At 55.9% G+C, this 120,908-nt stretch overlaps 7 protein-coding genes across 16 annotated transcripts; 4 read left to right on the forward strand and 3 right to left on the reverse strand.

The window, feature by feature from the left end:
• Nucleotides 1–2,496: 2,496 nt before the first annotated feature.
• On the reverse strand, nucleotides 2,497–38,866 carry LOC140709313 (ATPase family AAA domain-containing protein 3C-like). The gene is made up of 12 exons (XM_073007955.1): nucleotides 38,792–38,866; nucleotides 37,734–37,813; nucleotides 37,430–37,499; nucleotides 35,526–35,684; nucleotides 34,813–34,869; nucleotides 34,420–34,545; nucleotides 33,973–34,097; nucleotides 33,086–33,137; nucleotides 30,906–30,976; nucleotides 29,546–29,713; nucleotides 27,933–28,041; nucleotides 2,497–2,580 (listed from the first exon to the last, which is right to left on the reverse strand). Exons 1-12 carry the CDS (start codon nucleotides 38,864–38,866, stop codon nucleotides 2,497–2,499), a joined length of 1,176 nt encoding a protein of 391 aa, XP_072864056.1.
• An 8,274-nt stretch (nucleotides 38,867–47,140) lies between these two features.
• VWA1 (von Willebrand factor A domain containing 1) lies at nucleotides 47,141–52,349 on the reverse strand. Its single transcript, XM_007980991.3, has 3 exons — nucleotides 52,168–52,349; nucleotides 50,414–50,971; nucleotides 47,141–48,820 (listed from the first exon to the last, which is right to left on the reverse strand). The coding sequence occupies exons 1-3, from the start codon at nucleotides 52,238–52,240 to the stop codon at nucleotides 48,135–48,137; spliced, it is 1,317 nt and encodes a 438-aa protein (XP_007979182.2). The 5' UTR covers nucleotides 52,241–52,349; the 3' UTR covers nucleotides 47,141–48,134.
• Nucleotides 52,350–59,674: 7,325 nt separating this feature from the next.
• TMEM278 (transmembrane protein 278) lies at nucleotides 59,675–66,861 on the reverse strand. The gene is made up of 2 exons (XM_007980992.3): nucleotides 61,476–66,861; nucleotides 59,675–60,095 (listed from the first exon to the last, which is right to left on the reverse strand). The coding sequence occupies exons 1-2, from the start codon at nucleotides 61,728–61,730 to the stop codon at nucleotides 59,862–59,864; spliced, it is 489 nt and encodes a 162-aa protein (XP_007979183.1). The 5' UTR covers nucleotides 61,731–66,861; the 3' UTR covers nucleotides 59,675–59,861.
• Nucleotides 66,862–66,980: 119 nt separating this feature from the next.
• Nucleotides 66,981–72,659, forward strand: ANKRD65 (ankyrin repeat domain 65). Of its 3 annotated transcripts, XM_007980993.3 has the most exons (3): nucleotides 66,981–67,488; nucleotides 67,746–68,286; nucleotides 68,783–70,311. In XM_007980993.3, the coding sequence occupies exons 1-3, from the start codon at nucleotides 67,283–67,285 to the stop codon at nucleotides 69,227–69,229; spliced, it is 1,194 nt and encodes a 397-aa protein (XP_007979184.3). In that variant the 5' UTR covers nucleotides 66,981–67,282; the 3' UTR covers nucleotides 69,230–70,311. The 3 variants fall into 3 exon arrangements, with proteins under 3 accessions (XP_007979184.3, XP_007979187.1, XP_007979186.3); XM_007980996.3 differs by lacking the exons at nucleotides 67,746–68,286; nucleotides 68,783–70,311 and adding an exon at nucleotides 72,441–72,659 and having other exon boundaries at nucleotides 67,011–67,488; XM_007980995.3 differs by lacking the exon at nucleotides 67,746–68,286 and having other exon boundaries at nucleotides 67,012–67,488.
• A 7-nt stretch (nucleotides 72,660–72,666) lies between these two features.
• Nucleotides 72,667–77,660, forward strand: MRPL20 (mitochondrial ribosomal protein L20). Its single transcript, XM_007980997.3, has 4 exons — nucleotides 72,667–73,797; nucleotides 73,909–74,019; nucleotides 75,044–75,121; nucleotides 77,315–77,660. The coding sequence occupies exons 1-4, from the start codon at nucleotides 73,711–73,713 to the stop codon at nucleotides 77,486–77,488; spliced, it is 450 nt and encodes a 149-aa protein (XP_007979188.1). The 5' UTR covers nucleotides 72,667–73,710; the 3' UTR covers nucleotides 77,489–77,660.
• A 2,567-nt stretch (nucleotides 77,661–80,227) lies between these two features.
• On the forward strand, nucleotides 80,228–92,472 carry CCNL2 (cyclin L2). 6 transcript variants are annotated; one of them, XM_007980998.3, is made up of 12 exons: nucleotides 80,243–80,554; nucleotides 80,909–80,983; nucleotides 81,238–81,347; nucleotides 84,199–84,319; nucleotides 86,174–86,238; nucleotides 88,704–88,803; nucleotides 89,008–89,112; nucleotides 89,200–89,341; nucleotides 90,909–91,020; nucleotides 91,105–91,197; nucleotides 91,382–91,729; nucleotides 91,843–92,472. In XM_007980998.3, the coding sequence occupies exons 1-12, from the start codon at nucleotides 80,258–80,260 to the stop codon at nucleotides 91,928–91,930; spliced, it is 1,656 nt and encodes a 551-aa protein (XP_007979189.1). In that variant the 5' UTR covers nucleotides 80,243–80,257; the 3' UTR covers nucleotides 91,931–92,472. The 6 variants fall into 6 exon arrangements, with proteins under 6 accessions (XP_007979193.1, XP_007979189.1, XP_007979192.1 ...); XM_007981001.3 differs by having other exon boundaries at nucleotides 91,848–92,472; XM_007980999.3 differs by having other exon boundaries at nucleotides 92,385–92,472.
• A 12,575-nt stretch (nucleotides 92,473–105,047) lies between these two features.
• AURKAIP1 (aurora kinase A interacting protein 1) lies at nucleotides 105,048–106,748 on the forward strand. Of its 3 annotated transcripts, none has more exons than XM_007981004.3 (4): nucleotides 105,048–105,481; nucleotides 105,688–105,773; nucleotides 106,033–106,478; nucleotides 106,576–106,748. In XM_007981004.3, the coding sequence occupies exons 2-4, from the start codon at nucleotides 105,722–105,724 to the stop codon at nucleotides 106,675–106,677; spliced, it is 600 nt and encodes a 199-aa protein (XP_007979195.1). In that variant the 5' UTR covers nucleotides 105,048–105,481; nucleotides 105,688–105,721; the 3' UTR covers nucleotides 106,678–106,748. The 3 variants fall into 3 exon arrangements, with proteins under 3 accessions (XP_007979195.1, XP_007979194.1, XP_072864058.1); XM_007981003.3 differs by having other exon boundaries at nucleotides 105,053–105,562; XM_073007957.1 differs by lacking the exon at nucleotides 105,048–105,481 and having other exon boundaries at nucleotides 105,610–105,773.
• Nucleotides 106,749–120,908: the final 14,160 nt, after the last annotated feature.

Raw genomic sequence — 120,908 nt, forward strand, 5'->3', positions numbered from 1 at the left:
CACACCCGGCTAATTTTTTTGTATTTTTAGTAGAGACGGGGTTTCACCATCTTGGCCAGGCTGGTCTTGAACTCCTGACCTCGTGATTCACCCGCCTTGGCCTCCCAAAGCGCTGAGATTACAGGCGTGAGCCACCATGCCCGGCACGCCTGCAGAGTTTCACATGCCGGAGAGCTGCTGCTGTGTCATCGCTCATGGAGGCATGGACCCGAATTTCAGCCCTCTCTGCCTCTCCTTTCAGTGGCCAGCAATGGGCTGTCCAGCGAAGGACCTTGCACAGCCTATCAGAGACTGGTCTGGCACGCGGCCAGCGTGAAATCCTCAGGTTGGTTCTCTTCAGATGTGGGAGCAGCCTCCCTTCGGGGTCTCCTCAAAGTGCCCAGGGCTCTCCCCAGCACTGCCTGCCCCTGGCCTTCTGAACACTTGCCACGTGGATCACAACCTTGTCGCTCTTCTTGTCTCAACTAGAAGTAACCGCAGCATGGCCCTTCCTGATTTCCAGGTGCAAGTCGAAAAGCATGCAGTGGCCTCATGACGTGTTCAGGCCCTTGGCAAGGGAGTCCTGGCGGGTGTCAGCGTCTGCACTGCACCCTGAGTGGACTGACTCGGGGCCAGGATTGTCAGGGGAGCTGGAGGAGCCACGGGACAGCAGGTTCACAGAGGCCTGGATGGAGCACTCTGGGGCCAGAGTTGTTTGCAGACTTGGTACAGATTCAAAGACTTCAAAATGCCTGGGGCTACATAAGGGGCAGGACTTCCCAGAGGAGGGCCTCTGGAAGGGCCATTCCTTGACACGGAGATGGAGGCGGCAGTGCCTTTCACCCTCTCTGGGAGGCCTTGTGCTGTGCTCGGCCTTGGTGTGCAGAGATGAGCAGAAGGGAGGTACAGCCTCTGCCAGACGGGTATGTGGGGAGCAGGGTTGTGGCCAGGGCCACCGCTCTGCCCTCTCAGGATTGCAGAGCTGGAGCCCCTCCCAGCTTCTCATGTGAGTCTGAGTCGTCCACAGAAACCACTGAGGCCATCAGGAATGAGCCCGTGGTGCCCCGCTGCCACCCGCAGGGCACTCCGTGAGCTGGGCCTGGGCTCAGTGTGCAAGGGACATCTCCTCTCAGGTGACCGTGGGCTCCGATCTGCCATCACCTTGGAGAATGGGGTCGGGGGCAGGGGCTGTATGAAGGAAAGTCTACCCCTCGACAGGAGATGGGACCAGAGACCCGAGCCTGAGACCCTGGCCGCCTGCTGACCAGCAGTGCAGTTGTGAGCACGCCATCTGCAGTGACACACACAGCCCCCGGGTCCTGCTCAGGTCTCCGTGGCCTGACTTGGGGGCTGTGTGGAGCTCAGGAGAAACCCAAAGTCCAGCCAGCTGCGCCCCCCCACAGACACCTCCTGCACACACAGGCAGGGGGGCCTCGTGTGTCTCACTTATAATCACACCGGAGGGCAAACTCTGCGTGGTGAGCCTGACCCCAGCCAGCCCCCCACGAATGGTCACCACACCCGGCTGGTGGGTGGTGCGGACTTGGGTGTCTGGTGGGGCCATGGGATGCACAGAGCTGGGTTACACCTGAGAACAGTGTGGTAGGAAGTCACCGCTGGCCCCCACATCACTCTGCAGCCTCGTTCTTCTCGGGGGACCTGGCCTTCAGGAGGGAGGGGCTGCTGGAGCGCAGGCAGCTGGTCCCGGGCAGCATTCAGACCCAGGCCCGGCCATGGCGGGCGCCTGATGTCAAGTGCCCCACGCTGTGGTCAGTAAATTCTCCAGAAAGCTCCCGCCTCTGCCTCTTCTGTCACTTTTCACCCCAGGACGATGCTAGGCGGCCCCTGAAACCCCGCACAGCATCAGCAAATAGACACGGCAGTGAGGCAACTGTGGGACTTTATTAGCTAAACAGACACCAGCTCCAGCCGCAGGCTTGGACCGGCCAGCTGAGAGTGTGGCCTCAGACACGCCGGCCAGGTTCCCTGCTTCCCGGCCACGGTTGGAAGCAGTCTCCAGGCCACCCCACCTTGGTCTGGCGCCAGCAGGCGCCCCCACATCTGCCTCTGCTGTGGGAGTGAGAACAAAGACCCCGCCTGCCCCGCTCCTGCTACCCTGGGGGCTCAGCCGGCACCCACCCTCCCAGGGGCCTGGGCAGGGGCTGGGTTGCAAAGCCTCCCACGCCCCCTCTGAGCCAGATGGAAAATGCGTCTCCCAAGAGTCTCCTGGGGAGCAGGACGGAGGCCTGCCCCTCCCTAGCCGGAGCCCACAAGAGGGGGTTGTCCTGGGGGGCAGAACGACTAACCCCCACCACAAGACATCCTGGTGTACAGAGGCCCTGGGAACAGCCCATGCCCCACCCAGGAGCATATCCTAAACGTGCAGGCGCCAGCAAGGCAGGGGAAGGAGGGGTCCGCTGCCAGGATGCATGAGGTGTGGGTATCGCCTCAGACTTAAGAGAAGGGGCGCTCCAACCCGCGCCCAGGCCCCTCCGCCTTCAGCCAGCACATCTTCTGTCAGTACTGCTGGATGGCATAACGCACGCAGGCGTCCATCACGGCCTCAGTGAGGACACCGTTCTCGGAGACGTATGCCGTGGCCTAGTGAGGAGAGAGGGAGCTGAGGGAGGCCGCCATGGGAACCCTGCACCTGTTACGCACGCCAGGTCCCCGAGGTGGGGCGGGCCCAAGCCAGGGGCACCAGGACGGCCTCAGGGTGAAACACAGGCTTCCCACACCACGGCACAGCCCAGCATGCGTGTGGACACCGGGAGCGGCCCCTGCAGAGCCACAGCCCTGCCTACGTCCTCAGCACTGCTGTTTCTCGATGACTTCCTAATAATAGAAAGTCCAAGGGCAAGCCCCACTGACGGCTGACCCAGGGCAGCACCCAAGAGGCCGGGGAATTGCAGACCCTCTGTGTGTCTCAGCCGTGGCCAGGCAGTGCCCCCGGGTCACACTGCACCTCAGACCCTGACCCTCAAAGGTCTCCAGGGCAGAGGCAGCCACTGCCCAACGTGGGGCGCCAAGGCCACCCCTGCCCCCACCTTCCTGTCTCCTGGCACAGGGCTTGGCATCCAGCACACAGAGGCTGGAGCTGCTGGGACGGGGCCCTTGGTGCTGTCTCAGGCACCTCAGGTCCAGCCCTTCTGCCATGGACAGGTCACTCTGCATCCCAGCGCCAGTGAAAGGCATGGAGACCCCAAGGGGAGGCACCTGTGGGTCAGGGTCTGGGCATGGGGACGCCCACTGGGCACCAAGCTCGGGAGTGCACCAGGACGCCTGGAGGAAGCACAGGGCAGGGGACGCTTCCCAGACAGTTGAGGGGGTCCCTCACCCCGTCCCAGCTGTGCCTCCCAGAGGCAGGATTCATCTCACAGGGTGCAGAGGCAGCAGCACACCATCCTCCCACAACACGGCTGCCACGACCGGACCTGCCATGGGGATGACCACGTGGTGCCCGTCCCCTCTGGCAGCGCCCACACCTCGCCAAGAGCCACCGTGTGGGGAGACACTGACTGGAGTTGGACCGCCACTGTGCGTCAGGAGCCCAAGGGTGCAGGAGACACTGACCGGAGAAGGACCGCCACTGTGCGTCAGGGGGCCAGGGCTGCTAAACATCATTTTTGGTCTTGAGCCGACCGAAGAGAGTTCAAACAGGTGCAGGAACCCTCAGGGTGCCCCCGAGTGGCTGCACCTCACCCAGGGCCCAGTGGAGGAAAGGGGTTGAGCAGATGTTCATGGGGCCACCCCACCAGGAAGCATGGGACCTGGCAGAGCCCACCAGAAGTAACAGCTAAACGTCAGGTGGCCTCCTGGGTGGGATTCTGGGGCAAGACCCAGTCCCAACAGCATTCAGCAATGGGAGGCCGAGGCGGGCCGATCACAAAGTCAGGAGATCGAGACCATCCTGGCTAACACGGTGAAACCTCATCTGCACAAAAAATACACAAAATTAGCCGGCCGTGATGGCAGGCACCTGTAGTCTCAGCTACTCAGGAGGCTGAGGCAGGAGAATGGCGTGAACCCGGGCAGAGGAGCTCGCAGATTCAAGATTGCACTACTGCACTCCACTCCAGCTTGGGCCACAGAGGGAGACTCCAATGAAAAAAAAAAAAAAGAAAGAAAGAAAAAGAAAAGGAACATCTAGAATCCATATTGGAAAAAACACCCCCACAACATCAGCAAAGTTACAGGATACAAAATCGACAGCAAAGAAAGCTGCAGTTCTTCATAGAAACAGTGTATAATATGAAAGGGAATGACGAAACCATTTCCATTTACAAGAGCATCCGAAAGAATAAAATACTTGGAGCTTCACTGAACCAAGAAGGTGAAAGACTTGTACAATGTAAACTGGCTGGGCATGGTGGCCCACATCTGAATCCCAGCAATTTGGGAGCCAGGGGCAGGCGGATCACCTGACGTCATTAGATTAGGCCCATCCCGGCCAACAACTAAACTCCAGCCTGGCTGACTGAGAGAGACTTCATTTCTAGAAAAAAAATAATAATAAATAAAACCAAACAACATTGCTAAGAGTCGTTAAGGCAATACAGAGACTGAATGCAATCCCTGTAAAAACCCAAATTACTTTTTAAAATATAGAAGAAGCATTACTAACATTGATATGGAATCTCTAGGCATCTTGAATTGTCCAAGGGAAAAAAAAAAAAAAGACAACAACAACTTCTTTTTTAATTTTTGCTTTTTCTTGCAAGGGAGACTCACTCTTGTCATCCAGGCTGCAGTGCAGTGACAGGATCTCAGTTCACTGCAACCTCCACCTCTTGGGTTCAAGTGATTCTCCTGCCTCAACCTCATGAGTAGCTGGGATTACAAGAACACGAACATGCCAGGCTGACCTTTTACTGTTTAGTAGAGAGAGGTTTTCACCATGTAGGCCAGGCTGGAGTCGAACTCCTGACCTCAGGTGCTCCACCCACCTTGGTCACCGGATTTCCTCACAGCCCTCTGAGTACTGGAGAGGAACAAAAAAGACGCCCGGCCCGGTGTCTCACGTCCTCAAGCCCTGCACTTTGGAGGCCGAGGAGGGTGAAACACTTGGGGACAGGAGAACAAGACCAGTCTGGCCAATTTGGGGAAAAGCTGTTTCTACTAAAAATACATAAAAATGAGGCGAGCATTGTGCTGGGCGCTTGAAATCACAGCTATTCAGGAGGCTCAGGCAAGAGAATTGTTAGAACCCGGAAGGTGGAGAAAACTAGCCAGTCGTGGTGGCGGGCACCTATAAACCCAGCTACTCAGGAGGCTGAGGCAGAGGTTGCAGTGAAGTGAGACCCCGCCACTGCACTCCAGGCAGGAGGACAATACTGAAACTTCGTTTAAAAAAAAAAAAAAAGGTCAGACGTGGTGGCTCACACCGGTAATCCCACCGCTTTGGGAGGCCGAGGCAGGTGGATCACGAGGTCAGGAGATCAAGACCATCCTGGCTAACGCGGTCCAACCCCATCTCTACAGAAAAAAACACAAAAAAATGAGCTGGGCGTGGTGGCAGGCACCTGCGTCTCAGCTACTCAGGAGGCTGAGGCGGGAGAATGGTGTGAACCTGGGTGGGGGAGCTCGTGGTGAGTGAAGATCGCGCCACTGCACTCCACTCCAGCTTGAGCGACTGAGGGAGACTCCATAACTAAAAAAAAGAAAAAAGAAAAAAGAAAAAGAAAAAGAAAATCTACAATCCGCATTGGAAAAAACCTCCCCACACCATGGTCAGAGTTACAGGATACAAAATCAACAGCAAAGAAAGGTGCACTTCGACATACTTGGAGTGAATAATCTGAACGGGGAAAGACGAAACCATTTCCATTTACAATAGCCTGCGAAAGAATAATATACTTAGAGATTCATTGAAGCTAGAAGGTGAAAGGCTTGTACAATGCAAACTGGCTGGGCGTGGTGGCCCACGTCTGAATCCCAGCACCTTGGGAGCCAGAGGCAGGGGGATCACCTGACGTCATTACTTTGGGACCATCCTGGCCAACAACTGCATTCCAGCCTGGGGGACAGTTTGAGACTCCATCTCTAGAAAAAAAATAATAAATAAAATCAAACAACATTGCTAAGAGATGTTAAGGCAATACAGAGACAGAATGCAATCTCTGTAAAAACTGAAATTATTTCTTACAAAACAGAAGAAGCATTATTAACATTGGTATGGAATCTCTAGGCATCTTGAGTTGTTCAAGGAAAGAAAAAAAACAACAGCAACACAAACTTTTCAATATTTTTCCCTTTTTTTTTCTTTTTTCCGAGGGAGTCTCATTCTTGTCATCCAGGCTGCAGTGCACTGACACGATCTCACTTCACTACAAACACCACCTCTTGGGGTCAAGTGATTCTCCTGCCTCACCCTCCCAAGTAGCTGGGATTACAAGCACACACGAACATGCCAGGCTGATTTTTTATTGTTTAGTAGAGACAGGTTGTCCCCATTTAGACCAGTCTGGAGACGAACTTCTGACCTCAGGTGCTCCACCCACCTTGGTCACTGGATTTCCTCACAACTGTCTGTGTTCTGAAGAGGAACATAAAAGAGGCCGGGCCCAGAGGAACATAAAAGAGGCCGGGCCCGGTGTCTCACACCCGCAATCCCTGCACTTTGGAGTCCGAGGAGGGTGTATCACTTGAGGTCAGGAGTCCAAGACCAGTCTGGCCAATTTGGTGAAAAGCTGTTTCTATTAAAAATACAAAAAAAAGGGGGCAAGCATTGTGCTGGTCGCTTGTAATCGCAGCTGTTCAAGAGGCTCAGGCAAGACAATTGTTAGAACCCGTAGGATGGAGGTTGCAGTAAGCTGAGATCACACCACTGTACTCCAGGATGGGAGACAGAGTTAGATTCCATCTCTACAAAAACACAAAAACTAGCCAGGCGTGGTGGTGGGCACCTATAATCCCAGCTACTCAGGAGGCTGAGGGAGAGGTTGCAGTGAACTGAGTCCATGCCACTGCACTCCAGGCAGGGGTACAAGAGTGAGACTTCGTCAAAAAAAAAAATAAAAAAAGTTCAGATGCGGTGGATCACACTGGTAATCCCACCACGTTGGGAGGCCGTGGCAGGCGGATCACGAGGTTAGGAGATCAAGACCATCCTGGCTAACACGGTCAAACCCCATCTCTACTAAAAAAAATAGACAAAGATTAGATGGGCGTCGTGTCAGGCACCTGAAGTCTCAGCTACTCAGGAAGCTGGGGCAGGAGAATGGCGTGAACCCGGGTAGGGGAGCTCGTAGTGAGTCAAGATCGCGCCACTGCACTCCACTCCAGCTTGGGCAACAGAGGGAGATTCCATATCAAAAAACAAAAAAACAAAAAAAGAAAAAGAAAAAGAAATAGAAAATCTATAATCCGCATTGGAAAAAACCACGGCACTACATTTGCAGAGTTACAGGATACAAAATCAACAGCAAAGAAAGGTGCACTTCTACATACTGGGAGTGAATAATCTGAACGGGGAAAGACGAAACCATTTGCATTTACAACAGCCTCCGAAAGAATAATATACATGGAGATTCACTGAAGCAAGAAGGTGAAAGGCTTGTACAATGCAAACTGGCTGGGCATGGTGGCCCACGTCTGAATCCCAGCACTTTGGGAGCCAGAGGCAGGTGAACCACATGACGGCATTACTTTGGGAGCATCCTGGCCAACAACTGCACTCCAGCCTGGGTAAAGGTTGGAGACTCCATCTCTAGAAAAAAAATAATAAATAAAACCAAACAACATTGCTAAGAGATGTTAACGCAATACAGAGACTGAATGCAATCCCTGTAAAAATTCAAATTATTTCTTTCAAAATAGAAGAAGCATTATGAAAATTGGTATGGAATCTCTAGGCATCTTGAATTGTCCAAGGGAAGAAAAAAAAACAACAACAACACAAAGTTTTCAATTTCTTTTTTCTTTTTTTTTTTCTTGGAGAGTCTCACTCTTGTCATCCAGGCTGCAGTGCAGTGACACGATCTCAGTTCACTGCCACTTCCACCTCTTGGGTTCAAGTGATTCTCCTGCCTCACCCTCCCAAGTAGCTGGGATTACAAGCACACACGAACATGCCAGGCTGATTTTTTACTGTTTAGTAGAGACAGGTTTTCACCATTTAGGTCAGGCTGGAGTCGAACTCCTGACCTCAGGTGCTCCACCCACCTTGGTTACCGGATTTCCTCACAGCCCTCTGAGTACTGAAAAGGAACACAAAAGAGGCCGGGCCTGGTGTCTAACATCCTCAATCCCTGAACTTTGGCGGCCGAGGAGGGTGAATCACTTGAGGTCAGGAGTCCAAGACCAGTCTGGCCAATGTGGTGAAAAGCTGTTTCTACTAAAAATACAAAAAAATGAGGCGAGCATTGTGCTGGGCGCTTGTAATCCCAGCTGTTCAGGAGGCTCAGGCAAGAGGATTGTTAGAACCCGGAGGGTGGAGGTTGCAGTAAGCTGAGATCACACCACTGTACTCCAGCCTGGGAGATGCAGTTAGAATCCATCACTATAATAACACAAAAGTAGCCAGGCGTGGTGGCGGGCACCTATAATCTCAGCTACTCAGGAGGCTGAGACAGAGGTTGCAGTGAACTGAGACCCCGACACAGCACTCCAGGCATGGGGACAAGAGTGAGACTTCTTAAAAAAACAAACAAACAAAAAAGGTCTAATGTGGTGGCTCACACCTGTAATCTCACTGCTTTCGGAGGCCGAGGCAGGTGGATCACGAGGTCAGGAGATCAAGACCATCCTGGCTAACAAGGTCAAACCCCATCTCTAGTTAAAAAAATACAAAAAAATTAGCTGTGCGTGGTGGCAGACACCTGTAGTCTCAGCTACTCAGGAGGCTGAGGCCAAAGAATGGCATGAACCCGGGCGGGGGAGCTCGCTGTGAGTCAAGATTGCGCCACTGCACTCCATTCCAGCTTGGGCGACAGAGAGAGACTCCATATCAAAACAAACAAACAAACAAACAAAAAAGCAAAAGGAAATCTAGAATCCATATTGGAAAAATCAGCCCCACGACATCAGCAAACTTACAGGATACAAAATCAACATCAAAGAAAGCTACAGTTCTACATACTAGGAGTCAATAATCTCAACGGGGAATGACGAAACCATTTGCATTTACAATAGCATCCGAAAGAATAAAATACTTGGAGACGGCCGGGCGCGGTGGCTCAAGCCTGTAATCCCAGCACTATGGGAGGCCAAGACGGGCGGATCACGAGGTCAGGAGATCGAGACCATCCTGGCTAACACAGTGAAACCCCATCTCTACTGAAAAAAGAAACACAAAAAGCTAGCCAGCGAGGTGGCAGGCGCCTGTAGTCCCGGCTACTCCGGAGATTGAGGCAGGAGAATGGCGGAAACCCGGGAGGCGGAGCTTGCAGTGAGCTGAGCTCCGGCCACTGCACTCCAGCCTGGGTGACAGAGTGACACTCCATCTCTAGAAAAAAAATAATAAATAAAACCAAACAACATTGTTAAGAGATGTTAAGGCAATTCAGAGACTGAATGCAATCCCTGTAAAAACCCAAATTACTTTTTAAAATATAGAAGAAGCATTCCTAAAATTGATATGGAATCTCTAGGCATCTTGAATTGTCCAAGGGAAAAAAAAAACAACAAGAACAGCAAAAACTGTTTAATTTTTTTTTTTTGGAGGGAGTCTCACTCTTGTCAACCAGGCTGCAGTGCAGTGACAAGATCTCAGTTCACTGCAACCTCCACCTCTTGGGTTCAAGTGATTCTCCTGTCTCAGCCTCCCGAGTAGCTGGGATTACAGGCACACACCAACATTCCCAGCTGATTTTTTTTATGTTTAGTAGAGATAGGTTTTCACCATTTAGGTCAGGCTGGTGTCCAACTCCTGACCTCAGGTGCTCCACACACCTTGACATCCCAAAGTGCTGGCATGAGCCACTTAGGCATGAGTCACTTACAGGCATGAGCCACTGAGACCGGCACAAAAAAAGAAACAACTCTTGAAGGACAAAGTTGGCGCTGGGCGAGGTGGCTCACCACCGCTCTGAGCAATGCGAGATGAATGTACCCGTAAGGGACATCAGAGCGAGAGCTCAGTCACTCTCTCTGCCCCGTGAGGCACTGACAGAGAACACGCCACCGGGGGGACCGAGCTGGCACCCTGACCTCGGACCTCTAGCCTTCAGAGCTGTGGGGACACACGACCCAGTGGTTATGGCAGGCCCAGCAGCTGACCACACTCCTGTTCATTCCCCCTTGTTATTAGTATTATTTTTTGAGACGGATTTTCCCTCTCATTGCTCAGGCTTCAGTGCAATGGCGTGGTCTCGGCTCACCTCCAGTGATTCTCCTGCCTCCGCCTCCTGAGTAACTGGGATTGCTAGCATGCCCGGCTGATTTTGTATTTTTAGAGAGACGGGGTTTCTTCATATTGATGTGGTTGGTCTGGAATTCCTGACCTCCGGTCATTCGCCCGCTCCGGCCTCCCAAAGTGCTGGGATTACAGGTGTGAGCCACTGCACCCGGCCTATTTTTTCTATTTTTCCTGGAGATGGGGTTTCACCACCTTAGCCAGGCTGGTCTCCAACTCTTGACCTCAGGTGATCCACCCAGCTTGGCCTCACAAAGTGCAGGGATTACAGGCGTGAGCTACCATGCCTTTTGGAGACAAGGTCTCACTCTGTCACCTACACTGGAGTGCAGTGGCACGAACATGGTTCATTGCAGCCTCCAACTCCCAGGCTCCAGCAATCCTCCCATCTCTGCTTCCTGAGTAGTTGAGATCACAGGCACATGATACCATGCCTGGCTAAATTTTGTATTTTTTGGAGAGATGAAGTTTCACCATGTTGTCCAGGCCAGTTGTCCAGGCCAGTCTCGAAATCCTGAGCTGAAGCAATCTTCCTGCCTCGGTCTCCCAAAGTGCTGGGATGACAGGAGTGAGCCGCCACACCCAGTCAAATTCCTATTATTAGTTTTTGAGACAGAGTCTGTCTCTGTCACCCAGGCTGGAGGGCACTGACGTGATCTTGGCTCACTGCAACCTCTGCCTCCTAGGTTCCAGAGATTCTCCTGTCTCAGCCTCCCGAGCAGCTGGGATTACAGGTGCCTGTCACCACACCTGGCTAATTTTTGTATTTGTAGTGGAGATGGGGTTTCACCACGTTGGCCAGGCTTGCCTCGAACTCAAGCGATCCACGCCTCCCAAAGTGCTGGGATTACAGGAGTGAGCCACCACGCCCAGCCCAAATTAATGTGATTATTTTATCGATTGATTTTTTTGATATGGAGTCTCACTCTGTCGCTCAGGTTGAAGTACAGCGGCACTATCTTAGCTCACCACAATCTCCACCTCCCGGGTTCAGGCGATTTTCCTGCCTCAGCCTCCTGAGTAGCTGGGATTACTGGCACACACCCAGCCATCACGCCCGGCTAATTTTTGTATTTTTCATAGAGGTGGAATCCAACGTGGTGGCCAGGCTGTTCTAGAACTCCTGGCATCGAGTGATCCTCTCTCCTCAGCTTCCCAGCATGCTAGGAAGAGGCATGAAACAGAGCCCCTGGCCCAAATTCTTCTTCTTTTTTAAGACAGTGTCTCACTCTGTTGCCAAGGCGGGAGTGCAGTGGCACAGTCACAGCTCAGTGCAACCTCAAGGTCCTGGACTCAAATGATCCTCCTCCCTCAGCCTCCCAAGCAGCAGGGAACTGGGGCAGGGGAGAACCAAAGGGAAACTGAGGCCCAGACGGCTGGGCTAGCATGGAGCAGGCGGCAGCGGAGAGGTCAACGGGAGAACCAGGCTTTCTCTGGAACAGAGTGGCTTTTGATGTCACTGGAGAGAGCAGGAATTTCGGTCAGGTGCACAGAAGGACTCAGACCGGGGACCTGGGGACGCAAAGACGTGGAGTAGCCTCTGCTCATCTGGAGTGTTCCCCGGGGCTCTCATCACCTGGAGGGCTCTGTCGGCCGTGCCTGCTGCACCCACCGCCGGCAACAGGGAGCCTGAGGGCCTCAAGGCACAAGTGCAGCTGGAGCCGCGCCCCACGCCATGAGGCACCAGGGCCCCGCGTGGCAGCTGGAGGAAGGCCAGGGCAGCAGCCGCAGGGGATCATGAGGAGCCTCTCCCTCCAATCCCGACACGGGGGTCTCATGAGGAGCGTCTCCCTCGAATCCAAACATGGGGGGTCTCAGAGTAACACTGCACATCACCTCCCCTCACTGCCAGGGCCTGGGGGTGGTCAGGCACAGGATTTCCTCACAGCCCTCTGAGTACTGAAGAGGAACATAAAAGAGGCCGGGCCCGGTGTGTCACATGCGAAATCCCTGCACTTTGGAGGCCGAGGAGGGTGAATCACTTGAGGTCAGGACTCCAAGACCAGTCTGGCCAATTTGGGGAAAAGGTGTTTCTATTAAAAATACAAAAAAATGAGGCGAGCATTGTGCTGGGCGCTTGTAATCGCAGCTGTTCAGGAGGCTCAGGCAAGAGAATTGTTAGAACCCGGAGGGTGGAGGTTGCCGTAAGCTGAGATCACACCACTGTAGTCGAGCCTGGGAGACGGAGTTAGATTCCATCTCTACAAAAACACAAAAACTAGCCAGGCGTGGTGGCAGGCACCTCTAATCCCAGCTACTCAGGAGGCTGAGGCACAGGTGGCAATGAACTGAGACCGTGCCACCGCACTCCAGGCAGGGGGACAAGAGTGAGACTTCATCAAAAAAAATAAATAAAGGTCAGATGCGGTGGCTCACACCGGTAATCCCACCGCTTTGGGAGGCCGAGGCAGGTGGATCACGAGGTCAGGAGATCAAGACCATACTGGTTAAGGCGGTCCAACCCCATCTCTACTGAAAAAAATACAAAAAAATTAGCTGGGCGTAGTGGCAGGCATCTGCAGTCTCAGCTACTTAGGATGTTGAGGTAGGAGAATGGCGTTAACCCGGGTGGGGGAGCTCGTGGTGAGTCAAGATCGCGCCACTGCACTCCACTCCAGCTTGGGCGACAGAGGAAGACTCCCTATGAAAAAAAAAAAAAAAGAATGAAAAAGAAAAAGAAAAAGAAAATTTGTAATTCGCATTGGAAAAACCTCCCCACGACATCTGCAGAGTTACAGGATACAAAATCAACAGCAAAGAAAGGTACAATTCTACATACTGGGAATGAATAATGTGAACGGGAAAAGACGAAACCATTTCCATTTACAACAGCCTCCGAAACAATAATATACTTGGAGAGTCACTGAAGCAAGAAGGTGAAAGGCTTGTACAATGCAAACTAGCCGGGCATGGTGGCCCACGTCTGAATCCCAGCACTTTGGGAGACAGAGGCAGGTGAATCACCTGACGTTATTACTTTAGGACCATTATGGCCAACAACTGAACTCCAGCATGGGTGCCAGTTTGTGACTCCATCTGTAGAAAAAAATAATAAATAAAATCAAACAACATTGCTAAGAGATGTTAAGGCAATACAGAGACTGAACGCAATCCCTGTAAAAACTCAAATCATTTCTTATAAAATAGAAGAAGCATTAAAAAAATTGGTATGGAATCTGTAGGCATCTTGAATTGTCCGAGGGAAGAAAAAAAACAACAACAAAACAAACTTTTCAATTTTTTTTTTTTCGAGCGAGTCTCACTCTTGTCATCCAGGCTTCAGTGCAGTGACACGATCTCAGTTCACTACAAACACCACCTCTTGGGTTCAAGTGATTCTCCGGCCTCACCCTCCCAAGTAGCTGAGATTACAAGCACACACGAACATGCCAGGCTGATTTTTTACTGTTTAGTAGAGACAGGTTTTCACCATTTAGGCCAGGCTGGATTCGAACTCCTGACCTCAGGTGCTCCACCCACCTTGGTTACCGGATTTCCTCACAGCCCTCTGAGTACTGAAATGGAACATAAAAGAGGCCGGGCCTGGTGTCTCACATCCTCAATCCCTGCATTTTGGCGGCCGAGGAGGGTGAATCACTTGAGGTCAGGAGTCCAAGACCAGTCTGGCCAATTTGGTGAAAAGCTGTTTCTACTAAAAATACAAAAAAATGAGGCGAGCGTTGTGCTGGGCGCTTGTAATCCCAGCTGTTCAGGAGGCTCAGGCAAGAGGATTGTTAGAACCCGGAGGGTGGAGGAAACTAGCCAGGCGTGGTAGCTGGCACTTATAATACCAGCTACTCAGGAGGATGCAGCAGAGGTTGCAGTGAACTGAGACTCCGCCACTGCACTCCAGGCAGGGGGACAAGAGTGAGACTTCGTCCAAAAAAAATAAATAAATAAAGGTCAGATGTGGTGGCTCACACCGGTAATCCCACCGCTTTGGGAGGCCGAGGCAGGTGGATCACGAGGTCAGGAGATCAAGACCATCCTGGCTATCGCGGTCCAACCCTATCTCTACAGAAAAAAATACAAAAAAATTACCTGGGCGTGGTGGCAGGCACCTGCGTCTCAGCTACTCTTTAGGCTGAAGCAGGAAAATGGCGTGAACCTGGGTGGAGGAGCTCGTCGTGAGTCAAGATCGCGCCATTGCACTCCACTCCAGCTTCGGCGACAGAGGGAGACTCCATAACGAAAAAAAAGAAAAAAAAAAAAAAACAAATAGAAAACCTATAATCCGCATTCGCAAAATCCTCCCCAGGACATCTGCAGAATTACAGGATACAAAATCAACAGCAAAGAAAGGTGCACTTCTACATACTGGGAGTGAATAATCTGAACGGGGAAAGACGAAACCATTTCCATTTACAATTGCCTCCGAATGAATAATATAATTGGAGATTCACTAAAGCAAGAAGGTGAAAGGGTTGTAAAATGCAAACTGGCTGGGCATGGTGGCCCACGTCTGAATCCCAGCACCTTGGGAGCCAGAGGCAAGCGGACCACCTGACGTCATTATTTTGGGACCATCCTGGCCAACAACTGCACTCCAGCCTGGGTGACAGTTGGAGACTCCATCTCTAGAAAAAAAATAATAAATAAAACCAAACAACGTTGCTAAGAGATCTTAAGGCAATACAGAGACTGAATGCAATCCCTGTAAAAACTCAAATTATTTCTTACAAAATAGAAGAAGCATTATGAAAATTGGTATGGAATCTCTAGGCATCTTGAATTGTCCCAGGGAAGAAAAAAAACAACAACAACACAAACTTTTCAATTTTTTTTTCTTTTTTTTTCTTTTTTCCGAGGGAGTCTCACTCTTGTCATCCAGGCTGCAGTGCAGTGACACGAACTCAGTTCACTGCAACCTCCATCTCTTGGGTTCAAGTGATTCTCGTGCCTCACCCTCCCAAGTAGCTGGGATTACAAGCACACACGAACATGCCAGGCTGACCTTTTATTGTTTAGTAGAGACAGGTTTTCACCATTTAGGCCAGGCTGGAGTCGAACTCCTGACCTCAGGTGCTTCACCCACCTTGGTCACCGGATTTCCTCACAGTCCTTTGAGTACTGGAGAGGAACATAAAAGAGGCCGTGTCCGGTGTCTCAAATCCTCAATCCCTGCACTTTTGAATCCGAGGAGGGTGAAACACTTGGGGACAGGAGAACAAGACCAATCTGGCCCATTTGGTGAAAAGCTGTTTCTACTAAAAATACAGAAAAATGAGGCGAGCATTGTGCTGGGTGCTTGTAATCGCACCTGTTCAGGAGGCTCAGGCAAGAGAATTGTTAGAACCCAGAGGGTGGAGGTTGCAGTAAGCTGAGATCACACCACTGTACTCCAGCCTGGGAGATGCAGTTAGACTCCATCACTATAATAACACAAAAGTAGCCAGGCGTGGTGGCGGGCACCTATAATCTCAGCTACTCAGGAGGCTGAGACAGAGGTTGCAGTGAACTGAGACCCCGACACAGCACTCCAGGCATGGGGACAAGAGTGAGACTTCTTAAAAAAACAAACAAACAAAAAAGGTCTAATGTGGTGGCTCACACCTGTAATCCTACCGCTTTCGGAGGCCGAGGCAGGTGGATCACGAGGTCAGGAGATCAAGACCATCCTGGTTAACAAGGACAAACCCCATCTCTAGTTAAAAAAATACAAAAACATTAGCTGTGCGTGGTGGCAGACACCTGTAGTCTCAGCTACACGGGAGGCTGAGGCCAAAGAATGGCATGAACCCGGGCGGGGGAGCTCGCTTTGAGTCAACATTGCGCCACCGCACTCCATTCCAGCTTGGGCGACAGAGAGAGACTCCATATCAAAAACAAACAAACAAACAAACAAAAAAGCAAAAGGAAAAGGAAATCTAGAATCCATATTGGAAAAAACAGCCCCACGACATCAGCAAACTTACAGGATACAAAATCAACATCAAAGAAAGCTGCAGTTCTACATACTAGGAGTCAATAATCTCAACGAGGAATGACGAAACCATTTGCATTTGCAATAGCATGCGAGAGAATAAAATACTTGGAGACGGCAGGGCGCGATGGCTCAAGCCTGTAATCCCAGCACTATGGGAGGCCATGACAGGCGGATCACGAGGTCAGGAGATCGAGACCATCCTGGCTAACACAGTGAAACCCCATCTCTACTGAAAAAAGAAACACAAAAAAGTAGCCGGCGAGGTTGCAGGCGCTTGTAGTCCCAGCTACTCCGGAGATTGATGCAGGAGAATGGCGTAAACCCGGGAGGCGGAGCTTGCAGTGAGCTGAGCCCAGGCCACTGCACTCCAGCCTGGGTGACAGAGTGACACTCCATCTCTAGAAAGAAAATAATAAATAAAACCAAACAACATTGTTAAGAGATGTTAAGGCAATTCAGAGACTGAATGCAATCCCTGTAAAAACTCAAATTACTTCTTACAAAATAGAAGAAGCATTATTAAAATTGGTATGGAAACTCTAGGGATCTTGAATTGTCCAAGGGAAAAAAAAAACAAAAACAAAACCTTTTTTTTTAATTTTTTAATTTTTTTTTCTTTTTTTTTTTTGTGAGGGAGTCTCACTCTTGTCACCCAGGCTGCAGTGCAGTGACACGATCTCAGTTCACTGCAACCTCCACCTCTTGGGTTCAAGTGATTCTCCTGTCTCAGCCTCCCGAGTAGCTGGGATTACAGGCGCACACCAACATGCCAGGCTGTTTTTTTTATGTTTAGTAGAGACAGGTTTTCACCATATAGGCCAGGCCGGTGTGGAACTCCTGACCTCGTGATATGCCCTCCTCGGCCTCCCAAAGTGCTGGGATTACAGGTGTGAGCCACTGCACCCGGCCAATTTTTTCTATTTTTTCTAGAGATGGGGTTTCACCACCTTAGCCAGGCTGGTCTCCAACTCTTGACCTCAGGTGATCCACCCAGCTTGGCCTCACAAAATGCAGGGATTACAGGCGTGAGCCACCATGCCTTTTGGAGACAGGTTCTCACTCTGTCACCCACACTGGAGTGTAGTGGCATGAACAGGGTTCATTGCAGCCTCCAACTCCCAGGCTCCAGCAATCCTCCCATCTCTGCTTCCTGAGGAGCTGAGATCACAGGCACATGGCACCATGCCTGGCTAATTTTTGTATTTTTTGTAGAGATGGAGTTTCACCATGTTGTCCAGGCCAGTTGTCCAGGCCAGTCTCGAAATCCTGAACTGAAGTAATGCTCCTGCCTCAGCCTCCCAAAGTGCTGGGATTACAGGAGTGAGCGGTCACACCCAGTCCAATTATTATTATTATTTTTTGAGACAGAGTCTCTCTCTGTCACCCAGGCTGGAGTGCACTGACGTGATCTTGGCTCACTGCAACCTCCGCCTCCTAGGTTCCAGAGATTCTCCTGTCTCAGCCTCCTGAGCAACTGGGATTACAGCTCCCTGCCACCACACCTGGCTAATTTTTGTGTTTGTAGTGGAGATGGGGTTTCGCCACATTGGCCAGGCTTGCCTCGAACTAACCGATCCACGCCTCCCAAAGTGCTGGGATTACAGGAGTGAGCCACCACGCCCAGCCCAAATTATTATGATTATTCTCATTTATTTCTTTCTTTCTTTATTTTGATATGGAGTCTCACTCTGTTGCTCAGGTTGAAGTACAGCGGCACTATCTCAGCTCACCACAACCTCCGCCTCCCGGGTTCGAGCAATTTTCCTGCCTCAGCCTCCTGAGTAGCTGGGATTACTGGCACGCACCCACCCACCACTCCCGGCTAATTTTTGTATTTTTCCTAGAGGTGGGGTTCAACATGTTGGCCAGGCTGGTCTGGGACTCCTGGCCTCGAGTGATCCGCTCTCCGCAGCCTCCCAGCATGCTGGGATTACAGGCATGAAACACAGCGCCTGGCCCAAATTCTTCTTCTTTTTTAAGACAGTGTCTCACTCTGTTGCCAAGGCTGGAGTGCAGTGGCACAGTCACAGCTCAGTGCAACCTCAAGCTCCTGGACTCAAATGATCCTCCTACCTCAGTCTCCCAAGCAGCTGGGAACTGGGGCAGGGGAGAGCCAAAGGGAAACTGAGGCCCGGACGGCTGGGCTAGCATGGAGTAGGCGGCAGCAGAGGGGTCAACGGGAGATCCAGGCTCTCTCTGGAACAGAGTGGCTTTTGTTGTCACTGGAGAGAGCAGGAATTTAGGTCAGGTGCACAGAAAGACTCAGACGGGGGACCTGGGGACGCCAAGAGGTGGAGCAGCCTCTGCTCATCTGGAGTGTTCCTGAGGCAGCCGGTGCATGGCCCCAGGGCCTCCCATCACCTGGAGGGCTCTGCCCACCGCTGTGCCTGCCGCACCCACCGCCAGCAACAGGGAGCCTGAGAGCCTCAAGGCACAAGTGCAGCCGGAGCCGCACCCCACACCATGAGGCTCCAGGGCCGGGCGAGGCAGCTGAGGAAGGCCAGGACAGCAGCCAGCAGGGGACCAGGAGGAGCCTCTCCCTCCAATCCCGACACGGGGGTCTCATGATGAGCGTCTCCCTCGAATCCAAACATGGGGGGTCTCAGAGTAACACTGCACATCACCTCCCCTCACTGCCAGGGCCTGGGGGTGGCCGGGCACAGGATTTCCTCACAGCCCTCTGAGTAGTGAAGAGGAGCATAACGGAGGCCAGGCCCGGTGGCTCACATCTGCAATCCCTGCACTTTGGAGGCCAAGGAGGGTGAATCACTTGAGGTGAGGAGTCCAAGACCAGTCTGGGCAATTTCGTGAAACCTGTTTCTACTAAAAAGAAAAAAAAAATGAGCCGAGCATTGTGCTGGGTGCCTGTAATTGCAGCTGTTCAGGAGGCTCAGGCAAGAGGATGGTTTGAACCCGGAGGGTGGAGGTTGCAGTAAGCTGAGATCACACCACTGCACTCCAGCCTGGGAGAGGGAGTTAGATTCCATCTCTACAAAAACACCAAAACTAGCCAGGCGTGGCGGCGGGCCCCTATAATCCTGGCTACTCAGGAGGCTGAGGCAAAGGTTGCAGTGAACTGAGACCCCGCCACTGCACTCCAGCCAAGGGGACAAGAGTGAGACTTCCTCAAAAAAAAGTCAGATGCGGTGGCTCACACCTGTAATCCCACCACTTTGGGAGGCCGAGGCAAGCAGATCATGAGGTCAGGAGATCGAGACCATCCTGGCTAACACGGTCAAACCCCATCTCTACTAAAAAAATACAAAAAAATTAGCCGGGCGTGGTGGCAGGTGCCTATTGTCCAGCTACTTGGGAGGCTGAGGCAGGAGAACGGTGTGAACCTGGGAGACAGAGCTTGCAGTGAGCCGAGGTCAAGCTACTGCACTCCAGGCTGGATGACAGAGCAAGACTCTGTCTTAAGAAAAAAAAAAAAGGAATGTTGAAAGTGTGGGGAAAAGAAAGAGAGATCAGCCTGTTACTGTGTCTATATAGAAAGAAGTAGACATAAGAGACTCCATTTTGTTCTTTGTTCTGTATTTGAGATGCTGTTCATCTGTGACCCTACCCCCAACCTTGTCCTTGCAAGAGACATGTGCTGCGGTGACTCAAGGTTGAATGGATTTTGGGCTGTGCAGGATGTGTCTTTGTTAAACAAATGTCTGAAGGCAGCTTGCTGGTTAAAAGTCATCACCATTCTCTTAACTTCAACCACCCAAGGACAGGTACATGGCCAAAGGTCGCAGGGACCTCTGCCTAAGAAAGCTAGGTGTTGTCTAAGGTTTCTCCCCATGTGATAGACTGAAACAATGCTACTAAAAGGTTTATGGAGATGTTTGCATATGCATCTCAAGGCACAGCATTTTCCTTTAAACTTATTCATGTCTCAGAGGTATTGTTCATATGTCTTACTGCCGATTTCCTCTTTTTCTTTGATCCTATTGTCCTGCCACTCCCCTGTCTTTAAGATGGTAAAGATAATTATCAATAAATACTAAGGGAACAGAGAGACCGGTGCCGGCGTGGGTCCTCTGTAAGCTGAGCGCCGGTCCCCTGGGCCCCCGCTTCTCTTTCTCTATACTTTGTCTCTGTGTCTTATTTCTTTTCTCAAGTCTCTCGTTCCACCTAACGAGAAACACCCACAGGTGTGGAGGGGCAGGCCACCCCTTCAGAAAGTTTCTAAGTGATGGTGGACTTTGCCCCCAAACCTGAGGAGATGCCACCAGGCTGTTCTCAGATGGGGATGAGGAAAAGGGGGCGTGACCTCCTGGATGCGGCCTCTGGGACCCTTGGGGCCCACAGGGCTTCTGCGCAAAACCTCAGGGCACGGAGGTGGTGCCCACCCTGGAGACTGGGCCTGCTGTGAGTGTCTGGAGAGCAGGGGCGGGGTGGGCCCCGAGCAAGGGTCCCTGGACAGGGGTGGGTGAGGCGGGACACTTACTGCTTTCCTTCTGTGGCCGGCTTAAGAACGTACTTGTCAAAATACATTCTCAGCAGGCGCTTCCGCCCCTCCTGCCGCGGCAGGTCGCAGTGGACCGTCACATCGATGCGGTTGTGGGTGGCCCAGTCCAACTGCTCGGGGTGGTGGCTGATCAGGACCAGCTTGAATCTGCGGAGCAGGGATGGGGAAGGAAATGCAGAGGCTGCCGGCCAAGCTGCCCCGAGGGGAACACGGGCTCCTCAGCCCCCTCAGGGAGACTTTCCGGGAGAATCTAAAACGGCAGCTTGTGAGCACAGGAAATATCGGGAGGACGCGGCACAGCCCTGGTCACCGCCAGCCCCACCACGCCCCGCTGTCCCCCCGCCCGGCTACCTGGGCCTCTGTCTCTGCCAAAAATACAAAAATTAACCTGGGCACGGTGTCGTTCTCCTGTAATCCCAGCTACTCCGGAGGTTTAGGCATGAAAATTGCTCGAACCCTCTGTCACGCGTGTCCGTGTGAAGACACCACCAAACAGGCTTTGTGTGAGCAACAAGGCTGTTTACTTCACCCGGGTGCAGGCGAGCTGAGTCCAAAAAGAGTCAGCAAAGGGTGCTGGGATTATCGTTAGTTCTTACAGGTTTTGGGATAGGCGGTGGAGTTAGGAGCAATATTTGGGGGCTGGGGGTGGATCTCACAAAGTACATTCTCCAGGGTGGGGAGAATTACAAAGAACCTTCTTAAGGGTGAGGGAGATTACAAAGTACATTGTCCAGGTTGGGTGGGGCAGGAACAAATCACAACACTGGAATGTCATCAGTTAAGACTGTTTTCACTTCTGTGGATCTTCAGTGGCTTCAGGCCATCTGGATGTACACATGCAGGTCACTGGGGATATGATGGCATAGCGTAGGCTCAGAGGCCTGACACCCTGGAGGTGGAGGTTGCGGTGAGCCCAGATGGCACCACTGCACTCCACCCTGGGCGAGCAAGACTACCTTGCCAAAAAAAAAAAAAAAGGAAAACAGGTCAGGTGCGGTGGCTCACGCCTATAACCCCACCACTTTGGGAGGCCGAGGCAGAAGGATCGATCGCTTGAGCCCAGGAGTTGGAGACCAGCCTGGGCAACAAAGAGAGACCCTGTCTCTACCAAAAATTAGGAGAGAACGAGAAAAACCCGATGAGTTCCCCTGCCGTAGCCAGACGCCCCCCAACCCCCACCCCATGACTGTAATCAAGGTTTTATTTAGAGACAGGGTCTCACTCTGTCACCCGGACTGGAGTGCAATGGTGGGATCTTGGCTCACTGCAACCTCGGCCTCCCATGCTCAGGTGATCCTCCTACCTCAGCCTCCAAGCCAAGAAGCTGGGACCAAGTTGGGACCACAGGCACGTGCCACCTGACCTGGCTTTTTTATTTTTTGAGAGAGTTTGAGAGAGTTTTTTGAGAGAGTTTGAGAGAGTTTGCTGCAGTGCAATGGCATGGTCTCAGCTTACTGCAACCTCCACTTCCCGGGCTCAAGTGATTCTCCTGCCTCAGCCTCCTGAGTGCCTGGGATTTCAGGCACCTGCCACGACACTCGGCTAATTTTTCTATTTTTTTTTTTTTTTTTTAAGGAGAGATGGGTTTCACCATGTTGGCCAGGCTGGGCTGGAACTCTTCACCTCAGGTGATCCACCCGCCTTGGCCTCACAAAGTGCTGAGAATCCATCATGGGCCACTGCGCCCGACCCCATCATCAAGGTTTTCAGGGACTAGCTGGAAAGCAGGGGCAGGGGAAGGTGCAGGGGCGGCGAGGCACGCAGTCCGGGCCATCGCCTGTTTGAAACCGCTGTGTCTTGTTTGCCGTGTACTTCGTGGAGGGAGGCAAAGGGGCACCCGCGTCTCCACAGCTGCAGGATGGGGCGCAAGCAGCCGGTCCCGGGTGGCATTCAGGCAGCCGGCCCCGCTGTGGCAGGTACCTCATGTGAAGCCCACCCTTCTGTGGTTAAATTCTCCAGAAAGCTCCAGCCTCTGTCTTTTCTTTCACCTTTGACCCCAGGAGGACGCTAGGGGACCCCAAACCCAGCCCCACATCAGCCAATAGACACAGCGCTGCGGCACCTGTGGGAGTTTATTAAGGGGAGCATTTCCTTAATGTGCAGGGACCCGAAAGGCAGGAGCGGGAGAGGTCCGCAGACAGGCTCCGTGAGGTGTGTTCTCGCCGTGGACTCAGGTTAAGTGGTGCTGATCCATCAGGCCAGGCCATCCCTCTTCAGCCAGAGCATTTTCTTCTGGTGATTCTGGACAAAGTCTTCAACATGGGCATCCAACAAGGCCTCGGTGAGCACTCCATCCTCAGAGGCACATGCCGTGGCCTAGTGAGGAGAGAGGGAGCTGAGGGAGGCCACCATGGGAACCCCCCACCTGTAACGCACGCCAGGACCCCGAGGTGGGGAGGGTCCAAACCAGGGGCACCAGGACGGCCTCAGGGTGAAACACAGGCTTCCTGTACCTCGGCAGAGCCCAGCATGCGTGTGGACACCGGGAGCGGCCCCTGCAGTGCCACAGCCCTGCCTGCATCCTCAGCACTGCAGTTTCTCAGTGACTTTCTAATAACAGAAAGCCGGAGGCCGAGCCCCACTGACGGCAGACCCAGGGCAGATCCCAAGAGGCAGGAGGGAATTGCAGACCCTCTGTGCGTCTCAGCCGTGGCCAGGCAGTGCCCCCGGGTCACAGTGCACCGCAGATCCTCAGATCCTCACCTTCACAGGCCTCCAGGGCAGAGGCAGCCACTGCCCAACCTCGGGGCACATAGGTGGTAGCATAAAGGTCACCCCTGCCTCCACCTCCCTGTCCTGGGCACAGGACTTGGCGTCCAGCACGCGGAGGCTGGAGCTGCTGGGACTGTCGCCCTTGGTGTCGCTTCAAGCACCTCAGGTGTGGCCCTTCTGCCATGGACAGGTCGCTCTCCATCCCAGTGCCAGTGAAAGGTGTGGAGTCCCCAAGGGGAGCCACCCGTGGGTCAGGGTGAGGGTGTGGGCACCCCCACTGGGCACCGTGCTTGGGAGTGCACCAGGATGCCTGGAGGAAGCACAGGGCAGGGGACCCTTCCGAGACAGCTGAGGGGGTCCCTCACCCCGTCCCGGCTGTGCCTCCCAGAGGCAGGATTCATCTCGCAGGGTAAAGGGGCAGCAGCACACCATCCTCCCACAACACGGCTGCCACAACGGGACCTGCCATGGGGATGACCACTTGGTGCCCGTCCCCTCTGGCAGCGCCCACCCCTCGCCAAGAGCCACTGTGTGGGGAGACACTGACTGGAGCTGGACCACCACTGTGGCTCAGGGGCCCAGGAGTGCAGGAGACGCTGACCGGAACCGGACTGCCGCTGTGCATCAGGGACCCAGGACTGCTCAGCATCATTTTTGGTCTTGAGCCCACCCAAGAGAGTTCAAACAGGTGCAGGAACCCTCAGGGTGCACCCAAGTGGCTGCACCTAACCCAGGGCCCAGCAGAGAAAAGGGGCTGAGCAGATGCTCACGGGGCTGCCCCACCAGGAAGCACGGGACCTGGCAGAGCCCACCAGAAGTGACAGTTAAATATCACGTGGCCTCCTGGGTGGGATTCTGGGCAAGACCCAGTCCCAGGTGGGGCCAACAGTGACACATGGCGTTCACCACGTGGCAAGGCCCCGGCCCGGGAGCTCTCTGTGCTACCCTGGAAATTCTTCTGGGAGCCTAAAGTCTTCAAGCTGTAAAAGTTGAAAGACAACACCTGGACCTGATGTCTTCACGTGTGAATTCACAAAACATTAAGAAGAATCAGCAGCATTCTTCAAACTCTTGGACAAATTGAGGAACATTTCCTCACTCATCCCTGGAGGCCAGCATTACCCTGATATCAAACCCAGACAAAGACATCACAAGACAAATGACAGGCCAATATCCCTGATGAGCATCGCTGGGAAAGTCCTCAAGAAAATGTCAGCAGAACGAATTCAGCAGTATAGTTAAAGGACTCTATACCCTGACCAAGCAGGATTTATTCCTGGAATGCAACGATAGTTCAACATATCAAAATCAATGCTCCACATATGAAATGTTCAACATACAAAAATCAGTCGATATTACCAGAGTGGAGGAAGGAAACCACATGACTGTCTCAAGTGTTGCAGGAAAAGTATTCGACCAAATACAACACCTTTTTTTTTTTTTTTTTTGAGATGGGGTCTCACTCTGTAGCCCAGGCATCTCGGCTCACTTCATGCTCCGCCTCCTGGGTTCACGCCATTCTTTTGCCCCAGCCTCCCAAGTAGCTGGGACTACAGGCACCTGCCACCATGCCCAGCTAATTTTTTATATTTTTGGTAGAAACAGAGTTTCACCGTGTTAGCCAGGATGGTAACGATCTCCTGACCTCGTGATCCACCCGCCTTGGCCTCCCAACGTGCTGGGATTACAGGCGTGAGCCACCGTGCCTGGTCACTTTTTTTTTTTTTTGGAGACAATGTTGCTCTTCTTGCCCAGGCTGGAGTGCAAATGGCGCGATCTCGGCTCAGTGCAACCTCTGCCTGCCCCATTCACGTGATTCTCCTGTCTCAGCTTCCCGAGTAGCTGCGATTACGGGCATGCACCACCATGCCCAACTAATTTTGTATTTGCAGTAAAGATGGGGTTTCTCCACATTGGTCACGCTGGCCTCGAACTGCCGACCTCAGGTGATCCACCCGCCTCACACTTTTATGATAAAAACACTCAGGAAACCAAGAATTGAAGGATACGCCCTAAACACAATGAAGGCCACATATCACAAGCCCATAGGTGACATACTCAGTGGTGGAAACAAAGCTTTTCCTCTGAGGTAAGGAACCAGGCAAGAATGCTTTACCGCTTCTATTCCACACACCACTGGAAGCTCTGGAGAGAGCAATTAGACAAGAAAAAGAAAGGTGATCAAAACTGAAAAGGGAAAGGGAAAATCACCTGTTCTCAGATGACATAATCTTATATGTAGAAAATCCTAGAATCCATATTGGAAGAAAACACGCCGTGACATCAGCAAACTCTTACAGGATACAAAATCAACAGCAAAGAACGCTGCAGTTCTCCATCCCAACAGTGAATAATGTGAACGGGGAATTACGAAACCGTTTCCATTTACAATAGCAGCGGAAAGAATAAAATACTTGAAAATTCACTTAAACAAGAAGCTGAAAGACTTGTACAATGAAAACTGGCCAGGCACAGTGACTCACGTCTGAATCCCAGCCCTTTGGGAGGCTGAGGCAGATGGATTACCTCATGTCAGGAGTTCAAGACCAGCCTGGCCAGCATGGTGAATCATCGTCTCTACTAAAAATACAAAAATTAGCCAGGCATGGTGGCGCGTGCCTGTAATCCCAGCACTTTGGGAGGCTTAGGTGGGTGGATTGCCTGAGGTCAGAGGTTCAAGTACAGTCTGGCCAACATGGCGAAACCCCATCTCTACTAAAAATACAAAAATTAGCCGGGCGTGGTGGCGTGTGCCTGGAATCCCAGCTACTCAGGAGGCTGAGTCAGGAGAATCACTTTACCCTGGGAGGAGAACGTTGCAGTGAGCTGAGATCACAACACTGGACTCTAGCCTGGGCAACAGAGTGAGACTCCGTCTCGGAAACAAGAGAAAACCACATAATATTGCTGAGAGACATCAAAGCAACATAGAGACTAAACACAGTCCCTGTGAGAACCCCAATTATGTTTTACAAAAATAGGAAAACCTTTCCTAAAATTCATATGGAATCTCAAAGGATCCTGAATAGTCCAGGCTGGAATTCAATGGCACCATCTCAGCTCATTGCAACCTCCACCTCCAGGGTTCAAGCAATTCTTCTGCCTCAGCCCCCTGAGTAGCTGAGAATACAGGCATGCACCAACACCACGCCCGGCCAATTCTTGTATTTTTAGTAGAGGTGGGGCTCAACATGTTGGCCAGGCTGGTCTCGAACTCCTGGCCTCAAGTGATCCTCTCCCCTTGGCCTCCCAGCATGCTGGGATTACAGGCATGAGCCACCATGCCCGGCTCAAATTATTCTTATTTTTTAAGACAGGGTCTCACTCTGTAACCTGGGCTGGAGTGCAGTGGCACAATCACAGCTCACTGCAGCCTCTGGCTCCTGGACTCAAGTGATCCTCCCACCTCAACCTCCCAAAGCCGCTGGCATTCCAGGCATGCACCATTAGGACTGGCTAATATTTTTATTTTTTGTAGAGATGGGGTCTCCCCTTGCTTTCCAGGCTGGTCCAGAACTCCTGGCTTCAAATAATCTGGCTGACTTGATCTCCCCAAATGCTGGGAATACAAACGTCAGCCAACACCACACCTGGCCTCTGCTTGCTTAGTTGTGGAAACAGACGTGGTCCCAAGTGGAGATGACCTGGAACACAGACATCAGCTCACCCACAAGGATAGGGTTTGAGATCTGGGGCTCTTTGTCACAGAGGCATAACCCAGCCTGTACGGACTAATACAGCCCCTACAGACCCTGGCGCCAACATTCAAATCAAGGTAACTGGCTACTTCATGAACCTGTCACACACGAAAGCGCTGCTAGGTGGAGTGACCAGGTTGTCACAGACTCTGCAGACCCCAGAGGCAGCGATGCCTGTGCCTGGCCTTGGTGCCTTCAGCCCCACAGACCTGGTTTTGCTTTTCCAGCAACCCCCAAAGACCAAAGCTTTCTGGATGGCCACGCCCACACTGCTCTGAGTCCCGGCTCCCCGTCCCTGCAGCAGCCACGGAGCTGCAGGAGGGGCCTCCAAGGAGCAGCCGGCTGTGGGACAATCAGAGGTCACTCCTGCCCATGTGTCTGAGCCCGTCAAGCAAGATCAAGCCAACGGCCGTGGTCCAGGAAACACAACATCCCTCCAGCCCCACCACCAAACTCAGGCGGGGGCTGTCCCGATGACCATTCACACCAGGGGGTGCCCATCTGCCAAGGTGAGCATCAAAAGCCCCCCGGCCCACCTGGCAGAGGCCAGATACTAGGATGCCGGACGGGCTTCCTGACCTGTGACCGTCAGCCACGGACATGCCCCACCCTTCTGAGGGCAGGAGCAGGGGCGCGCTAGTGTGTGGAGTGGCCCACCCGGGGCAGGTGCCCCGTATCACGTCTGTGCACCGAAAACCCCTCAACAAAAGCTGCTGTGTGACACTGGTGCTGGGACAGGCACAACCGGGCGTCTCCACAGCAGTTGGGCTCCCGTCTGGGTGGGTGCGCCCGAGCCCGACTCACCTGCCAGGACTGAACCAGCTGTGCGATCTCCCGGACTGACATGTGCTCCGTCAGCTCAGCGATCTCCTCGCACTTCCTCCCATAGTCAAACTGGGCCAGCTTCAGGCGCCTGGAGAAGGAGTTCCCAAGTGGGCCGGCCAAGGCAGCGGCTCCCACACCACGAGGTGGGGGCTGGAAGACAGGCAGCCAGGCGGGCACCCATGCCAGATGTCCCCTTGGGAGGGACTCTCTTCCTGTGACAGCCAAACTCCACCCTCTCCATGATGCAAACCAGGTCTGGGCTGAGCAGAGAGGTGGCGACTGCTGTGGGGCCTGGAGATGGCCGTAACCCCTCTTCACACCAGCCCTGCCCACACCTGCCCACTCAGCACCCACAGGGCGCATGGCCGTTACAGTGGCAGTGGCAGAGCCCTGACTTCCAGCAAAAGCATCTCCCTGGAGGCCACAGAAGCCAAGTCACCGTGCCAGGGCTATGAGCAGCCGTGGGAGTGGGAGTGCCCAGCGCGGGGAAGGGCCAAAGGGAAACTGAGGCCAGAACAGCTGGGCTAGCATGGAGCAGGCATCCGCGGAGGGGTTGGCAGGGGGAACCAGGCTCTCTTTGGAAAAGAGCGGCTTTTGCTGTCACTGGAGACAGCAGGAATTTAGGTCAGGTGCACAGAAGGACTCAGAAACCCGGGACCTGGGGACGCCAAGAGGTGGAGCAGCCTCTGCTCATCTGGAGTGTTTCTGAGGCAGCCAGCGTGCAGCCCCAGGGACTCTCATCACCTGGAGGGTTCTGCCCACCGTGCCTTCTGCACCCACCGCCAGCGACAGGGAGCCTGAAGGCCTCAGGGTACAAGTGCAGCCGGAGCCACGCCCCACACCATGAGGCTCCAGGGCCAGGCGTGGCAGCTGGAGGAAGGCCGGGCCAGCAGCCAGCAGGGGACCGTGAGGATCCTCTCCAGTCCCAACACGGGGCTCTCATGAGGAGCGTCTCCCTCGAATCCCAACATGGGGGTCTCAGAGCAACACTCCACGTCACCTCCCCTCACTGCCAGGGCCTGAGGCTGGCTGGGCACAGTGGCTGGCATCTGTAATCCCTGCACTGTGGGAGGCCAAGGCGGGCAGATCACCTGAGGTCAGGGTTTCGATACCAGCCTGGCCAACATGGTGAAACTGCATCTCTACAAAAATGCAAAAAGCAGTTGGGTGTGGTGGCAGACACCTATAATCGCAGCTACTCAGGAGTCTGAGGCAGGCGAATCGCGTGAACCCAGGAGGCGGAGGTTGCAGTCAGCTGAGATCGTGCCACTGCACTCCAGCCTGGGGCACAGAGCGAGACTGTCTCAAAAAAAAAAAGTTGAAGGTTTGTAAGTGATGGTGGGCTCTGCCCCCCAAACCTGAGGAGACACCACCAGGCTGTTCTCAGGTGGGGATGAGGAAAGGGTGGTGGCACATCCCTGGGTGCAGCCTCTGGGACCCTTGGGGCCCACAGGGCTCCTGCGCAAAACCGCAGGGCAGGGAGGCGGTGCCACCCCGGAGACTGGGCCTGCTGGGATCCTCTGGAGAGCAGGGCCGGGGGTGGGCCCTGAGCGAGGGTCCCTGGACAGGGGTGGGTGAGACGAGACACTTACTGTTTTCCTTCTGTTGCCGGGATAAGAACATACTTGTCAAGATACATTCTCAGCAGGCGCTCCCGCTCCTCCAGGCTGGGCGGGTCGAAGTAAAACATCACATCGATGCGGTCGTGGATGTCCCAGTGTAACTGCTTGGGGTGGCGGCTGGTCAGGACCAGCATGAATCTGCGGAGTAGGGATGGGGAAGGAAATGCTGGGGCTGCCGGCCAAACTGCCCCGAGGGGAACACGGGCTCCTTAGTCCCCCCAGGGGGACTTTTAGATTCGGGAGAATCTAAAGCGGCAGCTTGTGAGCACAGGAAGCACCGGGAGGATGAGGAACAGCCCTGGTCACCGCCGGCGCCACCACACCCAACTGTCGCCACGCCCGGCTACCGGAGCCTCTGTTCTCATCCCGTGTGGCACTTCCCTGCTGACACTCGCCCAGCCTGATAGGCAGCGCCAGGACCACCACTCCTCCTGCTGCCTGAGCCCTGCCGTGCTGGGAGCAGGGATGCGGCACCCAGAGTCCGTGTCAAGAGTGGCCACGCCAGCCAGGAGCAGGACCTTGGGGGCCCGGGTGCAGCGGAGGCTCAGCAGGGCCTCAGCCCTGCCTCTCTGGGAAGGACCTGAGCCAGGGCTCCAGGGAGCGTCTACCGGCAGCAGCGGAGCCAGGGAGCCCAACACGCCTGAGGAGTCGGCCACGGCCGCCTGGCAGGATTTGATCCTCCGTGTGACATGAGACCGGGACTGCAGGGGCCCAGGAGACCAAGAAAACTCAAACTTAGGGGATTTGGGAGGGGCTAGGGAGCCTGGCCATGGGGCCATCCACCTACTGGGGACGTCTGGGCAGCAGCTCACGGAGGAGGCACAATGTGGGGAGGGCCCCTAGCCTGGAGGGAGCACTCCTGTCCAGCATCTGGGCGGGGGGCCAAGGCCCCAGGCTCTGCCCAAACACACAGGACCTGCTCGTACCCAGCTTCCCGTGGGAGCAAACATGTCTCCATCTCCCACACCAGGGCACCCTCACCCTCCAAGGGAGACCCAGCAGAGCCTCAGACCATCAGACCACCTCCCTTGCCGGCACAGGACCGCAGAAACCCAGGGGCAGAGGGACCTGCAAGCTGGGGCGGCACCGCACAGGGCCCTGAGGACAGGACTGACCCCGGGTCTGCCCAGGAGGCCCCCGCATGTTCCTCAGTGACGCCCCATGCTGTCCCAAGCTGGACCGTTCCCAGGGGACATCCGAGGTGGGCACGTTGAGGCCATGGGTGCTGCCCAGCACTGTGATCCAGGGCCCCTGAGGTCCCTCGGTGGGAACCAAGGTCGATGGCTACAAAGCCCTACCCGGGGGCCCAGGACCCGAGGGGCCCCCTCACTTGTTGCTGCGCTCCTTCGTGTGGTCTAGGAAGGCGTTCTGGGTGGCTTTGAGGTCCTCGTTTATCTCCTCCTGCAGAGAGAAGGTTCAAGCCTTAGGCACCAGGAGCAAAGCCTTGTAAACAGCCACAGCAGAAGGTCCCACAGGCCTCCCTCCTGCAGGGAGCAGGGACGCGGCGACACTTTCATGGATCTAAACTCAAAAGCCTGACCAGGGCCAGGGACGGTGGCTCATGCATGTAACGTAGTATTTTGGGAGGCCGAGGCGGGCAGATCACCTGAGGTAGGGAGTTTGAGAACATCCTGGCCAACATGGTGAGACCCCGTCTCCACTAAAAATACAAAAATCAGCCAGGCTTGGTGGCACAACTGTAGTCCCAGCTACGTGGGAGGCTGAAGCAGGAGAATCACTTCAACCTGGGAGGCAGAGGTTGCAGCGAGCCGAAATCGCACCGCTGCACTCCAGCATGGGCGACAGAGTGTGACTCTGTATCAAACAAAAACAAAAACAAAAACAAAAACAAAAAAACCCCTGACTGGGCATGGGGGCTCACGTCTGTAATCCCAGAACTTCACAAGGTCAAGGTGGGAGCATCTCTGATAGCTCAGAAGTTTGAGCCCAGCCTGGGTAACGAGGGGAAAGTCCATGTCTACTAACATTACAAAAAAACAGCCGGGGGCGATGGCTCACGCCTATAATCCCAGCACTTTGGGAGGCCGAGGTGGCCGGATCACAATGTCAGGAGATCGAGGCCATCCTGGCTAACACTGTGAAACCCCGTCTCTACTAATAAATACAAAACAAAATTAGCCGGGCGTGGTGGTGGGCGCCTGTAGTCCCAGCTACTTGGGAGGCTGAGGCAGGAGAATGCCATGAACCCGGGAGGCGGAGCTTGCAGTGAGCTGAGATTCCGCCGCTGTACTTTAGCCTGGGCGACAGCGAGGCTCTATCTCAAAAAAAAAAAAAAAAAAAAAAAAATTAGCCGGGACCAGGCACAGTGGCTCACGCCTGTAATCCCAGCAGTTTGGGAGGCTGAGGGGGACGGGTCACCTGAGGTCAGGAGTTTAGGACTATCCTGACTGACATGGAGAAATCCCTTGTCTACTAAAAAAAAATACAAAATGAGCCGGGCGTGGTGGTACATGACTGTAATCCCAGCTACTTGGGAGGCTGAGGCAGGAGAATTGCTTGAACCCAGGGTGAGGAGGTTGCGGTGAGCCAAGATTGCACCACCGCACTCCAGCCTGGGCAACAAGAGCAAAACTCCATCTCAAAAAAAAAAAAATTAGCCGGGCATGTCACTGTGCCCCTGCAGTCCTGGCTACGCAGGCAGCTGAGGCAGGAGGACGGCTTGAGCTTGAAAGGTCGAGGCAAACAGTGAGCTGTGATCGCGCCACTGCACTCCAGCCAGGGCGACAGAGACCCTGTCTTAACATAAGAACTGTATGGCTGGGCGTGGTGGATCATGCATGTAATCCCACCATTTCGGGAGGCCAGGCAGGGAGGTCATTTGAGGTCAGGAGTCCTCAACCAGCCTGACCAAAATGGTGAAACCCCATCTGTACTAAAAATACAAAAAAATGCCTATAATCCCAGCTACTCAGAGGGCTGAGGCAGGAGACTAGCTTGAACCCAGGTGGTGGAGGTTGTAGTGAGCCAAGACCGCGCCACTGCAGGCCAGCTAAAGGGATAGAGTGTGACTTTATCTCAAATAAATAAGAATAAAAATAGACCGGTGCAGTGGCTCACACCTGTAATACCAGCACTTTGGGAGGCTCAGGCAGGTGCATCACGAGGTCAAGAGATCTAGACCATCATGGCCAACATGGTGAAACCCCATCTCTAGTAAAAATACAAAAATTAGCCGGGTATGGTGGCAGGTGCCTATAATCCCAGCTACCTGGGAGGATGAAGCAAGAGAATAGCATGAAGTGGAGGTTACAGTGAGATGAGATCGTGCCGCTGAACTCCACTCCGACAACATCTCGAAACAAAACAAAACAAAACAACCCTCAAAACCCAAACCTTAACTTTAAGCTGACCAAAAAAAAAAAAATGCTGGTTTTCACACAAAACTTAGAGAAAAAGGAATTGAGCAGCGGGCTGCAGCCTGATCCAAGATGACGGACGCACCCGCCCCACCACCTCCCTGTGGCCAGACAGAGGCTTAGTGACACTCACAGTGGCTCGCTTCGAAAGGAAGGCGTCCGCGTCGTCCAGGAAGAGCAGGAGGCTGTGAACGAGAGGGAGGCCCAGCACCGGGAGAGTGACACCTGGAGCGGCCCACAGCAGCGTCCGGCTGTGGCGGGAGCAGGCCGAGCGGGCAGATCCCGAAGGGGTGCAGCCTCTGCCCCATCGGGAACCCTAAGTCCTGGATCTGACAGAAGCCCATCAGCCTGGCCTCTGGGCAGCTGACCACGGACCAGCCTCACAAGGCCCCGGGAAGCCAATGGCACACGCAGGCTTCACCCCCACCTGGCCCAGTGCAGCGCTGGAGGCTGCTCAGAGTCCACACCAGGGGCAAGATCTTCTAAAGTGAAAGGTCAAAGGCCAGAGGGGAGGGTGCCAGCCATGAGGAATGTGGTGCCAATGGGGAGAGCTGAAGTCGCAAGGGTGTCCCAGCTATTAATCTATTAAACGGTGTGTGACTTTAATAGTCACACACCCTATTGTGTGCCATGCTGTCTTCAGCTAACTTCCAAATGGTTCTACCAAAAGGAGCCACTGCCCATGCCCACCTGCACGCGTGTCGGAGGGAGGGCGGCCATGGAGGTGGCGTCCCTGCAGCTGTGAAGACCCCTCTGCCCTTACACCCACCCACCTCCCTTCTGCCCTGAGACAAGTATCCCACTGGCAGCCTCCACACGCTGGGGGCCTCGTGTCCACCAGGGTCCACACTCAGGGGACCTTCCCTCCGAGGGACCCTCCGCCCAGCCTCCTGCGTGGCCACAAGGACAGAGCTGCAGAAAGACCACGAGGTCCCGGAAAGCCACCTGGACCCCCTTCCCCGAAGGCAGCCTGCTGGGCCGCAGTGAAGGGCCTGTGTGCATGCTGTGGGGACGTCTCACCCGTGCCGGCTGGTATTGGCCCAGTCAAACAGCTTGTGCATGGCGGTCACGCCTTCCTGCCCCATGGGGGCCACGTCCCTGCCTCTCATGATGGCGTAGTCCATGCCCAAGTTCAGGGCGAGATTCTAGATGGGAAGAGTGAGGGGAGGCAGAACAGATGTTCCCTGTGCCTCTGCAAAGCCTGCACACTCCACCCGGAGTGTGGAGTCCCTGCCGGGCGTCCCTGCCTGGAAGCCACAGTCTGGAAGCCACAGCCTGCCAAACAGGAGACGTCCCCTGCCTGGAAGATGGGAGGCGCTGTTACCCACACCAGCATGCTGACCCTACATGAGGGTGGCCAAAGGACTAAGGGGAGTCCATTCCCCAGGCAACTGAGCCCCCCAGACACCTGCAGGCAGGTGAGACCCCAGCGGCCCCTGGCCCACCTGCGCAGCCAGGTGCTCTCACCTTGGCAACGAGCGTTTTCCCGGTGCCTGGCGGCCCGTACATCAGGACATTCCTATACAGGCCGTGGTTCTTCTTCGTGTTCCTTGTTGCTATGGCCACGTTGCGCACCTGCGCTTCCAGGCTGGGCTGCCGGGGAAGACGGGGGCTTGGGGGACACACTCTGCACCCACGGAAGCCTCAGGGGCAGGGGCTGCAACAATGCCCTGTTGTGGACTCCACTCCTCGGGGTGCCGCCCAGGTCACGGACAGCCTATCCCCGACAGGGTCAAAGCAGTCGCATCTCAGAAGCCGAAAGCTCCTGGGTGACTCCTCGAGTGCCAGCAAAGGCCACAGCACGGCCCAGCTCCGGGGACCCCTCCCTGCACCTCCCTGGTCCCAGGCACACGGACTTACATGCAGCACAACACCCTCCAGCACGTCCTGGGGCCGATGGAGGAGCCGCCGGCTGACCTGCCGGAGGGGAAGGGGAAGCGCCATTGGGTCACCTGCCACAGCCACGGCACAGCCACTAACGCACAGACACGCTCGGTAACACACCGAAACGGAGCTGCCCCAAAGCACAGCCAGGACTGGCCAGGAGCTGGAATCCTATCCCACTAGGAGACTGGGTGACTATTGCTGGGATTGGGGTCACTTTCCAGTTCCTTATTGGCTTTTATTTCATTACCCACCGAGTGACCTGTGGAGACCCCACCACCCCTGTGTGGAGAACAGGCACCTCGGGGGATGGCCAGAGGCACGGTTCCCCAGGGAGGCCGCCAGACACCGTGGCCTGTAGCAGCTTCCCCGACACACACCAGCACACCCAGGTCCCGGGACTTGCAAGGACCCCGATGTGCTCCCAGGCCCCGTCAAGAGCCCCGAGCAGGGGAGACCGAGGCAGACGGGGGAAGGGTCTCACTGATGCAGACCCCTAAGCTACAGCGAAAACCCAGGCATGAAGGGGCGTCCGGGTGCCCCTCGTGTGGGGAAAGGGAAGGAACAGGAGGGTGTGCCCGGACAGGAGGGTGTGCATGGACAGGAGGGTGTGCACGGGCAGGTTTTCCTCATGGAGCAGAGGGGACTCAGCCAGGAACCGCACTCAGGGAGGACCAGGCCCGCGCCGCTACCTGGAAGGGGTGCTGCAGCGCCTCCAGCACCGTGATGCGGGACGTCTCGCTCACCAGGGACGGCTTCCACAGCCGAGCCTCGATGAAGCGGGCCGCCGCGGCTGTCCCATTTTTGGCAGAGTAGACCCCGCCAGCCAGCAGCGTCAGTCCAACCACCTGCAGCAGAGACACAGAACCGGCGAGCCTGCCCCACCCTCCCTCCCTCCTAGAGCGGGACATGCACGGGGCTGCCCCACCCTCTCTCCGCCCAAGGGAGAAGCACAGGGCTGTGTGCTGGCAGCACAGGAACCCGAATTCCCCGCCCCGAATCCCACAGCCACGCGGTTACAGGAGGCAGGCGGGGCCGTCACAGCGCCTTCACTCAGGGCCATTTTCTCTGCAACTGGCAGCATAAATCCTGCAAAGCCCGGGTCGCTGAGCAGGGCCCTGGGCAGACCCAGCTGGCTATGTCACAGGGCCACACCCTCTGCTACTTTCTTGGCCACTAAAATGGTACTTTATTCCTGGAAAACAAGGCTGACCAGAAATCTCTGACTTGTTTTAAAAATCAATTACGCCGGCTGGGCGCGGTAGCTCAGGCCTGCGATCCCAGCACTTTGGGAGGTCGAGGCAGGCGGATCACCTGAGGTTAGGAGTTGGAGACCAGCCTAACCCACATGGAGAAACCCCATTTCTACTAACAATACAAAAAGTTAGCTGGGCATGATGGCACATGACTGTAATCTCAGCTACTTGGGAGGCTGAGGCAGGAGAATTGCTTGAACCCGGGAGGCAGAGGTTGCAGTGAGCTCAGACCGCGTCATCACACTCAAGCCTGAGCCACAAGAGCAAAACTCCATCTCAAAAAAAAAAAAAAAAAAAAGAAAGAAAGAAAAATCGTTTATGCCAGGCCGGGTAGCCCATCCCTGTAATCCCAGCACTTTGGGAGACCAAGATGGGCAGATCACCTGAGGTCAGCAGTTCCTGGCCAGCCTGGCCAAGAGGGTGAAAACCCATCTTCACCAAAACACAAAAATTACCCGGACATGGTGACCTGCACCTAATCCTGGCAACAGGACAGGCTGAGGCAGGAGGATGGCGTGAACCGGGGAGGTGGAGCTTGCAGCCACCGCACTCCAGCCTGGGGACAGAGTGAGACACTGTCTCTAAATACAAACAGAAGTCAACAGTGCATTAAGCAGCTCCCTCGTGTCCTCACGGGACACCGTCTCACCAACACGGGCGGCAACACCACCTGCGACATTCACCGTCACACAGGCGACGCCACAGGCAGGCGCTGCAGTCACAGCTCAGGGCGCCGGCACCACGGCGGAGCAAGTGCCCACTGCTGCCTACTGTGTGCTGGGCAGCGGGGGACGGAGGACGCAGCCGTGTGCGACGTGGTGTGCCACCACACTAGACCGACGCCTGCGCACAAAAGAGTGAGGCTGTAAACGAGAGAGGAATCTGTGAACTTCAAACTCTCAGGGTTTTCTGAGGAATAAAGATTTTTGCAAAATGGAGTCAGGGTCACCTTCTGTTTTCTTTTTTTTTTTGGAGAAGGAGCCTCGCTCTGTCCCAAGGCTGGAGTGCAGTGGCAGGATCTCGGCTCACTACAACCTCCGCCTCCTGGGTTCAAGTGATTCTCCTGCCTCTGCCTCCTGAGAAGCTGGGACTACATACACGTGCCACATGTAGAGATGGGGTCTGACTGTGTGGCCGAGGCTGGAGACTGTTTTCTTCTCCCAGCTCGAGGAGCAGCCCCCACAAGCCCAATTTGGCTTGTTCCGTGCTGGGAGAGCTCCAGGGCCTGTGCAGAGCGAGCAGGGACATGACCCGGGGACAGGACCCGGGGTTCCAGGAGGCCCCCACAAGCTGCCCCACAGCCACCTGCCAGCCCTACCCGGGACACGCGTGTTTACCGTGGCTGTCACTGAGTACCGCTCTGTCACAAAGGCACGGAATCTTTCCCCAAACATGGTGACAGATGTCCTGCGGGGAAAGCAGTGGTGTGACCAGGACGGACACGAAGATCCGAGCCACACAGCAAGAGCAGGTTGAGGGTGAGGCCCTGACACAGCGGCCCGATCCTGCCAGGACAGAGGGGCAGTGCCCCCACCAAGGAGCCAGCCTGGAGCAGCCAGGCCTGGGACACCTGGAGAGCGCCTAGGACCAGTGACACACACCTGCAGGGCCACGTCTGCGGCTGGCCTGGGCAGCGCTCACCTGATGGATGCCAAGAAGGTCTGATGGTGCTTCTGCACCGACTCCTCCTGCTTCCGTAAGTTCTCCTCATTGACAAGTTGCTGAGAAGTCACAGAAAAAGAGAAAAGCCTTTAAAACCAGAAAAATGCTCAGCACCAATCCAGAGGTTGTGTCTGCCCCAGGATGGGAGGGCTCCAAGCGTCTCGGGCACCTGGGGCCCTGCAGATGACACAGCCTGACACAGACACAGGTGACATCAGCCGGGACGGCTGTCGCTGAGGGGCTGCTTTCAGGAGCCCAAACTCCCCAGCGGCAGAAAACAGCCCCCACTGTGGCTTCCCTGAGAAGGGCCACTGCGCGGCAGACCTCCCAACACCACCGCTCTGATTCAGGCTGTGCTGAAGGAAGCCGCTGTCTTCTGCCAAGAAAACGTTAAAGCTACAATGGCCACAACAGGCAACGCGTGAACCCCGCCTGTGAGCTCAGGACTGAGGGTGACGAGCCGGGCGCGGTAGCTCACACCTGTAATCCCAGCATTTCGGGAGACCGAGGCAGGTGGATCACTTTAGGTCAGGAGTTCAAGACTAGCCTGGCCAACATGTCGAAACCCCATCTGTACTAAAAATACAAAAAAGCAGCTGAGTATGGTGGCAGGTGCCTGTAATTCCGGCTACTTGGGAGGCTGAGGCAGGAGAATCGCTTGAACCCGGGAGGCGGAGGTTGCAGTGAGCTGAGATCACACTACAGCACTGCAGCCTGGGTGACAGAACGAGACTCCGTTTCAAAATCAATAAAATAGAAAAAGTCCTGCTGAGCTCAAACAAATGAGGTGAGAATGTCAAGAAGACCCAGGCCCTCCAAACGACCAGACACCCTCACCAACACTGGTCCTCCCTCTCGGGTGGCACTGCAGCAGCATCTCTCACCTCCCCTTGGAATGAGGCGCCCAAGCTCGGCCCTGGGCCCCACTGCTGCCCATGTACACGCCCCTGGCCCTACCCACGGGCAGTAGCCCACCAATCTCCACGCCAGAACCCCATGTGCACCCCGGCCTCCCCACACACACCGGCTCCACTCACTTTGAGCTTGGACTGTTGCTCCGGCTGCAAAGTCCGCTCCTGCATCTGCACCAGATTCACGGCGTCCTTCGACATGGCCTGCGGGCGCAGAGGCACGGAGGGCAGGTGTTAGGATACACGCAGGACTGGGCAGGCATGCACACCAGCCAGGGGGCTTTCACACAGCCACACCTGGACCTCAAAGCCCCCAGCCCTGCCTGAAGGGGTGGCCTCCCCTCCACACCTGTGGTCGTTTCTCGTAAGGTGGAACGAGAGACTTGAGAAAAGAAATGAGACACAGAGACAAAGTATAAAGAAAGAAAAAGTGGGCCCAGGGGACCGGCGCTCAGCATACAGAGGACCCACGCTGGCACGGGTCTCTGAGTTCCCTCAGTATTTATTGCTCATTATCTTTACCATCTTAGAAAAAGGAAAGTGGCAGGATAATAGGATCATCATAGGGAGAAGGTCAGTAGTAAGACATATGAATAAAGATCTCTGTGACATAAGTTTAAGGGAAAATGCCTTGATATGCATATGCAAACATCTCTATAAATCTTTTCAGTGCATAAAGAGCAGCATTGCGCTAGCACATCCCACCTTTCGCCCTAAGGCGGTTTTCTCCTTTCTCAGTAAACAGAACATCTCTGTTTTACACTGAGATGTTCCATTGCCCAGGGACAGGCAGGAGACAGATGCTTTTCTCTATCTCAACTGCCAAGAGGCCTTCTTTCCTCTTATACTAATCCTCCTCAGCATAGACCCTTCATAGGTGTCAGGCTGGGGGACGATCAGGTCTTCCCCTTCCCACGAGGCCATATTTCAGACAACCACATGGGGAGAAAGCTTGGACAATACCTAGCTTTCCTAGGCAGAGGTCCCTGCGACCTTTGGCAGTGTACATGTTTTTCTTAATCTCAAGTACCCAGGGACATATACACTTGAGATTAAGAAAATGGTGATAACTTTTCACAAGCATACTGCCTTGAGGCACTTGTTTAACAAAGCACACCCTGTAGAGCCCAAAATCCTTTAAACCTTGAGTCACCACAGCACATGTCTCTTGCAAGGACAAGGTTGGGGGTTGGATCACAGATTAACAGCATCTCAAATACAGAACAAAATGGAGTCTCTTATGTCTACTTCTTTCTATATAGACACAGTGACAGTCTGATCTTTCTTTTCCCCACACTGCCTCACCATCCTCCTTCCCAGTCACACCTGGTATGAGGAGGCCCCATCCCCAGCACAGAGGCTTCTGCATTTGTGCGGATTTACCCCCCAGGGACGGTCTTGGAGGGTCACATCGGGGAGGCCATCCCACGTGGACGGGAGGAGGCTATTTCCCAATTCAACGTAAAGTCAGGTGATGGCTAAAGGGTCCTCTATTTTTTCACGTTACAAACGCTTTTCCTAAGCTTCCAATGGCTATTGTCATTGATCTGCTATCAGGCACGTGCAGGCAAGAACGGGAATCCATAAGAATCGGATACCAGCCAACACGCCGAGGGTGACGAGGGCAAGCGTACGACAACGTCCCCAGTTACACTTTGTTCCTAGTGGGGAACTGACAGGTCGACGTTTGGGTGTTCTGGGACAGAGGTACGTATTTTCCGAGCTCCTGAGGCCTAAGCATCAGGTCTCAAATTTTTCTGGGATGACAGTTTTCCCATCACAAAATTTTACCATAAACATCTTTGGCCAGGCGTGGTGGCTCACACCCGTAATCGCAGCACTTTGGGAGACCCAGGTGGGCGGTTGATGAGGTCAGGAGATGGAGACCTTCCTGGCTAACATGATGAAACCCCATCTCTACTGAAAATACAAAAAATCAGCCAGGCGTGGTGGCGGGCGCTTGTAATCCCCGCTACTCGGGAGGCTGAGGCTAGAGGATGGTAGCATGAACCTGGGAGGTGGAGTTTGCAGTGAGCTGAGATCGTGCCACTGCACTCCAGCCTGGGCAAGAGACCGAGACTCCATCTCAAAGAAAAAGAAAAGAACAGATTAAAAGAATGAGAGAATATGCTGGTTTAGGTGTCAAGGATCCTCTTGGGCAAGGAATTTGTCACTAACAATTGGCCAGGTATTAACCACAAATTACAAAGGAAACAGAACTAGAAAAATAAGCCTATAGAAGAGATTCTGAGACAGGAAAAAAACATCTTAGGAAAGAGAAACACTGACAGGGAGAACAGAGAAAGTGAGAGAGAGATAGAGTCAAAGAGAGAGAGAAAAGGATAGAAGTAGTAAAGGAAAAGCAATCTGCCCCGTTCTTTTAAAAGCCAAGAGTAGGCCCGGCGGGGCAGCTCAGGCCTGGAATCCCAGCACTTTGGGAGGCCGAGGAGGGCGGATCACGGGGTCAGGAAATCGAGACCATCCTGGCTAACACGGTGAAACCCTGTCTCTACTAAAAATACAAAAAATTAGCCAGGCACGGTGGCAGGTGCCTGTAGTCCCAGCTACTAAGGAGGCTGAAGCAGGAGAATGGCGTGAACCTGGGAGGCGGAGATTGCAGTGAGCCAAGATTATGTCACTGTCCTCCAGCCTCGGCGACAGAACAAGACTCCATCTCAAAAAAAAAAAAAGAAAGAAAGAAAGAAAGAAAAAGCCAGAGTAAATTTAAAACCTATACTTGAGGCGAGGAGTGGTGGCTCACACCTGTAATCCCAGCACTTCGGGAGGCTGAGGGGGGCAGATCACCTGAGGTCAGAATTTCAAGTACAGTCTGGCCAACATGGTGAAACCCCGTCTCTACTAAAAATATAAAAGCTAGCCGGCTGTGGTGGTGGACACCTGTAATCCTAGCTACTTGGGAGGCTGAGGCAGGAGGATCGTTTGAACCCGGGAGGCAGAGGTTACAGTGAGACAAGATGGTGCCACTACACTCCAGCATGGGCGACAGAGCAAGACTCTGCCGGGGAAAAAAAAAAAAATGCTATTCCAAACATCAGACATTACGTAAGAATACCACACTTCTTGACACCCACCATCATCAGGGAAAGTAGAAAGAATGAATCAGACTTTAAAGAACCACTTGAGGCCAGGCGCGGTGGCTCATGCCGGTAATCCCAGCACTGTGGGAGGCCGAGGCAGGTGGATCTCAAGGTCAGGACATCGAGACCATCCTGGCCAACGTGGTGGAATCTCTTTCTACCAAAAACACAAAAATTAGCCGGACACGATGGCATACACTTGTAGTCTCAACTACTCAGGAGGCTAAGGCAGAAGAATGGCATGAACCCAGGAGGCAGAGCTTGCAGTGAACCAAGATAGCACCACTGTACTCCAGTCTGGGCGACAGAGCAAGACTCCATCTCAAAAAAAAAAAAAAGCCAATCGGATTTAGATTGTGAGGTCTAACCCTGGCCAATAAGGAAACCACACAGCAGTAGGCGCTACCTGCGTCAGGAAAAAGAACCTTCCCCTCCCTTGTCCAAGCGCTCGCCATTGCTCCATCTATGAGAAGCCCCCTTCTATAGAAGTAAATTTCCTAGCTGAGAAAAATGTACATTCGAGTGCTACTTCTTTTGCGACACCGAAAATTTACGTATAACACAGTGAGCCGCCGAGATCTCGCCACTGCACTCCAGCCTGGGCGACAGAGCAAGACTCCGTCTCACAAAAAAAAAGAAAGCCGGCTAGGCACGGTGTCTCAGGCCTGTAACACAAACACTTTGGGAGGCTGAGGCAGGAGGATTGCTTGAGCCCAGGAGTTGGAGACCAGCCTGGGAAATCAAGAGAGACCCCGTCTCTATCAAAAAATAAAAAGAGGAGGAGGAGGAAAACCAAATGAGTTCCCCAGCCATAGCCAGATGGCCCCCCCAACCCCCAAACTCCCCAATGGCCATCAGGAAGGGCTTGGTTTTATTTTTATTTATTTATTTATTTTGAGACGGAGTCTCGCTCTGTCGCCCAGACTGGAGTGCAGTGGAGTGATCTCGGATCACTGCAAGCTCCATCTCCTGGGTTCCCGCCATTCTCCTGCCTCAGCTTCCTGAATAGCTGGGACTACAGGCCCCCGCCCCACACCCGGCTAATTTGACCGGGTTTCACCGTGTTAGCCAGGATGGTCTCCATCTCTTGACCTCGTGATCCGCCCGCCTTGGCCTCCCAAAGATTACAGGTGTCAGCCACCAAGCCCAGCCAACAAACGTTTGCAATTAGTGGGCGTGGTGGTGCACGCCTCTGGGGCTAAGTAGGACCTAGTAGGGTATGGCTACTGGACAGGCTGAGGCAGGAGGATCACTTGAGCCTGGGAGGGCGAGGCTGCAGTGAGCTATAATCACACCACTGCACTCCAGCCTGGGCTCAGAGCAAGAACCTGTCTCTGTAAGGAAAATGAGAGAGAGAGAAATGGAGAGAGTGGGCAGAGGTGAACCGCCTCCCTCCAAGCACTGCAGCTCCCAGGGTTCTGTCTGCTCTCTGACAGACCCGCTGCATGCCCAGGCTCCTCTTCTGTTTCCTACTTCCGCCAACACCCCACACCCTTCCTAAGGACACAAAGTGCAGAAAGCAGTTTACGTTTCATCGGCCAATATGAGGCTCTGCGCGATTGCACTGCGCTGTTTTGCCGCTGCGATTCCCCGTGACCACCCCTGCACCCCGCCCTGCGCCCAACGCAAAGGTTTCCTGTCTGAGAGAGTCCTCCAGCATTGAGGACCTGGAGGAGTGACGTGCAGGTTCCAGATGCAGCCTGGACCTTGAGCCAGGATAGGGACGCAGCTGCCTCCGGAAGCCCGGGCCAGCGGGAACAGGGGCTGGAGTCCCCGGGTAGGCCCCGGCCAGGCAGTGGGTACCGGGCTCTGCTCCCAGAATTCAGCCAGCGAGTGGGGCTTCTGATCTCTGCATCTGAGCAGACCTCTGGGGACAGGGAGCTGCGTGGCACGACAGGACTGTGGCCTCCCAGCGTGGCCTGTGGCCCCCTGTGACCCAGCCCTAGGGCATCCCAGGACCGAGGCTGCAGTGGCCGGCTGCATGTCTTCCACGGACAATGCCTGGGCAGAAGCGGGCACTCTTACACCTGAGAACAGTGTGGTAGGAAGTCACCACTGGCCCCCACATCACTCTGCAGCCTCGTTCTTCTCGGGGGACCTGGGCTTCAGGAGGGAGGGGCTGCTGGAGCGCAGGCAGCTGGTCCCGGGCAGCATTCAGACCCAGGCCCGGCCATGGCGGGCACCTGATGTCAAGTGCACCACGCTGTGGTCAGTAAATTCTCCAGAAAGCTCCCGCCTCTGCCTCTTCTGTCACCTTTGAGCCCAGGAGGAAGCTAGGAGGCCCCTGAAACCCCGCACAGCATCAGCAAATAGACACGGCAGTGAGGCAACTGTGGGACTTTATTAGCTAAGCAGACACCAGCTCCAGCCACAGGGCTCACGGTTCTCCATAGAGCTCCCTGAAACCGGTCAGCCCTTGCCAACACTCCTCAAAGTGCACTGATTCATGAGAGGCAAACGGAAGCAGCAGTGCCAGGCCGGCACGATGGCTCCGGTCTGCATTCCCAGCATTGTGGGAGGCCAAGGCAAGAGAATCCTTCGTGGTCAGGTGTTTGAGAACAGCCTGGGTAACAGAGGAAGACCCCCATTCCTTAAAAATTTTTTGCCAGGAGTGGTGGCTCACACCTGTAATCCCAGCACTTTGGGAGGCTGAGGCGGTTGGATCACCTGAGGCGGGAATTCAAGACCAGCCTGACCAACATGGAGAAACCCCGTCTCTACGAAAAATACAAAATTTAGCCAAACGTGGTGGCACCTGTAAACACAGCTACTCAGGAGGGTGAGGCAGAAGAATCAGTTGAACCTGGGAGGCAGAGGTTGCAGTGAGCTGAGATCGCACCACCGCACTCCAGCCTGGGTGACAGAACAAGACTCTGTCTCAAAAAAAAAAAAAAAAAAAAAAAAAAAAAAGGCAGGAAACACACAGCTACTGCCCTGGAACTGATTGTCCTAAACTGTCCCCTCTGGCGGGAGGCTGTCATGTGGGCTGTGCCTCGGGGATTTTACTTGGTTTATTACTGTCACCATAGAAACAGGGCGGCAACCGGCTTCCCCAGGTGGTTCCCAGCAGCGTGCCCCACATGTGGCCACCCCACTTCCTAGAAATCTGGACTGAGACCCCAGGCCTCTGTCTGGCTTCTCACGAACAGCTCTCTCTGGAGAGTTTCTTTTTTTTTTTTTTCTTTTTTTGAGTTGGAGTCTCGCTCTGTTGCCCAGGTTGGAGTGCGGTGGTGGGAACTCGGCTCACTGCAACCTCCGCCCCTCCAGGTTTAAGCAATTCTCTGCTTCAGCCTCCGGAGTAGCTGGGATTACAGGCGCGTGCCACCACACCCGGCTAATTTTTTTGTATTTTTAGTAGAGACGGGGTTTCACCATCTTGGCCAGGCTGGTCTTGAACTCCTGACCTCGTGATTCACCCGCCTTGGCCTCCCAAAGCGCTGAGATTACAGGCGTGAGCCACCATGCCCGGCACGTCTGCAGAGTTTCACATGCCGGAGAGCTGCTGCTGTGTCATCGCTCATGGAGGCATGGACCCGAATTTCAGCCCTCTCTGCCTCTCCTTTCAGTGGCCAGCAATGGGCTGTCCAGCGAAGGACCTTGCACAGCCTATCAGGGACTGGTCTGGCACGCGGCCAGCGTGAAATCCTCAGGTTGGTTCTCTTCAGATGTGGGAGCAGCCTCCCTTCGGGGTCTCCTCAAAGTGCCCAGGGCTCTCCCCAGCACTGCCTGCCCCTGGCCTTCTGAACACCTGCCACGTGGATCACAACCTTGTCGCTCTTCTTGTCTCAACTAGAAGTAACCGCAGCATGGCCCTTCCTGATTTCCAGGTGCAAGTTGAAAAGCATGCAGTGGCCTCGTGACGTGTTCAGGCCCTTGGCAAGGGAGTCCTGGCGGGTGTCAGCGTCTGCACTGCACCCTGAGTGGACTGACTCGGGGCCAGGATTGTCAGTGGAGCTGGAGGAGCCACGGGACAGCAGGTTCACAGAGGCCTGGATGGAGCACTCCGGGGCCAGAGTTGTTTGCAGACTTGGTACAGACTCAAACACTTCAAAACGCCTGAGGCTACATAAGGGGCAGCACTTCCCAGAGGAGGGCCTCTGGAAGGGTCATTCCTTGACACGGAGATGGAGGCGGCAGTGCCTTTCACCCTCTCTGGGAGGCCTTGTGCTGTGCTCGGCCTTGGTGCGCAGAGATGAGCACAAGGGAGGTACAGCCTCTGCCAGACGGGTATGTGGGGAGCAGGGTTGTGGCCAGGGCCACCGCTCTGCCCTCTCAGGATTGCAGAGCTGGAGCCCCTCCCAGCTTCTCATGTGAGTCTGAGTCGTCCACAGAAACCACTGAGGCCATCAGGAATGAGCCCGTGGTGCCCCGCTGCCACCCGCAGGGCACTCCGTGAGCTGGGCCTGGGCTCAGTGTGCAAGGGACATCTCCTCTCAGGTGACCGTGGGCTCCGATCTGCCATCACCTTGGAGAATGGGGTCGGGGGCAGGGGCTGTATGAAGGAAAGTCTACCCCTCGACAGGAGATGGGACCAGAGACCCGAGCCTGAGACCCTGGCCGCCTGCTGACCAGCAGTGCAGTTGTGAGCACGCCATCTGCAGTGACACACACAGCCCCCGGGTCCTGCTCAGGTCTCCGTGGCCTGACTTGGGGGCTGTGTGGAGCTCAGGAGAAACCCAAAGTCCAGCCAGCTGGGACACCCCCACACCGACACCTCCTGCACACACAGGCAGGGGGGCCTCGTGTGTCTCACTTATAATCACACCGGAGGGCAAACTCTGCGTGGTGAGCCTGACCCCAGCCAGCCCCCCACGAATGGTCACCATACCCAGCTGGTGGGTGGTGCGGACTTGGGTGTCTGGTGGGGCCATGGGATGCACAGAGCTGGGTTCTCGGGAGACAGTGCCAAGGCCAGCTGTCCTGAAGGAGGCCCCTGGCACAACGCCCACCAGGTTTCAGGGAGGGACTGAGACCACCTCAGTGCTGCAGTTCCTGGGGTCACGTGAGTCCACCTGGGGAAAGAGGCAGTGGACCCCACGCGGTGCACGGTGCGGCTTTGCCAGCAGAGGGAGCCCGCGTGCGGCTGGGCCCAGGGCTATGGGTCGTGGCAGAGGCTGTGGTGGGAATGGCCCTGCAGAGGCCCCAACCCCCTTGTCCTCTGCATTCCAGCCACCTGCCCTGGGCCCAGCCCCACAGGAAGGGGACCCAGCCTCTCTGAATAAAAGGTGCACAGGGGAACCAACGAGGCCTGGCACTGGGAGGGGACAGCTCCACCTCCTCTCCCCGGACACCCCAAAGGGCGGAGGAGAACTTCACAAGCTGTCCTGTCCGTGGCTGCTGTTTGTGGAGGAGGAAAGCATCCTGAGGAGACTGCAGGCTTGGTGTACATCTGATTTACTGAATTTTAAAGTCTGGGACGTTAGTGGGGAAGAGGGGAGGTGAGCATTGCGTGACACCACAGTCCTGGGAGCCAAGGACTAGGCGGGGCAGGGAGTGCGCCTGGCTAGGCACCCCCACCCTGGGCAACTCGCCCGCCGGCCCCAGGGTAGTGAGTAGTGACAGGATGTGGCCCAGGGGCGAGACCTCTCACAGCCAAAAGATGGTGTGGTTGCTGGGGCCTCCCTGGAGAGCATCGTCCCTGCAGCCCCTGGGAAGTGCTCCCACACAAGGCTTCCTGTCAGTGCGGTCCCGGGGCCTGACCATGGAGGTGGGTGGGTGGGGTCACCTGTCCTCAAGGTCCTGAATGCCCGGCTCTGCCCCATTCCTCTGATTCCCAGTGGCTGCTAGCTGGACCCAGCTGGTGTCCTGGGCATGAAGGCAGGGCCACCGTCCCCAGCAGGCGCTGCCCTCCCGGCTGGCTGAGCATCCTGGCCACACCACCAGCGTCCGGGTGCCCCTACTTGCCCTTCCTTTTCTTCAGAAGCCTTTGGGGACCTGACCTGGGCCAGCTTTTCCCGCGATTCCCCTTCCACTTCCTATCAGCGTCCAGGGCCCAAGCTGCCCACCCCAGGCCAGCCCTTGCCACCTGGGGCCGAGTCTTCACACGTGGGAGTCTGACCGGGGCTCCTCCCTGGACAGTCCTGGGTCTGATGCTCTCAACACCACCCACGAGCCTATACCACGCCTGACTCGGGGCGGGGATGGGGCCAGAGCTGTTGCGCGGTCCCACCAGGCGAGGCCCCAGCCCTGGAGGGCAGGCGCCAGGCGGGGAAGCCCTGTGGCCACAGGGAGAGGACCGGGGTCGTGCGGAGTCCGCGTGGGGAAAGGCCGGGCCTGCACCCTTCTCCCGAGCTGGGCGCCTCCGCACCGCGTTCGGGACACAGGGGCCCTCGGGTCGGCGCCGGGCCTCTCGGCAGGGAGGGGATGCCGGCTTACGGCTCACGGCTCGCGGTCCCCGGGGTCAAAGCACGGGGCACGGGGCGTGGTCGCGGGCGCGGGCCGTCCGCCGTGCAGGCCTTGGCGGACAGCGCGCTCTCGCGGCCCGAGCGGAAGGCGGCGGTCACGGTCACCAGGTAGGCGGTGCCTGGCGCCAGGCCCTGCAGCGTGGTGCAGTTGCGGCCCGCGGGCACCTCCACGCGCTGCGCCGCCCCGCCCCCCAGCGGCCCGAACTGCACGTGGTAGCCGAGCGCGGCGGCTGCGCCCAGCGCTGGGGCCCAGCTCACGCGGAGGCTGCGCGGCCGGGCGTGGGAGATGACGATGCGCTCTGGCCCGGCCTCCTCCGGGGCGGGGAGGGCGGCGAGCTGGGTGGGGGCCGGCCCAGCCCCCGGTCCTGCTTCACCCGGCCGCGTGCGCACCCGCAGTTGCTGGGGCCTCAGGAGGCGCACGTTGGACTCAGGCACCAGCGCCACCTCGTAGTCCGTGTCTGGGTCGAGGCCGGCCCAGGTCCAGTCTGTGGCGTTCCCCGGCAGCTGCTGGCGTCTCGCAGACCCCGGCTGGGCACTGGGCACCAGCTCCAGCACGTAGTAGCCCGAGTCTGCGGTCAGCAGGGGCGGCCAGGCCAGGCGGAAGCCGCTGGACGTGATCTCCGTGGCACGGAGCTGCTGCGGCCGCATCGCGTCTGTGGGTGGTGCAGGGGGTCGGGGAGCAGTGGTCAGTTCCTCCTCTGCTCCTGGAGGGCGGCCCTGGCTGATGGGGAAGATCTGGAGATTGGAGGCCCCACTAGGAAAGACGGGGCCCCGCGGCCAAGGAGCTGCTGGAGCCATGCCCCGCAGATGCTGGGGATTCTTAGAACGTGCCTTGGCTGGGGGAGGACTGAGGAAGGGGGTGCAGCCCCCTCGCCCTGTCAGAAGCGCCCCTGCCTCCCTCAGCCCAAACCCAGTCCTTTGTGGAGAGGTGCAGTGGCCAGATCAGTGACCAGGACAAAGGTCCTCAAAGACAGTAGGGTCCACGGTGGTACCTGAGAGCAGAGGACCAGCCCCAGCCTGAGTGGCCAGGCCCGGGTCTGAGGTCAGCCCGGCTCTCTGAGCTGCAGCCAGGAGATGGGAGATCACAGGGGCAGGCCCTGGGGTTCTGGAGGCGCTACCTGCCCCGGGTCCCCAGGAGAGTGTGGGGTGGGGTACTCCAGAGGGGGACTACTGGGCCCTTGACACCAAGCCCCACATAGCCCTCTGAGTGACCTGCTGTGGTGAGGCTCATAAATGTCTGCGCTGGGTTAAAGCTATCAGGATCTTCCTCCTGTAGCGCTGGGTGCCTGTGCTACTTTCTTCCCACCCCCACCCTCAGACCCAGCCTCTTTCCCAGGAGCCCCCACCCTGCTGCCTGGCCCCTCTGCACTGCAGCCTCAAGCTTTTCCTTTCCAGCTACTTAAGGCAGTCTTTCCTTCTGGTCCCCTCCAGGCACAGCTGCACTGGGTGACCCTGGGGCCACTAGGGGTCAGATGTCCCTGGCGAAACCTTGGGGCGGGCCGTCCACCCCTCTCCAACCCACAGTCCAACCCCTTCCGGCTCTGGGTGGATGATTAACCCACAGACGAGACTTGGTGAGATCCCTGGGGTTAGTGGTATTTTTCAGTGGCTGCAGCAGGCTGAGCCAGTGGCCAGTTTCCTCATCTCCAGCCTGAACTCCTTCAGGGCTTGGCTGGGGCAGAGATGTCCAGAAAAAAGCCAATGGGAGCTGCTCAACTCCTGCCTCAGGCCTTCCCTGGCCTGGCCTCTCAGGAAATCCTCACGGTAGGCCTGCAGTCCAAACCTGTTCAAAGCCCTCCGTGGCTGTCCCGACCCAGGAGAGGTACCCCGTGCTCTCTGGGGGGCAGTCCCTGACCTTTCTGGCTCTCCCCTCTCCAGGTATGGTGGGCATGCCCAGGAGCACATGCTGCCTATCTGCAGAGTCCCCAGACTCGCGAGCTTCTTCCTGGGCCTACACCTGGGCTCTGCACTCCATGGGGCCTCGAGGTCTGGGCTGGACCCGTCAGCAGGGAGCTACACTTGGAGGTGGCTACTCAAGCCCCCATCTCAGCAGGGCGCATGGGTCACCCAGTGGAGAGCGTGCACAGAGAAGCTGCATCACTCAGCCCTGCGCCCTAGGGGTACCACAGCCCCGGAGGCCCTGGCCGCTGCTCTGCGGACATGAGATATTCCCAAAGTCTCAACCCAGCCTCTCCTCCTGCAGCTCCCAGCTAGGCCCTGCCTGGGCCCTGCCTCCTCCCACCTACCGAGGATGGAGCCCCTCAGCTCTTGGACGATGATGTGCAGGTCATCCACGTCCACAAAGTGCAGGTGCTTCTCGGCAGGGGCTGAGGCAGCAGCTGACAGCTCCAGGAAGTTGCCTCGGCCGGTGCTGACGATGAACACGGTGACGCCCAGGTCTTTTAGCTCCTGCATGGGGGGTCCCACAGGGTCGCTGGAGCCGCCATCTGTCACCCACACCAGCACCTTGGGCACTCCTGGCCGGGCACCTGCTGCTTCAGCAAAGAGCTGTTCCTTGGCATATGCCAGCGCCAGGCCAGTGTGAGTGTCACCCATGCGCTGGACTGAAGCGCGAACAGCATCCTGAGCAGCCTCGCCTGAGCTGTGTTGGCCGAAGGGGAACTCAGTGTATGGCCGAGTGCCCACGTGCACCAGGCTGGCACGCAGGGCCCCGGTGCCCAGGGGCAGTGGAGCCACCAGCTGCCCCACAAACTCCCGAACCCGGGAGAACTCGTAGTGAGACACGCTGGCCGAGCTGTCCAGCAGGAACATCAGGTCCCCTCGGGGGGCTGATGCTGGTGGACCTGGGGGAAAGGAGGAATGCTCAGCCTCAGGTGTGGGCCCCCCAGACAGTCCCACAGCAAGGCAGGGTCCCCCAGGGCCTCAGCTTTCCTTAAGTGGGTGCTTGCCCTCCTCTGAAGGTCCTAGGTTGGGGGAAAGAGGAACTCTAAGACAAGCAAGAGGCCTGTACTTTTGGGGCTTTCACTCTGCACACTGGCCATAGGACTTACAGCTCTCTCTGGGCTGGTGTTATCCCATCTGTGAGAGGACGACTCCCCGCTCCAAGCCCCCACACCTTCCCATTCCTCACCGACCCTGCAAGCAGGTGGAGCCGAGTCCTGGCCTAGGTCCCCAGGACAGGCCTGAGCCATGGAGCTGCTCCCTCCAGGCATGGCTTTCAGAGGAGCAGCCCAAGGCTGGAGTTCAGCCACGCAGCTCAGGCTCCAGGTGAGGCACCGTGGGCACGCACACAGCAGCAGGGGAAGGTGTAGGAGGCAGAGCAATGACCCCGCCGGATGGCCTGGCTGGAGCCCGGACCCCACTTACCAGATGGTGTCCCCTCCCCTGGCCTCCATCCACCAGCCCACCTGGACACAAGACTCTTGTCTTGTGTGGACAAGACACACACCCCCAAGCAGCCTGAAAGCCCGATCAACCCCTCGCAGGCTTCCCCCTTCCTCCCGGCACCCCCGGGGTGGAGGCTGATGCCCCCCACATCACCCCTCCGCACCAAGCCAGGGACCAGCGTGCCTCAATTCTAGTCCCGGCCTTGCGGTTTTCCCCAGTGCGGTGGGGCGACTCCAATTTCCCTACCATCCCTCCACTGAGGGCCTTTGCAAGGGTAGGGAAACTGAGGCGAGGTGCCCCCTCGACAGACATCTCCCTCTTCCTGTCCAGGCCCGCGATCCCGCAGAAATGCGGGCCGGGCCGGGCCGGCCCCTACGCCCCGGCGCTCACAGACGGTGTCGCCTGGAGCACCTGGGCCGCCCGCCTCAGGTGAGCAGGACGCCCCGCCCACGCCCCCGCCCCCGCCCGCGCCCCCGCCCGCGCCCCCGCCCGCGCCCCCGCCCGCGCCCCCGCCCGCGCCCCCGCCCGGCTCCCGCAGCCTCCCAGCCCGCCCGCCAGCCCGGAGCGGGGGACAGCGACGGCCCTGCGCGGGCAGCGGCGCAGAGCGGGCACCAGGGGCCCCAACCCCGGCCCGGCCGTCTGCCGCACTCACCGCTCTCCGCGCCGCTCCGCGCCAGCGCCAGCCGCAAGCTCAGGGCCAGGCCGAGCGCCGTCCAGGGGAGCATCGCGCGCGACGGACGGGGCTGGGCAGCTCGCTGGCTTCTCTCGCTCGCTCGCTGGCGGCTGCAGGGCGCGTCACCGCGCGGACCAGGCCGGCCCCGCCCCCTGGAGGCCCCGCCCCGAACGGCCACACCCACGCCGAGGCCACGCCCACGCCCTCTTGCGCGAGCGGAGGGCCACGTGCACAAGCCCCGGAGAGGCGCACCAGCGGACCCCGACACGCAGGGACACGCAGCACCAGCCGAGATACGACGGAGGCATGCACGCGTGGGCACGCACACACACACTCCAGTCTCCCCTCCCGGCCGAGGCTGTGCGGCCGGCGCTCTCCACCCCTCTCCGACCCCCAGCCGCAGGAGCGGAGCAGGGAGGTACCAGGCTAGGCCCTCCCCATGCCCACCACTGCCGTGACTGTGGGTGCTGGGGTCCCTGCAGCCAGACCCAAGAGAACCCCAGGGGCTGGCGGTGGCACCAGAAAACGTCCAGAGCCTGGTTTCACCTTGGCCACAGAGCTGGAGGCTGGTGGGTGTCTGGGGGGAATAGGATACATGTCCTAGGGACTGACCAGCGGAGATTGGAAGGGCCATGGGGTGGGACTTAGAAGGACACAGTGCCTTGAAAGGGGACAGAAGACAGGAATGTGAGAGAGACTGGAAGCTCCCACCCCACCTGGGCTTCTTGGAGGAAGAGGCATGGGAGTGGGAGACGGCTGGTTCAGGCCCTGTCCAGTGGGACCACACTGGGCCTGTTACCCATATACCCTACTCAATGAGGGGCCCAGACTCCAGGACCCAAGAAACACCCCCGGCAGGACTGGAGGGGCCCACTGGTGAGCCAGGAGCTCTTGGGTCTTGGGGTCTTGGCGAGGCCTAAACTAGAGGTGGCTGGCTGCAGGGGGTGTCCTGAGGCCCCCAGGGCAGATTTCCCTCGCTCAGGTGGGGCTGGGCCGGCAGTATCCCCTGGACAGGAGAACCCCACCCCAGCCCTCCCTCCAGTAGCCATGGCCCTCTCCCTGGGCCTCCTCAGCTCAGAGCTGGGGGGCGGGGGTGGGGGTGTGTCTGCCAGGATGTCCCCTCCTTCCCCACCCTCTCCTGGAGGATGCCCCGCAGGAGAACGGATGGGGCTCCATGAGCTTCCTTCCTCCCTTTCAGGCAGGTGAGACACCGCGGGGCGTGCAGACGGCCAGCGCTCGACTTTGCCTAAAAAAGGAAGCGGCAGGCTGAGTCTGAGGAGCTGGCGGCAGGAACAAGGGAGAGCTGTGTCCCCGCCGGCGCCCCCCGCCCCCCCCGCCAGGGATCTTGGCAGTGGAGGTGCTGGCTGGGCTCCACAGACCTCAGGCCTCCGCTGGGACCAGAAATGCCTTGTGCTTCCGCCTGGGCCTGGTGGGGGGACTTTGGGTCCCCAGAGTGCGAGCTGTGCCACTCCGAGGGGCCTTACCAGGCCCCCCAGCCCCCAACACACAGGGGATGCTGTGGAGATGACGCTCAAGGCCACAGCCGCTGGAGGATCTGAAGTCTGACCGGAAGCTGGCTGCAGACCCTGCGGAGGCACACCCAGGTAGTCAAGCAGGGAGCTGGGCCGAGGGTCCCCCACCCTGGGGAGGCTCACAGCCAGTGGCCTGCTCGTCCCCCACCCCTGCCCAGCAGGCGGGCCACAGTCACACCTCAGCCTGCCCTGCTGGGCTGACGGGGAAGTTTCCCTCACTTCTGGAAAAAGTGAGCAGGTCTTCTTGGCTGTAACTCAGGCCCTCAAGGAAGCTGCCGCCCTCCTCCCTTCAGCTCGCCGTCAGCGGGAGAAGGCACAGGAGGCCTGGCCTCCACCCAGCCTGGGCCGAGCTCAGCCACCTGCCTTGCTCCCAGCTCTGCCTGGAGTCCCTCCTGCTAGGAGATCCTCCCCATCAGCTCTCCCCCTGCTCCTCAGCCTTCAGGACTCATTCCTATGTCCCGCCCTCCACCCGCTGTCTCCACCGCAGAGGAAGGACGTGGACAGAGGGTCTCAGAGAGCATGGGGTCAGCCAGAGGTGCAGTGTCAGGGCCCGGGCCGGACTTGAGGCAGACACCAGAGGAAGCACAAATATAACAGCCGGAACCCTCCACTCTCCAGGGAGAAGGGCCCGGGGTAAGATAAGCAGGGCAAGGACGGATCAGGCCAGATCACAGTGGCTCCTGGCCCCAAGCCTTCTGCCTCCTGCAGGCATAGCCCCTGTCTGATCCTGGTAGCCTTGGGCCCCACAGGGTGGGGAGCAGCCTGGTGTGGCTGCGGCCACCCTGCCCCCACGGTCTGGGCCTGGGCAGTGGGAGTCCTTGTGCCTCACTTCCCGGAGCCGGCCTGCCCTGCCGGTCTGTCTGCAGGCAGGTGGAGGGGGTTCCGGGAAGCTGGGGACGCTGCTCTCACCCGGGCACCGCCCTGCCCCCACCCCCCTTTGGGAATGCTTCCTCCTCCGCACAATCCAGGCTTCTGCAGAAGAAGGGCCTTTTGTCCCCAGCTGGCTGTGCTCATGTTTGACCCCGGGGAAAAGGGCAACTCCTGAAGCCTCTGACCCCACCCCTGACCCAAGCCGAGGGCAGAACGCCCAGGCCCGCACCCGGCGCCTTTGGTTGCTGTTTTCGTGTATCTCATAAATGTACTCAAGCACACATTGGAACAGATGGAAGAGGCGGTGAGGGGCAGCAGTGCGGGCCTGAGGCACTGCTCTGGGGTGTGCCTGAGCCCGGGACCCCACCCCATAACAGTAAGTGGGGCAGAGCCGGGGTCACCAAGAGAGCAGGGCCCACCCAGCTCCTAGACTCAGCCTGCTCCCTAGGGTCAAAGGCAGGTCCTGGGGTCACTTTTCACTTCCCAGGAGCCCAGGACTGCCCCTTTGGCGCCAGAGCTGACCCCACTCAGTCTCCTGTGCCAGCAGCAGCTGGGGTGGCGGGTAGCAGCCTGGGTAGGGGGCGGGAGCCGCACCGTCTGCATCTGTCCATCCATTCCTCGTCTGTGTGCTGGGCACAGCTGTACCCCGGCCTCAGCGCTGGGGACACACAGGCGCCAGGCCAGCACTGCCAGGCTAGGAGGGGTGGGCTGTGAACAGCTAGGAAAGATACGGTCTACTTGTTTTCCCTGTGAGAACGGGGGGTCACTGGGGACTCACACGCAAGGGTACTCGAGGAAGAGACTTCCGGGCAGAGAGAAGGAACCTCGAGTACTGAGACCAGGGTGGGGTGGGCAGGAGGGGCCTGCACCGGGACAGCAGGGGCAGAGCAGGCTGGGGGCCTTTGGGAGGGGTGGCCGGGCTCCTGAGTGCAGCATTCAGAAGCCAGGTGGGGGCTGCTGCTGGCCTCGGTGGGGGCAGGAGGTTCGACGCAGCGAGAACAGAGCCCGGCCCCGTGGGAGCCAGAGAGTAACAGGCCTGAATGGCCCAGGGTTTCCCAATAGCAGGGCCCCTTCCTTGTGTGGGTCCCCTCACTTTGCCTCTCTGCTGGGACATCCTTCTCTGAAAGGGAGAGGACGACGACACACTGCTCCTTCCCTAGACACAGTCAGGACAGGCTTAGACCACAGCCCTGGGCAGACCCAAAACTCCCAGGGGCCTGGACCAGGGTTGGAAGGAGGCAGCAGGGAGGGACTGACCTATGTCCACACACGAGGGACTCCCCAGAGGCAGGTTGGGCAGGGCTGGGAGCAGGGGCCTTAGCCCTCAGACCAGCCCACTAACCCTGGGGAGTTCCTGCCCCACAGCCTTCCCAGCTTACAGGCCTGGGGACAGGGGCAGGCCAGCACAGGCCAGAGGGACAGAGGGAACCACATCTGAGGGGCCCCCCAGCTGTTGACACCGTCTGAGGCTGTGCTTGCCAACAACTGTGCTCCCAGGAAATATTTTGCAAAGCAGGAAATGACACGGGGCAAGTGGGAAGCTCGCTCCATCCAGTGGGGCGGGGCCCCTTACTGCCCCCCTGCCCCAGAATGAGGCATGATGGGGACGCAGATGGGACACACACAGGCACACACACTCTGGGCTCCCTTTCGGACAAGGCAGAGGCTCCAGCCACTGGGAAAGAACGCCAGGCAGAGGTCCCCACAGCCACCCCGAGGCCCCCACAGCCACCCCACAGTCCCCATGGCCACCCCGAGGCCTCCACAGCCACCCCACAGTCCCCACGGCCACCCCGAGGCCCCTACGGCCACCCTGCAGCTCAGCTCCTCCACCCGAGGAGTTCAGGCCCCTGGGCCAGGGGAGAGCTGCGGTAGAGACTGCAGGAAGAGGAAGCTGCTTCTGGCCCTCAGGCTGGGGGAGGGGCTCTGGGGAAGGGGTGTAGAGGCACCCTCAGGGTGGGGGCCGGCCTGGGGACCCAGGGCCCTGAAGCGGGGTTTTGATCATGGGCGCCATGCTGGGCAAAAGTGGGGAGAGATTCGTGGGGTCCAGGTGGAGTCCTTCCCTGGCAGGGGCTAGAAGGACTGGGCAAAGGCCAACTATATACCTGGGGCCTTGAGGAGGGGCACCCTGGCTGGGGTCCCCACCTCCTCCTCATTTCATGCCCCCCTCCTGGCTTCCCAGATGGTGGCCAATAAGGAAGCTGCTTAGGATCCATGAAAGAGGCTAGGCAAGGACCGTCCCGGAAGAACCCAGGGGCCTCAACAGGGAGTCTGTTCAGTCCTAGGGGGTGGGGCCCCTGCCCCAGCACAGGGGCTCTGGCCTTCCTGAATCACCCCTTCCTTGCTTCTTTTCCGCAGGCCAGGCCTCTGCTATCCGGGGCTATGGCCTGCCTCAGGCGCGTTCCTACACCCCTCTGAACCGCCCACAGGCCCCCACAGGTGTTCCTCTGCGAGCTGGTCCAGCAGGCGGGGCTGGGGCCGGGCATCGCTGCTCCGTGCCTTCAACTTCCCTGACAGTGCGGGACCTCAGGGTGGGCCTGGGAAGCTGGAAACACCTTTGGAAACAACTGCCTGAGGCAGCTGTGGACAGAAGCCCCTGCCGAGCAGCCAAAGGAGCTGGCCTCTCCACTCAGCCTCCCCACCCCCACCAGGCCCAGCTGTTGTTTTCATGGCTCCGGAGCCAGGCGATGCTCAGCCAAGAGCTTCCCAGGAGAGCCCTCATCTTCAACCCCTAGTGGCGGCCAGAGCCAGCCCAGGCAGGAGGGGAAGGAAGGCAGCCGTGGCCCCGGGGAAGCCATCCTGGCAGCTTGGCCACTGGCCCAGCTCCTGTCTGACCAGGAAAGGCATCAAAGTCGGACTCGGATGGAGGCTGGAAAACCCCGAAACTTCTGCTGGACTCAACCCAGCCACACACCAGGCTGTGCTCAAGGCTACGGAATGAGCCTCGACCCTGATCACAGGCTAAGCCTTGACCCTGGCCCCAGATGGAGCCCAGACCTTGCTGGTCACAGGCTGAGCCCTGCTGGCAATATGATATACTAGATCCCTTAAAAGGCCTTCCAGCAACAACCAGCTTCTGGATGAATTACTATGAGCATACATTTTTAATAGACTGCTGGGCTTCCAAGAAAGTAAATATCTCCAAGGCTCCCCCAAAATTAAACAGCAAAAATAAATAAGGCCAGGTCGGGTGGTTCATGTTTATAATCCCAACACTTTAGGAGGCCGAGGCGAGAGGATTGCTTGTGCCCAGGAGTTCGAGACCAGCCTGGGCAACATGATGAGACCCCGTCTCTACAAAAAATTTTAAATTAGCTGGGTGTGGTGGTGCACTCTGTAGTCGCAGCTACTTGGGAGACTGAGGCGGGAGGATCACTTGAGCCTGGGAGGTCGAGGCTGCAGGGAGCTAGGAGCTCACCACTGCACTCTGCCTGGGCGGCAGAGCAAGACTCTCTCTCAGTAGACAAACAGAGTAATGTGGAGGCCCGGATGATGAAGGGAAGTGGCTGGGAAAGCCGATAATTCACTGGACACACACAGGGTCAGCCAGCCAGCCTGCGGCCAGCGAACAAGTATGCTGCTCTGCATAGGGGCTGCTAAACCAGGGGTCTCAAGGGTCACCGAGGGGGCCCAAGGTGGTCTCGCCTGGAAATGGGGAATAGTCTCTGGAGGGAAGCATCTCCAAGTTGGACCTCAGAATTGTCACAGATAACGGCTGACAATTAGACATTACCAAACGTTCAGAGAACCACCATGCTACTGATGAGAATCAGTAGAAACAACCATTCACAGATTTAGACCCCTAAAGACTAGGAAATTGGAATTACTTAGTACAGAATATAAAATAACTATATATAAAATTTGTTTCAGAAGTGGAAGCTGTAATCCAAAAAGTAAGCATGTACCAAGAGACCATAAAAAGCGATCAGACAAATCTAAAACAGAATCACATGTAACTTTTAGATATGTTAACCCCCTCCCCCCTTTTTTTTTGAGATGGAGTTTCACTTTGTCACGCAGGCTGGAGTACAGTGGCGCCATCTCAGCTCACTCCAACGTCTGCCTCCAGGGTTTAAACGATTCTTGTGCCTCAGCCTCCTGAGTAGCTGGGACTACAGGTGTGCACCGCCATGGCCAGCTAATTTTTGGTTTTTTTGTTTGTTTTTAAGATGGAGTCTTGCTCTTGTCATCCAGGCTGGAGTGCAGTGGCACGATTTCGGCTCACTGCAAACTCCACCTCCTGGGTTCAAGTGATTCTCCTGCATCAGCCTCCCAAGTAGCTGGGGTTACAGGTGCCCGCCACCATGCCCAGCTAATTTTTGTATTTTTAGTAGAGACGGGGTTTCACCATATTGGCCAGGCTTGTCTCAAACTCCTGGCCTCAGGTGATCCATCCATCTCGTCGTCCCAAAGTGCTAGGATTACAGACGTCAGCCATGGTGCCTGGCCTGGATATGCTGGATATGTTAACATAATAATTTAAGATAAAATGAATGAGTTAAGCAGCAGATTAGACAGAAGAGAGTAATTTGACGAGGGGGTAAAAAAGGAAGCGGTGAGGATATGGAGAAGGAATTCGCGGTGAAACTGGAGATAATGGTTGAGGGATTTCCGGAGCTGATGAACGTTGTGGACCTGTGGCTTACACCAAACAGGGTGGGTGTGAGCTCGGCCCAGCTGGGACGTGCTGGTGAGACCGAGGAACACCAGAGTCAGTGAGATCTTAGAGTCATCCTGAGAGAGCCCCCAGATGCTGGCGCCTGTCTGAATGCAAGCCTGCCACAGGCTGAGCCCTGCAGCCGCCACCCGTGGGCTTCTGGAACCCTGGGCGTGGCCGAGCGTGGGCGTCTCCACTGGGAGTCCCAGAGCCCTGGACGCTGGAGGCCGGGACCTGGGCAGACACGAGAGGCCTTGGGGCTGGGGCCTGACCCCCTCCTCTGAGGGCCGCCTGCCGGGCTCTGCCCTGCCCTCCCCTCCCCTCCCCTGCACTCCCCTCCTCTGCACTCCCCTCCCCTGCACTCCCCTCTCCTCCCCTGCACTCCCCTCCCCTCCCCTCCTCTGCACTCCCCTCCCCTGCACTCCCCTCCCCTCCTCTGCACTCCGTGGCGGGGGCGGGGCTGCAGACGGGGGAGGCCGGGGTCGTAGCCGGGAGCGCTGCGCGCGCAGCCAGGAAGGGGGAGCGGGCGCGACCCTCAGTTTCCCGGGCCGGGCCACGCGATGGGGTCGCGCGCGAGCTCGGAGGCCTCTCGGGGTTTCGCAGCGGCCGCCGGGTCACACCCAGGCGCAGAGTTGTTCGTCCCCGTCGGGGCGCCCCGGTGGGCGGCGGGGTCCGGGGTTCCCAGCGGGCGGAGGCAGCAGCGGGCGGAGGCGCCGGGCCAGGCGGGCGCGGACGGCCGAGGCGAGCACCAGCAGCGGCGGCAGCGAGAGAAGCCCGAACACGATGAGCGCCGCGGAGCCGCGGTCCGAGAACAGCGCGTGGCACCGGGGACCGGGAGCGGGGTGGACCTGGGGGCCGGGCGGGCGGTCAGTGGGGGGCGGGCGGGGCGATGGAGCTTCCGGAAGGGAGAGGAGAGGGAGCGGGGCCGGGTGATGGAGGGAGAGGAGGGGGCGGAGGAGGGGGGGCGGGACGGGATGATGGACGGGAGGGGAGCAGGGCAGGGTGATGGAGGGAGAGGAGGGGGCGGAGGAGGGGGCGGGACGGGATGATGGAGGGGAGGGGAGCAGGGCCGGGTGATGGAGGGAGAGGAGGGGGCGGAGGAGGGGGCGGGACGGGATGATGGAGGGGAGGGGAGCAGGGCCGGGTGATGGAGGGAGAGGAGGGGGCGGAGGAGGGGGGGCGGGACGGGATGATGGAGGGGAGGGGAGCAGGGCAGGGTGATGGAGGGAGAGGAGGGGGCGGGACGGGATGATGGAGGGGAGGGAAGCAGGGCAGGGTGATGGAGGGCAGGGGTGGAGGAGAGGGGTTGGGTGGGTCAGGGTGATGAAGGGGCGGTGACGGCCGGACGGTGAGGGATGGGTGGGCGGTAGCAGGGTGGAGGGCGGGGGAGAGAGCGGGGTGGGAGAAAGGATGCTAGGCCGCGGCAAAAGGAGATGGAAGGGTGCAGGGCGGGAGAGAGGAGTGGCCGATAGAGAAGATGAAAGAGCAGGGACGGGGCGATAGAGGGGCCGGGGCGGGCTGAGCAGGGCGGGGAGAGGGAGGGGGAGATGGAGGGATGAAGGATTAGGGCCTGGGCGGAGAGAGGGGAGGGGCGGGCCGCTGTGGGCCGGACAGTGATGAGGGGTGAACGGGAGATCCGGGACGCAGCAGGTAAAGGGCCGAGCAGGGTCCGTCGAGGGGAGGCTCAGAAAAAGCGCCCACTGCCGTGTTCTGTCCCCCTGCGCCGTCCCATCACCAGCTGGCGCCATCCCCCATGCCAGCAGAAAGGGGCCCGGGGCCATCTGCCTAAACTCCAGCCCCCAGACCAGGCCACAGCCCACTCCGCAGGGGGGAAGCCCCGCCCTGGCAGGAGGGCCTGGGAGGGGCCGTGTGTGTAGGAGGGACGGGGGGCTGTGCGTTAGTGAAACTTGACAACATTTTCATCTTCTTTTCCTGGAACCCCGTTCTCTCCCCACCCCCACCCAGCTGTCCAGGCCCTGGTGGCCCCTGGTACAAGGCCGGGAGGCCTCGGGGAGGGGACAGAGCTGTCCCTTGGGTGAAAAACAAAAGCCCTTTTTTGGCTGCGGCTGGTGGGGGTGCTTGGGAGAAGAAGGGGCTGCCAGGTAGGGGCACATGTGTCTCCGAGGACAAGGGGCAATACTGGAAAGGAGCACAGTGGCCTTCAGCCGCAGGGCACGCCCACTCCCCAGGACCCCAGCTAGTCCCCCGCCCATGGGGCACAGGCTCACCCTCGAGTGGCACAGGAATCCCAGGTAGACGACGGCCGCTGCGGGCAGGAGCACCAGCAGAAAGGCTGTGGCGGGCAGCAGGAGGTGCAGCAGGAGCCCGGCCACCAGCCGGCCGGGCAGCAGCAGGGGCCCCGGCCACCCTGGGCACGGCAGGGCTGAGGCCTGGTGGTCGGGAGGTCCCCTGGGCAGCATAGGGGCTGTGTCCGAAGCACCGCCTCCCTCCTCCTCCTCCATCTCCCTTCCCTGCTCACTCATGCTCCTGACGCTGCAGGCCTGCAGCCGGGGTGGTGTTCAGGTGCAGAGCAGTGCTCTCCAGGGCCACCCTAGAAGACCTTTAACCCCGCCCCACGTTGCAGCTAGTCCACATCTCCCAGCCAGACCGTGGCCCCTTGCTAGGGATGGCAGCTAGTCCACATCTCCCAGCCAGACCGTGGCCCCTTGCTAGGGATGTCCTGCCCTGATGTCTGTCCCAGAGCCACACCCCCACCTCAGTTTCCCCTCTGCCAGGCAGCTGCAGCTCCAGCCGCGCCAGTCTCCAGTCCCAGCCAGCTCCTGGTGCTCTGGGCAGGCCTTGCAGGGCCCTTCCCACCAGGGCCTCCTCCCTCCCTGTCCCGCCCTCCCCCTTTGCCGCTCCCCCACACAAAGACTTCATTTCAAAGGGATTGACTCTGACAGCTGCCCCATCAGTAGCTGCCACCTGGAGCCCGGCCCCCCACCCCATTTCCCAGCCCCAGCCCCGCTGCTCCCTCATCTGAACGCCTTGTCAGTGTCCTCTGCCTGTGTCTCAGAGTGGATGAGAGGGCATCTGGGATGCGCGTGAGCTGTAAGGTGTGGGGCCTGTACACAGCAGGCACTCAGCAGGCAGCCAGGGACCACAGGCACCCTCCTGTCTGAACGCAGCCATCCCGAGCAGAGGAAAGGCAGATTTTCCAGGACAAGAACCTGTCTTCCATCATTTCTTTTTTTTTTTTTTTTTTTTTTTTTGAGACAGAGTCTTACTCTTACCGGGGCTGGAGTACAGTGGCACGATCTCAGCTCACTGCAACCTCTGCATACCTGGTTCAAGTGATTCTCCTGCCTCAGCTTCCCTAGTAACTGAGACTACAGGCACTTGCACCATGACCAGCTAACATTTGGTTTTTTTTGGAAGGAGTCCGCTCCCTTGCCCAGGCTGGAGCGCAGTGGTGCAATCTCAGCTCACTGCAAGCTCCGCCTCCCAGGTTCACGCCTTTCTCCTGCCTCAGCCTCCCAACTAGCTGGGACTACAGGCGCCCGCCACCTCGCCCGGCTAATTTTTTTGTATTTTTAGTAGAGACAGGGTTTCACCGTGTTAGCCAGGATGGTCTCCATCTCCTGACCTCGTGATCCGCCCGCCTCAGCCTCCCAAAGTGCTGGGATTACAGGCGTGAGCCACCGCGCCTGGCTGTATTTTTTTTTTAGTAGAGACGGGGTTTCACCCTGGTGGCCAGGATGGTCTTGATCTCTTGACTTTGATGCCCGCCTCGGCCTCCCAAAGTGCTGGGATTACAGGCATGAGCCGCCGCGCCCAGCCCATCATTTCTAGTCAGGGGCAAAACTTTTCCCATCCAAAATCCCAACCAGTTTCTCTGAACGTTACTCCCAAGTCTGACTTTTTTTTGAGACAGGGTCTCATTCTGTCACCCAGGCTGCAGTACAGTGGTTCAATCACAGCTTACTGCAGCCTTGACCTCCTGGGCTCAATCAGTCCTCCCACCTCAGCCTCCTAAATAGTTGGGACTACAGGCACCTGCCACCACGCCTGGCTAATTTTGGTATTTTTGTAGAGACGGGATCTTGTCATGTTGCCCAGGCTGGTCTGGAACTCCCGGCCTCAAGTGATCTGCCTGCCTGGGCCTCCCACAGTGCTGGGATGACAAGCATCAGTCCCCGCGCCCGGCACAGCCCCTGATGTCTGTCGGTCTCCCAGGGCTTTATTGCACATCAGTAGTTCCAGCTCCATTTTCTTTTCTTTCTTTCTTTCTTTTTTTTTTTTTCGAGGTGGAATTTTTTGCTCTTGTTGCCCAGGCTGGAGTGCAATGGCACGATCTCGGCTCACTGCAACCTCCACCTCCCAGGTTCAGGCAATTCTTCTGCCTCAGCCTCCCGAGTAGCTGGGATTACAGGCGCCCACCACGCCCAGCTAATTTTTGTATTTTTAGTAGAGGTGGGGTTTCACCATGTTAGCCGGAATGGTCTCAAACTCCTGACTTCAGGTGATCCGCCCGCCTCCGTCTCCCAAAGTGCTAGGATTACAGGCATGAGCCACTGCACTCAGCCTCCAACTCCATTTTCATAATCAATTGACAGGAGTAGGTGTCTGTGAGCTGAGCCGTTCCTGGTGAGGTCTTCTAGTGGGCTCCATCCCTTTCAACACATTCCAGGCCTCTCCATCTTGCCTACTTCTTTCAGACCTGTGAACAGGAAGGAGAGTGGCACCACGTGGCATGTGACATCTAGCAGGGCAGTAGAGGCCTCCCTGCAGTGTCCCTACAGCGCTGGGCACGGTGGCTCACACTGTAATCCCAGCACTTTGAGAGGCTGAGGTGGGTGGATCACTTGAGGTCAGGAGTTTAAGACCAGCCTGGCCAATTTGGTGAAAGCCGGTCTCTGCTAAAAATGCAAAAATCAGGCCAGGCACGGTGGCTTATGCCTGTAATCCTGCACTTTGGGAGGATGAGACAGGTGTATCACTTGAGGTCAGGGGTTCGAGACCAGCCTGAACAATGTGGTGAAACCTCGTCTCTTAAAAAAAAAAAAAAATTAGCCGGGCTTGTTGGCATGTGCCTGTAGTACCTGCTACTCGGGAAGCTGAGACAGGAGAATTGTTTGAACCCGGGAGGAGGAGGTTGCAGTGAGCCGAGATCAAACCATTGCATTCCAGCCTGGGCGACAGAGCGAGAATCCATCTCAAAAAAAAAAAATTAGGCGTGGTGGTGGGCGCCTGTAATCCCAGCACTTTGGGAACCTGTGGAAGGCGGATCACTTGAGGTCAGGAGACCAGCCTGGCCAACATGGTGAAACCCTATCTCTACTAAAAATACATAAATTAGCCAGGAGTGGTGGTGGGTGCCTGTAATCCCAGCTACTTGGGAGGCTGAGGCAGGAGAATCACTTGAACCTGGCAGATGGTGGTTCCAGTGAGCTGAGATCACGCCACTGCACTCCAGCCTGAGTGACAGAGTGAGACTCCATCTAAAAAATACAAATAGAAAGTTTTAAAAAGTTGCAAAACCTCTGCTTTCTAAGTGCCCCCCAACCAGGCCCCTCACTTATTCATTCAACACACACTGCTGAACTGCTACTGAGTCCCAGGGACTGTCACCAGAAAAGGAGGTCCCGATCCAGACCCCAAGAGAGGGTTCTTGGACCCCATGCAAGGAAGAATTCGGACGAGTCCACCAAGTAAAGTGAAAGCAAGTTCAATAGGAAAATAAAGGAATAAGAAAGGGCTGCCTTGTGGGCTGAGCAGCGGCCTGGGCTGCTCCACCGAGAACACTTACTGTTTCCTGGGAAAGAGGCAGGCAATTCCCGGAAGTGAGGGTTCCTCCCTGTCTTAGACCATCTAGGGTAAGTTCTGGCGTTGCCATGGCAACCGTAAACGGTGCTGGTGGGCGTGTATCTCATGCTAATGTATTATAATCAGCGCATAAAGAGCAGTGAGGACTGGCTGTCTTGGTTTTGGTGGTTTGGGGCCGGCTTCTTCACGGCATCCAGTTTTATCAGTGGGGTCTTTGTGACCTGTATCTTCTGCTGATCTCATCCTGTGACTAAGAATGCCTGACCTCCAGGGAATGCGGCCCAGCCGGTCTCGGCCTCATTTTACCCAGCCTGTTCAAGATGGAGCCGCTCTGGTTCAAATGTCTCTGCAGAACCACTCCAGGTTCTTTGGATTCCACAGCAAGGGGGCTGCGGCCTCTGCCCTTCCGTGCCCCACTGTGTGTGGGTCCTACAAGCATCACAGAGGCAGCTGTGGCTGCCCCCACTATGGTGGAACCTGGGAGACGGGAGTCTTGGGAGTGGCCTCCTGGAGGTCCATTCTCGCCTCTGTACCTCTGGGAAGCTGGCATGAGGCAGTTTCTGGGGCCTCCCTGGCCCTGATGAGTATGGGACTTTCCACCCAGCCCCCAGAGTTCCTCACATCTTTCCTGGTCAGCCTCACAGAGCTTTCCTTCTAGAAGAGGAAGGCAGACATTTAAATAAAATAAACACATACTTTCCCGTAGTGATAAATGCTAAAAACTAAAACGGTTAGAGATGCACGTTGTGTCAGATCCATCAGTGGTCAGGCTCTGGGAAGGTGACCAATGAGTAGCCTGATGAGGTTTGCAGGGCAGGGTCTGTGTGGCTGGGTGGGTGGTGGGATGGGGCCCCTGGTCCCTTGTCTGGAGACCCTTTGGGCCCTTGGAGAGGCAGTCCTCTAGGGAGTGGGGGAGGCCAGGCCTGGGCCCTCTGGAGACCCTGTCCTTGGGGACCTGGGAGGCTGAAGGGGGCTGAGGTGGGAATGGGTAGCCCCCATCACCTTTCCCGTGCAGCTGCTGGAGGGGCCAGGCTGCTGCAGCCATCCCAAAAAGCCATGCTCCCTTCTGTCTGGCCCGAGGTACTGGGAGACAGGAAGATGCCCTCAGCACCAGCCCCACCTACCCTGTGCCAGGCCCCCAGAATCCCGCTGCCCCAGGCCTTGCTTGAGCAGAGCTGCTTTTCCACATGCAGACGTGCCCTAGCAGGGATTCTCCCCACACTCCCTCCTGCCCCCCGCCCCCACCTGCCCCAGCATCTGACCCTTCCCTGGCTCCAGACTTGCCCCAGCCAGTCCCCAAAGGGTTTTCATCCCTACTATGCCAGCGCCACCCTCTTCTCCCGGCCACCTGCCTGGAGTCCTTGTTGAATCTTTTGTCCTGTCCAGCATTTACAGAAAGGAAGGCCAGTGGCCGGGCGCGGTGGCTCAAGCCTGTAATCCCAGCACTTTGGGAGGCCGAGACGGGCGGATCACGAGGTCAGGAGATCGAGACCATCCTGGCTAACACGGTGAAACCCCGTCTCTACTAAAAAATACAAAAAACTAGCCGGGCGTGGTGGCGGCGCCTGTAGTCCCAGCTACTCGGGAGGCTGAGGCAGGAGAATGGCGTAAACCCGGAGGCGGAGCTTGCAGTGAGCTGAGATCCGGCCACTGCACTCCAGCCTGGGCGACAGAGCCAGACTCTGTCTCAAAAAAAAAAAAAAAAAAAAGAAAGGAAGGCCAGAACCTCGCCCTGCTCTCCTCCCTAGCCTGGAATCGGAGGGGCCGGCACCCACCCCTGAGTGGGCTCAGCCAGCAGGGACAGGAGTGAGGGTGAGGGGGCTGCCCGAGGGTGGGCACCATGGAGAGGCCTGTGAGGCCTTCCAGGGGCATGTCAGGGCACATCCAAGGCTGTGCTTCCTGGGGGAGGTGGCATCTGAGCAACTTTCGTCCACAGGCATGTTCCTGCTTGTCCTGCCCAACCGCCCTGGCCTTTGTTCCCCAGGAGGGCAGCCGAGCTGACAGCCACAGGGGAGGAGCATGTTGGGCAGGGGCTGTGCCTGAAGGTAGGGCCTTCCTAAGTGGCTGAGTAAACAGCTTCAGGTGTTCTCAGCCTGGCCCAGGGGACCAGCTGTGTTCTCCCACCCCCTGCAAGGCTGAAGCTGCCGCCTTTCAGCAGCATACTCTCCACCCCAACGCCTGCAGAAGGCATTTTGTGAAGAAGGCCAGCACACTGGGCTGGGGGCAGCCAGAGGCCTCCACGGTGGATGCAGGATCCCTGCTCCCCCAGATGGACTCCCAGAGGCCTGAGCCCAGAGAGGAGGAGGAGGAACAGGAACTGCAGTGGATGGAGCTGGACTCCAAAGAGGCCCTGGGAACCAGGACAGAGGAGCCTAGTGTCTTCCAGGGCTGGGGGCACTTACTCCGGGCCGTGTGGAGGGGCCCTATAGGCCTGGTGATGCAGCTGCTGCGGCAAGGGGCCAGCGTGGAGGAGAGGTGCACCTGGGCTGGGGGGTGAAGGGGTCTGCTCGCTGGGTGGGGCAGGATGGGGGTCCCAGCACTGGGTGGGTGGAGGAGTCCTTTTTCTGGCTGGGGTAGACGGGGGTCCCAGCGCCGGGTGGGCGGAGGGGTCCCTTCTCTGGTTGGGGTAGGACGGGGGTTCCAGTGCTAGGTGGGCGGCAGGACGGGGTGGGGCTGGGCGGGGTTCTGGTCAGTGGTCCATCCCCGCGCCGACGCCCTTGCCCCCTCCTCAGGGACCACGCAGGCCGGACCCCGCTCCACCTGGCAGTGCTGCGGGGCCACGCGCCCCTGGTGCGTCTCCTGCTGCAGCGAGGGGCCCCGGTGGGCGCGGTGGACCGGGCGGGGCGCACGGCGCTGCACGAGGCCGCCTGGCACGGGCACTCGCGGGTGGCCGAATTGCTGCTGCAGCGCGGGGCCTCGGCGGCGGCGCGCTCCGGGACGGGCCTCACGCCGCTGCACTGGGCAGCCGCCCTGGGCCGCACGCTGCTAGCCGCGCGCCTGCTGGAGGCTCCGAGCCCGGGACCAGCGGCGGCGGAGGCAGAGGACGCGCGCGGCTGGACGGCGGCGCACTGGGCGGCCGCGGGCGGGCGGCTGGCGGTACTGGAGCTGCTGGCGGCCGGCGGCGCGGGCCTGGACGGCGCCCTGCTCGTGGCGGCCGCAGCCGGGCGCGGGGCGGCGCTGCGCTTCCTCCTGGCGCTCGGGGCGCGGGTGGATGCTCGGGATGGCGCGGGGGCCACAGCGCTGGGTCTGACGGCCGCCCTAGGCCGCCCGCAGGTACGTCCCGCCCTCCGCCCAGCAGTGATGGGATGGGGCGCAGGGCCAGGAGCCCCAGAGAGGTGCCCCCGGGGCAGCCGGAGCCGGGCTGGGGGACGGTGTCCGGGCACGAAGGTGACCGCGCCCCCGGCTGTGCCCCTCCCGTGTAGACCAGGGCGGGATCCGAGGCCCGGGGCTTGGCTTCATGCTGGTGGCAGCAACAGACTCTCTGCCAGCGCCCGGCTTGTGCCCGAACCCCCCTGTTCCCGGGCAGCGGGCAGGGCTGCAGATCCTTGAATTTGCTCTAAGGACCCTTAGGGGAAAAAGTGACGTTTCCAAACAGAGTCGCTGCAGGCCAGCCTTGGGTTCGGCCTCACTTAAAGCATGAGGAAATAGTGTCAGGAGAGTCAGGCCACTGGGGGGACAGAAGAGTCCTGGGCTGGGCAAACGCTTGGTGGCTCTGCCCCTCGCCTGCTGGGCTGAGGCCAGCCCCTGCTCTTCTTCTCTCCTCTTCTAGGACATTGAGGTGCTGCTGGGCCATGGGGCAGACCCAGCCATCAGGGACAGGCATGGCCGCTCTGCGCTGCACAGGGCTGCTGCCGGGGGACACCTGCCCACTGTCCAGCTGCTGGTCACCCAGGGGGCCAAGGTGGATGCGCGGGACACCCTGGGCTTCACGCCCCTACACCACGCCTCTAGGGAAGGCCACACAGAGGTTGCCAGCTGCCTCCTGGACAGGGGTGCCCAGGTGGATGCTACCGGCTGGCTCCGAAAGACCCCCCTACACCTGGCTGCAGAGCGAGGGCATGGCCCTACCGTGGCACTGTTGCTGAGTCGAGGGGCCAGCCCCACCCTGCGGACGCAGTGGGCCGAGGTGGCCCAGATGCCTGAGGGGGGCTGGCCCCAGGTGCTTCCTGAACTTGGAGGGGGGCAGGAGTATGGGGGCACAGAACCCACGGGCTGAGCCAGACAGCAGGCTCTGGGCTTCACTGCCCCAGCGATTTCCAGGCTCTCTGGCTGAGGCTGCCTGACTGGAGGGAACATCAGGGGAGAGGCTCCCAGAGGAGGGGGTGGGAGAAAGCGGGGTACGTGGCTTGAACTGGACCTGGGATGGCCGCCAGCTCCCAGGAGGGCCCACTGACCCTGCAGCTCCAGCCTTCTCCGCACTCCAGCGAAGACTGAGTTGTGGCAACTGATGTGACCAAAACCTGATGACAGACGGTGTCACGGACCTGGATGGCACCTCTGCCTTCCCTTCCTTCCTTCTGTCTGCACACCCTTGGGGCGCCCTCTTCAGTTGCTCTCTGTAGGCCGGGGTGTCCCCACTGTTTTCTTAGATTTGTATATGTCACCTTGGCAACCATGAATTACACGACCAAACTTACGGCCACGGCTGTTCTCCTCGCTTCCATCCAGAGCCCACACCCTGACCCGCCTCCTCACCTAACTCCTGCACAAGCCCCTACTTCCCCTGCCCTGAGTCGCCCAAGGCCAGGGACAGGCAACCAGGACAGCCACCGTGCACCAAGGCCAGATGGCTTTCTTTTCTTTTCTTTTTTAAATGGAGTTTCGCTCTCGCTGCCCAGGCTGGAGTACAATGGCGCAATCTCAAATCACTGGCAACCTCCACCTCCTGGGTTCAAGCGATTCTCCTGCCTCAGCCTCCCAAGTAGCTGGGATTACAGGCGCCCACCACCATGCCTAGTTAACTTTTTATATTTTTAGTAGAGATGGGGTTTCACCATGTTGGCCAGGCTGGTCTTGAACTCCTGAACACGGGTGATCTGCCTGCCTTGGCCTCCCAAAGTGCTGGGATTACAGGTGTGAGCCACCGCGCCCAGTCAAGATGGCATTTTTCAAGCTGGCCCATTCTGAACTGCTCACCCCGCCCTCCCTGCCCTTCCCACAGAATCCTTAGCCAAGGCTCTGGTCTTAGCTTTTCCCCCTCTGCCTCCTGACAAAACATGGGCGCTTCTCATGTCGCCCTGTATAGTGTGGGTGTCCCCATCGCTAAGGAAATGCAAGTAATAAAAATCTCCAATAACATCAGGTTCTCCATGTCTCCACTCAGTTACCTCCATGAACTGAAAAGCCTGCAGGTAGGCCACTTGTCCCTGTAATCCCAGCACTTTGGGAGGCCAAGGTGGGAAGATCACTTGAGCTCAGGAGTTTTGAGACTAGCCTGGGCAACATGGTGAAACCCCATTTCTACAAAAGTTGGCCAGGCATGCACTTGTGGTCCAGCTACTCAGGAGGCTGAGGTGGGAAGATCACTCAAGCCCAGGAGATCACTCATGCCACTGCACTCCAGACTAGAGTGAGTGAGAGTGAGACTCCATCTAAAAAAAAAAGTATAGTTTTTTTTTCTTCTTTTGTTTTTTGAGATGAGGTCTTGGATCTGTCACCCAGGCTAGAGTGCAGTGGTGTGATCTTGGCTCACTGCAGCCTCGGCCTCCTGGGTTCAAGCGATTCTCCCACCTCAGCTGGGATTACTGGGGCACACCACCGCGCCCAGCTACTTTTTGCATTTTTAGTAGAGATGGGGTTTCACCATGTTGGCCAGGCTGGTCTCGAACTTCTGACCTCAGGTGATCCACCTGCCTCGGCCTCCCAAAGTTGTGTAGAGCCACTGCACCCGGCCTCTGGAGTACAATGAATGGCGTGATCTCGGCTCAGCACAAACTCTGCCTTCTGTGTAGAGTTCCAGCAATTCTGCCTCGGCCTCCCGAGTAGCTGACCATGTTGGCCTGCCTGGTCATTTTAGGTCAGGAGTTCGAGACCACCCAGGCCAACATTGTGAAATCCTGTCTCTACTAAAAATAAAAAAATTAGCTGGGAGTGGCAGTGAGCGCCTGTAATCCCAGATACTCGGGAGGCTGAGGCAGGAGAATCGCTTGAACCGGGGAGGCAGAGGTTGCAGTGAGCCAAGATCGCACCCTTGCGCTCCAGCCTGGGCGACAGAGTGAAACTCCGTCTCAAAAAAAAAAAAAAAAAAAAAAAAAAAAGACACAACAATGAATGCAGTGTGTCATCCTGGACTGAATCCTCAACAGGGAAAAAAAGGTATAAAGGACATTTGAGACGAGTTAAATCTGGACTATGGGCTGAGTTCGGATTTTGATCATTGTACTGTGTGGTTCCTAAGAGTAAATACACAGCAAAGTGTTTAGGTATCTCCAGCTTCTCAAGTGGTTTAGGAAAAAAATCCAGTATGTTTACATTTATAGAGACAATGATTCGAAAATGGAGCAAAATGTAAACAGGAGGTTGAAGGGGTGGCCTGCCCCTCCACACCTGTGGGTGTTTCTCGTTAGGTGGAACGAGAGACTTGAGAAAAGAAATAAGACACAGAGACAAAGTATAGAGAAAGAAAAGCGGGGGCCCAGGGGACGGGCGCTCAGCTTACAGAGGACCCACGCCGGCACCGGTCTCTGAGTTCCCTTAGTATTTATAGATAATTATCTTTACCATCTTAAAGATAAGGGAGTGGCAGGACAATTGGATCGTTTTTAGGGAGGAAATCAGCAGTAAGACATAAGAACAAGGATCTCTGTGACATGAATAAGTTTAAAGGAAAATCCTGTGCCATGAGATAAACCTTTTAGGCCGGGCGCGGTGGCTCACGCCTGAAATCCCAGCACTTTGGGAGGCCGAGGTGGGCGGATCACGAGGTCAGGAGATCGAGACCATCCTGGCTAACACGGTGAAACCCCGTCTCTACTAAAAATGCAAAAAATTAGCCAGGCGAGGTGGCGGGCGCCTGTAGTCCCAGCTACTCGGGAGGCTGAGGCAGGAGAATGGCGTAAACCCGGGAGGCGGAGCTTGCAGTGAGCTGAGATCCGGGCCACTGCACTCCAGCCTGGGCGACAGAGCCAGACTCCATCTCAAAAAAAAAAAAAAAAAAAGAGATAAACCTTTTAGCGGCATTGTTTCATCCTATCACAGGGGGATAAACCTTGGACAATACCTAGCTTTTCGGGCAACAAAGACACACCCTGCACGCCCAAAATCCATTAAACCTTGAGTTACCACAGCACATGTCTCTTGCAAGGACAAGGTTGGGGGTAGGGTCACAGATTAACAGCATCTCAAATACAGAACAAAATGGAGTCTCTTATATCTACTTATTTCTATATAGAGGCAGTAACAGGCTGATCTCTTTCTTTTCCCCACAGGAGGTGAATTTGGTTCGAGAGTATTAAACAAATGGAGCAAATGAAAACAGTTGGCACGTTTCCGTAGCAAACACTGAGGAGTTTTCCTTGTACTAGTATTCCAACTTTTCTATGATTAAGAAAAAATCATATCCAAGTATAATGAAAAGTTACAAAGAAACTGCACACCTCCCATCATTTTTGTGGTAATATAGCAGAAATATAAAATTACCCATAAAACTTTTTTTTTTTTTTTTTAGAGACTCTGGCTCCGTTGCCCAGGCTGTTGTGCAATCTGAGCTCACTGCAGCCTCCACCTCCAGGGCTCAGGCGAGCCTCCCGCCTCAGCCTCCTGAGTAGCTGGGTCCTCAGGCGCGCGCCATCACCGCGCCCGGCTAATTTCTTTTTAATTTTTTGTAGAGCTTGGGGTCTCACTATGTTGCCCAGGCTGGTCTGGAACTCCTGGACTCAAGTGATCCTGCCCCCTCGGCCTCCGAAAGTGCTGGGATTGCAGGCATTGGCACCACCGCGAAAAGCTTAGAATTTCTAGGGCCGGCGCGGTGGCTCAGGCCTGTAATCCCAGCAGAGGCCAGGAGTCCGAGAGCAGCCTGGCCAACGCAGGGAGACCTCCCCTCTACAAAAAACACAAAAAATTAGCCGGGCTGGCGGCGCGCGCCTGACGTCCCGCTACTAGGGAGGCGGAGGCCGCGGCGAGCCGAGGTCCGGCCGCTGCACCGCAGCCAGGGCGACCGGGCGAGACCCCATCTCAAAATGAGTAAGTCAACAAGGAGAAGGCTTCAGGGGCAACGGGCACTTTCCCAGCGACGCGACCATCTCCACCTCGGTTCCTGAACATTCTAGTGGCCCTAGGAGGCGGCCTGGCCCTCCCCGCCCGCGCCACACCCGGCGTTCCCCGGCCCCGGCGCCCCTGTCCCGGGTCCGCGGCCCTCATGGCGCCCTCGGAGCCACAGCTGCGGCCGGGCCGTGCTCCAGGAGGATCCGCGCTGCAGCTGCTGTTTATTCATCGCCTGCGGATGGCCACGGGCGCTGCGGCCCCTTTTTCCTTTCAGTCCCCGCCACGGCCCCACACCCGCTCCCCCACAAGCGCCACCATCGCGGGTTCAGAGACGCAGCCCGGCACCCGCGGGCTGACGGGAGACGACCTTCGCCCCGGAAGTCATCGCAGGCGCTGACCCGGAAGCGCTCGTGACCGCCATTTCCGACCCAGGCAAGATGGCGGCGGCGCGGCGCGTGCGTTGTTGAGTATACGGGACGCCGGCCTGCAGGCACCATGGTCTTCCTCACGGCGCAGCTCTGGCTGCGGAATCGCGTCACCGACCGCTACTTTCGGATCCAGGAGGTGCTGAAGCACGCCAGGGTGAGTGCCGCCCGCCCGGCCTGGGCACTGGGCGCGCGGGGGATCCCGCGGGCCAAGGGGCGGCCGGCGCGGGCCTCGCTGACAACCTTGGTTTCTCGTTTTCTGACCCAGCACTTCCGGGGGAGGAAAAATCGCTGCTACAGTTTGGCGGTCAGAGCCGTGATTCGAGCCTTTGTGAAATGCACCAAAGCCCGATACCTGAAGAAAAAGAACATGAGGACCGTAAGCGTGGACCCGGGACACCCGTCGGCCAGGGCGGTCGCGGCCCCTGCGTCTCTGCTTCGCGACCCAGCGAGTGTGCAGCCGCTCGGCCACCCTCAGCTCCTTCCTTTCTTCCTTTCATACCTCGCTTCGAAACTCCGACAAATTATGTCGTCCCGCAGGCTGACTGTGGGACATCCGTTCTCCCGCCCCCCTCGCCACCCCCACTGTCAACCCCGCTCTAACCCCTCGCCCGGGCCACTGCAGAGCCGCCTTGCCACTCTTTCTGCGTCGCCAGCCACCGCCCTAGTCGCTGCTGCTCTCATCTCCCCTCCGGTGGCTTCCCTTCCCTCCGGCAGCTGAAGTCAACACAGCCCCTTGCCCACCCTCCAGGGCCACTGGCTGCTGCCGTGGTGGTCCTCGAAGAGACCACGCCTGCTGGCAAGCTCTGCACACCCTGAACCCCCGGCATTTTTGAGAGGCTAGCGCCTCCACTCTGTCCACGTGCCATCTCATTTCTGCGCCTCACCACTCCCGCCTCAGCCTCATGAACCTAGCATCCAACATACCCGTGTTTTTGTTTTTTTGTGTTTTTTTTGGAGTGCAATGGCGTGATCTAGGCTTAATGCAACCTCCGCCTCCCGGGTTCATGCGATTCTCCCACCCCAGTCTCCCGAGTAACTGGGACGGCAGGTGTGCGCCACCAAGCTAATTTTTGTGTTTTTAGTAGAGACCGGGTTCAGCTATGTTGGCCAGGCTGGTGTCGAACTCCTGACCTGAAATGATCGGCCTGCCTTGCCCTCCTAAAGTGCTGGGATTACAGGTCTGAGCCACTGCGCCCAGCCGGGTTTTTGCTGTTTTTAATTTTGAAACAGGGTCTTGATTTCACTCAGGCTGGAGTGTGCACATGTCACCATCATAGCTATTTGCTTTTTTTATTTTCCTATTTACTTTTAGAAAAATATTCCTTAGTTCAATTAGAGTCTTTGCTAGGACATAACATCCAGAAGTCATTTTTAAGTATCTCCATGTTTTCTTATTTCAGCTCTGGATTAATCGAATTACAGCTGCTAGCCAGGAACACGGCCTGAAGTATCCAGCGTTCATTGGCAATTTAGTTAAGGTATGGGTGAGCATGTGGGCCCCGCTGAAATTATGGACGTCTGCAGAAACCATCATGTGGGGTGTGGCGGTGCCTCCCGTAGCCCAGCTACTCAGGAGGCTTTGGCCAGAGGATCCCTGAGACTGACTTCTGGGCTGTAGTTTTCTTTGCTGATGGGGTGTCCGTGTTAAGTTTGGTATCAATATGGTGACCTCTTGGGAGCAGGGGACCACCAGGTTGCCTAAGGAGGGGTGAACCAACCCAGGTTGGAAACGGAGCAGGTCACAGTTCCCATGTTGATGAGTGATGGGATCGTGCCTAGGAATAGTGCCAGCAACAGCCTGGGCAACATAGTGAGACCACTCTCTACAAAAAAAAACTATTAAAAATAGCTGGGTGTGGTGGCACAGACCTGTAGTGTCAGCTATTGAGGAGTCTGAGGCAGGAGGATCACTTTGAGCCCCCAGGGGTTTGAAGCTGCAGTGAGCTATGATGGCACCACTGTACTCCAGCTTAGGTGAGAGCGAGACCCTGTCTGACAAAGAGTAAAGAAAGCCATGGCCGGGTGGGGTGGCTCACGTCTGTGATCCCAGCACTTTGGGAGGCTGAGGTGGGCAGGAGTTGGAGACTATCCTGGCCAAGGTAGTGAAACCCTGTCTGTACTAAAAATACAAACATTAGCCGGACGTGGTGGCGGGCACCTAGAATTCCACCTACTCCGGAGGCTGAGGCAGGAAAATCGCTTGACAACTTGGGAGGTGGAGGCTACAGTGAGCTGAGATCACACAACTGCGCTCCAGCCTGGGCAACAGAGCAAGACTCCATCTCAAAAAATAAATAAAACCCTCCCATCAGACCTGACCCAGCCCGGTAGTGGTCCATGCAGCAGAGGTGAGGGGTGCCACTCCCGCTGCACTGTAGCTGCACTCTGTCTTGGTGTGGGGTTCTCGCAAGTCTGGGAGCTTACCACACTGGTTGGCAGCAGAGCAGAATTGGAAACAAGTCATGTGTTTCTGAGATGTAAGTCCTGATGTTTCCCCATTAAGAGAAAAGAGGCCGGGCGTGGTGGCTCACGCCTGTTATCCCAACACGTTGGAAAGCTGAGGTGGACAGATCACAAGGTCAGGAGATGGAGACCATCCTGGCTAACACGGTGAAACCCCGTCTCTACTAAAAATACAAGAAATTAGCTGGGCATGGTAGTGGGCTTCTGTAGTCCCAGCTACTCTGGAGGCTGAGGCAGGAGAATCACTTGAACTTGGGAGGCAGAGACTGCAGTGAGCCGAGATCACACCACTGCACTCCAGCCTGGGTGACAGAACAAGACTGTCTCAAAAAAAAAAAAGTAAAAGAAAAAGGGTGTAGAAAAACTTAACTGTAGCTTCAAAGTTTAATTTAAAAGTTTAAACAATGAAGTTGGGTGTGGCGGCTCACACTTGTAATCCCAGTACTTTGAGAGGCCAAGGCAGGCAGATCACCTGACATCAGGAGTTTGGTAGGGACGGGGTTTCACCGTGTTAGCCAGGATGGTCTGGATCTCCTGACCTTTTGATCCGCCCGTCTTGGCCTCCCAAAGTGCTGGGATTACAGGCTTGAGCCACCGCGCCTGGCCCTTTTTCTTGTATTTTTTAGGACAGATGAGGTTTTTCCATGTTGGTCAGGCCAGTCTCGAACCTCCGACCCCAGGTGACCTGCCTGCCTTGGCCTCCCAAAGTGCTGGAATTACAGGCGAGACACCGCACCCAGCCTTGGTAGCTGAATTTAATGCTCAGATACAGCCCCCCTTCTTTTCTGCTCCTTAAACTCTGGCATTGTTCACTAGCTTCTGAAATCATCTGCAGTTCTTAGCTCTCTTGTGGGCACTTCACTAGTTTCTGAAATCCTCTGCGGGTCTTGTGAGCACTTCCAAGTTGGCTTAAAGTGTTACCCCAGGCCAGCAGTCAGTTCAGTCAGGGTGGTGACCAAAGACCCTGAACAAGGCGTTTGGTTCCCTGGGCTAACGTTGGGATTGGGCTCCAGCCGCCCTGCGGATTCCACAGTTGCCTCCCTCACCGTTGTCCACATTTATCCTTCAGCATCCTGCCTGCAAGTCCTCTGCTGTGCCACCCAGATAGGATCCTCCTGGGCCTTCCCTCCCCCCAGGCGAGTGTGCAGCCTGAGCCAGCGCCGCACCCACGCACACTGACTGCAGGTTCTGATTCTTTCTTTTCCCAGTGCCAGGTGGAGCTCAACAGGAAAGTCCTAGCCGATCTGGCCATCTACGAACCAAAGACTTTTAAATCTTTGGCTGCCTTGGCCAACAGGAGGCGACACGAAGGATTTGCTGCTGCCTTGGGGGATGGGAAGGAACCTGAAGGCATTTTTTCCAGGGTGGTGCAGTACCACTGAGGACTGTTGCTGTATTGATTAGGAAAAGACACAGAGTAATTTGCAGTTTGTTTGATTTGTTCTTTTGTTTATCTACATCCCAGTAACAGGCATGAGGGAAGGCCCTGTCTCTCCGGGACAGAGTGTCACAGATGACGTCTGTGTTTTGTGTGAATGAAACTCAAACACTTCAGTTTTTGGAGTCATTTTCTGATAGCGAGCGTGCGCATGGAGGAGCACGTCCTGCTTCCAACCAAGGCTGCGGCGACACCTGGCTGTGGGATGCAGCTGAGCAGGCAGCTGCCTTCTGCACATGGTGGGGGGTCCCTACCTGGGCTCCCCTCAAGGGCTGCGTGCACAGTGCCCACTTTCCAGTTCCCTGACCCACCCTGAGTCCCTACTCCATTCCGCTCAGGGCTGACCTCAGCCCTGTCTTCCCCGGCCTCCAGTGTTCTTACGTCCAGCAGGGCCCTGTGGCTCAGTTCAGCCGCCACTCAGAACAGCACCTTCAGCTTCCCTGTCCGCCAGATTCAGCACCCAGCAGGGACTGGAGGAAACGCTCACATCGGGTGGTGGCCTGGTCCCCGCTGGCTGAACTGGCTTTTCAGGCATCTCCAGGAAGCAACATCCAACAGACAACTATCCCTTAACCCCAAGGGTGATGCACACTTCTCCCCTGGTCTTTCTGCCCCAGGAAGGCTCTTGAAACCCTGGTTATCAGCCGCTGTCTACCTGCTGATGCCCCCCCACATTTACCTAGCAGTGCACAGACCCCTGCTGCAACCTGCTTGTTTTGCTGACCCTGCCATAGGAGCGCCTAAGCTGAATGCCCATCTTCCCCCCTGCAAAGGCAGGTGGCTTGCATCCTGTGGCAATGTGCCCTTCACCCTTTGCCAGCAGTTGCTGGGGAGTCTTTCTGGCCCCTTTCTCAGACTCACCACCTACCTCCAACCTGCACAGAACAATCAGAGTCCTGGCCACTTGCTAGAGATGGCTTCAGGCCGACCACTCCATCCTCACTGCAGGCCTTCTTTTTGGCTTCCATAACTGCATGGCCCCTTAAGAGGTCCCCCTCCTGGCCCTTGTCACTGCCTGATGACAGCCGCTATGCTCTATGACTTTGGAGGCCAGGGACCAAGTCTCGTTCACTGTCCTTTCCACTGCCTGAGTGCAGTGTCTGGCTATGCGGGGCACTCAGTGCCTGTGAGCCCTTGGTAAATGGCTTCTGGACAACGGGGTCAAGGACAGCCTTGGGCGGCCACGTTCTGTGCATTATGCGGTGCTGTGGCAAAGCTGCCTTTTCTGCATTTCATGTCAGTGAAGGAAGACATGGATGCGCAGAGCCCTGTGGGTTGCTCCCAGCACTCATTTGGTTTGTACCATAGTCCTGTTTCCAGGCAGCCCCGGGGTCTGCCCCTGATTGGCTGGAGGCACCACCAACCTCCCAGTCCTCGGGCAGTCACAGCTCAGGGCAAGCAGCACCAATGAGAAACCAGCTGTGTAGAAGAGGAAACTCCTTCTTTACTGGAGAGCTTGCAGTTGTAACAGACAAGACATCCCTGAGCTGCCAGCCTGGGGAAAGAGGACATGAGTAAAGCTGTAACCACACCGTGTTGCCCATAGCAGGCGGTGAGGAGAGTGGGTCTTAGTTGGCACTGTTTGAGCTGCAGTATCAATCATGGCAGAGCTAGTGGACAGCTGGACCTGGGGGTAGCGGTGAAGAGCAATGGTGGCCTCTGGATTTGAGCCCGTTTGAGCTAGGCAGTCACTGGCAGCTCGGTGTGTGAACCTGCAACCACTCAGGCCTCTGCTGCCCTTCCCTCTTCTCACTGCTTCACCCTTCCCCTGCCCCACGCAGGCTTCCCCACTATCCTCACCCGTGGTCCTGCACTAGTCCTGGCAAAGGTTCCGGTAACTGTAGCAACAGATACCTACTGCCCCTCCTGCACAGCTGTGGTCGATCAGCGATGTTAAGACGTTACAAACGCAAGAACCCCCTCACTGTCTCCCTGGCGTTTGTGGGGTAGCTCCTTCACACGTACAGCACCGGACCTCCCTCCCCCGACTCCTTCCGGGGCCTGAACCTTGAGGTACTTAGGCCTCCCAATGCTGGAGGGGCTCTGTAGAGGCGTCGAGGCCACGTTTCCAGTCCCCCCTCCACCCGTGTCTCCCCAGGGGCTGAGTTTTGAAGGCAAGACTTTGCGGGAGTCTGGCGTTAATACGCATCCCAAAAACCTGGAGTCAATAAGGACTGAAGACACGACGCCGACGGCGGCCGGGTGACTCCGGGCACGCGCGTCTCATCCAGGGCAAGGCCAAGCGGAGCCTCTGACCCTGCCCGCGCCCAGGGAACAGCAGTGGGCGGTCGTCCCGCCCCAGATCCGACCGAGATGGACCCCCTTGACCCACAGGCGTTTTGAGACGCGAGCTTCCGCGATCCGAGGTCTCTGTGCGAACGCGGGCATCTTGGAAGAGTCCCAGCCCCGCTCGGGGCGCACACACAAGCACTCTCAGCACCGCACCCGCGACCCGCGCCTCCGCTCGGGACAGACACGCTTCCGGGGTCGGCCGGCACCGCAGAGCCTGCTGGGTAACGAGCCCGCCCCACCCACGCCAGGTTCCGGCGTCGGCGTTTGGCGCGTTGCTGACGGGCAGGTTGCGTAGCCAATTGCCGCTAGGCGGCGTCCCGCTGGTCGCGGGCCGAACCAATGACACGCGAAGAGGCGGGCCGTGGAGCGTCCCGAGGAGCCGCCCTGCGGGAAGAAGCCGAAGGGGAGTCGGCGGCACAAAATGGCGGCGGCGGCGGCGGCGGCGGCGGCTGGGGCTGCAGGGTCGGCCGCTCCCGCAGCAGCAGCGGCCGGCGCCCCGGGCTCTGGGGGCGCGCCCTCGGGGTCGCAGGGGGTGCTGATCGGGGACAGGCTGTACTCTGGGGTGCTCATCACCTTGGAGAACTGCCTCCTGCCTGACGACAAGCTCCGTTTCACGCCGTCCATGTCGAGTGGCCTCGACACCGACACAGAGACTGACCTCCGCGTGGTGGGCTGCGAGCTCATCCAGGCGGCCGGCATCCTGCTCCGCCTGCCGCAGGTGAGGGCGCGGCCGCGAGCCTCGGGCCCAGGTAACCGCTGGGGCGGCAGCCGCCCTTTGTTGGCGGCGAGTCGGGCCCGCGCCGCCCCAGCCCTGACCCCGAGCCCAGCCCCTGCCCCGACCGCAGCCCCTGCTGCGACCCCAGCCCCTAGCCAGCCCGTGCCCCTGACCCAGGGCCTCCCCGCCCGCCAGCGCGCTGGATCCCGCGACGGCGGGACGCGAAGAGCCTTTGTGGACGTGGGAAGTGTTTCAGTGTTTGGTTCTGCGTGGGGAGTCCCACGTTACTCGATGACTTTTGGCCGCGAAAGCTTTGAATGGTGCGTTTGAAAATACAGAAACTTTCTTCTACTTTAGGTGGCCATGGCTACCGGGCAGGTGTTGTTCCAGCGGTTCTTTTATACCAAGTCCTTCGTGAAGCACTCCATGGAGGTAAGGTTTCCTCCTGCACTTCATTCCTAGCGAAATATGTTGCGGGGAAAACAGTTTGTTATTTTGCCCGGGTACTCAGGGGAGCGAGTACCTGCCCCCTAGTCTGAGCTCTGTGCCGGAGGGTTCTGTTTCTTGGTTTTTTTTTTCCCTGGGTGCACCTCCCTTTTGGTCTGAATAGCCTTCAAGCCTTTGGCGGCCGTCAGGACGCCGTGGCTGGGGACAAACATGGGCGTGTTGCAATGCTTCCGCTTCAGCATGTATCAATGGCCTGTGTCCACCTGGCTTCCAAGATAGAAGAGGCTCCAAGACGCATACGGGACGTCATCAATGTGTTTCACCGCCTTCGACAGCTGAGAGAGAAAAAGTGAGTCGGTCAGAGTTGTTTAGTCTATCATAGGTGTCTGTTTCCTTTTTTTTTGGTGAAGCTGCAGTGACACTTGTATAACAGTACAGGCCTGAGGTTCTAAACATGTGGGATGTTCATGAGCGCATTCTCAAGTTCCACGAACAGGGTCTGCTTAGAGGCATCGGCAGATGCTGTTCAGTGAGGGCAGGGGCTCCAGTAAGGATAGTGCACTGTGGCGGGTCATGCCGGCGCTAGTGCACAGCCCTGTTGCTGTTTCTTTCCTACAGGTTTCCGAACGCTCTACAGCAGGGAGTCTTATTCTCAGCACTATTGACGTTCAGGCTGGATAATCTTTTTTTTCCCCTTGAGACGGTTTCCTGTTGTCCAGGGCAGAGTGTGGTGGCATGATCATGGTTCACTGCAGCCTCAATCTTGTAAGCTCAAGAGTTTCTCCTGCCTCAGCCTCCTGAGTAGCTGGGACTACAGGAGCACGACACCATGCCAGCTAATTTTTATTTGGTAGAGATGTGGTCACGCTGTGTTGCCCAGGCTGGTCTCAAATTCCTGGGCCCCAAGGATTTGCGGGGCTTAGCCTCCCAAAGCGCTGGGATTACAGGTTTCAGCCACCGCATCTGGCTGGGTAATCTTTAGTTGTAGGAGATTCTCCTGTGTGTTGCAGGATTCAGCAACATCCCTGGCCTCTACTCACTGGATGACAGAAGTACCCCACCTTAGTTGTGACAGCCAGAAATTCTCTCATACCAGGTGTGGTGGCTCACACCTGTAATCCCAGCACTTGGGAGACTGAAGAAGGTTTGCTTGAGGCCAGGAGATTGAGACTACAGTTATCTGTGATGTCACTACTGCACTCCAGCCTGGATGGCAGAGTGAGATCCTGTTTACAAAAAACCCAAAAGTATCTTGATGTTGCTTCACGGCCCTGGAATAGCAAAATTTCTCCAGCAGAGAACCGTTGTCTCTGACCCAGGGTTTATGCACCTGAAGTTAATGGAAGTCTTTTAGAAAACACAGCCTCGCCGGGTGTGGTGGCTCACGTCTGTATTCCCAGCACTTTGGGAGGCCGAGGCGGGCGGATCAAAAGGTCAGCAGATGGAGACCATCCTGGCTAACACGGTGAAACCCTGTCTCTACTAAAAATACAAAAAAGCCGGGCGAGGTGGCGGGTGCCTGTGGTCCCAGCTACTCGGGAGGCCGAAGCAGGAGAATGACGTGAACCCGGGAGGCGGAGCTTGCAGCGATCCGAGATGGTGCCACTGCACTCCAGCTTGGGTGACAGAGCAAGACTCTGTCTCAAAAAAAAACAAAACTAGCTGGGTGTGGTTGTGGGTGCCTATAATCCCAGCTACTCGGGAGGGTGAGGCAGGAGAACCGTTGGAACCTGGAAGGTAGAGGTTGCAGTGAGCTGAGATTGTGCCATTGCACTCCAGCCTGGGCAACAAGAGTGAAACTGCGTCTCAAAACAAAATAAAACCCTGACCTTGCCGGGCGTGGCGGCTTACGCCTGTGATCCCAGCACTTTGGGAGGCCGAGGTGGGGGGGATCATCTGAGGTCGGGAGTTCGAGACCAGCCTGACCAACATGGAGAAACCCCATCTCTACTGAAAATACAAAATTAGCCAGGTGTGGTGGCAGGTGCCTGTAGTCCTAGCTACTCGGCAGGCTGAGGCAGGAGAATTGCTTGAACCCGGGAGGTGGAGATTATAGTGAGCCGAGATCGCACCACTGCACTCCAGCCTGGGGGATAAGAGCAAGAGTCTCTTTCAAAAAAAGAAGAAACATGGGCTTATCGGCCTCCCAGGGTGCTGGGATTACAGGTGTGAGCCACCGCGCCCGGCCCTTTTTTTTGTTATTTTTTTTGAGATGGAGTCTCACTGTGTCTCACTGTGTCACCCTGGCTAGAGTGCAGTGATGTAATCTTGGCTCACTGAAACCTCTGCTTCCTGGGTTCAAGTGAATCTCCTGCCTCAGCCTCCTGAGTAGCTGGGATTATATGCACCCACCACCACACCAGGCTAATTTTTATATTTTTTTAGTGGAGATGGGGTTTCACCATGTTGGTCAGACTGGTGTCATACTCTTGAGCTCAGGCAATCTGCCTGCCTTGGCCTCCCAAAGTGCTGGTGTTACAGGCGTAAGCTACCGCATCTGGCCCATCTGTATTTAAATATTGTGCTTTCATTGGTTCTATGGTTGTGGAACTTCAATATGTATCCTCATTTTTTTTTTTTTTTTGAGATGGAGTCTCGCTCTGTCGCCCAGGCTGGAGTGCAGTGGCCAGATCTCAGCTCACTGCAAGCCCCGCCTCCCGGGTTTACGCCATTCTCCTGCCTCAGCCTCCCAAATAGCTGGGACTACAGGTGCCCGCCACCTCGCCTGGCTAGTTTTTTGCATTTTTTAGTAGAGACGGGGTTTCACCGTGTTAGCCAGGATGGTCTTGATCTCCTGACCTCGTGATCCGCTCGTCTCGGCCTCCCAAAGTGCTGGGATTACAGGCTTGAGCCACCGCGCCCGGCCCCATATCCTCATATCTTGAGTCACATAAAGTGCTGTTAGCATTTGTGCCATGAGATCCTAAAACTGTTGCTATGTTCGGTCTATGCTTGTGCACCAGAAGCTGTTGATCTGTAAGGAAAAGTGGGGAGGATCGTTAGGAAGGGATGAGTAGGTTGGCACTGGGCTGTGAGAAACGGTGTGCGGTTTTGTTCCTCAGAGGACATGGACTTTGCAGCGATGTTGTGTTGTGGGGTTTGCGTTTTTAAGTTAGGTGCTCAGTGGGAGGTAATGATGGGATCTCAGAAGGCTTGCTCTGCTCAACTGTGATGGATACCCTCTGCTCTCTCTTTGGCAGGAAGCCCGTGCCTCTACTATTGGATCAAGATTATGTTAATTTAAAGAACCAAATTATAAAGGCGGAAAGACGAGTTCTCAAAGAGCTGGGTTTCTGCGTCCATGTGAAGCATCCTCATAAGGTGGGTGTGCGGCTCCTGCCCTGCCAGCCCGCCTAGGCCGCCTCTCTCCACCTCAGTGCAGCTGAAGGCTCTGAAGAGGGCTGAGTGCCTCCCTGACTTGGCTTCCCGGTTTCCATCTGTCTGTCATCTCAAAAGTAGCTCCTGACGCATTAGTCTTCTAGTGTCAGCTGTTTATTTTAGTAATATATTTTTAAGAGTTTTGGAAATGGCATTGTTTAAGTTTGGGCTTTCAAAAATAGTGGTGAGTTTATAAAAATTGAATTTTAGTTTACATTTTTCTTTCTCAACAGTGAAGTTTTTTTTTTTTTTTTCTTTTTTTTTTGAGGTGGAGTCTTGCTTTGTTGCCAGACTAGAGTGCAGTGGCATGGTGGCAGTGGCAATGGAGGCACAACCTCCACCTCCTGGGTTCAAGCGATTCTCCTGCCTCAGCCTCCCGAGTAGCTGGCCCTACAGGCACTGCCACCATGCCCGGCTGGTTTTTGTATTTTTAGTAGAGACAGGGTTTCACCACGTTGGCCAGAATGGTCTTGATCTCTTGCCCTCGTGATCCTCCAACCTTGACCTCCCAAAGTGCCGGGATTACAGGCATGAGCCACCGTGCCCAGCCTTTTTTTTTTTTTTTTTTTTTGAGACAGAATCTTACTCTGTCATGCAGGCTGCAGTGCAGTGGGGTGATCTCGGCTCACTGCAACCTGTGCCTCCCAGGTTCAAGTGATTCTCATGCCTCAGCCTCCCAAGTAGCTGGGATTACAGGCATGTGCCACCACACCTGGCTAATTTTTGTATCTTTAGTAGAGACGGGGTTTCACCATGTTGGCCAGGCTGGTCTCAAACTCCTGATTTCAGGCGATGTACCCAACTCAGCCTCCCAAAGTGCTGGAATTACAGGCGTGAACCACTGCACCCAGTCTCAACAGTTAATTTTCTAAAGTTGCTTTAGTGGTAGCCTTATTTCCTCTTATGGAGGAATTAGTGGAATTTTGGCCCCTTTAGCCTGAAATGACTGGCAAGTTTTGCGGCACGTACTGACTGAGGACCATGACCGCGACACTGCCCCTCAGTCCCAGCATTGTGGGTGCCTTCTGTGTTACATGGAAACAGAGCACTTTTGTTACTCAGAAAAATTGTTTCCATCTCCTTTATTACTGGTGGGTTTCCTCATTTGCTTGTTTGACTTTCTGCCATTTGTTCAAATTATACATAAATTGCCCACCACAGAACCACAGATTGAAGTGCTTTTCTTTTTTTTTTTTTTTTTTTGGAGTCAGAGTCTTGCTGTATAGCCCTCTGCCTCCCGAGTACCTGGGATTACAGACATGCACCACCATGCCCAGCTAATTTTGTATTTTTAGTAGAGACTAGGTTTCTCTATATTGGTCAGGCTGGTCTCGAACTCCCGACCTCAGGTGATCCTCCCACCTCAGCCTCCCAAAGTGCTGGGATTACAGGCATGAGCCAGCATGCCCAGCCTGAAGTGTTCTTCTCTGTTTGCTGAAAGTATGTTCATATTGTATTTTGGTGAGTTGGTAATTGGGGTACAGAGACGTGTAGAACAGGCCAGCCTCACTGGTGGACAGGCCTTGGAGATGAGAATGAAACCAGCCCCATGAAGAATGAGGCCTGTGCCGTGGGTTGTGCACCTGGGCTCACAGGCATGCATCCTGCCTGGCTGCCAAGGCAGACAGCAGGTGCATCCGCAATGCTCCCTCCAGCCGAGCCATCTGCCAGACGTGTGGCCAGGAGCCACTCCTGGGATCTAGCATGAGGCTCTTATTTGCTGCATGGACACCCACAAGATCTGAATTCTGGGCTCTTAAGGTTCTTGGTAATAACTGCCTGACCCGTATCTTCCAGATAATCGTTATGTACCTTCAGGTGTTAGAGTGTGAGCGTAACCAACACCTGGTCCAGACCTCATGGTGAGTTGAGCTTCCTTGTTTTATGAGACCAGCAAGGGCAGTGCAGGAATGTATTGACTTGAGGCACTTGGGCAGTGGGTAGGCAGCCCAGTGACTTGGTTGTGGGCTGGAGTTGTCCGAGTGCCCAGTGCTCCTGCTGTATAAATTCCAGTCAGACTCCCAGAATGGGCACTGGCAGTCACGGTAGGTGGCCCGTCCCTCCCTGCAAGCCTGGACTTCCTGTGTCCCCCCCGAAGAGAGCAGTCAGTGGGCTTCATCTGGGAGCTGTTGACTTGGCGCAGGAGGACCTTTTCCCGGGAAAGGTGGAGGGACAGGCTAGTGTAGACTTTGTCTGTTTCTCCGCTGACATTGCATCCCATGGGAGAGGGGCAGAGAAGCTTCTGGGGCTGATTTTAGCAACGCATGTGCTAGAAAGGAACCCTAAAGTGGCAGTTTAGTATTGGGGGTATTTTGGTGAATTTTTTCCCATGGAGTTAAGTCTGTAAGGGTCATATTTTTGCTGACTGAATTGTCTGGTGCTATGACATGTTTAATAGAGAACCTATTTTGACTTTTCTTTTCTGTACTCTTTCAATCAAAGGGTAGCCTCTGAGGGTAAGTGACTAAGACTTCTCCTCTGCTGTCCAAGCGCTTTGGTGCAGGGACAGCGGCGTCTTCAGCCAATCCAGTGCAGGCTCTCCACCGAAGGCTGGCTCTAGACTGGTGGTACGCACATAGCATAGCCATGGCCGACTCCTGCTGTGGTTCTCTGACGATTGTGCTTCTTGTTAATCCTCTGTCGTGCTTTGGTAATTGTATTGATTAGAGTTGATAACTGTCTTGACTTGAATTTTGTCCCTTTAAAACTGCTGTACCTGTATGATAAAGATGCAGTACCTTTCTCTTAAAAAAAACAAATGGTATGGAAAGCTGTGAGAATTGAAAAGACAAATTGGCTGATGTCAGTGTGGGGTTATGTCATGATTTCTAGAAGCCCTAAAGTTGCTCTTTTCAGCAGCTTTGGGTGACACGCTCTGGTAAAAGGTGTGCATCTTTAAATTATTTCATGGATACTTTAAAAAATATTGTATCATTTCAAATACAGCAATAAGTTTCTATGTTCTCAAGATTTCATTTGTTTTTAAGAATTTAAAGTTCTTGGATTAATACTATCAGTACTTGAATACTGAAAGTTGTTGATTAGAAACCGAATGGTTACTGATTGTTGAGTGTATCTGTGTTAGAGCTGTACACTGACATGCTTGCATCAGGGGGTGCGGCCACACAGACGCCACACAGATTCCCCCGTGATGCCTGGAGCTGCCTCCAGAGACTTACCATTTAGAAATCTCTGATGGGTTTGTATGTTACCTTCTCCAAGGTTTGTTTAGGGCAGATACTGGGGGAGGGCCATGGGTCGGATTCCTGCACGACCCGCCTGTCTGCTGGTGCAGCCCCGCTCCAGGGCTCACCACTATTGGGGTGTGTGAGGAGCAGTAAATATAAAACCAGTTCACCTGTCCTCACGGAATTACCCTTTTTGTTTTTGCAGTATTCATAAAGCTAGTATAAGGTCTGGTTTTAGTCTATTAAATCTTAGATATCTGAAGGAAAATGCGAAAAAGGTAGCCAGTTTTTAAATGTTTTAACTTTTAAAAAATGTAAATTTTTGTACTTTTATAGCTTCTAAACATGAAATTTAAAGAATGTACTGTGATGAAATGTTCAATATCATGTTGCTTCTCAGTATTGTGTTGCTTCTGATTCTATGAATGTTCATTTTAAGACTCCTTGTTGAAATGGGACAGTTGGCAGCGGCTCTGGTGAGCCTGAGAAGAGGCCTGCCCTTGGGTGCGGAGCCTCCCTCCGCACGACGCTCCCACGCGTCCAGCTTGCACCCGAGGGGCTTTTCCCTCTTCCAAGTGGACTCCTTCAAGGAAGCTGCAGCTCGGTCAGCAGAGAAGGGGCCTGGCGCCAGCGCCCTGGAGGAAGAGGAAGAGGAGCGCAGGAGGATGGCTTGTCTCGCAGCAGCCACGCCGGCTTCGTGCTCAGCCGGTTCATTTGAGTTTGCATGCTTCTCTGCACTATGGATTTTGAGCATTGAGATTCCTTTAATCGAAAGCGTTTTAGTGGCTCCAGTAGACATTTTCTTTCTGAGGCATCGTGCTTTGCATGAGAGCAGGCCAAGGTTGAGGGGAAAAGTAAAGTTAAAGTTGGTTCTCTTTCATAGCAACACGTATTGTCTGACATTCAGCCAGCTTTTTTTTTCTAATAATTTCTGTGCCTTCCTGTCCTGTATTTAGAAAAAGCAGCTAGAATATTTCTCCATTAACTCTTGAGATTCACAGGACTGTCTAGCTCTGAGTCCTAGCAATAGACTCCTTAGAGGAGTAGTAAATTTATCTAGACTTTCTCTAGATAATGCAGGCGGAAGACCTGGGTTCCCGGGGTGGGGCGCTGCAGCTCTTCCTGTGTTTGGCTTCCAGGAATTACATGAACGACAGCCTTCGTACGGATGTCTTCGTGCGGTTCCAGCCTGAGAGCATCGCCTGTGCCTGCATTTATCTTGCTGCCCGGACACTGGAGGTCAGTGTGTTGCTACTTTGGAGAGATTCTAGTCTGATTTTTTTTTTCGCCAGTCTCCAGTAAAGTTTACTGTAGTATTTTTCAAATTATGCTAATGTGGGCCAAAGCATTTTGGTAACCAACAGGCTGTTTTTTTAATTGTCCTGAGTCTTGCTGGCCTTGAAGTTGAGGAAAGTGTAACAGTGATGGTGTTTGTTTTTACAGATCCCTTTGCCCAATCGTCCCCATTGGTTTCTTTTGTTTGGAGCAACTGAAGAAGAAATTCAGGAAATCTGCTTAAAGATCTTGCAGCTTTATGCTCGGAAAAAGGTTCTTCAGCATTTTTTTATGTCATGTATGCATTTGTGTTTGGCCAGAAACACTTGATTCTGAACGGACGCCTTCTGACATTTGCAGGTTGATCTCACACACCTGGAGGGTGAAGTGGAAAAGCGAAAGCACGCTATGGAAGAGGCAAAGGCCCAAGCCCGGGGCCTGCTGCCTGGGGGTGCACAGGTGCTGGATGGTACCTCGGGGTTCTCACCTGCCCCCAAGCTGGGTGAGTCTGTTAGGGTGCAGGAATCCACTCCCCACAAAGGTGAAGGCCGGTGACCCTCCCAAACCTTCATTCTGGGGTATGTGCTCCTTCCAGACTTTTTTTTTTTTTTTTTTTTTTTTTTGAGGCAGGGTCTCTGTCACCCAGGCTGGAGTGCAGTGGTATGATCATAGCTTACTGCAGCTTCCAACTCCTGGATTCAAGTGATCCTCCCGCCTCAGCTTTCTGTATAGCTAGGACTACAGGCACACGCCACCATGCTTGGCTAATTCTTTTTTGTTTTTTGTGTTTTTTTTTTGAGGTGGGGTCTCGCTCTGTTGCCCAGGCTGGAGTGCAGTGGTGCAATCTCGGCTTACTGCAAGCTCCGCCTCCCGGGTTCATGCCATTCTCCTGCCTTAGCCTCCCAAGTAGCTGGGACTACAGGCACCCGCCACCACGCCCAGCTAATTTTTTGTATTTTTAGTAGAGATGGGGTTTCACCATGTTAACCAGGATGGTCTCCATCTCCTGGCCTTGTGATCCGCCCGCCTTGGCCTCCCACAGTGCTGGGATTACAGAGCCACTGTGCCCAGCTTGCATTTCTTTTTTTTTTTTTTTTTTTTTTTTGAGACAGAGTTTCTCTCTTGTTGCCCAGACTGAGTGCATTGGCGTTGTCTCAGCTCACTGCAACCTCTGCCTCCCAGGTTCAAGCGATTTGCATGCCTCAGCCTCCCAAGTAGCTGGGATTACAGGCACCTGCCACCATACCCAGCTAATTTTGTATTTTTAGTAGAGATGGGGTTTCTCCATGTTGGTCAGACTGGTCTTGAACTCCTGATCTCAGGTGATCTGCCCACCTCGGCCTCCCAAAGTACTGGGATTACAGACGTGAGCCACTATGCCCAGCTTTCTTTTTTTTTTGAGACGGAGTCTTACTCTGTTCCTCAGCTTAGAGTGCAATGGCACTATCTGGGATCACTACAACCTCTGCCTCCCAGGTTCTAGTGATTCTTGTGCCTCACCCTCCCAAGTAGCTGGGATTACAGGCGCCCACCACCACGCTCAGGTAATTTGTGTGTGTGTGTGTGTGTATATATACACACATATATATGTTTTGGGTTTTTTTTGTTTTGTGTTTCTTGAGATGGAGTCTTGCTCTGTTGCCAGGTGAGTACTGTGGCGTGATCTCGGCTCACTGTAACCTCCACCTCCTGGGTTCAAGCAATTCTCCTGTCTCAGCCTCTGGAGTAGCTGGGACTACAAGCGCGCACCACCAAGCCCACCTAATTTTTGTATTTTTAGTAGAGACAGGGTTTCACCATGTTGGCCAGGCTGGTCTTGATCTGTTGACTTCATGATCTCCCCGCCTCGGCCTCCCAAAGCCCTGGGCTTACAGGCGTGAGCCCCCGCGCCCGGCCCCATCTGCATTTCTGTGATGCCTGTGTAAGTTCCGGGTCCCAGGCTGGGAGCAGGCAGTTACAGTCTGCATCGCTGTTCGACCTGGAGAGGGGCCTTATCTTGCTCTACTAACTTGTTTCTTATTGGGAGAGTTTTTTTGTGGTTGGCTTTTAACCTCTTGTTCTGATTCTAGTGGAATCCCCCAAAGAAGGTAAGGGGAGCAAGCCTTCCCCACTCTCTGTGAAGAACACGAAGAGGAGGGTGGAGGGCACCAAGAAAGCCAAGGCAGACAGCCCTGTGAACGGGTAAGACCTCTGAGTGGCCCGGGTGGCTGTCGGGGTTGGCTGGAGAGACTTCTGGTCTGTAATTGGCTCCTGTCCTGTTCACAGCTTGCCGAAGGGGCGAGAGAGTCGAAGTCGGAGCCGGAGCCGTGAGCAGAGCTACTCAAGGTCCCCATCCCGATCGGCGTCTCCTAAGAGGAGGTGTGTGCCTCGGGGCGCACCCGGGAGGCCGATACCGGGTGGGGCTGTCCCTCGGGGTAATCATGCTCACCTGAGGTGGTTTCTTGTTTCTCTAAACCTGGAGCTGGTGTGTCTGAGCTCCTGTGGCCGTGTTGGGCCTGGCTGGCCAGACGGTCGGTTGCAGAACACGTGTTCTTCCTCCCAGGAAAAGTGACAGCGGCTCCACGTCTGGCGGGTCCAAGTCGCAGAGCCGCTCCCGGAGCCGGAGTGACTCCCCACCGAGACAGGCCCCCCGCAGTGCTCCCTACAAAGGCTCTGAGATTCGGGGCTCCCGGAAATCCAAGGACTGCAAGTACCCCCAGAAGCCACACAAGTCTCAGAGCCGGAGTTCATCCCGTTCCCGAAGCAGGTCACGGGAGCGGGTGGATAATCCAGGAAAATACAAGAAGAAAAGTCATTACTACAGAGATCAGCGACGGGAGCGCTCGAGGTCATACGAACGCACGGGCCGTCGCTATGAGCGGGACCACCCTGGGCACAGCAGGCATCGGAGGTGAGGTGGGGTTGCAGTGACTGGCGGCCGCAGGCCCTTCCCTGGGGGGGTTCCTGATGGCTGCCCTTTGACCCCCGGTGGCTGCCCTTTGACCCCCGGGTGTGCTCCTTCAGCGCAGGTGACCCTAGAGCAGGATTCTTTTTGGAAATGTATGTTGAGTGGACCTTGGTGGATTTGGAAATGGAACTGAGGGACCGGTGACATGTGCTTCAGACCGGTCTGGGGTGCGGCACACACCTGGACCCGTGTAGGGCCCGGCTCGGCGGCAGCTCTGAGGCCAGCTCGATGAAAAAGTGAACACACACGCCCCTGTTGGCGTGGCCTGGCGTGGCCTGGTGCTATCGGCAGCCGCTCTCCACTCCCTGACTGATACTCAATTACGTGAAGCCAAGAAAGATGATTTTTAGAATCTTTGCCTATATTAGGTTGTACTTATGTACATATTTTGCAGTGTTTCACAAGAGAAAATGGCCTTAATTGCCCCTTATTCTCTCTCCACGTTGTAAATAAACATGTGTTTAATACAAGTCAAAGCTATGTATGAAAACTCAGAACTTGAATCCTGTCAGCTTAAACCTTGTGTAGGGAATCCTGACTTTTAAACTGTGAGGGTATTTGGATCTGTGTTGAAAGTCGTATATTTTTATCTGTGCAGTGCTGAGTGCAGGCCACCAGCTCCTAAATAGAGGTTCCCTATATGCGCGTATGACATGGTGAATAAACACAGCTCTCTCCACTCAGGACATCTGGAGCGTTGTGGACGTGGTAGGTGGTCGTTCTGCGTGCTTGTGAAAGTGTCCGGCGTGTGCACAGCCGGCGTGCCCACTCTCGGGCTCCTTGCTTCCTGCTCTACTAAAGTTTTGGATTTTGCATCCAATCCTGTGTGCCTGCCCTTCTGCTGAAAGCTTGTGGGGGTCCTGAGCCCCCTGCCCATCAGGATGACAGGTTCCTTCCTGCAGGGCCATAGGAGGGAAGTTTTGGAAACACACAGAATGAGTCCAAAGTGCTCTCGTTCCTGAGGGGGACTGGTTTGTAACGCATGACATCTGTGTGTGGGCGTGAGAGGCAGCTGGGAGCAGGACACTTGGAGGGTCACCCCATCGGGGTGGCACATGCACTCTGAGTGCCCCCCACTGTTGTCAGCTGCCTCTTACCGTGGACTAGGGGCCCCACTCCTTGTGGTGCGGCTTGGGCTTACTAGGGCAGTGGAACGTATAGGCCGGGGCTAGTGGGATCATGGGGAGTTGTGCCTGATGGCTTTTGTTTTTGAGACGGAGTCTCACTCTATCGCCCAGGCTGGAGTGCGGTGGCGCGATCTCGGCTCACTGCAAGCTCCGCCTTCCAGGTTCACGCCATTCTCCTGCCTCAGTCTCCCGAGTAGCTGGGACTACAGGCGCCGCCACTACGCCCAGCTAGTTTTTTGTATTTTTAGTAGAGACGGGGTTTCACCGTGTTAGCCAGGATGGTCTCGATCTCCTGACCTCGTGATCTGCCCACCTCGGCCTCCCAAAGTGCTGGGATTACAGGCGTGAGCCACCGCGCCTGACCGTGCCTGATGACTTTTTTGATGGAATTCTGTATTAGAGAGTTGGTGGGACCCGAACTGAGGAGATTCCAGGGAGGGTGTCCTTCCAGGGGGAGCAGCTATGAGGGGCCCCTTAGCTTCCTGTGCCTGGAAGTAAGAGAACCAGTAAAGGGCCATACATGCCTGTACCCAAGAGACTTCTCTCCATTTGCTTTCCTTTTTACAGAATAATTGTAAAATTATTATGACATGAAGAACTGTTTAAGACCAGATTTTGTGGTCTCCCAACTTGCATTGGGCCCAAATGGTGTTGCAGTAGAAATTGAGTAGTTTTGGCCGGGTGTGGTTGCTCATGTCTGTAATCCCAGCACTGTGGGAGGCGGGTGTGGTGGCTCGGTTTGTAATCCCAGCACTGTGGGAGGCGGGTGTGGTGGCTCGCGTTTGTAATCCCAGCACTGTGGGAGGCCGGGCGCTGTGGCTATCGTCTGGAATCCCAGCACTGTGGGAGGTGGGTGTGGTTGGTAATGTCTATAATCCCAGCACTGTGGGAGGCTGGGCACGGTGGCTCACTCCTGTAATCCCTGTAGTTTGGGAGGCTGATGCAGGTGGTTCACTTGAAATCCGGAGTTTGAGACCAGCCTGGCCAACATGGTGAAACCCCATCTTTACTAAAAATACAAAGAAATAAGCCAGGCTTGGTTGTGGTGTCTGTAATCCCAGCTACTCGGGAGGCTGAGGCGGGAGGATCACTTGAACCTGGGAGGCAGAGCTTGCAGTAAGCCGAGATCATGCCATTGCACTCCAGCCTGGGCAACAGAGCCAGATTCTGTCTCAAAAAAGAGTTTCTTGCCGGGCGCGGTGGCTCAAGCCTGTAATCCCAGCACTTTGGGAGGCCGAGACAGGCGGATCACGAGGTCAGGAGATCGAGACCATCCTGGCTAACACAGTGAAACCCCGTCTCTACTAAAAAATACAAAAAACTAGCCGGGCGCGGTGGCGGGCGCCTGTAGTCCCAGCTACTCGGGAGGCTGAGGCCGGAGAATGGCGTAAACCCGGGAGGCGGAGCTTGCAGTGAGCTGAGATCCGGCCACTGCACTCCAGCCTGGGCGACACAGCTACACTCCGTCTCAAAAAAAAAAAAAAAAAAAAAAAAAAAGAGTTTCTTTAAAGCCAAGTTTGGATTCGCCCCAATAGCCCGAGACACATCTGTGATGCCTGCCGAGGCGGCAGGAGGGAAGCAAGTGGCTTCGTCCCTTCCAGACCCCACTGTCCGCAGAGGCGGATCTGGGTGGCACGAAAGCAGATGAGAAGTGTTTGTCCGCTGACGGAATACAACAAAAGAAGTAACTTTTTTCTTTTTCTTTCTGTTTTTGTTGTTGTTGTTGTTGAGACAGAGCCTCACCCTGTTGCCCAGGCTGGAGTGCAGTGGCGGGATCTCGGCTCACTGCAACCTCTGCCTCCCGAGTTCAAGCGATTCTCCCACCTCAGCCTCCTGAATAGCTGGGACTATAGGTGCCTGCCACCATGGCCGGCTAATTTTTTTTTGTATTTTTGGTAGAGACGGGATTTCACCACATTGGCCAGGCTAGTCTCGAACTCCTGACCTTGTGATCCGCCCGCCTCAGCCTCCCAAAGTGCTGGGATTACAGGTGTGAGCCACCGCGCCCGGCCATGTTTTCTTTTTTTTTTGAGACTAGGTCTTGCTCTGTCTAGGTTGGAGTGTAGTGGTGTAATCACGGCTCGGCTCACTGTAACCTCACCCTGGGCTCAAGCAATCCTCCCACGTCAGCCTCCTGAGTAGCTGGGACTACAGGAGCGGCCACCACACCCAGCTAGTTTTTTTATTTTTTTGTAGAGACGGGGTCTTCCTGTGTTGTTCAGGTTGGTCTCGAACTCCTGAGCTCAAGCAGTCTACCTGCCTCGGCCTCCTAAAGTGTTGGGATCACAGGTGTGAGCCACAGCACCCGACGACAAGCTTCTTCTAAGCAAAGTGTAGAAGGGAAAGCGTAAAGTCACTATAGGAAGGGTAAAGCTGGCCCGGGCATGGTGGCTCACGCCTGTAATCCCAGCACTGTGGGAGGCTGAGGCAGGCGGATCACGAGGTCAGGAGATCGAGACCTTCCTGGCTAACACAGCGAAACGCTGTCTCTACTAAAAATACAAAAATTAGCCGGGTGTGGTGGTGGGCGCCTGTAATCCCAGCTACTCAGGAGGCTGAGGCGGGAGAATCGCTTGAATCCGGGAGGCAGAGATTGCAGTGAGCCGAGATTGCACCATTGCACTCCAGCCTGGCGACGACAAAGCGAGACTCCAGCTCAAAAAAAGAAAAGGCTGTTACCAAAAGCTCTAATTTTAGGTTTTAGGGCAGTAAGCAAGAAAAGGCAAGACCAAGATCCCGCTAGATTGGGCCTCCGACCTGCAATCCCGGAAGAAATGTCAGTGCCACAACCCTGGGCCATCCGGAGGGTGACCAGTAACATGAAATGCCACAACCCTGGGGTTCCCAAGTATTGACCAGTGAGGGTCCACACACGAAATGCCAAAAACCCCAGAGCAGGTGGAAGGCAGCCAACAGTGTACGCCAAAGGCCGAGCTGGGGCCACAGAACGTGTCTCTGGCATCCCGGGGTCAACACAGCAGGACCTCTCACAGCCAAGTGTCCTGCCTTAAACAGTTGCTCTAATACAGTTCTTGGGGAGTAAGAGCCAAAACCATGAAGGAAGCACACATTTTAGGACAGAAAATATAATGGGTTGGGCACAGTGGCTCACACCTGTAATCCCAGCACTGTGGGAGGCTGAGGTGGGTGGATTGCTTGAGCTCAGGAGTTTGAGACCAGTTTGGGCAAAATAGTGAAACCCCATCTCTACTAAAGATACAGAAAAGAAGTAAAGGACTGGGTACAGTGGCTCACGCCTCTAATCCCAACACTGGGAGGCCAAGGTGGGCGGATCACAAGGTCAGGAGATCGAGACCATCCTGGCCAATGCAGCAAAACCCTGTCTCTACTAAAAATACAAAAATTAGCCGGGCGTGGTGGTGCGCGCCTGTAATCCCAGCTACTCGGGAGGCTGAGGCAGGAGAATCGCTTGAACTCAGAAGGCGGAGCTTGCAGTGAGCCAAGATCGCACCACTGCACTCCAGCCTGGGCAACAGGGCGAGACTCCGTCTGGAAAAAAAACAATTTAGCCGGGTGTGGTGGTGCACACCTGCAGGAGGCTGAGGGGATGATCACTTAGGCCTAAGAGGTTGAGGCTGCGGCGAGTTGAGAACGTGCCATTGCACTCCAGCCTGGGAGATAAGAGTGAGGCCGTCTCAGAAATAAAGTAAAATTGCTGACAAAAATAAATTGGGATTAGAGGAGAATCAGCCAAGAGAAGGGATGAGAAGGATGTGGTTCTGTCCAGGGTGGCCAAGCAATGGGGTATCCAAATCCACTGCTTGGCTGCCGTGAGGGAACAGGCCCTTAGACCTGGCACCTGACCAGAGCACGGATTTCACAGGAGGTGGCAGTGCTATGGCCGCTTGCCCACTGCTCGGCTCCACCGTGGGCCAGGAAAGAGGATGGTTCTGAGAAAATCCTCTGGTTCTTGTGGTAGCTTTGATTGCCCACTGCGCACATCTCGTCGTCTCGTCATCTTGCCTCCGCCGGTCGCCTCCATCTCCTGTCTCCCTGCCTCTTGCTCACCCCCTTGCTGTCTTTTTGTTTTTTGTTTTTGTTTTTGTTTTTTTTCGAGACAGAGTCTTGCTCTGTCGCCCAGGCTAAAGTGCAGTGGCGCTATCTCGGCTCACTGCAAGCTCCGCCTCCCGGGTTCACACCATTCTCCTGCCTCAGCCTCCTGAGTAGCTGGGACTACAGGTGCCCACCACCATGCCTGGCTAATTTTTTGTATTTTTGGTAGAGACGGGGTTTCACCGTGTTAGCCAAGATGGTCTCCATCTCCTGACCTCGTGATCTGCCTGCCTCGGCCTCCCAAAGTGCTGGGATTACAGGCGTGAGCCACCGCTCCCGGCCTCTTTGCTGTCTTTGTCCCTTCATGACCGCTGGATGATCCATGGCCAGTAAGCCCCCAAATTAGGGCTTAGCCCATGAGGGTTCTTGTCTTCACCTAGGGAAGAATGCAGGATGCAGGTGGTGTTAGACAGCAATCTTTTTTTTTTTTTTTTGAGATGGAGTCTCGCTCTGTCGCCCAGGCTGGAGTACAGTGGCCGGATCTCAGCTCACTGCAAGCTCCGCCTCCCGGGTTTACCCCATTCTCCTGCCTCAGCCTCCCGAGTAGCTGGGACTACAGGCGCCCGCCACCTTGCCCCACTAGTTTTTTTAAAATTATTTTTTAGTAGAGACGGGGTTTCACCTTGTTAGCCAGGATGGTCTCGATCTCCTGACCTCGTGATCTGCCCGTCTTGGCCTCCCAAAGTGCTGGGATTACAGGCTTGAGCCACCGCGCCCGGCCTTTGTTTTCTTTTTTTTACTTGGAGATGGAGTCTCACTTTGTTACCCAGGCTGGAGTGCAGTGGCACGATCACAGTTCACTGCAACCTCTGTCTCCCAGGCTCAAGCAGTTCTCCCTCTTGCTGGTATTGTGGGTGTCCACCACTGCACCTGGCCCACAGCAATCCAACAGTCTTGCTGTCTTGCCTGGGCTGGAGTGCAGTGCTGCAGTCTCAGTTCACTGCAACTTCCTCCTCCCAGGTTCAAGTGATTCTCCTGCCTCAGCCTTCTGAGTAGCTGGGATTACAGGTGTCCGCCACCACGCCTGGCTAATTTTCACCGGTGGTGGGGGGGTTCACCATGTTGGCCAGGCTGGTCTTGAACTCCTGACTTCAGGTGATCCGCCCACTTTGGCCTGTGCTGGGATTATAGGCGTGAGCAACCAAAGGTGGCCCACAGCATTCCTTTTATTGAACTGGAGCTAGTACTGGTGGGGCAGGGATAATGTGTAGACTGGGCCCAGAGCTGCACTTGAGGGCTGTTGGCAACTGTATTTATATGTGTGTTTACTTACATTAAATTAAGAGGTGAGTTACCAGGACTTTCTGCGATAGGGGTGGTAACCTCTGGGTCATTGCCGTGGACTTTGTAAACTGTCAAGGCACTTGGGGGACGGCTTACACCAGTGAGCAGTGAGGGCCCCCAGGGTTCGCTTTCCTTCTGGCAGTTTTGCTTCGTTCTGTCTGGACCAGGAAGGCCGTCCTGCAGGTCTGCCGTCTCCCTGCTGCAGCGTGCCGATGGGACCAGGGGGTCCCTGGTGGTCCCCGGCTGGAGCCTGGCTGGCTTGGGACAGGGCATGTGGTGGCTGCCTCCAGGAGCCCAGCACGGTGGGCATCTCCTTGCAGTCGCCGCTGCAGAGAGACATCCAAAGCACTGACCCAATGCAGGGCCCAGCACACGCTTCCCAGAGCCCCTTTGGGGCCCCCTGTCCTGGGTGAAGGGTTGTTTCTGGGGAGTTGACAGCAAGCATGGCCCTGACTGTCCATGAGATGACTGGCCCCGCGAGGCTGCCAGGAGGGGAAGTGCAGGCATCAGGGTTGCCTGTCCCCGCGACTCCATGCTGCCTGTGTCTCAGCTCCTGGGCCACCATCTGGAGGAAACTGGTGGGAGCTCAGTGGGGCTCAGGCTAGGGGGACACGGTGGAGGACTGAGAGCTCAGAGACGTGCTGTTGGGCCACGGTAGTGCCCCAGGGACACTGCTCCGCACGCTGAGTGCACAGGACAGTCCCCAGGCGTCAGCTGTGCCAAGGTGGAGAAACGTGTGGGACATGCCCGAGAGGACATAGCAGGGCCCATTGTCCCCAGAGCCTCCAGCACCACAGCTCTGGTAGTGCCCAGTGTCCACGCAGGGCGCCTCTGCTGCCTGAGGCTTTCCAGAGCCCATTCTGGAGATAACCAGATGGGTGGGCCAAAGTGCGGGTCTGCTCCAGGTCCTTTGAGGGTCCACGCTAGCTAGGGGGCCCCACAGGCTCGTCTCTGCCTAGGGACACAGCAAAGGGCCACGGCGCCAGCTCCTGGCATGAGTGCCCTGGAGCTCTGGCAACTGGAGCCTGGTTCGGCATCCGGAAAGGGAGAGTCGCCAGCCACAAGGTGGGGCAGGTTCGGCCTTTGCTCCAGGTGACTCAGGTCTCGGCCTGGATCCAGGAGCACTGACCTGAGGGTGGGGGTCTTTCCCACCACACTGGGGGCTCCCCATGCCCCAGAATCCATGGCTCTCCCCTGCCTGCAGCAAGGCCAGGCCCAGGGGTCACTCCAACCCTGGGAGTACCTACAGGAGGAACCCACACGGGGAGGCATCTGGTGCGGTGGGTGGGCACCTCCCTGGCAGCCCTCAAGGTTGCCCTGGCACTTGGGGCGACTGCACGTCTTCCCAGGGGAGGCAGGCAGTGGGGGGCTGCCCAGCATCCACGAGGCCACCGTCCCACCTCTATGAGATTTGCCCTCTGCAGGGACCAAAGGAAGGAGGGGCACACACCAGTGTCGTCCCACGGATGCCCCGCTCCACCTCCTCAGGCCCAGCCCCTGGGGGCTGCTTCCATCCCGCCAGCACCTTCACGACTCCACGGGCAGCTGCGTGAATGGGGGGACCGGCACAGGCAGGGCTGTGGCCCCGCATGGGGTGCACCTCAAGTTCCTCACAGGGCAGGGCACCCACAGAGCAGCGGCTGTGTCGTGGAGCTGCTGGGCAGGCTTCACTGGTGGTGGCCTGGCTGGAGTGTCACTGCCCAGGGCACCCCAACCCTGAGAGGACACACCTGATGGAGAGGCCATTTTGCCGTCAGCAAGGGGTTTAGGCCCTACCACCTGGGACAGCTCATGGTGGTGCCCATACCCGGGTGGGGTAGGACTGAAATGCTGCATCCTGAGCCAGATGCACTGCTCCTATTCCCTTAGCCTTGTGTGAGGGTTCCTGGCTCCTGGGAATCCGTGTGCCTGGAACACTGGTGAGCATTTTAGCACCTCTGAAAAAAGGGTAGGCCCTCGTTTTTCAGTTTTTGGGGTGTACATACTTCCTTCATGGCCAGTTTTATTTATCTGAGATAGTCCCGCTCTGTCACCCAGGCTGGACTGCAGTGGCGCGATCTTGGCTCACTGCAACCTCCATCTCCCAGGTTCAAGCAATTCTCCTGCCTCAGCCTCCCAAGTGGCTGTGATTACAGGCGCCTGGCTAATTTTTGTATTTTTATTAAAGATGGGGTTCCACCACATTGGCCAGGCTGGTCTCGAACTCCTGACCTTAAGTGATCTGCCTGCCTCGGCCTCCCAGAGTGCTGGGATTACAGGCATGAGCCACTCGGCCCAGCCCGGCCAATTTCATTTTATTGTCTGTGTCACCGAGGCTGGAGTGCAGTGGCGTGATCTCGGATCACTGCAGCCTCAACTTCCTGGGCTCAAGTGATCCTCTCACCTCAGCCTTCCAAGTAGCTGAGACCCACAGGCTCATGCCTCCATGCCTGGCTAATTTATTTTTCTTTTTTTTTTTGAGATGGAATCTCGCTCTGTCTCCCAGGCTGGAGTGCAGTGGCCGGATCTCGGCTCATGGCAGGCTCCGCCTCCTGGAGTCACGCCATTCTCCTGCCTCAGCCTCCCGAGTAGCTGGGACTACAGGCGCTTGCCACCGCACCCGGCTAATTTTTTGTATTTTTAGTAGAGATGGGGTTTCACCATGTTGCCCAGGCTGGATATGGCCAATTTCAAGTGCCAACAACTTATTCCATGCAGTAGCCATCATATAGCTTTTCCTTCACCACTCACCGTGGCATGGCCAAGGCTCACTCTGCCTCCCGTGTTTAAGTGATCCTCCGTCTCAGCCTCCTGAGCAGCTGGGATTACAGGCATGTGCCACCAAGCCCAGCTAATTTTTGTATTTTGTGTAGAAATGGGGTTTCACCATGTTGTCCAGGCTGGTCTCGAACTGACCTCAAGTGATCTGCCCGCCTTAGCCTCCCAAAGTGCTGGGATTACAGGCGTGAGTCACTGCATCTGGTCCACAATAGTTTAAAAAAAAAAACAAAAAAAAAAAGATTGATAGACCGTTTATTTAAGCAAAAATACATACAGTCGTTACTGCCAGACTTAATATGAGATGTTGAACGTTTGATCCAATTTTCCTTCCTGGATAAGTTTTTCTTTCCGATTCCTGTCAGTTTTGAAAACATAATACCAGAAGAAGAGGGTCCCCATTCCATACAGAGCTCCCAAGAGTGAGTTTTTAGGAGTGGGTCTAAAATTAGGGTAGACATTCGCTAATCTTGCGCAGATCCGCTGAATCAAGGCAGGTTCTTGATGAGCCCTTAGCGGTTAGGGACCTTGTACTGAAGCAGGTGCTCCCGTTTAAGCCAGGCTCTGAATGGCCAACGGCTGGGCTTGTGCCCGCCTATTTGGCTGCGCCGAGGGCCGAGGCCAGGTGTGACGGGGTATACTTGGGGAGCGATATCTCCGTGACCCAGCACACACTTGCCTATAAACATTCAGTCATCTTAAGACCATTCTCCGGAGGCAGGAGAATCGCTTGAGACTGGGAAGTGGAGGTTGCAGTGAGCTGAGATCGCGGCACTGCACTCCAGCCTGGGTGACAGAGTGCGACTCCCTCTCAAAAAAAAAAAAAAAAAAAAAGGCCGGGCGTGGTGGCTCACACCTATAATCCTAGCACTTGGAAAGGCCAAGGCAGGTGGATTGCCTGAACTCAAGAGCTCAAGACCAGCCTGGACAACACAGTGAAACCCCGTCTCTACTAAAATACAAAAAATTAGCCGGGTGTGGCGGCATGCGCCTGTATTCCCAGCTACTCCGGGGGCTGAGGAAGGAGAATTGCTAGAAACCGGGAGGCAGAAGTTGCCGTGAGCCGAGATCACGCCACGGCACTCCAGGCTGGGTGACAGAGCGAGACTCCATCTATTTTAAAAAAAAGAAACTTCAGAATTTTTGGGCATGTTGTATCTCTGGCCTGGCGGTTGGAGGAGCATTAAAGGCGGGGTGGCCAAGGGTGGACCCAGGCTGGGGCTCAGCCTGTGCCCTGAGCGGAGGAGCCCCAAAGTCTTGGGGCAAAAGTTGCAGCCAGGCAGGGCCCTGATGCCTTGTCAGAACCTGGCAGTGACTTGTGGGAGCCAGTGCAGGCTAGGGCGCAGCGGGACCGCTAGCTGTTAAGCTTTCAGGAGTTTTGCACACCAACTGCTACACACAGCCATTATTTCTTTTTTTTTTTTTTTTTTGAGACGGAGTCTCGCTCTGTCGCCCAGGCTGGAGTGCAGTGGCCCGATCTCAGCTCACTGCAAGCTCCGCCTCCCGGGTTCACGCCATTCTCCTGCCTCAGCCTCCCGAGTAGCTGGGACTACAGGCGCCCGCCACCGCGCCCGGCTAGTTTTTTGTATTTTTTAGTAGAGACGGGGTTTCACCATGTTAGCCAGGATGGTCTCGATCTCCTGACCTCGTGATCCGCCCGTCTCGGCCTCCCAAAGTGCTAGGATTACAGGCTTGAGCCACCGCGCCCGGCCAGACACAGCCATTATTTCTAAACCACATACATTTACAGTTAAATTATGCTAATAAAAGAAAATACTGAAAACTCATAGTTTCGTATTTTAATAAGATCACTATTATCCGTGATCTTAAGATTATTTAAGTATTATAAGCAGGTGTGCGCTGGGTTGCCAATATGTTGTTCCCCAAGTATACTCCGTCGCATCTGCCCACTCTGCCCTCGACCCAGTCCTGAGGAGCTGGGACTACAGGTCTGCGCCACCACCTATGCCTTTTTTTTTGAGTCGGAGTCTTGCTCTGTCACTCAGGCTGGAGTGCAATGGCACGATCTCGGCTCACTGCAACCTCCACCTCCCAGGTTCAAAAGATTATCCTGCCTCAGCCTCCAGAGTAGCTGGGACTACAGGTGTGCGCCACCACACCCAACTAATTTGTTTTGGTATTTTTAGTAGAGACGGGGTGCCATGTTGGCCAGGCTGGTCTCAAACTCCTGACTTCAGACAGTGTGCCTGCCTCGACCTCCCAAAGTGCTGGGATTGCAGGCGTGAACCACTGCGCCCGACCAAAATTCTGAAGTTTGTAAAGAAACACTTTCCTGGAGACAAATGGGTATTTTGGGGAAAACAGGTATGTGCAGTAACTGTGTACTTCCCTTGAGAGACTAGACTTCCTTGTTTACAAATTAGGAATCATAACCCATGCACCCTCCCCGATTCTTCCACTGCATTTTTCTTCCTCAGACGTTTGTAAAGGATCGATCTTCCTAGGCTAGCTCCAGCTCACCTAGCTTGGCAGCTCTGCTCACACAAGCATCTGGTGCTTCCAACATGTGTTCCGGCCACTCCTGTGGGAGGCAGCCAGTCAGGTCTGGCCTGGACATTCATCGGGGTGGCCATTGTCTGCAAGCCTCCTGGGCCGGCTCCATGCAGCTCCTGTAGCTGAATGGTAATTCCCCAGCCTCGTAGCAGCTGGGTCCTGCTCTAGCTGGGACCTTTCCCGTTTGGCCTGGAGCCTGCTGGGTACAGGGACCGCAACAGACTGGTGTTCCTCACTTCACCTCCCTGAAATTACTTCCTGAGGGGGGGAAGGACACCCTGGTTCCTCGTGCCCCTCAAGACTGTCTCAGACTGAAATGTCCACATCCCGCTTCTTCTACCTGGTCCCTAACTCTGGGGAGGTACTTCTATCTGCGCATCAATGCCTCAGAAGCCTGAAGGCCAAGGTTGCCAGCCCAGGTTATTCTGGTTCTTCTCAACATGCTCACCTGTTCTCTGATGGATTCTTTGCATCTCCCTGGACCCTGGCCGGGTGAAGACAAACGGGGGCACCAAGGCGAGGGCTGCTCTGGAGGCACCACCCTGCTCATTCACAACCAGATCCACTAGGGGGCGCTGTGCAGCGGGCGGGCGGGCGGGCGGCAAATAAACCTTCCCTTGGAGATCCCCAGTAGCCCCTGGGGGGTAAGGTAGAGTCATCTGGGGACCTCAGTTATAGGGCAGGGCCTGGAGCCTGCACTTTCTGTCCTCACACTGGCCTATCCTGTCACTCACCGCTGGGCTGGCCCCGGCGGATGACCTGGCCTGGAAGTCCATGCTGGGGTCTCTGTCTTAGCCAACCTCAGGGAGGTGAAAGGAGCCTGTCTGGAGTAGAAAGGTGAAGCTACACGTTGGCAGCGTCTACTCTGGGGAGCAACATTAGGGGCTCAGCCAAACGCAATCCTTCACAGAGGCTGCTTCTAGTTTTCAGACAAAAAGTGAGTGTGATTTGCTTTATCTTTTGAGACAGGGTCTCACTGTCGCCCAAACGAGTGCAGTGGTGCGATCTCGGCTCACCGCAACCTCTGCCTCCCGGGCTCAAGCAATTCTCCTGCCTCAGCCTCCCGAGTAGCTGGGATTACAGGCACCCGCCACCACGCCAGGCTAATTTTTGTAGTTTTAGTAGAGACGGGGTTTCACCATGTTGGCCAGGCTGGTCTCGAACTCCTGACCTCAGGTGATCCGCCCGCCTCGGTCTCCCAAAGTGCTGGGATTACAGGCGTGAGCCACCGCGCCCGCCTTGAGTCTTTTTTTTTTTTTTTAACCCCAGGAATGAGGAGTCGGGGAGGCCCCGATACCGCAGGCTCAGCGCTTGCTCCGGGTCCTTCGTCTCTAGCCAAAACAGGAGAAATAGCTCCAGACACTTCCGCCTTCAGATAACTTCACTTCCGCCACCGGATACGTCACTTCCGTGGCCTTGAGCCCGCACTTCCGTCGGCCCGTTGGGAATCCGGCCCCCGGGTGGTCCGGAAACGATTCTGGACCCGTGGCCATGTCCAGGGCCCGGAACCCCCTGGGATTGTGGGAAATGTAGTTTTTTGCCTCAGTAAGGGACCAGTTGGAGCTGAGGAACCGCGAGAGGACTGGGACCGTGACTCCTCTAACCGGAAACCGTCGCCTTTCGGGCCCGGCGGGGCCTGAGCCAATGCAGAATCGGGGGCCGCGAGGACGCCAGGGGGCGCTGCGCGTAGGAACCGCCGGGTGGCCGCTGCCGATGGGGGCCGACTCGGGGACGGACCGGAAGTGCCTGAGGGCGGCCGCGGAACAGTCAATTTGAGCCGCGGTCGGGCCTGGGAAGGGTCAGCGGCCGACCTGAGGGCCTAGGACGCTGCGGCGGGCGGACCCGGGGTCCCGCCCAGAGGGTCCCGGCGCCAGGCAGCGCGATCCGCGCGGGGGTGAAGCCGGGGAGGGTGCCGGCCTCCACGTTCTGGGACTTTTCTGTGCGTCCGAGCGCGACACCGCCGCCGTCGGGGGCTTGGGAGCCTCCGGGCGCGAGCTGTGTTGGAAGCAAAGTCCTCCTTGTGGGTTGGGGTTGCGGAGGGAGAAGGGAGGCGGGGGTCGCGGCGGGACCAGACGCCCCAGTCCCGGCCCGCCCGTGGCTGCTGAAGGCGCTGCCGCCTGACCTGAACGGGCACCTGTGTTCCAGCTCCCCTGGGACCCGGGGCCGCCACCCACAGACCATGCTCCTGGGGCGCCTGACCTCCCAGCTGCTGAGGGCCGTTCCCTGGGCAGGTAGGAAGCCCCGCGAGGGCGGATGGGAGGATACACGCCTGGTCAGGAGTGCGGGTCCCAGCAGCTCCGCCGGGGCAGGGCCCGTGGCCGCACACACACTCTTTCCCCTCTAAGCTTCCGAGGCGCACAGAGGGAACCTCAGGGGTTCAGGCCAGGAATGAGGTGCGGGGGATCCTCACTGGGACGAACGTGCTGCTCCCCAGCCCGACGGGCCTGCGTGGTCTCGCGAGCGGTGACTGTGGCGTCTGGTTTTCTGCAGGCGGCCGCCCGCCTTGGCCCGTCTCTGGAGTGCTGGGCAGCCGGGCCTGCGGGCCCCTTTACAGCACACCGCCGGCCGGCCCAGGTAGGGCGGCCTCCTTCCCTCGCAAGGGGGCCCAGCTGGAGCTGGAGGAGATGCTGGTCCCCAGGAAGATGTGCGTCAGCCCCCTGGAGAGCTGGCTCACGGCCCGCTGCTTCCTGCCCAGACTAGATAGCGGGACCGCAGGCCCCGTGGCTCCTCCCCAGTCCTACCAGTGTCCGCCCAGCCCGATAGGGGAAGGGGCCGAGCAGGGGGATGAAGGCGTCGGGGATGCGCCTCAAATTCAGTGCAAAAACGTGCTGAAGATCCGCCGGCGGAAGATGAACCGCCACAAGTACCGGAAGCTGGTGAAGAGGACGCGGTTCCTGCGGAGGAAGATCCGGGAAGGACGCCTGAAACGCAAGCAGGTGAGCGGCCCCCTGCTTGTTCCTGGGAGGGCAAAGTGCTGAGAACACGTTTATTTGCCACGAATTAATTGGCGATCCCTCCCTCTGCCACTTGCAGATCAAGTTCGAGAAAGACCTGCGGCGCATCTGGCTGAAGGCGGGGCTGAAGGAAGCCCCCGAAGGCTGGCAGACCCCCAACATCTACCTGCGGGGCAAATGAGTCTGGCGCCGCCCTTCCCGCCCGTTGCTGCTGCGATCTCTAGTAATAAATGCTCAGAGGAGTCAACCATTCCTGCTGGTCTGGAGCCCCTTTTGCCTAGTGTGAGGTCTCTCAGGATTGAGGCTGGTGCCAGTCCCAGGTGTTGTAGAAGACCCGGGCGCCAGGGTGGCAGATTGGCCGTCCATCTCTATAGCTGGCCCTTGGCCGCCGTCCAGAGGGTGCTGGGCCTGTGGGAGCCCCAGCCTCGCTGTGAGTGAATGTGTGCTGTGTGCAGCCCAGGCTAGGTGCTATGGGATCACTGTGAAGAGAGCCCACAGCCCCTCCCTGAGCGCCACATTCCCTGGGGGAGGCCGACCAGGATGGCAGAAGTACAGGGGAACAGGACTGGGGTTGAGGGAGCACCCAGAATGCACGAGGTGACTCAGGTGTATTTCATGAGTGGAGGGTCAGGGAGGGCCTCACTGGGAAGGCAGGAAAGGTCCTGGTACCACTGGTGGTGGTGGATGGTGCCCACCAGGCTCCATGGACGTGAGCCTCCAGTGGCCCTCCATGCCATCCAGCTACAGGGCCAGGGTGTTGGCCCTCCCAGGTGGGTCTGCCATCTCCTGGGGCTCTGAGTGGAGGTGGGGACTCAGCAGGAAGAGTTGGCCCAGAAGGAGTTCAAGGCTAGGGGGTGGCTGAAGGAAGGCTCTCATTTACAGGCTGGAGAATCCCTGAGGCTTAGGTTGAGCCATAGGCCTCCAGTGTCTCCAGGTTCCTCTGGGTGAAGAGGAGGAACACTCCGTGTGTGTGTGTGTGTGCGTGTTTGTGTTTGAGACAGAGTCTCATTTCATCACCCAGGCTGGAGTGCAGTGGTGAGGTCTCAGCTCACTGCAGCCTCTCCCTCCCAGGTTCAAGTGATTCTCCTGCCTCAGCCTCCTGAATAGCTGGGATTACAGGTGCCCGCCACCACGCCTGGCTAATTTTTGTTATTTTTATTAGAGATGGGGTTTCACCATGTTGATCAGGATGGTCTTGATCTCCTGACCTCAAGTGATCTGCCTGCCTTGGCCTCCCAAAGTGCTGGGATTACAGGCGTGAGCCACTGCGCCCGGCTGGAACACGTTATTCCTAAGAGCGGTGGTGTGCAGGGGCCTCGGACTTGGGTAGCAGGGCATGCAGGCGGACACCGGGAAGGTGCTGCAGCCCAGTCTCAGCCGCACTGCCCCCAACAGCTCAGCAACAGGAGAGGAGGCTTTGCGTCCACCCCAGGCATTTGAATGGAGGCCTTGGAGCTGCAGCCTCTCCCACCCCACCCCGTGTGAAGGCTGGGCTGCCTCGCCAGAGACGTGGGGGCCTCTTGTTTTATGTCACAAAAATGTGTCTTGAGTCTCAAGCTTGAGTCCCTTGCCCATCAGACCTTGGGGAGGACTTGAGCGCTGTTCCCAGCAGTTTCTCTAGAACAGGACGGACTTGTGGGTCACACACTGTCCGAGGAGTCGGGCCCTGGACGTGCCAGCCAGCGAGGTCGGCAGGCCTTGGCTGTGGGTCCCAGTCTGCACGGAGGGGTCCGGAGGCCCCAGCGGGTGCAGGTGCGCTTCCCCAGACCACCACACGGGGGCAGCAGCCAGGCTCCTGGGTCCAGGGCTGGGGACCAGGACAGGTGGCAGGAAGCATCTTGTGGGGCCCCAGCTGGGGTCACGGGCTTCCTTCCTGTGTCTGTTTTCCCAGCTGTGAGTGGGGCAGGGTTCCCAGGGCCGAAACTCCTCCGGGTGAAGCGGAACCCGCTCAGTGCCAAGCCTGGCCCTGCCTCAGCCTCCCGGTGCCCTTGCCTGCCACTGGCACCCTCTGCAGAGCCGCTGCCCCTGCGTTTCCTTCCATCCCGGCCTTGGGAGCTGCCCCGGGCTCACCTCCCTCATCTCTGTGTGACGGAGGAGACGTGGGAAGCTGAGTGGACCTGTCCGGAGTCCTAGCCTGCAGAGGTCAGCTGGGCAGCCAGTGGTGGGGAGCAGCCCTACCCAGCTCAGGTACAGCCCTGAGACCCGCCTCGGGCCTGGCCTCCTCCACCGCTGCAGGGGGGCCGGCTTGGGGTGCTCCTGGGAGGCAGGTCAGCCATGGCTTTGAGCTGCATCTGGAGACATCTGTGGCTGTCAGTGGGAAGTGCCGCTGGCACGGGCGGGTGTAGGCTGGGAATGCTGCCACGCAGCCTGCACCATGAGGATGTCCCCACCACGAACCCATCAGCCCACATGTCAGCGGCGGTGGGCAACCCTGCTCCAGACGTCACCATCCCAGTGAGGTGGTGCCTGAGCTGTCCACCCCAGCTCCCGCATCCCAGGCCCCTCCTGCAGGCCTGCACCCTGCCCAGCCTGCAGCGCTCACCCTGCCTTGGCTTGGAAGCCTTTGTTGCCCAACCACAACCTTGGGAAGCAATTTTGGGGTTTTATTTTTATCTCTGTGGCTGATCCCAGGCCACAAGAGGCTGTCCCTCCCCTCTCCGCGGGCCTCCACCCTGCCCCGCCTGTGAGACGTGCACCCCTTCTCCCTGTCGCTTCCCTTGTTCTGGCCCTGGGCATCACCTGGGCGAGGGGGATAGAGGTGGGGTGGGGTGGGCTGGGGGCCTGTGGAGCTGCCAGCGGCCTGCTCCTCATCGTAGCGTGTCCTGGCGGTGCCCAGAGCTTGGCTTCCAGCCAGGACTTGGCTCTGCTGGGGATGGTCTTGGGCAGTGGGGATGGTGCCCCAGCCTCAAGCCCAGGGGTGGGGTTCAGCAGTGGCCTGGAGAATGGCGCATGTGGGTGAACTCAGCCCCGTGCCTCTTCCCCTGGCTGCTGTGTCCCTGGCAGGCCGGTGTCTTCTGTGCCTTCCACTGGGGCCGAGCCTGGGGCCTGGGGCCTGACCAGCTGCAGAGCTGTGGCTTCAGAGCTTTCATGGACCATGGGGAAGGCCCTCAGCTCCCACCCCCGGTGCCCACCCAGGGACCTGCCTGCTTCAGACGTGTGTGTGTTGGGGGGCAGGGGAGCAGCACACGTGTGTGCCAAGCAAGGCCCAGAACCTCCAGGGAACCGAGCTGAGTCTCATTGTCCACGCCCTGTCTGAGGAGCATGCGGGCTGGCGGGGGCGACGGAGAGACCCTCGTGTACAGCGGAGTCTGGAAGGAACCTGGCTTCCCTGGGCTGGGCCAGGACCCCTGAACCTCCCGGGAAGGGCACTGGGAGGGGGGAAAGAACATTCCTGTCTCTCAGGCTGGGGGACTCTGGGTCCTGTTTCTGAATGCCATGGTTTTCTCATTCTTAGTTTACTACTTTTTTTTTTTTTTTTTTTTTGATATGGAATCTCGCTCTGTCGCCAGGCTGAAGTGTAGTGGTGCAATCTTGGCTCACTGCCACCTCTGCCTCCCAGGCTCCAGAGATTCTCCTGCCTCAACTTCCTGAGCAGCTTGGACTACAGTTGTGTGCCACTGTGCCTGGCTGATTTTGTATTTTGATTTTTGTATTTTTAGTAGAGATGGGGTTTCACCATGTTGGTTAGGCTGGTCTCGAACTCCTGACCTCGTGATCTGCCCGCCTCGGCCTCCCACAGTGCTGGGATGACAGGCTGAGCCCCGCGCCTGGCCCAGTTATTTCACTGACCACTGATTAGAATTAGCCATTTCGTAGGCACGGACCCAAAGTACGGAGTTTAACTTGCCAGGAAGCCATGAGCCAGCCCTGATTCTGTGTGATTCCTAAGCTTAGTTGTTTTTTTGTTTTTTTTTGAAAGGGAGTCTTGCTATGTAGCCCAGGCTGGAGTGCAGTGGTCCGATCTCCGCTCACTGCAAGCTCCTCCTCCCGGGTTCCCACCATTCTCCTGCCTCAGCCTCCCGAGTAGCTGGGACTACAGGCGCCTGCCACTACGCCCAGCTAATTTTTTGTATTTTTAGTAGAGACGGGGTTTCACCGAGTTGGCCAGGATAGTCTCGATCTCTCCTAACCTTGTGATCCACCCGCCTCAGCCTCCCAAAGTGCTGGGATTACAGGCGCCAGCCACTGTGCCCGGCCTCCTAAGCTTAATTGTAAAAATAAATTATTTTTATAAAAGTTATGCACGTGAGCCAAGCACGGTGGCTCTCTCCTGTAATCCCAGCACTTTGGGAGGCCGAGGCGGGCGGATCCCGAGGTCAGGAGATCGAGACCATCCTGGCCAACACGGTGAAACCCCATCTCTACTAAAAATACAAAAAATTAACCAGGCGTGGTGGCAGGGGCCTGTAGTCCCAGCTACTCGGGAGGCTAAGGCAGGAGAATGGCGTAAACCCAGGAGGCGGAGTTTGCAGTGAGCTGAGATCGCGCCACTGCACTCCAGCCTGGGTGACAGAGCAAGACTCCGTCTCAAAAAAAAAAAAAAAGTTATGCTTGTATGTGGCTAGTTTAATCATATAAGAAGTCACCAGCAGGCACAGTGACTCACCCCTGTCATCCCAGCACTTTGGGAGGTGGGAGCATTGCATGAAGCCAGGACTCCAAGAGCAGCCTGGGCAACATAGTGAAACCCTGTCTTTACAAAATAAAAAATTAGCTGGGTGTGGTGGTGGGCACCTGTAGACCCAGCTACTCCAGAGGCCGAGGTAACAGGATGCATGAACCCAGGAGTTTGAGGCTGCAGTGACCTGTGTTGTGCTACTGCCCTCCAGCCTGGGTGACAGAGCGAGACCCTGTCTCCAAAAACAAAAAGATTCCTTTAAGAAAAACAATCGGCCAGGCATGGTGGCTCACGCCTGTAATCCCAGCACTTTGGGAGGCCAAGGCGGGCGGATCACGAGGTCAGGAGATCGAGACCATCCTGGCTAACACTGTGAAACCCTGTCTCTACTAAAAATACAAAAATTACCCAGGCATGGTGATGGGTGCCTGTAATCCCAGCTACTCGGGAGGCTGAGGCAGGAGAATGAAGGAAAACAGTGTCTCTTTCCACATCCCCACACCACCTTTCCCAGAGGCAATTTTAGCCTTTTTTTTTTTTTTGAGACGGAGTCTTGCTCAGTCGCCCAGGCTGGAGTGCAGTGGCGCGATCTCGGCTCACTGCAAGCTCTGCCTCCCAGGTTCATGCCATTCTCCTGCCTCAGCCTCCCAAGTAGCTGGGACTACAGGCGCCGCCACCACGCCCTGCTAATTTTTTGCATTTTTGGTAGAGACAGGGTTTCACCATATTAGCCAGGATGGTCTCGATCTCTTGACCTTGTGATCCACCTGCCTCGGCCTCCCAAAGTGCTGGGATTACAGGCGTGAGCCACTGCGCCTAACCAGACCTATTTTTATTTTTTTTTATTTTTTATTTTTTATTTTATTTTATTTTTTGAGACAGAGTCTCGCTCTGTCACCCAGGCTGGAGTGCAGTGGCGTGATCTCAGCTCACTGCAAACTCTGCCTCCCGGGTTTACGCCATTCTCCTGCCTCAGCCTCCCGTGTAGCTGGGACTACAGGCGCCCGCCACCGCGCCTGGCTAATTTTTGTATTTTTTCTTTTAGTAGAGACGGGGTTTCACCGCGTTAGCCAGGATGGTCTCGATCTCCTGACCTCGTGATCCGCCTGCCTTGGCCTCCCAAAGTGCTGGGATTACAGGCGTGAGCCACCACGCCTGGCCAAAGAAAATTTTTTTTTAAATTAGCCTGGTGTAGTTGTGCTTACTTGTGGTTCCAGATACTCAGAAGGCTGAGGTGGAAAGATCCGCTTGAGCCTGGGAGGTCGAACCTGCAGTGAGCCAGTATCACACCACTGCAGTCCAGCCTGGGCAACGGAGTGAGACTCTGTCTCAAAAATAAAAATGAAAAAAGCCGGGTGCCACGGCTCACGCCTGTAATCCCAACACTTTGGGACGCTGAGGCGGGCGGATCACATGGTCAGGCGATCGAGACCATCCGGGCTAACCCAGTAGAAACCCCATCTCTACTAAAAATACAAAAAATTAGCCAAGCATGGTGGCGGGCACCAGTAGTCCCCGCTACTCGGGAGGCTGAGGCAGGAGAATGACATGAACCCCATAGGTGGAGCTTGCAGTGAGCTGAGATCGTACCACTGTACTCCAGCCTGGGCGACAGAGTGAGACTCCATCTCAAAAAATAAATGTTGCTCCTGATCCACTAAACTGAATTCACACTAATTCACACCAATTCATATTCACCAATTTTACTTGCCAATCCACACCCATCCACACTCATTCACACTCACACTCTCACCAATTCACACCCATCCACATTCACTTGCCAATTCACACCCATCTACACTCATCTAAACTCATTCACACTGCAAACCCCAATTCAATTCACACTCACCAATTCACACGCACCAGTTCACACTCATTCACTCTCACTCTCACCAATTCACACCCACACTCATTCACACACTCTCACCAATTCATACCCATCCACACTCAGCCACACTACTTCACACACACCAGTTCACTAATTGACACCCGTTTACATTCATCCACATGTTCATTCACAGTACACACACCAGTTCACACTCACCAATTCACCAATTCACAATCACCAATTCACACCCATCCACATATTCACACTCACTCACCAAATACCCATCCACACTCATCCACATTTCACACTCACCAATTCACTAATTTCCACTCACCCATTTACATTATCCTTTCACACTAGTTCTCACACTCATTCATACTCCTTCACACTCACCCATCCACACCCATTCACATTCACACTCACCAATCCACACACTCATTCACCCTCGACAATCCTCACTAATTCACTTACACTCACCCTTTCACACCACTCTAATCCACACACTCATTCACACTCACATTTATTCACATTCACACTCGCCAATCCATTCACCCATTCTCACCAATCCACTCATTCATACCCATTCACACATTCATATTCACCAATTACACTCACCAGTCCACACTCATTCATTCACACTCATTCATGGACACCAAATTCACATTCATTCACATTCACATTACCCACCCACACTCACTCATTAACACATTCACACTTGCCCATTCACACTCACCAATTCACAGCCATCCACACTCATCCACACTACTTCACACTAATTCAGTAATCACACCCATTTACACTCATCCTTTCACACTCGTTCTCACACTCATACTCCATGCTCACCCATCCACATTCACCTATTCATATTCACACTCACCAAACCACACACTCATTTACACTCGCCAATCCACACTAGCCAATTCACTCACACACCCATTCACATCCATCCCCACTGATCCATGGACTCATTCACACTCACATTCACACTCACCCATTCACACACCAATCTACACTCATTCACACCCACACTCATTCACACACTCATTCACACTCACACTCATTCACACTCACACTCATTCACACTCACCCATTCACACACCAATCTACACTCATTAACACCCACACTCATTCACACCCACACTCATTCACACTCACACATTCACACCCATTCACACACCAATCTACACTCATTCACACTTGCCCATTCACACTCATCCACACTCATTCACACTAATTCACACCTATCCACACTCATCCACGTTTTCACACTCATGAATTCATTAATTCACACACCCATTTACACTCATCCTTTCACACTCATTCTTGCATTAATTCATACTTTCACTCTCACCCATCCACACCCATTCACATGCACACTCACCAATCCACACATTCACACTCATTCACACTTGCCAATCCACACTAACCAGTTCACTCATTCACACTCACACCCATTCACACCCATCCACACTAATCCACACATTCACACTCACACTTATTCACACTCACACTCAACATTCCACACTCATTCACACTAATCCACTCATTCACACTCACACTCAACATTCCACTCATTCACACTCACACCCATTCACAACCATCCACACTAATCCACACATTCACACTCACACTTATTCACACTCACACTCAACATTCCACACTCATTCACACTAATCTACTCATTCACACTCACACTCAACATGCCACACTCATTCACACTCATTCACACTTATTCACATTCACCCATCCACACCCATTCACAGTCATTCACACCCATTCACACATTCACACCCATTTACATTCAACAATCCACATTCATTCACACTCACCACTCATTCACATTCACATTCACATTCACCCATCCACACGCCCATTTCATACATTCACTCTCACCCATTCACACGCACCAATCCACACGAATTCACACTCACCAGTTCACACTTGTTCACACTCACCCACACTCATTCACACTCTAATGGGGCATCATTTAATGCAGTTTGAAAAACATTACACCTTAATTTAATACTCATATAGCTACATTTTGTTTCTTCCTGCTCTGCAGTCCCAAGCTGACACTTGCCTCCTTACTCCTTCCATCCTTGCACCACAGCCTTGCATGCTGGGATCCGTGAATTGTCTGTTCACATGACAGCCACGTGATGCTCTGAATAGGATGACTTTTCCTTCCTTATGCAGTTTCTGTTTTCCTGCAGTCGGTAACTGTCTTTTTCTTTCTTTTTTTGAGACAGAGTTTCGCTCTTTTTGCCCAGGCTGGAGTGCAATGGTGCAATCTCAGCTCACTGCAACCTCCGCCTCCCGGATTCAAGCGATTCTCCTGCCTCAGCCTCCCGAGTAGCTGGGATTACAGGCATGCGCCACCACCCTGGCTAATTTTGTATTTTTAATAGAGACGGGGTTTCTCCATGTTGACCAGGCTGGTCTTGAACTCCTGACCTCAGGTGATCCACCTGCCTCGGCCTCCCAAAGTGCTGGGATTACAGGCGTGAGCCACCACGCCTGGCTTTTTCTTTCAATTGCTTAGTTTTCTTTACCCTCCTCACAGTTCCAATACCAAGTTCCTGGGCCAATTCCGGGCGCATCTGAGGTTCTATGGTTTCATCTCATTGATGAAGTCCCCCCCAGGACCTCTGACTTGCTCCAGCTGGGCTGGGTGCTCGCTGCATCTGGAGCCCAGATGTCTCCCTGGAATCCTGCTTTGTGCTTTCAGGGAATTCTCTCAGCCTCCTTCTTGCTTCCCACATCCTTTGTCTCCCATTTTTTTCCTTTGGAAGAGCACATATTCCATAGCCTCCTGAGGAAAGATGCACGAGGGGAAATTTTGGATCCTTAGTTACCTGGAAATGTCTTCATTGTATCCTGTTACTTGGTTGATAGTTTGGGTAGAGAATTCCAGAATAGGCCGGGCGCGGTGGCTCACGCCTGTAATCCCAGCACTTTGGGAGGCAGAGATGGGCGGATCACGAGGTCAGGAGATCAAGACCATCCTGGCCAACATGGTGAAACCCCGTCTCTACTAAAAAATACAAAAAGCTAGCCGGGCGAGGTGGCGGTGACTGTGGTCCCTGCTACTCGGGAGGCTGAGGCAGGAGAATGGCGTAAACCCGGGAGGCGGAGCTTGCAGTGAGCTGTCACAGACGGAATTCCAGGATGGGAACCTCCACTGATGGAATTTCAGGATGGGAACCGCCACTGATGGAATTTGGTAAGTCTGCTTCATTGTCTTCTAGTTCCCAGGGTTGCTGTTGAGATAAACTCATTTTGAGTTGTGAGCCTTTGTCAATGACATTTTTTTCCTCCATTGAGGAATTTTTTTTTTTGAGACGGAGTCTTGCTCTGTCGCCCAGGCTGGAGTGCAGTGGCGCAATCTCAGCTCACTGCAGCCTTCACCTCCCGGGTTCACACGATTCTCCTGCCTCAGCCTCCTGAGTAGCTGGGACTACAGGCACCCGCCAACACACCCGGCTAATTTCTGTATTTTTAGTAGAGATGGGGTTTCATCAGGTTGGCCGGGCTGGTCTGAAACTCCTGACCTCAAGTAATCCGCTCACCTCGGCCTCCCAAAGTGCTGGGATGACAGGCGTGAGCCACCGCATCTGGCCTAGAGGCTTCTTTTTCAGTGACTGTTTTGAAAGTTCATAGTGATGTACTTCAGTGTGGATCTGTTTTTGTCCCACAGCAGCCCTCTCCTATCTGGAGAATCATCACTTCACTTCAGGAACAGTTTCTCTTGGGTTATTTTGTTGTGATTTCCTCACCTCTATTTCTTCAGTTTTTCTGAAGCTTCTGTTCTATGAATTATTTTCTATCTCCTATCAACATTTGACAGAAATGTTCATAGAAATGTTTAATAGAGGCCAGGCGTGGTGGCTCACGCCTGTGATCCCAGCACTTTGGGAGGCTGAGGTGGGTGGATCACGAAGTCAGGAGTTCAAGACCAGCCAGGCCAACATGGTAAACCCCATCTCTACTAAAGATACAAAATTAGCTGGGCGTGGTGGCAGGTGCCTGTAATCCCAGCTACTCAGGAGGCTGAGGCAGGAGAATCGCTTGAAACAAAAAGGCTGATGTTGCAATGAGCCAAGGTCGCACCACTGCATTTTGGCCTGGGTGACAGAGTGAGACTTCATCTCAAAAACATATATATACACACACACACATATATACACATATACATACACATATATACACACATATACATATATATGTATATAAATTAGCCAGGTGTGGTGGTGCACGCCTGTAATCCCTGCTACTCAACTACTGGGGAGGCTGAGGCAGGAGAATCGCTTGAGCCTGGGAGGTGGAAGTTGCAGTGAGCCGAGATTGTGCCACTGCACTCCAGCCTGGGTGACCGAGCGAGCCTCCGTCTAAACCAAACAAAGAAACAATCAAAAAAACAAAAGGAGAATCTTTCTGCTCCCTCACCTTCCACTGTTGCTGACTGTGTTATCCGGAGCTGACCGGCATTGCCAGCAAGGGTGACATCTGCTTTCTCTTTCGCTGACCTAAGTCCCCTCCAACAAACTGCAGATAGCAATGGGCCTCAGTAGCCAGGGGCGTATCTAGGATTTCTGACTGTCAGTGCCGCAGGACACTGGATCAGCGGCGTGTGACCACGCCAGCACCTGCCAGTCAGCCCCAGGAGACCGAATCAGGGCCTGGGGCTCCCTTGCACCAGAGGCAGATGACCTGTGAGCGCATTCCCCAGCAGATGCCGGCCTGGAGAAACTGTTCCGATTGAGAACTAGTGAGCATGACAAACAAACTTGTTTTCCCTCAACCCTCAATTAGGCAAGAGCCACAGGCTGCAATGAAGTATTCTTTTTTTTGTTTTTTTTGAAATGGAGTCTCACTCTGTTGCCCAGGCTGGAGTGCAGTGGCACGATCTCGGCTTACCACAACCTCCGCCTCCCGAGTTCAAACGATTCTCCTGCCTCAGCCTCCCGAGTAGCTGGGACTACAGATATGCACCACCATGCCCAGCTAATTTATTTATTTATTTATTTTTCAGACAGAGTCTCGCTCTGTGGCCCAGGCTGGAGTGCAATGGCGCCATCTTGGCTCACTGCAAGCTCCGCCTCCCGGGTTCCCGCCATTCTCCTTCCTCAGCCTCCTGAGTAGCTGGGACTACAGGCGCCCGCCACCACACCTGGCTAATTTTTTGTATTTTTAGTGGAGACGGGGTTTCACTATGTTGGCCAGGATGGTCTTGAACTCCTGACTTCATGATCCGCCCACCTTGGCAAAGTATTCTTTAAATGGTATTGCTGGGCCGGGAGTGGTGGCTCACACCTGTAATCCCAGCACTTTGGGAGGCGGAGGTGGGCAGATCACATGAGGTGAGGAGTTTGAGACTGGCCTGGGCAACATGATGAAACCCCATCTCTACTAAACATACAAAAATTAGGCCAGGTGCGATGATGGCTCACGCCTGTAATCCCAGCACTTAAAGAGGCCGAGGTGGGTGGATCATCTCAGGTCAGGAGATTGAGACCATCCTGGCTATCATGGTGAAACCCCGTCTATACTAAAAACACAAAAAATTAGCCAGGCGTGGTGGCGGGTGCCTGTAGTCCCAGCTGCTCAGGAGGCTGAGGCAGGAGAATTGCTTGAACCTGGTAGGCGGATGTTCCAGTGAGCCGAGATCGCGCCACTGCACTCCAGCCTGGTTCCAGAGTGAGACTCTGTCTCAAAAAAAAAAGGAAAATCTTAATATATATGTAAAGCCAGCGAATCGTCAGGGGAAGTGAGATTCTGCAGGAAGTAATGAGCGGTTTTCCTGGACTCATCCACAGAGCCGCTCAGGGCAGGGCGTCAGAGGAGAGCTGCCATGCCCAGCTTTCCCACGAGTTTGGTCTGCAGCAGGCTGAGTCCGAAGACAGAAACTACAGGGGAGGTGTGGCCGTGTGGTTCAGGGTCCATTCCCACCCCGGGTAGCAGAGAAATGCATTGGTTTGCTTAGGGTGCAGCTGGTCTGCGTTCTGGACAAGCAATGGGCCACCTCCTATCAGGCATGGGGCACAGCGGCAGCAGAGGTGGCCTGGGCATAGGCTGGGGCGGGCCCTCCAGGTTTCCTGTGGCTGGCAGCGGCCCTGCAGAGGCAGTCAGGGTGTGACAGGTCTCCGTGTTGAGGGAGCAGGGAAAGATCACTGCAGGCCTCAGGGTGGCCCAGGGACCGGGTGCTGTGGGCACGTGGCTGGGGCCAAGCTCACACCCGCTGACCCAAGGGCACTGCCAGAAACAGCAGAACCCCTCCTCCTGCAGTGCCCCCAGCGCCCACTGCTGGCAGAACTCAGCCTCGCCTTCCCCTTACAAAGGAGCCATTCGGAACCCCTCCAGGACCGGCTGAGCACAGAGTGCTGGAGGCTCTGGAGCAGAGAGTGGCAATAACTAGACAAATGAGGCTCAGATCTACGCAGACTGGGATCAGTACACACCTGATCGTTTTTCTTTTCTTTTCTGAGACGGTCTGGCTCTGTCACCCAGGCTGGAGTAAAGCGATGCCGTCACGACTCGTCCTCCCTTCCCAGGCTCAGGCCATCCTCTCGCCTCAGCCTTTCTTAGCTGGGATCACAGGTGTGCGCCACTACACCTGGCCTAATTTTTTTTCTTTTCTTTTTTTTTTTTTTTTTTTTTTTTTTTTGAGATGGAGTCTCGCTCTGTCGCCCAGGCCGGAGTGCAGTGGCGCAATCTCGGCTCACTGCAAGCTCTGCCTCCCGGGTTCACGCCATTCTCCTACCTCAGCCTCCCCAGTAGCTGGGACTACAGGCGCCCGCCACTGCGCCCGGCTAATTTTTTTCTATTTTTTAGTAGAGACGGGGTTTCACCATGGTCTCGATCTCCTGACTTTGTGATCCGCCCGCCTCGGCCTCCCAAAGTGCTGGGATTACAGGCGTGAGCCACCGCGCCCGGCCATCTTTTTTTTTTTTTTTTTTTTTTGACGGAGTCTTGCTCTGTCGTCCAGGCTGGAGTGCAGTGGCCGGATCTCAGCTCACTGCAAGCTCCGCTTCCCGGGTCTACGCCATTCTCCTGCCTCAGCCTCCCGAGTAGCTGGGACTACAGGCGCCGCCACCTCGCCCGGCTAGTTTTTGTATTTTTGGTAGAGATGGGGTTTCACCGTGTTAGCCAGGAAGGTCTCGACCTCCTGACCTGGGATTACAGGCATGAGCCACCATGCCTGGCCACCTGGCCTAATTTTTATTTTTATTTTTTATTTTTTATTTTTTTATTTTTTATTTTTTTTGAGACGGAGTCTCGCTCTGTCGCCCAGGCTGGAGTGCAGTGGCCGGATCTCGGCTCACTGCAAGCTCCGCCTCCCGGGTTCACACCATTCTCCTGCCTCAGCCTCCTGAGTAGCTGGGACCACAGGCACCGCCACCTCGCCTGGCTAGTTTTTTGTATTTTTTTAGTAGAGTCGGGGTTTCACCGTCTTAGCCAGGATGCTCTAGATCTCCTGACATCGTGATCCGCCCATCTCGGCCTCCCAAACTGCTGGGATTATAGGCTTGAGCCACCGCGCCCGGCCCTTTATTTTTTATTTTTTTTAGATGAAGTCTTGCTCTATCGCCCAGACTGGAGTGCGGTGGTGCATTCTCAGCTCACTGCAAGCTCCGCCTCCTGGGTTCAGCCAATTCTCCTGCCTCAGCCTCGGGAGTAGCTGGGACTACAAGTGTGCGCCGCCATGCCCAGCTAATTTTTTATTTTTATTTATTTATTTATTTTTTGAGATGGAGTTTCACTCTTGTTGCCCAGGCTGTAGTGCAATGGCACAATGTCGGCTCACTACAACCTCCGCCTCCCGGGTTCGAGCGATTCTCCTGCCTCAGCCTTCCTGAGTAGCTGGGATTACAGGCGCACACCATCATGCTCAGCTAATTTTGTATTTTTAGTAGAAACGGGGTTTCTCCATGTTGGTCAGGCTGGTCTTGAACTCCTGACCTCAGGT

This window comes from Chlorocebus sabaeus, chromosome 20 (genome assembly GCF_047675955.1).
Source record: "Chlorocebus sabaeus isolate Y175 chromosome 20, mChlSab1.0.hap1, whole genome shotgun sequence".
NCBI classification, from domain to species: domain Eukaryota; kingdom Metazoa; phylum Chordata; class Mammalia; order Primates; family Cercopithecidae; genus Chlorocebus; species Chlorocebus sabaeus.

Bases quoted from the DNA above. Each gene is read 5' to 3' on its own strand.
- LOC140709313 (XM_073007955.1), bottom strand. From the start codon at position 38,866: ATGTCGAAGGACGCCGTGAATCTGGTGCAGATGCAGGAGCGGACTTTG. The intron at 37,814-38,791 runs GTGAGTGGAGCC...GTGACTTCTCAG, and splicing joins AGCAACAGTCCAAGCTCAAA to CAACTTGTCAATGAGGAGAA. The intron at 30,977-33,085 runs GTGAGTGTCACT...TTCTCTCTGCAG, and splicing joins TCCTTTCGAAGCGAGCCACT to GAGGAGATAAACGAGGACCT.
- VWA1 (XM_007980991.3), bottom strand. From the start codon at position 52,240: ATGCTCCCCTGGACGGCGCTCGGCCTGGCCCTGAGCTTGCGGCTGGCG. The intron at 50,972-52,167 runs GTGAGTGCGGCA...CCTTTCCCCCAG, and splicing joins GCGGAGCGGCGCGGAGAGCG to GTCCACCAGCATCAGCCCCC. The intron at 48,821-50,413 runs GTAGGTGGGAGG...CACCACCCACAG, and splicing joins GCTGAGGGGCTCCATCCTCG to ACGCGATGCGGCCGCAGCAG.
- TMEM278 (XM_007980992.3), bottom strand. From the start codon at position 61,730: ATGAGTGAGCAGGGAAGGGAGATGGAGGAGGAGGAGGGAGGCGGTGCT. The intron at 60,096-61,475 runs GTGAGCCTGTGC...CCCGGCCCCCAG, and splicing joins GATTCCTGTGCCACTCGAGG to GTCCACCCCGCTCCCGGTCC.
- ANKRD65 (XM_007980993.3), top strand. From the start codon at position 67,283: ATGGACTCCCAGAGGCCTGAGCCCAGAGAGGAGGAGGAGGAACAGGAA. The intron at 67,489-67,745 runs GTGCACCTGGGC...CCCCCTCCTCAG, and splicing joins GGGGCCAGCGTGGAGGAGAG to GGACCACGCAGGCCGGACCC. The intron at 68,287-68,782 runs GTACGTCCCGCC...CTCCTCTTCTAG, and splicing joins CCGCCCTAGGCCGCCCGCAG to GACATTGAGGTGCTGCTGGG.
- MRPL20 (XM_007980997.3), top strand. From the start codon at position 73,711: ATGGTCTTCCTCACGGCGCAGCTCTGGCTGCGGAATCGCGTCACCGAC. The intron at 73,798-73,908 runs GTGAGTGCCGCC...TTTCTGACCCAG, and splicing joins AGGTGCTGAAGCACGCCAGG to CACTTCCGGGGGAGGAAAAA. The intron at 75,122-77,314 runs GTATGGGTGAGC...TTCTTTTCCCAG, and splicing joins TCATTGGCAATTTAGTTAAG to TGCCAGGTGGAGCTCAACAG.
- CCNL2 (XM_007980998.3), top strand. From the start codon at position 80,258: ATGGCGGCGGCGGCGGCGGCGGCGGCGGCTGGGGCTGCAGGGTCGGCC. The intron at 88,804-89,007 runs GTCAGTGTGTTG...TTGTTTTTACAG, and splicing joins TTGCTGCCCGGACACTGGAG to ATCCCTTTGCCCAATCGTCC. The intron at 89,113-89,199 runs GTTCTTCAGCAT...TGACATTTGCAG, and splicing joins AGCTTTATGCTCGGAAAAAG to GTTGATCTCACACACCTGGA.
- AURKAIP1 (XM_007981004.3), top strand. From the start codon at position 105,722: ATGCTCCTGGGGCGCCTGACCTCCCAGCTGCTGAGGGCCGTTCCCTGG. The intron at 105,774-106,032 runs GTAGGAAGCCCC...GGTTTTCTGCAG, and splicing joins GAGGGCCGTTCCCTGGGCAG to GCGGCCGCCCGCCTTGGCCC. The intron at 106,479-106,575 runs GTGAGCGGCCCC...TGCCACTTGCAG, and splicing joins GACGCCTGAAACGCAAGCAG to ATCAAGTTCGAGAAAGACCT.